The sequence below is a fragment of the Myxocyprinus asiaticus genome, chromosome 17 (assembly GCF_019703515.2).
Source record: "Myxocyprinus asiaticus isolate MX2 ecotype Aquarium Trade chromosome 17, UBuf_Myxa_2, whole genome shotgun sequence".
NCBI lineage: Eukaryota > Metazoa > Chordata > Actinopteri > Cypriniformes > Catostomidae > Myxocyprinus > Myxocyprinus asiaticus.
Genome location: NC_059360.1, coordinates 1492314 through 1602500, shown reverse-complemented (window position 1 = coordinate 1602500; position 110187 = coordinate 1492314). Strand labels below are relative to the sequence as shown.

The following is a 110187-nucleotide window of genomic DNA, read 5'->3' as shown; positions in this document are numbered from 1 at the left end:
ACCGCCTGGTTTATATGTCCTGGAGGGAGGGAAACTCACCTCCGATGATGTGTCTGGCAGTTCGCACCACCCTTTGCAGTGCTTTGCAGTTGTGGGCGGTGCTATTGCCGTACCAGGCGGAGATGCAGCCAGTCAGGATGCTCTCTACAGTGCAGGTGTAGAACCGTGTGAGGATGTGGTGGTTCATTCCAAACTTCCTCAGCCGTCTCAGGAAGAAGAGGCGCTGATGAGCCTTCTTCACAACGGCCTCAGTGTGGATGGACCATGTGAGTTCCTCAGTGATGTGGACACCCAGGAACTTGAAGCTGCTGACTCTCTCCACCGGTGCTCCATTGATGGTGACGGGGCTGTGTTTACTGTCTTTTCTCCTGAAGTCCACCACAAGCTCTTTTGTCTTACTGACGTTGAGGGAGAGGTTGTGCTCCTGACACCAGTGTGTCAGAGTGTGAACCTGCTCTCTGTAGGCTGTTTCATCATTGTCAGTGATCAGACCTACCACCATCGTATCATCAGCAAACTTAATGATGGCATTGGAGCTGTGTGTTGCCACACAGTCATGTGTGTACAGGCAATACAGGAGTGGGCTGAGAACACAGCCCTGTGGGGCTCCAGTGTTGAGGGTCAGTGATGAGGAGATGTTGCTGCCTATTCTAACCACCTGGTGTCTGCTTGACAGGAAGTCCAGGATCCAGCTGCACAGCGAGCTGTTTTAGCCCAGAGCCCGGAGTTTCTCATCAAGCTTGGAGGGCACTATGCTGTTGAATGCTGAGCTGTAGTCTACAAACAACATTCTCACATAAGTGTTCTTTTTTTCCAGGTGGGAGAGAGCAGTGTGTAGTGTAGATGCAATGGCATCATCAGTGGAGTGGTTGTTGCGGTAAGCAAACTGCAATGGGTCTAGAGAGAGAGGCAGCACAGAGCAGATGTAATCTCTGATTAGTCTCTCAAAGCATTTGCTGATGATGGGGGTCAGAGCAACAGGACGCCAGTCATTTAAGCAAGTGATTTTTGATTGCTTTGGAACAGGTACAATGGTGGATGTTTTAAAGCATGTGGGGACTACAGACAAAGAGAGGGAAAGGTTGAAAATGTCCATAAAAACACCAGCCAGCTGGTTCACGCACGCTCTGATGACATGGCCCGGAATGCCGTCTGGGCCCGTGGCTTTGCGGATATTCACCCGTCGGAAGGATCGGGTTACATCCGCTACAGAGACGGAGAGTGAACTAACCTCTGTAGCTTCGGCCGCGAGAGCTCTCTCCGCGAGGGCGGTGTTATTTCCTTCGAAACGAGCATAAAAAGTATTTAGCTCATCCGGTAGAGAGGCAGCGGTGTTCATGGAGGAGTTTTTATTCCCTTTAAAGTCCGTGATGATGTTAATTCCCTGCCACATGCTTCTAGAGTTGGTGGTGTTAAACTGTCCTTCAATCTTGCTCCTGTACTGGCGTTTTGCTGTTCTTTTTCGGAGGGCATAACTGGCTTTTTTATGCTCCTTCGCATTCCCGGAATTAAAAGCGGAGGTCCGCACATTAAGTGCCGCGCGAACATTGCTATTAATCCATGGCTTCTGGTTCGGATAGATCCGTGTTGTTCTGGTCGGAACAACATCCTCTACACACTTTCTGATGAAACACGTTACACTATCAGCGTAAACCTTGATGTCATCATCAGAGGCGGACCGGAACATCTCCCAGTCTGCGTGATCAAAATAATCTTGTAGCGTAGAATCTGATTGGTCCGACCAGCACTGGATCGTTCTGAGGGTGGGTGCTTTCTGTTTCAGTTTCTGCCTGTAAGCAGGCAGAAGCAGAATGGAAGAGTGGTCCGATTTGCCAAATGGTGGGCGGGGGAGGGATTTGTAGCCATCTCGGAAGGGAGAGTAGCAATGGTCCAAAACCTGGTCCCCTCGTGTGTTGAAACTAATGTGCTGGTGGTATTTTGGTGCGACTGATTTGAAACTGGCTTTATTAAAGTCCCCGGTCACAATGAACGTGGCCTCAGGGTGTGCGGTTTCCTGCTTGCTTATAATCCCGTACAGTTCCTTGAGTGCCCGGTCTGTGTCGGCTTGTGGCAGGATGTACACAGCAGTGATAATGACCGCTGTGAATTCCCTCGGTAGCCAGAATGGTCGACAAAGAAGCATGAGAAATTCCAGATCAGGAGAACAGAAAGACTTGATAAAACGTACGTTCCTCTGATCACACCAGGATTTGTTGATCATAAAACATACACTACTACCTCTGCTTTTACTTGAGAGGTCTTTCGCTCTGTCTGCTCGGTCCACGGAGAACCCCGCGGGTTCAATAGCTGAGTCTGGAATCTCAGCAGACATCCAAGTTTCCGTAAGGCAGATAATGTATCAGTCCCTCATCTCTCATTGGAAAGAGATCCATGCTCTCAGCTCCCAGAGCTTGTTATCCAGAAACTGAACATTTGCCAGTAGAATACTGGGTAGAGGGGGTCGATTTGCGCGGCGTCTTACTCTGATGAGAACGCCGGCTCTGTTTCCCCTTTTCCATCTGCGTTTTCGCAGCCGGGCGACCCAGACATAGGGCTCCACTGGCGTGTTTGTAAACAGCGGGTCGGCATTGAGGAATTTGAAGTCCAGTTTACAGTGTGTAATTGCCGAACCAATGTCCAAAATTGTTTGTCTGTCGTAGACAATAAGGCAGACAGCATCCAAGACAAAAAACATAAGAATTGTAAACAAAACAAACAAAACACTACAGTGTTGTGTCGGAGCTCGCAACGCAGCAGCCATACTCGGCGCCATCTTGAGTCCATTGCGTGGGACTTTGTTATTGGGATTTAGTTTGAACAATAAACTACATCCGGGATTTAGTCTCGTGTTTCTGTGCCCGTCAAAGTAAGAAAAGACTACGAGAATTGTATAAGTCATTATATACTGTAAATTGATATTAAAAACTATCAGCCAATTAATTGGTTTTCGGCATCGGCAAAATCCACTATTGGTCGACGTCTATTGATGGTACAATTTACTTTGTATTTTGTATAATTGGCCTGGTTGCACCAGCCATGAGTATGTTACAACTTAGACTATATCTATTTCGATCTCCCTCATATATACAGGTGCATCTCAATAAATTAGAATGTCGTGGAAAAGTTCATTTATTTCAGTAATTCAACTCAAATTGTGAAACTCGTGTATTAAATAAATTCAATGCACACAGACTGAAGTAGTTTAAGTCTTTGGTTCTTTTAATTGTGATGATTTTGGCTCACATTTAACAAAAACCCACCAATTCACTATCTCAACAAATTAGAATATGGTGACATGCCAATCAGCTAATCAACTCAAAACACCTGCAAAGGTTTCCTGAGCCTTCAAAATGGTCTCTCAGTTTGGTTCACTAGGCTACACAATCATGGGGAAGACTGCTGATCTGACAGTTGTCCAGAAGACAATCATTGACAACCTTCACAAGGAGGGTAAGCCACAAACATTCATTGCCAAAGAAGCTGGCTGTTCACAGAGTGCTGTATCCAAGCATGTTAACAGAAAGTTGAGTGGAAGGAAAAAGTGTGGAAGAAAAAGATGCACAACCAACCGAGAGAACCGCAGCCTTATGATTGTCAAGCAAAATCGATTCAAGAATTTGGGTGAACTTCACAAGGAATGGACTGAGGCTGGGGTCAAGGCATCAAGAGCCACCACACACAGACGTGTCAAGGAATTTGGCTACAGTTGTCGTATTCCTCTTGTTAAGCCACTCCTGAACCACAGACAACATCAGAGGCATCTTACCTGGGCTAAGGAGAAGAAGAACTGGACTGTTGCCCAGTGGTCCAAAGTCCTCTTTTCAGATGAGAGCAAGTTTTGTATTTCATTTGGAAACCAAGGTCCTAGAGTCTGGAGGAAGGGTGGAGAAGCTCATAGCCCAAGTTGCTTGAAGTCCAGTGTTAAGTTTCCACAGTCTGTGATGATTTGGGGTGCAATGTCATCTGCTGGTGTTGGTCCATGAAAACCAAAAGTCACTGCACCCGTTTACCAAGAAATTTTGGAGCACTTCATGCTTCCTTCTGCTGACCAGCTTTTTAAAGATGCTGATTTCATTTTCCAGCAGGATTTGGCACCTGCCCACACTGCCAAAAGCACCAAAAGTTGGTTAAATGACCATGGTGTTGGTGTGCTTGACTGGCCAGCAAACTCAACAGACCTGAACCCCACAGAGAATCTATGGAGTATTGTCAAGAGGAAAATGAGAAACAAGAGACCAAAAAATGCAGATGAGCTGAAGGCCACTGTCAAAGAAACCTGGGCTTCCATACCACCTCAGCAGTGCCACAAACTGATCACCTCCATGCCACGCCGAATTGAGGCAGTAATTAAAGCAAAAGGAGCCCCTACCAAGTATTGAGTACATATACAGTAAATGAACATACTTTCCAGAAGGCCAACAATTCACTAAAAATGTTTTTTTTATTGGTCTTATGATGTATTCTAATTTTTTGAGATAGTGAATTGGTGGGTTTTTGTTAAATGTGAGCCAAAATCATCACAATTAAAAGAACCAAAGACTTAAACTACTGCAGTCTGTGTGCATTGAATTTATTTAATACACGAGTTTCACAATTTGAGTTGAATTACTGAAATAAATGAACTTTTCCACGACATTCTAATTTATTGAGATGCACCTGTGTATATATATATATATGTGTGTGTGTATATACACTACCGGTCAAAAGTTTTGAGAAACTTGACTGAAATATTTCTCATGATCTTAAAAATCTTTTGATCTGAAGGCGTATGCTTAAATGTTTGAAATTAGTTTTGTAGACGAAAGTATAATTGTGCCACCATATTAATTTATTTCATTATAAAACTAAAATTTAATAATAAAAACTTTTTTTTAAATGGATGACTTGGACTAAATAATAAAGAAAAGCAGCCAATAAGTGCCCAACATACACTATATTGCCAAAAGTATTCGCTCACCCATCCAAATAATTGAATTCAGGTGTTCCAATCACTTCCATGGCCACAGGTGTATAAAATGAAGCACCTAGGCATGCAGACTGCTTCTACAAACATTTGTGAAAGAATGGGCCGCTCTCAGGAGCTCAGTGAATTTCAGCGTGGTACTGTGATAGGATGCCACCTGTGCAAGTCCAGTCGTGAAATTTCCTCGCTACTAAATATTCCACAGTCAACTGTCAGTGGTATTATAACAAAGTGGAAGCGATTGGGAATGACAGCAACTCAGCCACGAAGTGGTAGGCCACGTAAAATGACAGAGCGGGGTCAGCGGATGCTGAGGCGCATAGTGCGCAGAGGTCACCAACTTTCTGCAGAGTCAATCGCTACAGACCTCCAAAGTTCATGTGGCCTTCAGATTAGCTCAAGAACAGTGCGTAGAGAGCTTCATGGAATGGGTTTCCATGGCCGAGCAGCTGCATCCAAGCCATACATCACCAAGTGCAATGCAAAGCGTCGGATGCAGTGGTGTAAAGCATGCCGCCACTGGACTCTAGAGCAGTGGAGATGCGTTCTCTGGAGTGACGAATCACGCTTCTCCATCTGGCAATCTGATGGACGAGTCTGGGTTTGGCGGTTGCCAGGAGAACGGTACTTGTCTGACTGCATTGTGCCAACTGTGAAGTTTGGTGGAGTGGGGATTATGGTGTGGGGTTGTTTTTCAGGAGCTGGGCTTGACCACTTAGTTCCAGTGAAAGGAACTCTGAATGCTTCAGCATACCAAGAGATTTTGGACAATTCCATGCTCCCAAGTTTGTGGGAACAGTTTGGGGATAGCCCCTTCCTGTTCCAACATGACTGCGCACCAGTGCACAAAGCAAGGTCCAAAAAGACATGGATGAGCGAGTTTGGTGTGGAAGAACTTGACTGGCCTGCACAGAGTCCTGACCTCAACCCAACAGAGCACCTTTGGGATGAATTAGAGCGAAGACTGCGAGCCAGGCCTTCTCGTCCAACATCAGTGTCTGACCTCACAAATGCGCTTCTGGAAGAATGGTGAAAAATTCCCATAAACACACTCCTAAACCTTGTGGAAAGCCTTCCCAGAAGAGTTGAAGCTGTTATAGCTGCAAAGGGTGGGCCGACGTCATATTAAACCCTATGGATTAAGAATGGGATGTCACTTAAGTTCATATGTGTCTAAAGGCAGATGAGTGAATATTTTTGGCAATATAGTGTAGATGGGAACTCCTTCAATACTGTTTAAAAAGCATCCCAGGGTGATACCTCAAGAAGTTGGTTGAGAAAATGTCAAGAGTACATGTCTGCAAATTCTAGACAAAGGGTGACTACTTTGAAGATGCTAAAGTATAACACAGTTTTGATTTGTTTTGGATTTTGTTTAGTCTCAACATAATTCCCATAGTTCCATTTGTTATTCCATAGTTTTGATGACTTTACTATTATTATAAAATGTGAAAAAAAAAAAATAATAATTACAATAAAGAATGAGTAAGTGTTTCAAAACTTTTGACCGTGTGTGTGTGTGTGTGTGTGTGTGTATATGTGTGTGTGTGTGTGTGTGTGTGTGTGTGTATATGTATGTGTGTGTGTGTGTGTATATGTATATGTGTGTGTATATATATATATATATATATACAATATTGACAATATTTTTATTTGGAATTTGGGAGAAATGTTGTCAGTACTTTATATAATAACACAAACATTTTCATTTTACTCAAACACCTATAAATAGTAAATCCAGAGAAACTGATCATTTTGCAGTGGTCTCTTATTTTTTCCCAGAGGTGGGTGTGTGTGTGTGTGTGTGTGTGTGTGTATGTAATGTATTTGAAAACCTTTTATTAGCCAGCTTATTTCTGTGACTGGTCTGCTTCGGTCTTTATTATGAGTTCACCCCTGTGTTGTTTTTGTCATGCTGTTATGCACCCTCGTGATGGACACTGTGAATATCCCTCTTGCTTGTGTATGGCACATTTGTTGGAGGACATTGAAAGTTCTTTTGCTGCTGCAGCTTGCTTATCTTTGCAGGAGAGGATGTAAAGAGCCAATTTCCGTAATCAAGCCAGTGTGAATAGGCAATTGCTTAAGGGACATTCCCAAAAATGAAAGAGAGATCACACCCCGGCTGTGTCCCTTAGAGACCTGCAGTGTTACGATGAGCCTCAGAGTAAGTGGGCAACGGCCTCAGTTGTCCAAGATCAACAGGATGGCATTCAGTTACAGATTCTAGCAGCCCTACGTGATCTAGCTGGCAGAGTGAGCCAGCTTGAAGGGGTCTGTTGGGTCACAGTAGAGCCCAGCTCAAATAGCAGTCTCTCCTGGTGAGTTAACCTCATATCATGGGCCTAATGATGAAGCTGTGGATGTTATTTCGCTTCAACTCTCTTTATGGCCGTGATGACCCGGGAGAGAAGGGATGATCAAGAGGAAGAATCTAGGTCTTGCACCTCTGAGGATACAAGTGCACAGTCTGATATTCTTTCTCGAATCCTCAGCACGTCTAGGATTCTTGGCATTGAGACTCTGAAGGAAGCTTCAATATCATCACCAACACAGAGAGTATGGACAGGGATTTCACATACTCAGCCCTCTGTTTCCATCCCTGTGAAATGCTGAGAAAAGTGTGGAATAATCCCAAAGCTGCACCCCAGTTCTATGCTAGGTGTAGAGAACTTGCAAGGTACAGTATGCACTAGAGACTGGTATGGTTGACTGGCCACAAAGCAGAGAGATCATAGCCTGTATCCGAGTATAGTGGGTCAAGCCGAAAAGATTCAAGCTCAGTCACCTAAATAACTGAAGTAGAGTTAAGCACTTTAGGTAGGAAATATGGATTTGGCCACAGGGATTTGAGCATTGTACCATTCAACTTGAAACGTAACCCTACATATAAAATAACATTTACAAAAGCATCCAACCTTGAGTTGGCTTCTTAGCGGCTCTTCAGCATTAAACTGATCTAAATGGTATACACTCATTTAGGTAAACCAAGTTTCACCTCATACAAAATATATTATAATGAATAAATATCCATTTGTTTTTCAGACTGTTGCTTAGTATTTATTTATTGCCCCAAATTAATTTTAAATAGCCTACAATTCCGGAATATTTTGATTTACATATTTAAACTAGCTATTTATTATTAGAGCAAGTTGATTAAAATTTGAATCGTGATTAATCGCATCATTTTTTTTGTTGTTAAATTTGTAAGTAGTTCGATTTTGAAAGTGCTGAAATTTGACACTATATTTATTTTTGTTATCCAGATAATTCTACATAAGTTATTAATTCTGTGATGACTCGGTTGTGCTTCAAAATGTCAACTGACCCGGACCAATCAGACTTAGAGCTCCTTGCACTAGAGCAACAGTAGTTACACTGCCGCTCGCGAGGTGGGGCGTTCATGCGAACTCGTTTTGTTTCACTTCAGCAGGACCACCAGTGATATTAACAACAGAAAACACAACATAGCTGCACACAAACTGGAGAACAGAACTTACAAATCATGTCTGAAGAGTTTGTAATCGAAAAATAGATGCATTTCTATGCCCAGCCTTATTTAAGTCCTCAATCAAACAGAGACATGGTGTGACAGTAGCTGTCTTCAGCCCCGTGTCCTACTCGGACGCCAAACGATACGCAATAAAAGTAATTTTCTATGTTAATCAGAGTTTTTTGTCCTAAGCCGCTGCAACGAGCAACGGGACATTCTATGGATCCCTTGGTTTCTATATTTGGCATCGCACCATGTGTCCCGTCCGCTATGAACTGGCACTGGTTCAAAATCATTCTGATAACATTATATTGAAGCCAGCATCTCACTTGCCAGTCAAAACTATTTTGGATGATAATGTTACACCTACCGACTGTTTTTGTGGAGGTCTGACATGCGCACATACGCACACACACACCTGTTCAGAATATAGGTGACGGACATTCCCGCTCCCTCCGCCTTTCTCTCCGGTTCTTCCACTTAACTTTTGGTAAGCGAAACCTCCAAAGAACTGCGGTTTTCTGTACTCTCTGTCTGACTATAGCATCTGAGTGTGTATGTGTAGCTACCTTCAGCCTCCTACATGACACTGTTTGATGGAGGACTCCAGTTCAAACAAATAAGGCTGGGCATAGAAATGCATCTTTTCTTACTACAAACTCAAGCTATGTTGTGTTTTCTGTTGTTAATATCGCTGGTGATCCTGTCGAAGCGAAACAAAATGAGTTTTCACTTGAACGCCCCATGTGCTGCGTAACTACGCTTGATCTCATGCAAGGAGCTCTAAAGCTCACGTGCAGAATCATGAACGCGCACAGAAGATCAACCGTCGGTCAAGAGTTTTGCTTAATAATACGTTACATTTCGGTTTGTTTCTCACCAAACCTTATCGTATTCAAGACATGAGTTGCATTCAATAAATTATTAGACTTCTGAATTATATTTTTGTGTTCTTTTGAAGCTTGAAGAGGTGGTCACCATAAACTGTACTGGACTCTGATGGTATTATCATAACATTTGCATACATACTGAATTGCGGTCTCTCCTGCATTCTGCTCTCATTTTTAACACGAATGCCTTCGGTCTGAATGGCGCTTAACACTTTTCTACTGCTGTTTACTTGTTTGCATTTGAATCTTTTCTAATGTGTATTTTATTTTAATAGGACATTCTGTGGAAATCATCATCTGGACATGTGAGCATGTGACGGTGTCGAGCTGGTTAATGCTGATGAGGACTGACTGAATCAAACAGCTTGAGTTGCATCACACTGAATGTCAGACACTAAACCTGAGCAATAGACAGTGTCTCCAGAATGTCATCAGCTGGAGTCTGTTCTCTCTTTAGCATCAATCACTTGTGTTTTAGTGTTGCTCACTTTTAAGTCACCTTGGGGGAGTGTGGCTAGATGGACCTTTATTATTCGAAGAATAATTGCTTGTTTTCATGATCTAGACACAAAGCTTGATTAAAAAAAATATTTTGATTGATTTGTCTACTTGGTTTGTGTACATGGTGGCCAGTAGGGATGTCATAAAATATTGATTATTGATCAGCACATTATTTATCGATATATTTTTGAGGCATCGATATATATTAACATTAGTCGACATTTAAATTAGAAGCTTAATTTGTGTGCTTTCCAATTCACTCAGTTGGCCTCTGTTTAACAGTCTGTCGTAATAGCGTTGGGAGACCACAAGAGGGTGATATACCATTTACTGAAGCACACACACACTCGAGCTGAAGTGGCACAGGAGATGCTTGTCCAAAGTTTTGGTGCTTCTTCGAAAATGAACAAAGTGACTGAGTTTGCAGGTTAGTGAAACTGGTGTAACTGCGCAAACTGAACTATTAGAAATGGCGATGTTTATTATGCAATTTCTCTGTATGTAGCCATGAATAGGTCTTTCATTCAAGCTGTCTAACCACAAAATGACATATTTGTAACTGAAAATACATTGTGTAGGCTATATGAAAGATGCATGTTCACAATAGATCATCCAGTGATTGCTAGTGCAAATAATCTTTGTCCCCTGATAATGATTTGGGTCAAATTTAATGGAAAATAATGCAAACTGAGCTCCGTGGCACTGAGCGTTGGCGGTGTATACGTACCTTTGGTAAAAAATAAATAATTGTTTTGAATTTTAGAACGCGCCATGTCGTCCACCAGACGCATCCAGTGTGCGACCCCCCCCCCCTTAATTTACCCTGCCGCTCACACTTTAAGTTGTGTTGAGAAATATGTCTGAAGAGACAAAGATACTGTGCAATGAGCAGCCCTATTTATTTCTGAAAACAATCCAGATATATATATCGATGATCACCGGGAAGATCTTCCGATTATCCATGCGTAAAAAAAGGCACTGATCTTAAGTCTAGTGGCCATCGATCATGAACAGCAAGTGGGAGGGTCGTTTGTTTGCAGTGACACATGTATCAGTTTAGAAGTTCTCTCTTGGACCAGTGGAGTCGTCCGAACACTTGGATAAATGGAGTTTAGTGACAAAGTTACTTCACATCCAACAAGGTAGCATGACAACTCATAATATTTCGTGTGAGGTGGCGAAATTGTAAGATATACTACAACTTTTATTCCCATAGAGACCAACCATAATTTCAAATCAATAAAATACAGGCATCAAATTTTAGTTAGTCTCCCATTTAACACTTTATTTAAGAAAGGAAACTTCAGTGAACAAATTTGGTTTCTCATTCCATATTTATTTATGTGAATCAAATGACTGATGTACTGTATATCAATAGCCTGTAATACTCTTCCCTCTTCTGTGGTACACAAAAGTTGTTTTCCCATTAAAGTCATGGTTAGGTTTAGATTTTGGGTGGGAGGTAAAACTTTAAGGTTAGGTTTAGGGTTTAGGTTAGGGGTTAAACTTGAGTTGACTGACAGGCGATGTCTGTATCTAAAAGGTGATTGGCTCTTTTACCTGTAAGGTGGGACTTTAGTTTGTACATCCACCATATTGGGCTTTCAAATATCTCCCATTCATTTTAATACAAGTGCTTCACGGGATAAATTGTCTCTAAATCCATACTCTGAAATTGAGACAGGAAGTCGAATGAGATTCCCCTTGGCATGAAAGCACTACATAAATTCAGTGATGCATTGTTATTTTTACTTTTTAAAGTTCTAGTAAATTCTACATATGTGTAAGACAACGTGAAGGAAATGGTACAAATTAATTGCAGAGTTAATTCCATATTAAATTCCAATATTTCAAGTATGAAATTGTCATTAAATCAAAAACCAATTTTGAAAGCAGTAGATTATCTAGGCATCTCTGAATTTCACATTGTAACTCACATAATAACCATTGTTGTACATGTAAAGCTTCTGATCGGTGGGGTTGTAGTCCAGGTACACATAGAAGTCCTGGAACTTCTCAAAGCGAATGCTAACATGGCTTTCCTCATTTTTGTTGGTGTCAAAAGTGTAGAAAATCTCCTCCGTTTGAGTATCTACTGATCTGGTTGCGTGCAGGACTCCACAAATCATGAAGATGTTTGTGACAGACTGTTTGTATACGCTCGTCTGCCAAACCTCCTCTAATGCAAACGACTCCTCATCTATCTTCCCCAAGACTAGTTTACCATTTGACTCCTCTGTGGCGTAAGTTACCCACATCCCAGTCTCATCGGCTGCAAAGTCCAGGTTCTGATTGGGCGAATAGTGGTACGAGAATCGGGTCGTAGCCTCTGGAACCACCTTGTACTCGGCTGTTTTGCTGGTCATGTTATATTTTGCCATGCTAAAAGGACTTCTGAACTGATAGTACAGGGTATTTGCCCGCACTATGTAATTGTTTCCAGTGCCTCGCCAATCATATTTATTTACAAGGTATAACTCGTGTGTACTAAAGCCCTGTCTCATGATCAGTTTATAATAGTCAGCATAGAGTGTGATTCTGCTGACCAGAGTGTCAGTAAAGCCCGAGTACCAGTTCATATTCTCAGAGCCAGGCAAGGGCTTGGAGTCTTTACCCCATCCTCCATACTTATAACCTGCATTCAGGTCTGCGTTTAGCTGGCTGACGATCGGTTTTCCAATCCTCAGAATACCTCCATGCTTACAGGACCCTGTAAATAGCAATGAAAATAGTAATGTTTTAATTTATTTTACTATACTGTATGCAATTTTTTTTTTAATTTTTTTTTACATTAGTCTACTAACAATGTCCAACATTATGTACACACATCACAGGAGATTGCTGTCATGGAATTCCCACCACAGTGTCATTTCATTGCTGGAAATGACCGACTCCTTTGTCTTGCTAAGGCTAAATTCATAGCTGAAATTTAATGTATCCTAAATGCACACAATTAAATAATATTTTCACACATTTAGCATATTTTGGCAAAATTACAACTATTCTGTTCACAAGTGATATTTCTCTTGATTTTTCTTTATTTATTTTTCATATTTCATCTCTAGCGTATGCTCTTCACTGACACTTTTGTTCACTTGGTTAACAAGTACACTAACTTCTGAAAAAACTTTATTAAGGGCAAAAGTGTTTGGTGTGGTGGAAATGATGCTACAACTGTGGAACAGTCAAACATAAAACACACAAACATGTATAAGAGTTTTTCCATCGCTTGAAAAATTTGTTTTTTGGAGATATGTGTTTTTCATCAGACAGCGACGATATGATTTAACATACAAAAAGAATAAAGAAACAGTGGATAAGTATAATGAAGTGTTCACTCAGATCCAGTATGATCTTATAAGCAAAGTCTACTGTATGCTGACGTGTCACCTCATGCAGAAGACACCATTCAAAACCCTCATGGTGGGTAGTGTGTGCCTGAAAAAGCCATCACTTATTGGCTTTAATATATTGGCCTAAGTTTCTTATTGGACCAATAAACGATAACTTAAAAAAATGCACATTTATCATCCGACACCGATATGGTCACTGATATGTTGTGTATTCCTAATTTTCATTGTTTAATATTAAAAGTCTGGTCTGGGACAAGGCCAAAATAATCAAATCTATACATAAAAGACATTAACATAAAAGTACCAACAAAAAAGATGTGCTGAAGGCCTGTTAAAAAGTTTCCAATTCAGTTTTAATGAGACTTTCATATGTCTATATATCCATGTTTATACATGTGTATTTATTATCTGAACTCCATTACAGCTGATATTCCACATCTTGTGCAGATTGTCTAAGTGTTTGTTAAATCTCTGCACACTGTAGTTTGAAATATTGACAATAAACCTGACTTTGATTTCCATTCACATTCCTGTTTTCAGGATGTCAGTCATCAAAAATGTGGGAGTGATTCCTGTATTCTGTCCCAGAACAAGAAAGAAGGGTAGTCACTCATTTATTTAAATGCGGTTGTCACTCCTAAAACGTGTGTATGTGGCCATACATGATTTTACTGAATTTTGCCTGACAATTCTGTGATCAATCATCACTGCAATGCTGATTATCTCTCATCACAGTTACAACACACTGGTTCAAAGTTTACCATCATTTCCCAGTCATGATGTTAGTTCATTGAGTCCACTGCGTTACCAGTCGTGGTCTTTTTAGTTATTTGTATTTTTTCACATCATGTGTTTGCTTGGTTGTGGGTTCTGACAAGACTAATAAAATGTTTCAAGTTATGTTTCAGAATGGCAACTTTGTTAAATGTATCATATATGACACTTGGGTTGTCTTAATATAAACAGAAAATGTAGAAACAGTATACCTATTTGTGCATTGGAGAAGTCGTCCTTATCATCCTGACATTTCTCCAGTTTCTTTTGAAGTTTGGCGAACTCAATGCGAATCACTTCCAAGTTGCTCTGGTCGTAGCTCTCCAATTGGTCAACAATTAAACTCATATTCCGAATCTTAAAGGCAAAGTTGTGGGGGGACACATTTACCCTCATATAATTTCCAAACTCCTATAACATTCTTTCTCAAACACAAATGGAGAAATGCAAGAATCTTCACTACGCCTGTAGTTTTAAAAAGGACCAAAAAACAACATGAATGTATAATAAAAGTAGTCCATGTGACTCGTGCACTATATTCCAAATCTTCTGAAGCCATATGATAGCTGTATGTCATTCTCCATTTGCCATTTGGACTGGGTTTTGAAACAGATTTCCCAAATTGATTTGATTCCTAATCACAAGCTCTCAATTTGTTTTGATTCTGATTTTAATTAGGTTTGATACCCTTTGTTTGAGATGTTTTTTTACTTGTCTGTGAGCTTGCTTGTGTGAATAATCCAATGTTATATCTTAGATGTCCAGAACAAAATATGCCATCCAGAATGAAAAGCATGCTAAACAAATCATCAGAAAATATGTTTTTGACTATTAATGATCAAATGTTTTATATCATCGCAATAGGGAGGAGCTTTTAAATGACACCTAGATTGAGCTTGTAGTCCACTCAGAGGCCGAGATATTCAATGAAACAATGAGGGTGGTGCTTGAACTGAAAATTAGACTGAATGTCTATGGACGAGCACATCTGTGAGGGCTAAAATTCATTAGAGCGCCAACTACATTTCAGATCTGTACATTGTGATGGAATGTGATGGAGAATAAAATATTTTTTTCTAGTGCTTTCTGCCACATAGTGGAATAAAATGAGACTTTTCAAAGTGAGGTAGAATAACATGTTTACAAAGATAGGACAACAACAAATTATTATTTTTTTTTAAACAATTCTGTTTATCATAAGATTATAAACACATACAATATTATTTATGAATAACTTATTTATTACTTATATATAAATTATTTATGAGACTTTTTTTATTATTTGGGTGGTTCTCTGAAAAATGTATGGTTTAAATTGAGATCAGATCAGTTTAATTAACTATGCTATGATGTCTACAAACATGATGCGTGGACATTTTGTTCTACAACACAAATTACACAGTCATACCTCAAACGTGAGTTCTGAAGCCATATTGAATTTATATATATAATTTTGTATTTATTTTTTAAAACAAACAGCGGCTTCAAAATTCATGTTTGCTGAAGGACTGTGTGTAATTTATGTTGTAGAACAAAACATCCACGTATCATCAAGTAATGTTTACCACAGACCTTATTTTACTCAGAAGTTAAACAACCCCATTATAAAACCACATAGGAAAATCCAGAGAGAACCCACAGCGAATTAGACTTCCGGGTTCACCTACAAATTGACGTCACGGCTGAACAGCTCTATAATGACATAACTGAGTGAGAAAAAACTAAAATATTAAGTGTTTGACAGTACTGCACCATCTTCTGTTTCTAAATGTTGCTCAGCCCATTTGTGAGAAAATTAAGATGCTGGTTGACAAAATCATACCAAAAGTCACGTGACTCACAAATGGTATGTGATTGTTCACATTTGATTTGGTGTACAATAGTCCTGTAGAATATATTGTATTTATTTGTGAAATATGGCTCATATTTCTTTTATATATGTAAAACACAGTGCATTTCTTTAAGTACATGACAACTACCCTTCATTTACTCTGAAAGGGCCCTTTGTATCTGCAAATTACTTTCTATTTGTTTGAGAGTCGAGTTTTCCATTGCAAAGCAGATTGTGTTTGTTTGCAAAACCTTCTATTTATTTGTTTAGTTTTGGCACAAATTTAGCTCCATTATAAACCATTCAATCACTGGTTTGTGAAATCTGAATTTACCAGCCAGTGGCGAATCACAGACATTTTTTTAGCTGAATGGCGCAATTAATTAGGTCACAAACAAACATACAGAAAAAGATTGAACTTGGGATTTAAGAATTGATTTCGATATCGTTCAAATGAAGATCGCGATGCATATGAACACTGACATTTTTACCCAGCCATAATTACAACACATTTAATTGACATCACAGTGTCGTCATGCTATTATTTTGAACCTGTACTTAGACGTGAATGAGATTTGAGAGCCTCGGGATAGGGGAAGGTTATTAGTGAATAATAATATAAATTTAATTCTGTTTGTCACACAAAGCTATCATATAACTTCAGAAAACTTGGAATATAGCACATGAGTCATCTGCACTACTTTTAAAAGACTTTAAGAGTGCTTTTTTGGTCCTTTTTGGAGCTTGACAAGTGTGGTCACTATAAACTGTCATTGAATGGAAAAGAGCTGAACAAAGATTCTTCCAGTTTTCTTTCCTTTTGTGTTCACAGAAATAATCAAATTTTTTATTTATTTTTTTTTATTTTTTTGGTGAATGTCTTTTAAAAATAAAAACTGAGTACCTCTATGTAAAGACTGTCAATGGCTGGTGACGAGATGTTCAGTGATGTCTTCAGTTGTGTGACCAGAGCCTCAAATTCTCTCAGCTCGATCCTCAGGAGCTCAAACTCCAGTTTGATGTACTTGTCAGGTCCGCTCTCCAGAATCTCCACACGAGCAGTCAAATTGGAGAGCTCGCTGAGGAGAATGACCAGTTGACCCTTGAGACTTTCCACCTGATGAGGTAATAATCAGAAATGTATACAGTGCTTCCTTTTGTGTGGTCAAGAGACATTTACAAAACACGAAGACTATAAAGACTGTAAATCACACTTCTGCTGTTCTTTATAGATTATAGAACTTGTAGGAATAATTTTCCATTATGTTGGGCCTATGCTGCTAAATTTCAATGACATATTTGTTTGCTTTTGTACACTAAACAATTCTGTAGTCGCCAAAAGTTCAAATATAAAACCTATGAACTGTTGAGAAGTGCTTCTTTAGACGGTAAGAACTCCAACATAATGTACCTTGTTGATTTGAACCTTGACCTCTACAGAAAGTTCATTTGAGGATATCTGCATGTGTTCCACACGGTCTGCTGGGAATGAAGTATCAGGCAGGAAAACATTACAAACACACTGTCCAAACTCGTCAACAGAGCTGTCAACGCTGCCAGAGCCCCAGTCCTCTATTGACTGCAGAACCAAAGGAAAACCAGCGTTACATGAACATTGTTAGAACACAAGTAAATATTCAGCAATTTATTAATAATAATATTGAGAAGGTCAAAAAGATTCTGACCTGCCAAGCGTGTGCTGGGCTGACTATTGTTAGGATGAGTAGGAGATACATCATGTAGCCGTCGTCTTCCAGAATGTGCCAATATGGGTTTTACTATAGGGGCCTTATATACAGCATGTTATCAGAACTAATTTAGAACATATGTCTTATTCCCATGGAATAATTTTTTTCTGATATCCAATAAATGCATGATGGCATACCTCATTAAGACATATGCACACAGTTAATGTTTACTTAAAGCTTGTATGTATTTTATTGGTGGATTATTATACCACATGAAGCTATGACCTGAGAGGAAACATTGTTTACAGAACCTGGAAAAGCCACTACTATAACAGCATGTATAACAATCACATGACCTTTTGGTGTGTTGTATCGTTCTTCCAGGCATCTTATTATATGTCCACATACATAAGTCCTTGTTTTCTCTAGCTGTGGTTTTGTATGTTGGTTTCAAACACAAACCCGTAGTAAATAAGGATAAGTTTGTGAGTTTATATCATCATATTTTTGTCATATCTGTTTGGTAAACAAATCAACACAGAAAAAACACACAGGCATATTAAGGAACAGTTTTACTTTTGAACTGTTCTTGGCATAAGCGTATTTTTCATCAATTCGGGGTGAGGCAAGATGTCCTTTACAAAAAAAAAAAAAAAAAACCCTACAGGATTCCTGCAGGATTTTCACTTTATCTGCAGGATGTTTGCAGATGAAATCCTACAGGACACATGGACAAACGGTGCAGGATATTCCTATAGGTTTTAGAATGGACCCTTAAAACCACAGAGACATGCAGGAACAGCCAGCACACTTCCTACACAGAAGGAACATCCTGCAGGATTTTGTCATTTCTACAGCACAAATGCAAACCTCCTGCAGGAATAAAATAAGGTTCTAAAAGGTTTAATCAATCCTGCAGGAATAATACAGTATCCTACAGGATACACAGGAGGACACACTGATGTAATAACTAATAATATATAGGGTAAGATGCCCCCCTTAAGAACAATTATCATTACTTTTAAATTGTAACATATATAGATAAACTTTTAGCATGTACAGGATGATGATGCATCATCCAACATATTATCAAGGGAAATAAATAGAAACGTGCTAATTTTGTTGTCATAGCACAAAATTATGAAAAGGGGCCATCTTACCCCACTACTGGGGCAAGAAGTAAAAGAATTTAAGAAGAGACACCGTTTAAAGTAAACAAATATTTTTTTACTATTCTTAAAACAAATATTGAAAATGGCATTTTTTGTGTTAGAGTGTGCAGTATATGCTGAAGTGTTTACCCATATAATTATGTATTTTTTTCCGTCAGCTGAACTTCTTGTCTTTATGACTCTGTGGTTGTATTCATGCATTGTTGGATCTGTGTAATTTTGAACGTCTTATTGAACATTACAATCCCGAATTTTACGGGACAGGTGGCAACGCTACCTGGTGGTCTAAAACATGCTCATGAGCAAAGTGTGGATGCGGAGTTTATCTGGAGAAATTGTAAATCAGGTGTACAGTGGGAGGAGGGGTGGAAAAACAAGAGAAATACAATACAATCGGGAGTGTTGGCAGGTATGCACACCAGACTACAGAGTTTCACTTCTAGACTATTTTGTACAAATCATTCTAACCTCTTATCCCCCTTTTTTGTGCTCTGTTTTTGATTAGATGTTGGGCTTTCAGCCACACCAATATGGACAAAATGGCAGATTGTGAATCTCTTGGAAAAAAAAGGTGATGTTATGAGCTGTTATGAGGTGTATTGTTGACATGTCCAAAATACCCTTCCTTGAATGCATTAATGCATTCAACTTGAACTTAAAGAAATATACTTGTTTTTCCCCAGACACAGTGGACAGTTGTAAAGGAAATGAATAAGGCAAAAATGAGGAAAAAGGCATGGATGGATGATAGGTAATATGATGATAGGATCTTGCACCGATAATGTGGAAGGACCATGGTACAATGATGGTGTCAAGATAGTAATATATGCTTCTGAATAATTAGTACTGTAGCCTACATGTCCAAAACCAAAAATGTTAATACCATGTAAATGTTAATTAAGACTGTATTTTATGAAAGTCGTATTGAATTTCTTTCTACACTGAAAGCAAGGTGAATGCTGCCAGTGTGCAATGTTGAAAATGAGAGTTTAATGCGATATCTGAAAACCAATCGAGTCTTATTCTTTTAATATGCATACACTACAGTACATAGAGTGGACTTTTTATCTGACCGGTTACTCTTCTGAGGCAACGGCACTTCGGTGTTCCGGGGTGAATTCCAAACTGCATTTTTGCTCCCTTGAAGGGCATTGCTGCAGGAAATAGACGCCCCTTGAAAACTTGTTCCAAACGAATGTAAGAAAACGTGTCTTTTCTTGAAGGCGCCCCTGCTGCCCCCCTTCTGTGCACGCCACTGAAACCTATTTCCACCTAAACACTTATCTATTTTCCACTGTTAGGATATCACACACCATTGTTTTGATCTATTTTTCACAGTTGTCAGCAATATTGTCCTGTTCCTTAACTTGTTTAATTCTCTGTTTTCTAGGTGTGACTGACTCCGCTGCTAGGGAAATGAACAGATTATGTCATTAAGAATGACAACATTTCCATCAATAAAATTATTCATTGGTAAAAATGGACTATTTGTGAGTTTGATTCTCCAGGAGGAAACCAAATCCTGCAGGATGCCACCGGAATAGTTCCTGTAGAAAACTCCTGCTCAATGTGTGCAGTTTAACACTTGCTATGTCCTGCAGGATTTTAAATCTACCCAGCACAATATTCCTGCAGGGAATAAAGGTGTTTTAATGACCTGTAAGACAATTTCTATTCCTTCATAATATTCCTGCAGGATTCCAGTAGTTTTTTTTTTTTCCCTCTGTTGCTTATGCAATTTATTAATAACAATTTCTGGTGATCAAAACAAGTTTGATATTTTTGTATGTTACCTTTTACGTTTTTGCTATTTCATGAATTGTTTTTGTTTCATAATTGTATTATCGCTTATGTCACATACAGAAGTGGTGGCAGAAACCGTCGGGAAACAGTAAACTTTTATGGGATTCTGTTGTTGAAAAATGATTTCGAGGGTTCTTGTAGACGACTGTGGCTTCAAGCCATCAACAGAGCTGACTGGACTGAGGAGATCATTTCAAATTACTGCTTTGCAGCAAACATACAGATAAGTTAGTAACTCATATCATTATAATAATTGTATAGCTAAGAATACTTGTGTATTTAGGATGGTTTTGTGTCATATTTTCGCTTTAATGTCTAATCTGTCAAATCTAACACAAAAGTCTACAGGCTTTCTGCCACCATGCACTGCGTGTCAACAGTAGGATTGTCTATAGTTTTCATGGGGTCCAAATAAAAACACAATAAAAAACTATCATTTATATTATGACAAGGATACAGATAAAAAATACATGTGAAACTGTCCCAATACCAAACATCAAAACAGAAATAAAAATAATGACAGAAATAAACATATGCATATAAATATAAATATACCATATGATCACATTCCAAGATACACGGGGGTGGTTCACATACCTACTGGCACATCTTACCCAGCTCTGCCTATAAGGGTGGTCAGTTATCAGTTTGACATACTGTATCTGCACCATCAAAACTCAGATGGAACCAGTTTAATATCAAATTCTGATTAAAAAAAAAAAAAAAACGTAAACAATGAATTGCCAACAGCAGAGAGATTGACAGTTTCTTTACATAAATATAAATTCACTTTTGAGTTTAGAGATTGATTGATCATACTTCTTAATGCAAATGCATTAATGAGATCTAAAGAATAGCTGTGGTAAAGAATACATATACAAACAAACTTGTACTTTCTCTTTGTACATGCCAGATGATCATCATCATCTTCATCATCATCTGTCTGCAAGTCAGACATCAGAGTTTTCTGTGAAAGTTTCCGTTGAGTCACATGCATCATCCTGAACCCATGAAACTGGCACTATACGCCCACTTCAGAAGAGTCCGTGAACTCCACAATATGGAACATTCTAGAAAATCTTCAAAACAAAAAGTTGAATGATTAAAATTTTTACTCAACTGACATTTTCAGTTCCAATCATTTAATTCCAAAAGATACTATTACATGTCACTTCTACTGTATGATAGACAGAATTAGTGAACGCCCAGTTTTGCTTTTCAAAACAATAATAAATCTATCAAAGTGAATGTCACTCTTTTAAAGTTCAAAACTTACATTAACACTGTATTTGGATGTTGCTATGTTACTATCCAAAACACAGAAATACTGCTGGCTGTCTCCACATACAAAAACTGCGACATCACTGTGAAAACTGATAAAACACTGTAGTGACATGAACATGAATAATGGTTGAGTTGTGCATTAGCTGATGTCTATAAAAGACTGTTTACATTACTGCTGACATTCATTTAAATGCAGTGAAGGTAGACAGGCTAACATGTTTTTGTTTTTTGAAAGGGGAGTATAACATTTTAAGTGAGTCATCAATTTTAGCACATTTAAGGTCATGAGATATATTTGACCCCAGATAGACACTAAGAATGCAAGAGGTGTGGATAGTAATAACATGTATTGACAAACAAAAACTCAATATATATATTATGTATGCACCTTTGTTCTGAATATAGATGTTCTGTACCAACCCATTGTTGCTACCAGTTCTGACACAGTCTCCTCTTGAAACCTTCAAACAAAATTCAGGGAGATATATTTTACTGTAAGTAAAAATGTCTGAATGTCTTGCAGTAGATAAGAAAAGGCTGTGTCATTCATTTATTATATATTTCAAGCACAGCATTGAAAAAAATATATATATATATTTTATGCAATAAATTATCTAATAAAAAAATAAATATGAGCTTGAATTCAGATGAATGCAGTGAACACCTGAAGTGAAGAGAGTTTGAGTTACACTTTATTTTTATTTACTCTCAGAGTATGATGTAAAAAATAAATAAAATGAATGCTATTTCTCATCTTCAAACTGTCAGTCTGCTGCTCTGTCGCTTTTCATTTCCATCATAACCAAATATACCCTCGATTATTCACTAAAATGCTTGGCTTCATCAATGTTTATGTCCAAATTATTTTTGATTTATATTATATTTATGTTCTTAATAGGCCACTTCTTCAGTTCCGTGTTTTCAGTTCTAGAAATAAGACTTGAGTCCATATGAAATTAAATGTGGGACTGTTGTTGTTTACTTATGAATTGCAGTGATAGCGCAGTTTGCTGTGCACATTGAGTCTGGCCTTTACCATCTCAACACAGTCAAAGCAGGAAAAATCAGGAAGAGATCTGTCAGAGCTACGGCCAAGGACTACATAGTTAAAGGTAAGGAACAGAAAATCACACATCAATAGTTCATCCAAAAATGAGATTTAATCACCTCACATTGTTCCAAACTAGAATACTGTTATTTTTTTATTATTTTTTTTTTTTTTCAGTAGAACAAAAAAGGATAATTTTGGAAGAATTTTCACACAGCTCACCATACAACGATAGTTATAGTTGACCAATAGGTTGCAATAAAAATACACCAAAATACTATAAGAATATTATAAAAGTAGACCATACGACTATTGTGTAATATTCCAAGTCAAACAACAGCTTTGTGTGAAGAACAGATTGAAAATAAGATGTTATTCACTGAAAATCTTCCTGAAATCGCATCGCGTTCAGATTTAAAAAATGGCCTGTCGAATTGACATCTTAGGCTTGATATCATTGACGCCACAATGCCATTGTTTCTCACCAAACGCAACACTCCAGTTTGAGATTCGAGAGCAGCAGTGGAGGGGAAGGTTTTCAGTTAATTAGTATTATCTATATTGGTATATTTTCTGAAGAAAATGTGAGTAGGGCTTGCCGTGGCAAAAACTGTCACCACAATGTCCCATCAGCTGCCTCAAGTTGAAAGAGCCCACCCCTATGTCTGTACGATGTTCCGGTGCAGAGATATGGGTGTTGCTGTACGGTTACTAGTGTGTTCTGGGTGGTCGTTTTGGCATTGCTAGTTGCCAGGGCATTGCTAAGCGGTTGTTAAAGCAAGCACCACCAATAAATGAGTTCTAGTAAAGATTGAAATATTAGTTATTGTATGGCTTCAAAAGACTTATAAAGCACACTAATCATATGGACTACTTTTATGATCACAGACGAGGTCACTATAAACTATTGTTGTATGGAAAAAGCTACATAAGGATTCCTCAATTCTCCTTTGAGTTCAACAGGAAAAAATTGATTCATATTTGGAATGACAAAAGGGTTAGTAAACAGTGACATAATTTTCATGTTTGAATTACCTGTCTCATTAAGATTCTTAAAGTGGCAAATCATTCGTGAACAGTACTAATTTTGAACTTGTACATAATTTAGATGGACAGCTGTTTTACACAGGCAAAAATGGTTCACATCGTCTGTTGGTAATGAATACAAAGCAAAAGGAAGCAGTGCTTCAGGATTGCCATGACAACGTAGAAACAGGTCGACATCAAGGCTGGGTGAAGACATATGCCCTGATTGCTTCATCATACTACTGGGTCGGCATCACAAGAGTCATCAGCCAGTGGGTGAGATGTTGGAAAGAGTGTTTGTTTTTGATGTTCTGCTGTTCTTGGTAGCGTTACAAACACTTCAAGGTGTAATTGAACCTAAAATGAAAATTATCTCATTATTTACTCACCCTCATGTCATCCCAGATGTGTATGACTTTCTTTCTCTGCTGAAGACAAACAAAGATTTTTAGAAGAATATTTCATCTCTGTAGGTCCTCACAATGCAAGTCAACAGGGTCCAAAACTTTGAAGCTCAAAAAAGCCCAGAACGGCAGCATAAAAGCAATCCATGCAACTCCAGTTGTTTAATCCATGTCTTCAGAAGAGATATGATAGGTGTGGGTGAGAAACAGATCAATATTTTTATCTATAAATCTCCACTTTCAACCAGCCCTACTATGCGCATCCATGAGAGGGCCGAGTCCTTCTTTTGTTTTTGGCGACAGAAGTTGCAATCCTGGCATCCAATTAATGAAATGAGATTGGAGGTGTGGGTTAGAGCTACTTTGACTTATAAAAAGCACTCAAACATTTTGAGTTTGCTATTCACAAGAAGCATCTGCTGACATGGACCATGCCTCACAAAAAAGAGATCTCAGAAGAGATCAAGAATTGTTGCTTTGCATAAAGCTGGAAAGGGTTACAAATTTATCTCAAAGAGCTTATTTATTCATCTGTCCACAGTTAGACAAACTGTCTATAAATGGAGATGATTTAGTACTGTGACTACTCTCACTAGAAGTGACCGTCTAGTCAAGATGACTCAAAGGGCACACTGCAGAATGCCCAATGAGGTAAAAGAAGAACCCTAGAGAGACAGATAAAAACTTGAAGGAATCACTGGAACTGGTTAACATCTCTGTTCATGAGTCTACTATACAGAAAACATTAAACAGGCATGTGTTCATGGCAGGACACCACGAAGGAAGCTTCTGCTTTCCAACAAAAACATTGCTGCGTGCCTAAAGTTTGCCAAAGACCACCTTGACACTCCGCAATGCTGCTGGGAAAATAATTTGTGGACTGATGAAAGTTAGGTTGAATTGTTTGGGAAGAACTTGCATCACTACGTATGACATAAAAAGGGCACCACATACCAACATAAAAACATCATGCCAACGGTGAAGAACCGTGGCTAAGCATCATGATTTGGGGCTGCTTTGCTGCTTCAGGGCCTGGACCGTTTGCCATCATCGAGGGAAAATGAATTCCCAAGTTTATCAAGATATCCTACAGGATAATATCAGGGTGGCTGTGTGCCAGCTGAAGCTCAGTAGAAGTTGGGTGATGCAGCAGGACAATGACCCTAAACATCGAAGTAAATCCACTACAGGATGGCTTCAAAAAAAGAAAATCCACCTTTTGGAGTGTCTCAGTCAGAGCCCAGATCTTAACCCAATAGAGATGCTGTGGATTGACCTCAAGAGAGACGTTCACACCAGACATCCTAAGAATATGTCTGAGCTGAAGCAGTTCTGTAAGGAAGAATGATGCAAAATTCCTTCTGAACATTGTGCAGGTTTAATCCGCAGCTACCGGAAACGCTTGGTTGAGGTTATTGATGCCAAAGGAGGATCAACCAGTTATTAATCCAAGGGTTCACTTACTTTTTCCACAGCACTGTGAATGTTTAATGGGATGTGTCCAATAAAGACATGAAATATTATAACTGTGTGTTGTTAGCTTAAGCATATTGTGTTTGTCTATACTTGTGACTTTAATGAAGATGAGATCACATTTTATGACAAATTAATGTAGAAAACCAGATAAATCCAAAGGGTTCACATACATTTTCTTAACACTGTAAGAGTCTTGCACACTTTGCTCTTCATTTCACTGCAAAAGCACAATAAAAGATGTTTGTCAGTAACTGAAAGAGAGAGATGCATCCATTTTTTGACGACAAAAATCACTTGAACACACCTCACACCATAATTCTGACTTTCAAACTCATAAGAACAAACTTCGAAGGAGCACTTAAATGCAGCATAATAATGGTTTGGAACAACATATATGGGTCTGTAATTGATAACAGAAAAAATAGCAATCTTCAATTTTGTGTGATGTATTTATTATTAATGTTTCTTCAGATTGCATGCTGTCCTCAGTGTAAGTTGAAGAACACTGTTGATACAAGCGCTTTAGTGTTAAACACTGTCAAAGTCACAAAACCGTGGACTATTTTAGGTCTGGATTTGATGGGACCTTTTCCAGTCAGTCTTCAGGGGAACAGTTACGTACTCACAATGGCTGACCTCTTCACCAAACAGCTCATCGCAGAACCCTTGAATAATAAGACTGCAGCTGAGGTGGCAGCAGTCGTCATCAACAGGACTCGCTATTTTGGATCGCTATACACAACGCATAATTTAAATTAATTTAAACTCATTGCATACTGTTCAGGACACTAAGGAGTCATTTAAGGGTTAAACTTCTGATGCATGGAGTCACGTGACCAAACACCATTGCACTGATTTCTGTGAACTGCTTCTATGAGCACAGCGCCAACAAAAGTGCCTCTGGTAAGAAATCTCTCCAACTTTTTTCACTGAAACCTTTTTGTTTGTAAAGAGTAGAGTCTCTAGTTTCATTTGATATGCTGCTTTAAATATTTCGTGCTTTGGCGCACTGATAAACATGAAGTACTCAGATGAGTGTTGTGGAGCGGTTTACTGACACATGTTCCAAAAACATGTTCCTTATTCTAAATAACTTTACACAGTAACATCTGTGGGTCATTTCACTTCATTTTAATATACATTTTCTTATATTTTATTTTGTCATCACTGTGCAATATGATTCTATTCATTAACATTAATAAATGCATTTCTATATTTACTGTGCATTATCACATTGAGAATAAATGTATTCATCCAAAAGCAGAAAAATGTTGCTTTCAGAGGATTTATATGGAGTTAAGATGAAAATAAGGTGCATTTCAAACTGTTCTGAGACCAGTGCAGACAGACAGCACACTGGAGGTTAAGTCATTCACTAAATACGGAGCAAGGGAGCATCCTATATCTCTCTATGCAGTTAAGTGCATTCACTCCTAAAATCTGATCAAAAGTTCAGTTTCAGGCTGCAGATGATGTTTGGATCACTCAACATGTTTGACAGACATGTGACAATGATAATCAGTACATAGATTCAGAATTTATAATGTATCATTTTATTTTAACATGGTTGACAGTGATTGGATGATGCTGGACATTACTTTGAATCAGAATTAATTATGCTAATTTATGATGTAATGTCTGTAACATCTCAAAAACATGAATAATCAACACTCCTGGACACATAATACACAATTTGATGGAAAAAAATCTGACTTTCTATAGTTTGGTATTATTTAAAATTTCACAGCTTAGTCCCGCTGTCCACATATGAGGACATCAATTATTAGGAAATCTATTTGGTCTATATATATATATATATATATATATATATATATATATATATATATATATATATATATCTGTATATAATTATAATTATTATTATTATTGTTGTTGTTATTATTTTTTGCATGTTTCTTAGGGGCCACTAGTTACAAATCAAAAAGGGGAATAGAAAATGCACACAGCATTACGCAGGGGTCTCAGGAGTTTAAGACACCAAAAACGATGAATCAACTCAAACTTGCCATTATGGATATTGTTTCAAAATGCAAAAGAAGCACCTAACACCACCAGTAGACTCAAGAAGAGGCTTAAAGACTATTTATATTAGTAACTACAAATGTTTTTCAGTATTTTTAATTTAAAGAGAAAATGTTATGTAAAATCAGGAAAAATTGATTTACATAATAAGAAACTTAACTTTAGAAACCCTGCTCGTAAGAGTTTATTACAAACACAGAAATAGAAAACATCCACTGCTGTTCTGTGTTTACATTTTACATTTATTCATTTGGCAGACGCTTTTATCCAAAGCAACTTACAAAGTAGAACATACAGTTGTTTATTAGAACAAATGCATGCTTAAATATTTCAGGATTCATGTCACTTTCCAATCAAGAGTTGTGGTTTATCTCTAGAACTTTCATGGTTGAACCAAACATGATAGTTGACATAATAACCATTGTTGTACATGTAAAGCTTCTGATCGGTGGGGTTGTAGTCCAAGTAGACATAGGAATCCTGGAACTTCTCAAAGGGAATACTAACATAGCTTTCCTCTTTGGTACGAGTGTTGTAAGTGTAAAATATCTCCTCAGTTTTAGAGTCTACAGACCTTGTGGCATATAGAACCCCACATACCATGAATGTATTTCCTACAGATGGTTTGAAAATACTGGTCTGCCAAACCTCCTCTAATGCAAACGACTCCTCATCTATCTTCCCCAAGACTAGTTTACCATTTGACTCCTCTGTGGCGTAAGTTACCCACATCCCAGTCTCATCGGCTGCAAAGTCCAGGTTCTGATTGGGCGAATAGTGGTACGAGAATCGGGTCGTAGCCTCTGGAACCACCTTGTACTCGGCTGTTTTGCTGGTCATGTTATATTTTGCCATGCTAAAAGGACTTCTGAACTGATAGTACAGGGTATTTGCCCGCACTATGTAATTGTTTCCAGTGCCTCGCCAATCATATTTATTTACAAGGTATAACTCGTGTGTACTAAAGCCCTGTCTCATGATCAGTTTATAATAGTCAGCATAGAGTGTGATTCTGCTGACCAGAGTGTCAGTAAAGCCCGAGTACCAGTTCATATTCTCAGAGCCAGGCAAGGGCTTGGAGTCTTTACCCCATCCTCCATACTTATAACCTGCATTCAGGTCTGCGTTTAGCTGGCTGATGAATGGCTGACTGATTTTTCTTATTCCACCATGATTACAGATTCCTTGAAAAGAAAAACAAGTAAATTAGTTAATAAATATAGATTCTAAAGTTGCACATTCAGTGTCATCATACTTGAAAAACTTACCAATGTTTGGATTGAAGATTTCATTGTGGCGTCTCTCACATTCCTCCAGTTTCTGCTGTAGAATGATGTACTCTCGACGTGTCACAAGAACAAGGTTCTTGTCATAGGTGACCTCCAGTCGAGTCACCACTTCAATCATAACACTGACCTGTTTTCATCAAAATCAACAAAGCCACACAGTTAAGTCACACAGATACAGCCTGATCTCAAGAACATTACATCACAGTGGCAACATTTTTGCAAAACGAAATTACATGTTTCATTACACATTTTGCTGAAGTTTCCTAGTTAAATGTCCAGCGGGGGGCGCCAAAAGTGAGTGAATAATGTTTTAATCAGAAAAGGTTTTTAAGGGAATTATTAGATGGATGTATAAAATGAACCCCCCACCTAAAACTTAAACATAAACCTAACCAATAATGTCCTAAATGCAAATGAGAGGTGAATAAGACAGACATCCCTACCCTAAACCAACACTTAAACCTAGCCAATAGTGTGGAAAAAGCAAATTTGACATGAAAAGCACATTTTCTGACATCATTTCGTGTCGCTTCTGTGAAACTTTCATCTCACATGTCAGCTTGCGTGCTTGGCTGGCCTCAAACCGCGGTCTTCTGAGTCTGAAGTCCACTACTTTATAAAGTGAACTACCACAGGAGCTAATCCCATTGGAATTGTAATACAAGTGTTAAACTGTATCATTTTTCAAATGATGTGTTATAGTAAAAGCATTTCAATATCAAAACATAGCACTGTGTGAGTAACAGAGCGACTAATAAGTGTTCATAAAGTCCTAATCAGCTGTTGTACTCCTGATTTGTGTGAAAGTGAATAAAATGCACAGTTGTTGTAGCGCCTTTAGTGTTAATTTCACCAGGAAACTGCGGCGAAACATGGAACACAGCACCTAAAACTCAGTTTGCAAAAATGTAGTCATAGTAACATTAATTCTATGAGACTAGGTTGGTTTAATCATTGCAGATTTTCAAGTGTGCAATTGTAAGATAAACTTGACATTAAAAATGTAGGGTATGTCAAGACAAAAATTTTAATGTTGGCTTGACAAAATGTTACCTGGAAGTATTTGCAACAGTTTAAAGTTTGGTTTGAGCTTTAAATGTTATATTAGGGCTGCACAATTATGACAAAAATCCTAATTGTCAATTATTTCACTTGATATTATGATTGCGATTCATTTCAATTTATACAATTTAGATTTAAATGTTGATCAACTGCATGCTGTATTCTTAATGTCGGGTACACATCCAAAATATGCAAGAACTGTGTTTCTGAATGACTTAATTGTTGTTTTACACATCAGTATATCAAGACTAGTTGTCTAAATGGTCAACTTCACATTGGCCCTCATAGAAGCTTAAAAAAAAGCTGTTATTCAAATTTTGAATAAATTATACAAAGAAGCAAGCAATGAACTTGTCTGAGATTGGTAACAATGCTCAGTCGCTGCAAAAACATTTGTTAAATAGAAAATTAAATGAGTTAAATTAAATGAAAATTAAATCAGTCCATGAGTAGACCTACATGGACTGCTATAACTGACCATTTTCACGATTCGTTCATTGTGCAGCTGTAATTCTAATCTAATCTTGATTATTTATTCGATTAATGTGCAGCCCTAGGTGAAGACAACTTTGAAGTCTGAAGGAATATAGTCCTTGTTCAGAAGTACCTTGAAAGCTCTAGCAAGAGTTACAGTTGAAAAATTTTAACTCGAATTAGGGATTTCAAAAACAATAGTTCTACATTAACAGTATGTTGGCTTTGTCGACCAACTTAATTAAAAAAGGTGATTAATCAGAGCGTTACCTGTTGGCGTATGGATACCAGCACAGCAGAGGTGGTTTGTATAGATAGCTGCAGCTCTACAATCAGAGCCTCCACCTGCTTGATCTTGATCTTCACCTCCTCCATGTGGAACTCATTGTAGGAGTCAGGGTCACCCTCCATCAACTCGATCAACACCGTCAGATTCATGATCTTTGCTATATAGACCTGTAGTTTACTCTCATACATCTCCACCTGTAATACACACACAAAAAAATTCTACATACTTTACTTCAGACACTCAAATCTCATGGGGGTTCTTGCGGTTCCTCCAGACCTTGCTAATCTCCATCTCCAGTTTGTGGTTGATCTCCACCGCTGTGTTCTCCAGCGAGATGAGCTCTCCGATTGGAAAAGTGCTGTTGGACAGAAATGCCTCACAAATGCATTCTCCACTGGAATCAGTGGCATTGCTCTCTGTCCAGGGACTCAGTGCCTACAAATACACAAGAAATTCATCAGCTTCTGTCTTCTTCTACATCAGCCTGATGAATGATTTCTTGTCTGTTTCTGTCAGTCAGGTGAATGATTTTTGTGTGAACTACTCTTTTAAGACCTGCTTGGTTTTCTGTATTTCTGTAGTTTTTAAATGTGCTATAGAAATAAACTTGTTTTGTACTCACTCCCCCAACAGCAGCAGATCTTAATATGATGAAATAAAGCAGTGTGGCAATCATTGTGCATCAGTCAGATGTGTTGCAGTAACTGAGCTCTCTGGCTTTTAAAGACCATCATATCTGACACATCATCAGCATCTGGACTTTTCACAGCTTCAACTGATGATCTGAAAACATGCTCATATCCTTTACTCAACGCTGCTCAGGCAGTTAATTGTGTGGATTTAGGGCAGCACTCACATCATGAGTATGTAAATACAACAAAGTTGTGTTTTCACCTGATATTTCATCATAAGTTCAGGACAAGACGTGGCCATATGGTGCAAATTAGATAAAATGGCACTAAAAGGAATGATGTTGAGAAAGACGTTTGCATGTTGCAAGTTTGGTCATCTGTACTGTCATTAGTAGAACATTAACTAAAAGCAAAATAGCCATAAAACCAATGTTTTTGTGGAACTATATTTCAGTTCTCAAGTATGCTTATAAAATTGAATTCTGTCTTTAGATTTACAGTCACTTTGGATAAAAGCATCTGCTAAATGACAATGTAAATTTAGTCCAATGACATTTAGTCATTTTGCAGATGCTTTTATCCAAAGCGACTTATAAATGAAGTTTCTAGATGTTTCTTCAACTATTGGCACTTTTGGCCAAGTGGACTTTTTGTGGGCTTTTTAAATTTAATTTTTGATACTTTACAGTTTAGTTTATTACATTTGTCTACTAACAATGTCCACTTGTGGATATACACTGGTGGCCAAAAGTTTGGAAAGAAATTGGTACTTTTTTAATTGATACATAAATTCTTATGGAAAGAAATTGGTACTTTTATTCACCAAAGTGGCATTCAACTGATCACAATGTATAGTTAGGACATACACTTTTTTTTTTTTTTTTTACTTTATTTATGAGTTTCAGGACAATATTTCAAAGAAGAAAAACAAAGGAAAACCAGGGATAAAATCAACTTAATAATAAAAATAGATAAAATAAAATAAAATTAAAAAAAAGAAGTAAATAACTAAATAAAAGTGTGGCTTAGCAAAACAATGAAAGTGCACAGTCTGCATGATAAAAGAAAATTTAACTGAAAATGAGATTCAGTCTAGGTCAGACAATAAAACATGTTCCATGACATATTGCTTAAAAGGGTCCCAAGCTTTATTAAACTGGTTAGACGAGCCTCTTATAGAGTGTTTAATTTTTTCTAACTTTAAGAAAAAGAGGACATCTCGAATCCACTGTGTTGGAGTTGGAGGCCTCTGATCCTTCCACCTCAGCAATATTAATCGTTTGGTTAAGAGCATGATAAAAGCTATACAATCAGATTGTATCTTTGTAAGATGATATGATTCAGAAGTGATTCCAAAAATAGATATCAGCGGGCAAGGGGAGATTAATCTACCTAAGAAACCAGAGATGGTCTCAAAAATAGTGGCCCAGAAGCTCCTAAGCTTCATACAGGACCAAAACATATATGCATGAGAGGCTGGGGTAAGGCTACGGCAATCACAAGCAGCATTTATATGCTGAAAGTGCTTGGATAGTTTCAACTTCATCCAGTGTACACAGTGCACAATTTTGCACTGCAGAAGCCCATGTCTTGCACAGACTGAGGACTTGTGTATTCTGTATAAGACTGATTCCCAGTCCTCATCCGAAATAACCATATCTAAGTCGTATTCCCACAAAATTTTTATATGAGAAAGGGATGTATAGAGTGGGGCCAAAATTTTACAGTAGAGTGTCGATATAATGCCTTTCCATCTTGGAGGGTCTTCCAATAAATGATCAAATGGAGAGCAGGGAGGTGGAGCAGGAAACTGAGGAAACATTTTACGCACAAAATCACGAATTTGGAGGTAACGGAAAAAATTATTCTTAGAGATATTAAACTCACACATCTGCTGAAATGAACAGAAAGCCCCTTCATAGTATAAGTAATTAATTTCCCTAATGCCATTAGCATTCCAAGATGTAAAAGACTTATGAATTATTGAAGGATTAAAGACATGATTAGAATGAATAGGGGATTTAGGGGACATAGTTTGCCATCCAAAATGATGTCTCACCTGTTTCCAGATTTTAAGTGTAGATCTTACAAGTAGGTTTTTAGTAAATGTGTCGCAGGGAAAGGAAAAAGGAGTGCAAACTAAAGCTGCTAGGGAGGAAGGCAAGCAGGAGGCAGACTCAATGGCTACCCATGACAGGGCATCAGCCCCGGGATCTTCGTAGAGCCAGTGCAGTATAGGGCGAATATTTGAAGACCAATAATAACATTGAAAATTTGGCAAAGACATTCCGCCCAGTGGCTTAGGACATTGTAGAAGACTTTTACTCATTCTAGCAGATTTACCATTCCATATAAATTAGGTGAGAGCACTATCCAGCCTACGAAAAAATTAGTTGGGAATAAACACTGGGATGCACTGAAAGAGATAGGTAAACTTAGGCAGCACATTCATTTTGATAGAATTTATTCGACTGATAATGGGAGTGAGGTCCAACACTTTAAATCCTGTTCAACTCGCTCCAATAAATGGGGGAAGTTTTCAGTAAAAAGTTTAGGAAACATATTAGTCACTCGTATACCAAGGTATGTAAATGAGTGGGAAACCTTAAATGGGAAAGCAGAGAAAGAGAACTCCCAGGCAGCATTGTTGATAGGAAACATTTCACTTTTCTGTAAATTAAATTTATAGCCGGAGAGCCTTCCGAACATACCAAAAATTTTGAGGACATGGTGCAAGGATTTAGATGGGTCAGAAATACATAAAAGCAACAGAGAAACTTTATGCTCTCATCCTCCTCTGATTATGCCAGCTATTCTTGAGTTTTGGCGTAAGGCAATGGCCAAAGGCTCTATTGCAACTGCAAACAAAAGAGGCGAGAGGGGACAACACTGTCTTGTACCTCGATTAACCTGGAAATATGCAGAAGAAATATTGTTGGTTACGAACAGAGGCAAGTGGGGCTTTGTATAATAACTTGACCCAAGATATAAAACTCGCTCCAAAACCAAACATCTGAAGAGTGTGGAATAAGTAATCCCACTCCACCCTGTCAAAAGCCTTTTCTGCATCGAGCGAGATCAAAACCTCAGGCACCGATGAAGACATGAGATGGTAGAGGATGTTAAATAAATGTCTGACATTGAAGAATTAGAATCTGTTTTTAATAAAGCCAGTTTGGTCAGTGGAAATTATACCAGGGAGAACTTTTTCTAATCATGAAGTAAGAATTCTGGCAAAAAATTTTACATCAACGTTTAAAAGAGAAATTGGGCGATATGAGCTACACATTTGGGGATCTTTGTCCTTTTTCAGAATTAAGGAAATTGAAGCTTCTCGCAGAGTTTGGGGAAGGCAGGCTAGATCAAATGAATCATTGTACATATTTAGTAAAAGAGGAGCTAATTGTCTAGAAAATTTCTTTAAAAATTCAACCGGAAAGCCATCTGGGCCAGGGCTCTTACCACCTTGCATGGCTGAAATAGCATCGTGAACCTCATGTAATGAAATAGGGCTGTCTAGGAATTGTACAGCATAAGTACTGATGCAGGGTAATGAAAGATCTTTGAAAAAATTGTGAAAGTCCTCATAATCAGAGGTTTGTTCAGAAGAATATAGTAACAGATAAAATTCCAAAAATGAATTATTGATTTCATAATAATCTGACAATAAAGTATTGTGTACTTTAATAGCTGGGATGATATGGCAAGCAGAGGATTGTCTAAGTTGATGGACTAAGAGCCTGTTTGCCTTCTCTCCATACTCATAAAAAGCATGCCTTGATTTAATCAGAATCTCCTCAGTGGCAACAGTAGCGAGAGTGTCAAAATTAGTTTTTAGAAGACATTCTTTAAGTATGCTGGGTGAAGGATTATTTACATATTAATTTTCTAACTGAGAGATACGATCTGTCAGATCTGCCATAGATCTCCTCTGTTTGTACTTTTCAAATGATATATAAGATATAATTTGTCCTCTAATATAGGCTTTGAATGTTTCCCAGAGGGTGCTGTGTGTTATATCTGGGGTAGCATTCACGCTGATCAAAAAGTCTATTTGAGAAGAAATAATCTGGACAAAGTCTTCAATAGTTAGCAGGCGAACATTCAGCCTCCAGAGTGGGCGTTGCGTGCACCTACACTCAAACCTCAGGCCTAAAGTAAGAGGAGAATGATCTGAAATAACAACTGCATTATAAGTACAATGTTGAACCAAAGGTAAGAGCTTGTTGTTGATTAAAAAGTAATCAGTGCGGGAAAAAGACTGATGAACATGGGAAAAGGAGGAATAACCATGCGTAAATGGGTTCAAAAATCGCCAAACATCTGTAACAGCATAATCATTTAGAAAATAATTTATTATTTTTGCTGACTTCGAGAGGGTTGTTCCTCTTTGAGAAGCTCTGTTAAGTTGCAGATTTAGGCAAAGATTGAAATCTCCCCCGATAATCAAATAACTAGAATGTAAATTTGGTTAGACAGAGAGGAACTTAATAAAAAATTTATAGTCATCAAAATTAGGTGCATAGATATTAGCCAATACTACAGGGGTATTAAACAGCAGCCCAGATACTATGATGTATCTACCATTATGGTCAGCCAGCACATCTGAGGGATTAAAATAAATTTCTTTATGAAAAAGGATAGCAACTCCCCTTGCTCTACTAGAAAATAATGAGTGAAAAGATTGTGAGACCCATCTTCTGCGTAATTGAGTGTGATCAGAGACATTGAGATGTGTTTCCTGCAAAAAGACAACTTTAGCGTGTAAGCTATCCAGATGAGTTTTCACTTTGTTAAGCTTAGAAGGACGACCAAGACCTTTCACATTCCAGCTTACAAAATTAATTACCCTGCTTATAGATATAAAGTTGAGAATAAAATACTGAAGATATGTACAGAGATATTAAAAATTAACAAAGAAAATGGATTGTGCAATATACAATATATAGCCACAACATGAGGAAAAGGAGAGAGTGAGAGAGAGAGAGAAAAAAAGAAAATTCTGAAAAACAACAAACCTGTAACCCCCACCCACTTCAACACCTCCCTGAACCAGGTGTATGCAAGAACCCATAAGGCAAGAAAACACAGACGATGAACTTCGTGTCAGGATATGCCAGCAAAATCTAAACTAAGTGCAACATCAGGTGAACAGACATAAATTAGGTACACAGACCACAGCATAGGTGTCTATCCAGTTGACACTTAAAAAAAAAAAAATGCCATGAGTGGCAGAATGGTTCAAATCAAATCAGTTTCAAATCAAACTATAGGTAGACTACAGTCTAACGCATGGTGCAAAATTAAAAAACAGTGTTTTTTAGAGAATTTATATAAAAAATATCACACTGGTCATGACAAAGTGTGATCATTCCAGATCATCACAGAGATAAGGTACCTTGCAAAATTGCATTGTAGACAATGTCCTCAAAAGACGGCAGATAGCCTTCAATGCCAGAATCCAGAACATATAAAGAGTTCCCAGCTACTCCGGTGACTACTTTGCTCGAGTTGATTGTCTGAGTGTTTTTTACATATTCCATCGCTTTCTGAGGATCTGTGAAAAGCTGCTCTGTGTTACTTGGCAGAGTGATCCGAAATCTGGCAGGACGACAAAATAATCTGTTATTTCGAATAATCTGGATAATCTGTTCACGAATGTGGTAGAAATGGATCCTAATAATGAAGGGCCTAGGTGGTTGACCGGGTTTGGGCTTTGGCTGGAGTGACCTATGAGCTCGATCGAGCAACGGCTTCTCTACCAAGTTCAACAGGTCGCGGAGAAAGTTGGAAAAAAATTCCGTCGGACGGTTGCCCTCTTCTCCCTCGCCGATTCCGATCAACCTGATGTTATTTCTCCTTGATCTGCTTTCGAGATCCTCGTACTTTAAAGACAGAGCACTAACCTCGGCCTGAAGTTTGGCCATGGTAGTTTCAAGGCACGTGAGAGTGTCACTCGCGGCCGTTGAAGAGTCCTCAACGGCTCTCAGCCACTCCTCCTGTGAACTAAGCGATTGCTGTATTGCTGTATTGTGGCAACAGCCGAAGTCAACTCTTCTTTAACACCATTGATGTCTGATTGTAGACCACTAATTGCACTTTCAATCTTAACACAAATGTCATTTTTCATGGATTCAAGCGACTGTTTGAACATTTCAGCTGTGAGTGATTCCCCCTCATGAGTACCTCTCGAGTCAGCCGAACTATCCGTGTTAGCCCGCGTCTCTTTGCCGCCTCGTTTGCTGCCTGGAGCTGCCATAATACACACAATATCCACTAACTTTGTGCCAGTGTGTGTTCATAAATCATACCACAGTGAAAAAATAAATGAAATAAGCTTCTAGGTCTGATTTTTATTTAGTTGAAATTTCACCTGCGAGAAGCTCACTAAAAATGCGTCCACATCGCGTTCGCCAACAGCGCCCCCCCCATAGTCAGGACATTAATAACGTGAAAAATTACTATTACAATTTTTTTTTTTTAAATTCAGAACTTTTTAAACTACTTCAACTTGTTCTCATTAAAAAATCCTCCACGTGCAGCAATGACAGCTTTGCAGATCCTTGTTATTCTAGCTGTCAGTTTGTCCAGATACTCAGGTGACATTTCACCCCACACTTCCTGTAGCACTTGCCATAGATGTGACTGTCTTGTCGGCACTTCTCACACACCTTACAGTCTAGCTGATCCCACAAAAGCTCAATGGGGTTAAGATCCATAACACTCTTTTCCAATTATCTGTTGTCCAATGTCTGTGTTTCTTTGCCCACTCTAACCTTTTCTTTTTGTTTTTCTGTTTCAAAAGTGGCTTTTTCTTTGCAATTCCTCCCATAAGGCCTGCACCCCTGAGTCTTCTCTTTACTTTTGTACATGAAACTGGTGTTGAGCGGGTAGAATTCAATGAAGCTGTCAGCTGAGGATATGTGAGGTTTCTATTTCTCACACTAGAGACTCTGATGTACTTATCCTCTTGTTTAGTTGTACATCTGGTCTTCCACATCTCTTTCTGTCCTTGTTAGAGTCAGTTGTCCTTTGTCTTTGAAGACTGTAGTGTACACCTTAGTATGAAATCTTCAGTTTTTTGGCAATTTCAAGCATTGTATAGCCTTCATTCCTCAAAACAATGATTGACTGACGAGTTTCTAGAGAAAGCTGTTTCTTTTTTGTCATTTTTGACCTAATATTGACCTTAAGACATGCCAGTCTATTGCATAATGTGACAACTCAAAAACAAACACAAAGACAATGTTAAGCTTCATTTAACGAACCAAATAGCTTTCAACTGTGTTTGATATAATGGAAAGTGATTTTCTAGTACCAAATGATCAATTTATCATGATTACTCAAGGATAAGGTGTTGGAGTGATGGCTGCTGTCTAGATTTGATCAAAAATGACTTTTTTCAAATAGTGATGGTGCTGTTTTTTACATCATTAATGTCATGACTATACTTTGTGATCAGCTGAATGCCACTTTGGTGACTTAAAGTACCAATTTCCTTCCGAAACAGCAAAATCTGTACATTATTCCAAACTTTTGGCCGCCAATGTATACACTGATGAGTCAAAACATTATGACCACCTGCCTAATAAGGTGAAGGTGTCCTGTGGTATCTGGCATCAAGACATTAGCAGCAGATCCTTTTACAGATTACATGATGTAAAATAAAACAGGACTCATCGGACCAGGCGATCTTCTTCCACTGCTCCAAGGTCCAGTTCCAATGCTTGCGTGCCCACTGTAGGTGGTTCGACTGCGGACAGGGGTCATCATAGGCAGTCTGACCGGTCTGCGGCTACACAGACATATACACAGCAGGGTGCGATGCACTGTGTGTTGTGACACATTCCTCCTGTAAGCATCATTAAACTTTTCTGTGACTTGTGCCACAGCAGACCTTCTGTCAGTTCAGATCAGAAGGGATAGCCTTTGTTGCCCTCGTGCATCGATGAGCCCTGGGCACCCAACACCCTGTCGCCGGTTTGTGGTTTGTCCCTCCCCGGACCACTGTCAGTAGGTACTCACCACTGCTGACCGGGAGCACCCCACAAGTCTTGCCGTTTCAGAGATGCTCTGACCCAGTCGTCTGGCCATAACAATTTGGCCCTTGACAAAGTCGTTCAGGTCTTTACTCCTGCCCATTTCACCTGCATTCAACACGTTGAATATGAGAACTGATTGTTCATTTTATATCTAATCTACCCAGACATTGACATGTGGCCTTGTTTTAAAAAATAAATTTAAAAAATAGCAAAAATAAATTAAGTCCTAGTAAAAAGTTTCTAAGTCAGTTTTAATGTGACCTTCATACAACAAAAAGAAAGGTAGTTAAAATCTGAATTGTAATCTAAAATAAAAATCAACCCTTGGGACATAAAAGGAAACACCTCATTAAGGATTGTATTGTTTATCGTTATATTCCGTTCAAAACACAATGGGCCTTTTTTCATAAAAAAGGGAGAATAAATATGTGTGTAAATTGTTACTAAACCCATTTTCTAAAATTAATTTTTGAAAGATATTCACACAAATTTGTTCTGCTCGTGTTTCATGAATGAGGCCCTTTGTGTGCACAGCTTGAAACTTTGTACGTTAAGTGGTATTTTGATTGTGTCCTTTTGCTGTTACATCCTTTCTTTTCTTTGTCTTTTTTTCTTCACCTGCTCTCTCACTTTACCAGTTGGTTCAATGTTTAATGTGGGTCTAGATCTGGTTAAGTTAGCAGTGGGACTGAGTTTACTGCTGGTCACACTGGGGTTGGAGTTGGAGTGCATTCCCTGCGCTGATGCTGATTTAGGCCTACTGGGCTGTTTAGTGGCGCTCTCAAAGAGGTTCGGCTGTGAGTACGAGCGCATGCTTGATTACCTCGGGTGTTTGTATGACATTGTGCCCGCTATCATGGGGAAGTGGACGTGCTCGCTGCTCATGTTCTGGACAGAGTAGCGGCTGCTCGTGGACATGACGATATGGTGCCAGGAGCTAAGCGGGGTGGCAGGGAAGTGCTGTGGTCTGCTCGAGTCCTCTTAGGCCCCACTGGGTGATATGATCATTGAGCTGCATGGGGTCATGGCCTCTACGGCACTCTCAAAGGTTTTCAGGATCCTGTCGCTTTTCTGCTTCTCCTTCTTCTGACGGGATTCCACTTTCCGCAGCTGACGCCGGTGGTCTCGTGTCTGCCAGACCTCTGTAGGGTGACACAATCATTTAGAGGCTTCAGACCGTGAAAATCTTATTGTCTGCAAAACGGCTACAAGTGTATAAACAAATAAAATCTCTGACGGAAGTGGCAGAACGTAGACCTTTAGCTGTGTTCAAAACTTAGTGAGAATTTTAAAAGTGAAGTGTGTAATTTTTTGGATATTTAAATGCTTTCTCGTATCTCTGTTTAATGCTCAGGGTCAAATATAAGTTAGCCATTAGTAGGACTTCCTGACGAGTGTAAATACTGATGCTTTCAAAATATTGATCTGTCCGTTAAGCATCCCAACCAGCCAGACACAGCCACAATGAATCCAACAATGATGTGAGTTTGGGGCGGGACTATCTTTTTACCGACCAATGGCAGACAAACAGTGTTTTCAGTTTTAAAAGTAGTCATTATTTTTGCAGTTTAGGGCAGACTGATCTCAATATGTTAACCAAGTTCTTCTGTCTGTGCCTCCCAAACTTCAAATCTCTACCCCCAGTGGCCGAAGCTGGAAGTGTTGCTGAATGTACTGTATGGGCACGTGTGTGATTTATTTCCAGGTGGATGGATCTCCTTAACGTTGGGTCTAAGCTTTCTATGCGTGAGTTTACTAACATTACGATTTTTTTCTACGAGCATTTGCCAAAAATTTACTTAACATGAACATGGCAACGTGCTTTAAGTGCTACTTAAAAGTCGCTGTCCATTTATCAAGTCCTGCAATGTCACCTTAGAGAATTGCCCATCATTTTAACTTCATCAAAGCCTCGCAGGCAAGGTAAAAACTTGTAATACACCTAACTATTATATTCTTAAATGTTTAACCACAGGATCAGCATTATAAAATATACACTGTATTGGCATATATATATTTTAAATATTTTGTGCAAAATGAATTGTCACATTTACACATTCACTGCTTTGTTCACCAGATGTGCATTTGCAATCAAACCAATGGCCTATTTAAGACACATACCTAAGAGTGGAACACGGTTCAGAATGAATCGAAAACACCAGTAAAATGGCAAGGAAAACCAAAATATAGTTTCCAACAGAGGGAAATTAATGTTATTTTAGAGGAGGTGGACCAAAATAAGACCTAATTTTTAGCAGGTTTAAAGGCTGCCATGAAAATAAACTAATATGGGAGGATACTGGCACAAAACTAAAAGCCATGAGGGGGTGAGAAGTTCGGGAAGGAGGTCCAGAAGAAGTGACAGGACTTTGCAAGCCTCACAAAGAGAAAGAAGTGTTAAAAAAACAGGTGGCAGGACCCTTTTCTCATGCCGGAAGTAGAAAGGGCATTGTCAACACTTGGTGCCACAGATAGCTTTTGTGGAGGTATTGACCTTCATGGAGGACTGGGATCTCAAAATTAACCTCAGTTTGGGCCTTCATGCTCACAACAATGTTAGCAGGTATCTACCATCTCCCAGTCCTCCAAACAGCCCACCCATCCACCAGCCTCCCTCTTCAGTTGTTCAGTCTGCAGCCACAACACCTCAGCAGTTTGAGAATGTCTGTGGTTGTAGTCAGGATCTGTTGTAGTGCAGCTGGAGAAAGAGAAACTACTGAAGAGGTCCTAAAAGACATCAAACAAACTCTTATAGATGCCTATGATAGAGATAACAGATTCCACCAGCTGCTCATTGACCTCAAGAAGGCCAAGCTGGCTTTGGAAGAAAGGAGACTTCCATTTAAGGAGATGAAGTTCGCAAGGCCCTTAGATGTCTTAGACAATTTTGTTGCTGTTGCTTATATGCTGCGTTTTTGTTTTTGGTACATACATTTCACAAACCATTACTTAGAGGAGGTGATTATCTTTCAAACGAGTCCACACACAAGGTAATCTGATGCATAGATCATTAGATAATCCACATGAAGCACAATGTTACATATGACCACCAGGAGATGGCGCCAAATACATGACACAGACTCAATGATGACTCAAATGACACAGAATGAAACTCATTCTGTGAAATCTCATTACTAAAATCATGTCTGCATGCTGTACAAACCTTTAGTCATTGTTGTGTTTGCATGTGTAATTAGTTCTTATGTACAATCATTATGTTTTATTTGTTTGGAGAGGCTTTTGGACACTATGATAAATTATTTTTGTAATGCTATAACTTTTGATTGCTTTGTCGTATCAACTCAAAAATGTTCTCAGTTACAGTTGGGTGCCACCTTATTTACACCCAGAGATATACAATGTCAAATCAGAAAATTAGAAAAAAGTAAAGTTTTGGCAAAATATTTTGTTGTTGATTTTTCAGCATTTTCTTAGGCTGAGAATCTCAGACTGTATCATAATCTATATAATAAAAAAAAAAGTGAAAAGTTTTCTTTACAATTATACCAAACACTTGACCTTCCTTGTTTTTTTTTCTTGTCGACTTATACGCCTTTAATTCAGGTTATGCCACTGAAACAGGAAATCTTTTAAAACAGAGCTTAAAGGGTTAATAAATGGTGTCAGGAATATATTATGTGCAATGCACAGTGCTGTTTCGACATGATGAAGACAACCATCTCGTATGAACTGACAGTAAACATTACAGACATCCACTGTGACAATAACTTTACGGACATTCTGTATGTCCGGAAAATAGGTCTTAAAAAGGTTGCTGCCTATGAATCGCAGTAGGCGGCAAGACAGCTCACTAGGTTTTGAAGCAGAGCTTATGATTTATGACATATCATCCTCAAGTGTGTAGAGTATCATAATCATCAAATTGGTGAGAAATGTCCAGGTGCACAGGTCCATAAGTATACTTACTTTGTTATCAACTCTGTTACATAGTATTTCATATTTGAATAACTTCATAAAGCAGTAAAAGAGAGCCCACCTGTAGTCCACAATGCCTGTTCTGTCTCTGTCCAGTCTCTGAATCAGCTGCTCTATCTTGAATCTCTCCAACGGGATGCTGGATTGATGTATGGTGCGATCAAAAAATAATAATACATGTATTGTATAGCAATAGTTAACCTTAAAATAAAAATTCTTTCATTATTGACTGAATCGTATTTCAATTTAAAACATTATGTGGTGACTCAGACTTAAACACTGCATAACATCTCCTTTTGTGTTCCACAGAATAAAAAGAAAGACATATTGGTTTGGAACCACATGAGGTTGAGTAAATAATGACAAAATTTATCATGATCTTAAAATGAATTTTGTATCAAATATAAATTGTACCAACATATGAATAAAAATGTTTACTGTTCTAAAATGTGCAAAATAATGTGTCTAAACTTGGACTTGACTGCTCAGATACAGAGAAATAGATATATTTAAATGCATTAAATAACTGATATAGCCATTTTTACACTTTGGTGTAAACTGTCTTTAGTTTTATGAAGGTCTAAAGTAAATATTTAACTGTTGCATGAGAGAATTCATATTCTATAGTGTAAAAAAGATCGTTATTTCTTTATCACATAAATGAATTCATAAAGTTATTATTCTTTCTTACACATACTCTGTAAACATGATTTCATACAGGAAAAATAATATGAAGTGTTGAAAACATGCATGCTAAAGATTTTAGAGTTTTTTTACATTTTAAATTTGTATAATGGAAGTTTACTTAATCCATTTGAGTTGGGACTACATGAATACTTTTTGTGTTGTTAATGTAGTATTGATGAAACTGGGCAGGAGATTTCCATTTCCCAGCATGCTCTGTAAAATGAAGAGTTATTTTATGTGTAAGATGAATATAAAGGGGGATACTTGTTAGTGTTTAATGTTTAGTGATGTTGAGATTTAGTTGAGTTTCTGTTATGTTGGAGTTTTGAGTGGAGCTTGAGCTAACGATGAGGACAGGTCGATGTCCAACATTAAATTAATTACTCGCTTCGTTGAGTAAATGCTCTGCTAACTATTGTTAATAAACTACACTGTGTAGTGCTTCCAACCAGCATGTATTTAGCATGCTAACATTCACTTTCACTAGTTAGTACATAAAGAAATAAAAGAGATTTATTTAAGTTACATTGACATGTAATTTTGTTGGGTATACCCAATTCAGCTAAGTTCTTTCTACACAAAGTGATTGTGTTGAGATTACATAGTATTTTTAAGTTACATCAACTCAATTAAAACACGTGGAACCACTGTCCACAAATGAATCAAGTTTAGCCAAAAAGCAATTTTTACTACTTGCATTACTCTTTTTATTTATTTTCCACTATTAATTTTCATCTGTTTTAATTGCTCCTTGTTCATATGATTGATTGTATTTTGTGGAATCCCATAAACCATAAAAACTGGTAGCCTTCAGTCATTACTGTAAGGAGTTATTTCTACCTGATCTAACCCTTAAAAATGTTGTTGGTCTTACCTGATGTATTCATGTTGATTTAGTAAAATGTTCTCTGTGTGTTTCATTCGTCAAAAATGTAATTTTACAGTATCTCCATCTTGAAATAAATAATGAAGTGAATTTCTTGTTTGTTGACCCCTAATTTACATATAAATTCTGATAATTTAATCCTGGAGTTTGTACTCGTCTTGGCTCTGTGGTGTGGGAGATACGGGTCGACACAGGTTGCTTTGTGCCATCCACTCCACGGGGGACATCTCTGGTCATGTCATCAACACCCCCCGCCCATTTCTTTTGAAATGTTTGATCGGACTTGTGCACATCCACATTTTCACTATGGACTATACATTTTACTACTGGAATGTTGTGTTTTGTTTTGATGTATTTATGTTTGTTGCATGTCAAGCGCTTTGAGCTCATGAAAAGCGCTATATAAATGAAACATATTATTATTATTATTTATCTGTGATTATTGACGATATAATTATATTAAATATTAATATACCTAAATTATTATTGGAGAGCTGAAAATATTCAAAGTAATGCACTTTATTTCACGCCCAGCAAGGGGGGCCTTGCCCACCCAATCATGAGCCTGGCCCGCGCCAAATGACAGCCAATCCCAAAAATCCTGTCATGTTTAATTTACAGTACATTAGCTCCAGATGTTTTTAAGAGTAGGCTTTTCAGACAATACCCTCATTTACCTTCGCCCCAACCTATTTGAAATTCCTGAAGGAACCAATAGAGAATTAGCCGTCATGACAGAACACGTCACGTCTCTCGTGTGCTTCATGTGATTAGCACTGTTTGAGTTGCTGCCTAGGTAGAGCGTCCAACTCAGTCACTTGTGAGGTGAGAATGCTGCCTTAGAAGGTAACCTCCTATGTAGATGGTAGAAAGGAAGTCTGCTCACTATGTTTTGGAACAGAGCCGTGCTGTTAGTGAGGTAGAAAAACCATAGAAACAGAGTTTGGATGCAGGAGATAGAAGTGTGGCCTACAAACTGTGCAGTATGTGTCACTTGTGGTTGTCTGACAATCATATTAAGTATAGGCCTATATGAATCTTTTGTTGTAATCACTTTCCTCTGTTGTGTAATAGTGTATTTGTGTGGTTGTACCTTCACTCCAGCACAGAACGCTACAGCTCCTTTCATCCGTAAATGATTCCAACTCAGATCAAGAACTTCTAAACCCTCACTGTTTGCTGCAGGAATACAAATGTCATTATTTTGACATTTAATTCTCTCACATCACAGAATTCAAGCAATAACACATCACAGAGATTCTTAAGAATGTCTTATTTACTGCTCATTTGACCCAGATGTTCTCCACCTCTCTCACAGAACTGATTGTGACTCAAATCCAACTCCTTCACTCTGTAGTTACTCTGAAAACATATTCATGCCATGACAAAACAAGAGTTAGAAGGTACAGAACGGCTAGAATTTTACTGCAAACCATTTGGCATCATCTTCAATGAACTGATTCCCTGTTAACATAAACATTGTGTGGTCAATAGAATCAGTCAATAGAAATTCATAATAATGTCCAAAATAATGAAAAGTAAAAACCTCTCAAAAACTAGTTTAAAATACGAGTTCTTGGACATGTCCGAGGTAGGTTTGACCATCAAGTACCAATTAATAAAACATTTTTCTTACACCATGATTACATGTCTATCATACCTTAAACAAACATATTTTTCAAGGGAAACAAATAGTTTTACCATTCAATGTCAAGTTTTCTTTGGGGTTTTTCCATTAAAGAAATAATAATGAACATTTTTAATTACCCTTTTCCTGTATTATTTCCTGACTTTAACCCTAATTTTTCATGCATTTTTTTAATAACTTCATAGATCCAGACCTAATAAATATATGTCATGTCATTGTTCACATAGAAATACAAGAAAATGTTTTCCAGCGACACATTCCGCACCGAAAGAATGAAGATTACTATTGGACTGATCCTGCATGAGGCAACACGTCCCTTTTCAATGTTTTGCTTCCCTCTAGTGGACACTGTCAAAACATTGATTACTGATTAATCATTGTTTCAAAATGTAAAAACACTTAAACATGACAAAATAAACTCTGACACAACAGGTACATGTGAACAACTGACATGCTTACAAGAATCTGAATGGTGAAACTGGCCCTCAGCATCTGCATGAGATCTGGCCCTTCAGCCAACAAACAGTAATGTGCCAGTCCAGTGTTGTACTGTGCATGTCTGTCTAAAGAGAAGTCATCATCAGTGCTTCTTGAACATACATTTGACTCGGTGCATACGAAAACATCTCTTACCACCAGGGCATTTGCCAGGGCTTTTCCTCCCAAAAGACCGAGTGTGTGATGGTTGAGGTTCATGGTTTCACAGATCAGATATCTGATGAAATATCTGACTGGAACGACATCACACAGTTTACAGGCCTGCAGGTGTAATTCAGCAGTGGACACGTCCCTCTTCATGTGCTTCACCTCTGATAGAAAAACACAAGTGCTTTAAATACTTCAGAAGTTAAGAATTGGTTCCCTTTTAATTCATGAGTGTGAATTTGAATTGAACTGGCCTCGAATCACATGGTGTTCAATCGAAATTGGAATTATGACAGAAAGAGGAATTTACTGAATTGCAATTGAAAGAAATTCTACATAATCAAACAACAGAGAAGTTTTATTAGTCCAACACAAGTTATGCGACAAAACTAAAATAATGGCATTATTAATTTGGACTAATTATGCCTGATTCCATGATATGTAAATACATTAATTGATTAGACATATTTCAATAAACAAAGTCCAATACTGTCAAAACAATGAACACAGACATCAAAACAGATTTTAATTAAACAGCACAACAAAATGTCCACAAAATAAATATTTTAATCTATTGATATCCAAGCAAGTCAATTAGAGCATTCTGGGAAATAAAGCGTTGTTCATCTATGGTCTATAAAATGTAATTTAATAAATATTATGGTATATATATATATATATATATAATGTTTCTATGGGTAGAGCAGGCTGAACTCAGCTGTGTAAAGACACCTTTATACAGGGGTCATGTGTGTTTCTTTAAATTTGGGCACTTTCATGTCCCAGGGGTTGATTTATATTAAAACTAACAGATTTGAACTTTTTTCTTTTTGTTAAATGAAGATCTCTATAAAACAAAGAAACTTTTTACTAAGACTTCATCATTTATTTTTGATACTTTTCAAATGTCTTTTATGTTAGATTTGACTGTTTTAGTCTTCAGACCCAGACTTTCAATATTAAACTATGAAAATACATTATAAAAATACTAATTATTACATGTTTAAAACTGTTAATCTAAACAAAGACTGAAATGAACACAAAACATTTCAATATTTATTGTGAGAAAATGATTTCTGTCAATTTTATTAAAAATTACAACTTTCCCACTGCGCCCCTTCATTACCATACAGAGTCACATAGGAAAAAAATGAATGTGGAAATAAAAACGTGGAAATAAAAACAATTCTAAATACATAAATAAGGAAACAAAAGTATTTATACTCATTTATGTCACATTTGAATTTTTTTTATTTTATTATTTATTTCATTTATATCAAAATATATTCATTTATTTATTTCTTCTTTTTTTATTTTATATTTGGCAGACTTCGTCCTCCATACCACTGTTGTGGTGACAAACACTTTTGCCTCTAATAAAGTTTTTTCAGAAGTTAGTGTACTTGATAATCAAGTGGACAAAAGTGTCAGTGAAGAGCACGCTGGAGATGAAATATGAGACAAAACAGAGAAATATCACTTGTGAGCAGAAGATTTGTATTGGGTGTAATTTTCAATCAAACTGTAATTATATAACAAGTGTGAAAATAGTCTCACTTCAGTCCTGAATGTGTTCAGTCTGATTTAAAGTAGATCTTGAATATCCAGTCTTATCCTGAGCTTGCAGATCTGTGTCAAATTCCTCATGCAGAGTGACATCATGTGGAGTTTCCTGCTCGGCCAGAGAGACACTGTAAACACATCATCAAAGCTCATCTTCTACATACAGTATAACATCTTTGGTGTTGTTATGGATGTCCATCAGTTCTCTAGTGTTGTCTGATATGAAGCTGCAGGTCTTAGCAACAGGTGTACATGTGATACCTGCACTACTGCTGGAATCTGTCTGTGCTGTGCAAGTCATTAAAAACGAATATTACACACACTCATGTAGATGCTCAAACTCCTGCAGGCTGTTTTCAAAGCTGAGGGGGAAACAAACAGAACTTTTTAATAACCACACACAGAAAAACTGCAGCAAACACACATGCTAAATAAAAACAAGCAAATTAATAAATACAATCTTGCCATTTTTATTACGTTTTTTAGGATTTGTAAAGATTATATTTTAATAATATTGATCTAATATCATTTTTAAAAACAGTGTTTATTAACTCATAACTTTGCTAACAACAATCATAATCAGTCAATAAACACACATAAAAATGTGTGAATAAAATACATACAAATTAACATTACAAATTAATTAAATGAGCAAATTAAAGAATAATACATGTAGATATTATGTAAAAACAATAAAATAAAACAACAAATCTTGACTGCAGTCTCCTGTACCATCATGATTTCAAGCTCGATTACACTTTCTAGCGCCATCTCTCTGCACAAGCACTAGGAGGTGTAATCGAGCTTGAAATCATGATCGTTCTGAGAGACTGCAGTGCTGATGTCATGAGCAGTGTTGGGAGTAACGGGATACATGTAACGGGATTAAAATACTAAATATAAGTAACTGTATTCCACTACAGTTACAGTGTAAATCATTGGTAATTACAATACAGTTACATTCAAAAAGTATTTTGATTACTGAAGAGATTACTTTGCATTTTATTGTCATTTGTTTCATTTAATATTTAGTCCTTTCAGATGGAAAACATTTATACATATAAATGGTGCGATCTAAAATGCATTTGAACAGAGGTGAAACACTTTCTTATGATGTGTTACATTCATACGAGCAGACAGAGAAGTAAGTTTGAAGTAAGTTTGGAGCAGAAGAAATAGAAATAAAGCTTGTGTAAATTGTCAGCTTTACGCTAAGCTTAAATGCTATTTCTAGCCATTTTACATGCACGTTATCAGGCACGATCATATTTTTTTATCAAGAAAATTCACGTTGGATCATAATTTCTTTTTTTTCTAGTAAGATCTTTGATATTAGGGCAAAAATCATATTCTTGATGATAATTTTTGTAGTTTTCCTGTAAAAATATCTTAAAATCCTTAAAACAAGATTAATTAGATTTATCTTGTTTTAGAAACAACACTGCATAAGATATTTAGGTTTTTCAGAGAATTAATTTCTAACATGTGTATTTTGTCTTACTGTACTGGCAGAGTTTATATAGTCAAAACAAGTGAAAAAATCTACCAGTGCTGAAGAAGTAATCCAAAGTATTTAGAATACGTTACTGACCTTGAGTAATCTAATGAAATACATTACAAATTACATTTTACAGCATGTATTCTGTAATCTGTAATGGAATACATTTCAAAAGTAACCCTCCCTACCCTGTGTGTAATGCATTATTAAGTAATTAATTACTGTAATTAAATTACTTTTTCATTGAAAAAAGTAAAGTGATTACTCTTAATTTTTCGGTAATTTAATTACAGTTACTTCTGATGTAATTGTGTTAAATTCTGTATAGACTATAGAACAATTCTATATAAAACAATAGTAAATTTAAAATAGAAATTTAACGTCTAATGTTAAGATTTATGTTTTCTAATTTAACGCCGCCCCTTTAAATTCTTTGGCCAGTTCATGAATAATTTATTTGATTTTATTTGATTTATTTGTAAGAATTAAAAGAACAGTTTCATGTCTATCCTTCATGTATTTTTCATCTGGTGGAGGTTGATCAGGGTTTTAGAAAGTAATTAGTAATGCAATTACTTTTCAGACAGAGTAATTAGTACAGTAATCTAATTACACTGTATAAGATGTAATTAGTAGTTAGTAATTTTAATTACTTTTTAAGAGTAACTTATCCAACATTGACCATGATTTAGCCTATAGTGAAATTGTTTTAGATTTTGGTCTGTTCTCACCAATTGGATCGCTTCAGAAGACATGGATGAAACCACTGAAGTTGTATGGATTATGTAACAGGGGGTTAAAATGGGAAAAGAAATCATAAAGACAAAACACAAACGCACACAGGGCAGCTGCGTGTGGCTCTCTCTCTCCCAAACTGCCACATCTGGCTGCACTTATCCCTCTCCTCGGCTGATTAGCCCATTTGGGGGCCGGGCATGTGTAGTCACGTCACGTCCCGGCCCTGCCCTCCTCCTCATCACAGATTACTTTTATGTTTCCTTTATGTGCTTTTTGGAGCTTCAAAGTTCTGGTCACCAGTGGCGCCTGCAGCTGTACGGCCGTACGTACTGTGTATTCCATGAGCGCTCCGACTGACCTGAGAAACACTTACTCTCAGAATATTTCACCAATCATGAAATGTGTCCTGTATTTCCTTTGGCTGTTTAAAAGAACTAGTGATGACCAATTTGTGAATGAATAATTCTTTTGAGTCGGTACTTTTCAGTGAATTGGCCAAACGGGCTTGTAAAACGGTATAAATCGATTCATGATTCAGTACAATTCGTTTAGAGTACTTTCTCAATTAATCATTTGGAGCAGTTTCTCACACAGTAAAACAGTATCAGGATATTTACAAACACGGAGAACAAACAGCGCTGGATACAGTGGAAATTTACCTACAATTAACTGAAACAAAAGGCTGTCTTTTTGAGCAGGGGTGTGGCCAGAAGGGTGGCAGCAGCCACCCTAAAAATGAGCTTTGCCACCCCCCTTGCCACACCAAGTCAGACCCTGCTCGTGTCCTGGAGACGGTGTGCAGCGGCTTAACCTATCTGTGTCGTGCATGGTCCATAACAATATCCCCCCCACCCACCCCACGCAATCTATTCGCGCTGTTTTTTCTATCGTTTTCCTTGTAAACATTCGCTAGATGTATGTCTATTGACAACTGCGTCACAATTCTCTGTTTTTAGCATCTCTCACAGGAGCGCTGCATTTTTAGAAGCGTGTCAAGTTTAAAAGAACTTCTTCAACTGATAAAAACGCATCTCGAGACACCTGCGTTCTGCTCTATTCGTTGTGGTGTGTTTTGCTTTTTTAGCGTGAGCACGCGTCTGTTCTGAACGGTTACTGGAAGAAATGATTTAGCCAATAGTTACATGAATACTACTCATACTCGAGAAAATAAACAAATGCTTCTCTCAAAGTCACCAGAATTGAATGCTTTGGTGTTGTTTTTTGCAAAAACTTTCTCCTGGGGGAGCATGCCCCTGGACCCCCCTAGATATAAGGTTTATTAGGCAGATTTCTGTGCATACCCTCAGATTAAATCCTGCAGGCGCCCATGCTGGTCACCATTCAGTTGCATTGTATGGACCTACAGAGCTGAAATATTTTTCTAAAAATCTTCATTTGTGTTCTGCTGAAGAAAGAAAGTCATACACATCTGGGATGGCATGAGGGTGAGTAAATGATGAGACAATATTCATTTTTGGGTGAACTATCACTTTAAAAAAAAAAGAAGAAAAAAACCGCTTTTAGCCCCAACAGTTTCCCTTCAGCGAAACGCCCTCTTACCGAAACCCCGCCCTCTGAAGACATTTCAGCCAACCCGATGTCAGCGCACAGTGTTAGAGAGCATTTCTGATTGGCTGAGAGAGTACGGGCCGCTCCCCTGACTCTTTTGCGCTGTTTACTGAGTGCTTGTGATTACAGTACAGGGACACAACACCTATTTATTTCCCTGATATCAGTCAGGCATGAGAGACAGTTTATATGTTCTATTAAAAATAACTTGGATATGGAGGACTTTGGGTTTTAAACCGTTTTGTCTGATTAATATTATTTATATTAATATTATATTTTCTACTAACATAAAAAAAAAAAATCATTTTCCTTTTTGAGGGTCTGCGTGACGTCATTCCGCGTGTGTCGTCATGCTGGTTACGTCACCTCGAGTTCAGTGTAATGAATAAAGTGTGCTCGCACTCTGATGTTGATCATGATCGTGACTGTGATGTTTTACGCGCTGTATCCGCTCACGAGATTCATCAGCCGTGTCTCAGGTAATGATACAGACGTCATGTGATGTTTAAAGTGCTTTGATACATTGTTTGTTTTTTTTGTTTATTTTGCGGTTTCTGTTCAGAGACTCTCCACTGGCAGCACGAGCACGCGCATGTGTGCACCAAAATAAGCGTGCACATGAGCTGAATTTAATGTGACAGAAAGCCACCAAACATTAAAACGATCGCATAACATTTCGTATTTAACAGTCAAGTGTGGCTGAAAGTCGATGGTAACCATAGCAACAGTCACAGAGCACAGCTGATACACTTAAACAACACAAAGTTGATATTTAATTCTGAAGGCCTTTAATAATGAATCCACACAGCACTACTGCAGTGTACTGCCATGTTTTTATGGACATGTTGCATGATCAGACGGCATTTGTTGAAGTTCCTTGTGAATACCACAGTAAATATAAATAGTAATCATAGAGTACCATGGTACATGTCTAAAAGTATTACCATATGATACCATCATTGTACCATGGTCAGTGTTGGATAAGTTACTCTAAAAAAGTAATGAATTACTAACTACTAATTACATCTTCTTCAGTGTAATTAGATTACTGTACTAATTACTCTGTCTGAAAAGTAATTGCATTACTAATTACTTTCTAAAACCCTGATCAACCTCCACCGGATGAAAAATACATGAAGGATAGACATGAAACTGTTCTTTTAATTCTTACAAATAAATCAAATAAAATCAAATAAATTATTCATGAACTGGCCAAAGAATTTAAAGGGGCGGCGTTAAATTAGAAAACATAAATCTTAACATTAGACGTTAAATTTCTATTTTAAATTCACTATTGTTTTATATAGAATTGTTCTATAGTCTATACAGAATTTAACACAATTACATCAGAAGCAACTGTAATTAAATTACCGAAAAATTAAGAGTAATCACTTTACTTTTTTCAATGAAAAAGTAATTTAATTACAGTAATTAATTACTTAGTAATGCATTACACCCAACACTGATCATGGTACTGCCACAGTGTTTTTGTGACAAAATCAGGCGATAAATACTTAAAAGAGTTCATCTGTGCCTTGCAAAAAAAGTACTGTAGCAGTACCATGGTACAGTGATGGTATCAGATAGGGGAGACTGGGGCAAGTTGTCACAAAGGCTATATCTCAGTGACTATCCAATTACACAAATGTGTCAGGTGCAATATAATCATATTTTTATCATATGCGACTAAATGTGTTGGGTTGGGTAAAAACAGTACCACACTGTGACATTAAATTTAATAGGGCAAGTTCTCACATTTGTGAGTTATTTACCATCATTTTTGTCAGCCAAAACAATGTTTCAATATTTTTTTAGTGTTACTTTTTATTTTTGTATTTCATAATAGTTTAACTGTTTCAATATTTCTGAAAAGCCTTTTTTAACTCTTGAATGCAATTCATGTTTGTTTGTTTGTTTGTGTGTTTGTTTCCATTTGTCTCCATTGACTCCCATTGTTTTTGAGCTAATAATATTGTGACAACGTATGTGTTTGTGTGTGTGTTTATAAATGCATGAAATTAATCATTTTAAATTATTCATCAAATCACCTGTTTTAGGCCGAAAAGTTAAAGTTAAGTTGATGTAAATCAGTGTTAAAAGTTCAAACGGGTCAAAATGACCCATAAGTGCATTCAAGGGTTAAGGATGTTCAAAGACAGTTTCCCATTGTGGCAGCTTATGCCATATAGAGTGATAACACTAAATGATCTGTATATTTGTATTCCCTTGTGAATAACAGTAAAAACTATATAGTTTTCTTTGCATTCAAGACTTTAAGGTTTGTGTCTCTATGGAAGTTATCATTTAAAAATAAACCTATCCTCTGAAATATTCACTTGAGTAAAGGTTTGACAACTTGCCCCACTCTCCTATATCATGATGCTCAATGATTACCATATTAATGTACAAGTGTGTACACTCCAAGGTAATTCAAAGAATACTATGATACATGTCGAAAAACACGGTGTTGCCATGGTACGTGACAGTTTACTTATATCTACTTTGAGTGGCATGTGGGAGAGGGGGTGTGTCTTATAACTGAGATGAAAGTTCATTGGTTGCTCCCACGAGTGAATTGTCAACTGGCATTTTTTAAAGGGACAGTTCACCCCAAAATGAAAATTCTCTCATGCCATCCCAGATGTGTATGATTTTCTTTCTTCTGCAGAACACAAATGAAGATTTTTAGAAGAATATCTCAGCTCTGTAGGTTCATACAATGCAAGTGAATGGTGACCAGATCTTTGAAGCTGAAAAAAGCACATAAAGCCATCATAAAAGTAATCCATAAGACTCCAGTGGTTTAATCCATGTCTTCAGAAGTGATATGATAGGTGTGGGTGAGAAACAGATGGCATGATGGCAAGTAAATGATGCGTTACATTTTAATTTTTGGGTGAACTATTGCTTTATCTCAAGTGGCAAATAAATATAGAAAAGCCATTGGCAAATGCTTTTTTTTTTTAAATGCAATAAAAATATTCATTAATTTATTATTTTAGTTTTATATTTAACTAAATTTAAAAACATTAATTAAAAAAAGTTTTAAAATATCTATGTATTTGTCAAATTAAAAATGATTTAATTTATCATTTTATATTTAACTATATTTTCAAACATGAATTATTAATTAAAACAAACCAGTTTAAATATGCCTATTAATTTGTCTATTTGTTTATTAAAAAGTGTGATTGATTTATTTACTTTATGTTTGAATTAGTAAACTGATAATTGATTTCTTCATTTCATTGTTATGGGGCACTCCTAGTGCACCAGAGGTATTACCAAGGTAGTTTATCAAAAATCCCTGGTAGTACTTTGTGGTGCAAAGCAGCACTGTACTGATATTCTGGTTAATAACAGAAAGTATTAAACTTCTTCAATCAATTCAGTCTGAACCGCTTTACTTACAGACTCCATTTGAACTTTGTTTTCTAGATAATTTCAGTCTCAGGTGTGCCGGCTGTTTTGGTGTTCTGTAAGCGTGTGATGCCTTGTATGTTAAAATCTGTCCGGATTTTAAAAATTGTGTAGTGAAATCCAGCCTCTACCTAGAAGTATGACACAATTCTACTGATGCTGCTTCTCTTCAGTGAAAAGCAAATCTAGTTTGTTTTAATACTTTTTATGTGTCACATTTTTCTCTTCTTTCCACAGAGTTGTGGCAGCAGGCAGCGTGTGTGTACATTAATGGCAAAGTGTGTGATGCTGGCGGAGCTCCATACAGACCACTTACAGAGCAGCAGTGGAACAGCACACAAAACACTGCTGTCATTCCCAATCCAGAGCGCACAGAGAGCGGGAACACACAGGGAGTGGTGCAGGAGGAGGCTGTCTTGGATGGCAGTGAGGTGTTAGATGAACTGGAGTGGAGACCACAGGAGGAGCTGATACATGAAGACACACTAGAATCACTCTGTTATGATCATGAGTTCAAACCTTATGTAACACCTGTACAGGAAGAGGAGAACGCCGGTGTGGTCGGACAGAGAGAGGACGAGTGTCACCAGTCAGAGCAGACAGAAAGCCTGGACAACAACGGATTGCCTTTGGTGATACAAGAAGTAGAGCTTGCAGCATCTGTGGTCAGGTGTCTAGAAGAATCCAGCCAAGATTGCGCTCAGGTGATAAATGAGTTTGAAAGTCACTCAAAATCTGAAGACATGTTCGCCGGCTTCAATGAAGATGCTTACACCAGCCCTCTTGACGTCTGCGCTGATGTAAGCAACCTCTCTCTGGATCCAACAGCTGATGATCATTCAAATGTTGAAGCGAGTGATTCATGTGTTGAAACAGGCTCCACTGAATATGATGATGGTGAAAAGGATTCATCTGTGCCTGAACGAGACACGCATCCCAGCGCATGTTCCTTTGATGTTTTGCTCGGGTTTGATTGTGACGCAGGAAATGCAGCTTCATTCTCAAACAGCAGTCCTGTGTTCCATTTGGCGGCTTTCCTTGCAGATGCTGAGCATGTACAGATGCCCGTGGAGCCCGTCGGGTGGCATTTTCCAGTGGGCGCTGGGCTGTCACAGATGTGTTACTGCCCTTATGTGCAGTTTCCTGGTGTCAGTTACTATCCTGCATTTCAAGACAATAACAATATTGAAGGTGCGACTCTTAAATTAATCTCACATAGTACAAATCTCTCTGTGTATTTCACCATGAAGCCCATGATACCCCATGAAATCAAAATTGGAATTGAGGTCATCTATATGCCAATGTGCACCTAAATGTTGATAAAATGTACTTTTACCAGATATCCACAGTCTTTTCTCTTTCAGAAAAATTGACCAAAAATAGTGATGACATCATCTTGGGCTTATGAGCATATCCAATTTTTGGTCCAATTAAATACTCTCTAGAGTGAAATTTGCCCCTCCCCCTAACAGAGTGCAACAATTTAACAATATATATTATTATTGTTATTAAAAATCCCATTCATTCTCTCCATAGGGGAACTGATTTTAAATGATAACTTAAAGACAGACGACAGTTAATCGATGGTAAATGCTTCTGTTGAAGACTGCGTTATTTCAACTTCATTTTCAAAAAATCGTATTTAATAGCGGAATTCCTGTTGAAGAACTACACTCCCCATAATCCTGAAGCTCTGCAGCTCCGCCCACTGCCATGCCATGATACACTTTGAGTGACACAACCTAGTGGCTGAATATTTTACAGTAAAAACAAAATATATTGTTTCTATAATTATAATCAACAATCAATGTTTTTAAATTGATTACATTATTCGCAATGCTTCAGGTGGTTGTAGTTCATTTCCTCATTAGTGTATCTTGCATCTTTGTCTTTTTGTTTGATTTTCTAATACTATTTCACTTGAATGTTTGTAATGTTGTGATTCCCCTCAGTGCTGGTTGGTTTGGTTCATGGCTTACAACTCTTTTGTGAAGGATTTGATAAAATCCCTATAGAAAAAATGAATGGGAAAAATACTTACAATGAACAAAGATGGCTGAAAAAGTGGCCGGGCACTGTTGCGCTCTATTGCACCTACTTCTGACTAGAATGGCAAGTAAAAAATCATAGTTTGCTATTGGTTGTTTAAAAAAAGGGATGAGCCCCAACTTTCTGTTTCAATAGGAAATATGGGAAAAACAGGAAAGAAAACCGTATACCTGTATTCGTCAAGACAATGGGGTCCTTAATTGTGGTAAAATCACAGTAACGCACAGCCTCTCATGGCTTATTGCTTTTATACAATGGTGTTAATATGGTGTTAAACAGTAATACGATAACAGACACCAATTTTCAATAAATCGTTAGATTTATTAAAGATAGGAAATGGACTCTAACTGTAACACCCTGTCCACATCAGATGCAAGCAGCACGATGAGTCACATCAAAAAGCAAATCGTTCCCACTGAAATCAAGAATGCTGTCTACAATGGATGCGACCATCATGTGTCGCGTCATCGCCAACAGTTTACTGACACCCCGTTCTATTTCTGACGCGCTTGGTGCTACAGCTCACAGCTGATTATTCATGCACGGCATATTTTGAGACTGTTCACTTCGACGTGGCAGTGTAGACGGTGTCAAGTCGTTGTGTCGTGACATTGGTCGTGTCTGGTGTAGACAGGGTGTAGGCTGTTTATGGTTACCAAGCAATGTAGCAACTTGGCGTATTAATACGGAATGTGCAGTCACTGGTCTGTGTTTATCTGTATTGTACAACAACTCCGAAAGCAACTCATCCCAATGTAGGGCTGGAACTATCTATTTTATAACATATGTTACTAGGGTTATCACAATACCAAAATTTTAGTAGTTGGTACCAATACCAATTTCTAGATTCTCGGTAACAATTTTAATACCGAAGCAAAAACTAAAATTAATATGTATTAATATTAAAGGGGTCATGTCATGCTTTTTTTTAAACTTTATTTTTTTTCTTGAGGTTCAGTTATAATATTAGTAAATGTTTTTTCACAAAAAACAGTCATAATGTAGTATTAACTGACCTTTTTCCACCCTGTCTCTGGCCCTCTGTCTGAAACACTCGGTGCTGTCCCCTTTAAGACTTCAACACACACGCCCACTGTGTTATGATTGGCTAACATCTTTGCAGCACAAACACCCCGCGCCAACACACGTGGAACTGTTTTTTCCAAGAATGAAGGAATTCTAAAAGCACTTAATGTCCCATTTTACGCAAAGCACACAATCAAACTGCTACTAAAATAACATCCGAAAACTGAACAAAGATTTGGTGATAAAATAATGCTATTTAAAGCTGACAACAGTGAAAATAGTCCAGACTGAGACACGCCGTAAATATGAAGGGTTAATAAATCTGTATCCAGCTGTAGGTGGACGCTTGGCCCAGGGATTTCCCTCTGTTGTGTGGCCATTCAATACACATCCTGTATTGGGAAATGCGGGCTGTGCGCTGGGTAGGTAGCCTTCTTCGATTGTTTAGCTAGTCAACCCGGGGGAGGGGATCACCCTCGACTGTTTCGCTGCTTAAATATGGGACAATGGACCTCGTGACGCATTCATTTCGGCCAAAACACAGAATGTCCTTGCTAATATAAAACAGTTGAGACAATTGGCATGCTTACTAGCTTATATTACACCATTGTCTTTCGTTGCACTCCGCACTATGCTTTATTCTTGCATAAACAAATTATTAAATCTCTTGTCAATATTTCATATACAATCATGTATTTATTTGGTAAGTAATCGTGTAATAAGACCGATCCGCTCCACGTTGGATTTCTCATCATTTATTTTGTGGTAAAGAAGAGCTCGCTGTTCATTATTTCTTACATATTAAACAGTCATTAACAGATGAAACAATAGCATTCAAATGAAATCGGGTACTTACAGGTTGCTGCATTTCAGTTAGGCACAAAATATCTTAAGGCTATGCAGAGACGCTGGTTTTCCACAGTCAGGAACGGCACAGCGTTTGGCAGTCTTCACAGAAATCACAATCTTATTGTTAACTAACAACTACAGCAATTGTAATCGTGAGGTGGGTACTCTCTCCTCAGCAGTTAACCGACTGAGCGCCAGAGGGCGATGATGTAAAAGTAGGTGTCGTGCTGATGTATTCATCCGTGTGACGTCAGAAAGTACGGAAGATCCAAACGAGACATTTTTGCAGCTTGGTTTCAATAAATGCTCTTTTTGCATTGGGGAGGAAGTTTTGAGCTCTGAAACTTACATGATGTTTTTATAGTACAATGACCTTATTTGTCAAAAGATCAAGGATGTAACTTGTTTATTAAGCTACATTACTTTAACATTAGTAACATTGTTTTATGGTCTCAAGTAATTAGTAAAGACAAGTAAACAGTCAGTAATACAATACGAACAAAGAAACAGATTACAAGCAATTTAACAAATTAAAAACTCATACAAATTAAGAAAACAGTGCTTGAAGTTGTTTAGATAGGGCTAACAACAATGTCAAGTATTCAAGTAAACATTCAGAAATTGAAAAATATAATGAAATAGGCAATAGGCAACTGGTATATTCTGATTATTAGATACAATACTGTGAATGTGTTTGCGATTAATACGTCACCAAAACGGTTATTTTGAATACATTTTAAAATGTATTTTATCATTTAGGCACGTTTCCACATAACTGCGCTTGCAAAGCACACATGCTCATAAGCATGTCCATCATTCAAACATGCAGGTACCAAAATGAGTCGTTACTTCTAAAGCTGCAGAAAGTCTGCAGATCGTCACATCTTTTTATTTTAGTATTGACTTGGTAGCAAAGTACCAATACTTTTGACATCTCTATATGTTACATAATAGCCGCCTTTCCACCCACCATCGGGCCTGAATGGATCATGTTGCGGAACCGTGCTATTCAGAACTGATCTGGGCTCGTTGACAAGTACGTTTTCTTTTTCCGCTTTGGTGCTGTGAAATCAGGATTTGAATGGACTCACTGTGCAAGTGACCAATCGTGAGTCGCCACGTCACTACAGGCGTTTTTCTACCAGCACAGTTTATGTTGGAATGATCGTATTTTTGAGTGAAGCCACCACAAAGTCCTAATTACGAGTGAGAAACTCGTATTAAAATTTTTTTTTTTTTTCGAGTTGGTTAATGCAGCGACAAGCGTTTGCAACAAAACTAAATTTCCCATTATTATATGTAGCCGCACAAGATTGATAAAAAAGATAGATAAAGCATTAATTACACACCTTATCATTTTGTTGCTTTGGAGCTAAAAAGCGTCCTGCCTTCGCTAGTAAGTGGAAAAAAAAGAACGAAATATATAAATACAAAACAGGTCGGTTCTTTTTTACTAAAACCACTTGAACGCACATCACACCTTATTTAAGATTTCCGACCTTGTTAGTACAAACTTCCTAGGAGGACATGAATGCACCATCTGTCCTGAGTATGGTCAGCAAACCGTGCTGAGAAATCTGGGCCTTACAGTGCTCATAACCGCTTGTAGATGTCATCTTTATACAAATGTCTTCCATAGAAGGACTGTATGTGATGTCCTTTGTAAACCATACAAATATTTTCTTTTTTCAAGTGATGTGGAGAGTATGGGAGGACCTTAGTAAAACCCACGCTGACGCCTGTGCAGATCCTGCTTCTGTGTTTGAGTTCAGTGTGATGTCTTACAACGTCCTGTCTCAGGATCTGCTGGAGATGAACAGAGAGCTGTACACACACTGCACAGAGGACGTGTTAGTGTGGGAAAACCGCCTCCAGACCATACTGGAGGAGCTGAAGACCTGGGAGCCTGATGTAAGACAACAAGGAGTCTTTTCAATAAACACAAAGAACATGAAATGAGATGCGTTGTCTTCATAGAGTGGGGAATGTGCTGTGCGGAAAGAGCTAGGTTGATTTCTAAGTAAGATTACGCTTACTCATTGGCTGCGGGTTTGCTTTCTGGTCAGATATAGTTTTTAACTTCGTCATTCTTCAATAATAGCCTCTTTGTAAAGCTGCAAGACATTGTGACATGCATTACATGCACCAGGTTTATTGTCATTAATATCATCTTCTCTGCATGTGTATACTGTAGGTTATTTGTCTTCAAGAAGTTCAAGAAAATCATTTCCTTGAGCAGATGTTTCCTGTCCTGACTCAAATGGGTGAGTTCAAATCCTCTTTGCCCAGTGCTGGTTTTATTTCCATGGAATACAAAAGGAGAAAAGAGAAAATAATCTTTACAGAGCTCTATACAACAACCGTTCATAGTGATCACAACTGTCAAGCCCCCAAAAGCACAGCAATACCATAAAAGTTTCATCAGAGAATCGAAACGATAGCTTTGTGTCAAAAACAGACCTAGATTTAAGCCGTTATTCTTTTATAATCTTCCCTTCCACCGAAGGTCACGTCTAGCCCATATTTGCGCTCATAAAATGACTAAGCTCAGGCATCAAACTCTGAATGGTGCAAGCTGGTAGGTTCTTTAAACTTGCTTGTTAGCCAGTCAGCTCACTCACATATGATATGTCAAGCAAATTGGCTCACATGGCATAAGCTGATAGGTCCTTTGATGTGTAATCGGGTAGCCAAATAAACTTGCGTATTCTCTCTTTAACTTATGTTTAAATTTGCTTGGTTTGCAAGTAAGCCAGTTTCAGTGCAGCAAGCTGTGAGAGTTTTCTCTGAAACCCTCCTCCTCCCCGGATGCACAGGTCTAGATCTGCTACATGGGGATTTTATTTACAGTGGCCAGAAAAAGTAAGTGAACCCTTTGGAATTAGTTGGTTTTCTGCATTAATTTCTCATAAAATGTGATCTCATCTTCATCAGTTACAAGTATAGACAAACACAATGTGCTTAATCTAACAACACACAATTATAATCTTTCATGTCTTTATTGGACACATCCCATTAAACATTCACAGTGCTGTGGAAAAAGTAAGTGAACCCTTGGATTTAATAACTGGTCGATCCTACTTTGGCATCAATAACCTCAACCAAGTGTTCTGCGGATTAGACCTGCACAACGTTCAGAAGGAATTTTGGATCATTCTTCCGTACAGAACTGCTTCAGCTCAGACATATTCTTATGATGTCTGGTGTGAACGGCTCTCTTGAGGTCAGTCCACAGCATCTCTATCTCTAGTGGATTTTTGTTTTTTTTTTCTTCTTTTTGGAATTTGGAATGCCTAATTCCCACTACTTAGTAGGTCCTCGTGCTGTGGTTACTCACCTCAATCCAGGTGGCGGAGGACAAGTCTCAGTTGCCTCCGCTTCTGAGACCGTCAGTCCGCGCATCTTATCACGTGACTCATTGTGCATGACACCGCGGAGACTCACAGCATGTGGAGGCTCATGCTACTCTCCACGATCCACACACAACTTACCACACACCCCATTGAGAGCGAGAACCACTAATTGTGACCCTGCGGAGGTTACCCCATGTGACTCTACCTTCCCTAGCAACCGGGCCAATTTGGCTACTTAGGAGACCTGGCTGGAGTCACTCAGCACACTCTGGATTCAAACTCGCGACTCCAGGGGTGATGGTCAGCGTCAGTACTCACTGAGCCACCCAGGCCCCCAAAGATCTAGTGGATTTTCTTATTTTGAAGTCATTCTGTAGTGGATTTACTTCGATGTTTAGGGTCATTGTCCTGCTGCATCACCCAACTTCTACTGAGCTTCAGCTGGCACACAGACACCCTGACATTATCCTGTAGGATATCTTGATAAACTTGGGAATACATTTTCCCTCGATGATGGCAAATGTTCCAGGCCCTGAAGCAGCAAAGCAGCCCCAAATCATGATGCTCTTTCACCGTACTTCACCATTGGCATGATGTTTTTATGTTGGTATGTGGTGCCCTTTTTATGTCATACGTAGTGATGCAAGTTCTTCCCAAACAATTCAACCTAACTTTCATCAGTCCACAAATTATTTTCCCAGCAGCATTGCGGAGTGTCAAGGTGGTCTTTGGCAAACTTTAGGCACGCAGCAATGTTTTTGTTGGAAAGCAGAAGCTTCCTTCGTGGTGTCCTGCCATGAACACATGCCTGTTTAATGTTTTCTGTATAGTAGACTCATGAACAGAGATGTTAACCAGTTCCAGTGATTCCTTCAAGTCTTTATCTGTCTCTCTAGGGTTCTTCTTTTACCTCATTGAGCATTCTGCAGTGTGCCCTTTGAGTCATCTTGCCAGGATGGTCACTTCTAGTGAGAGTAGTCACTGTACTAAACCATCTCCATTTATAGACAGTTTGTCTAACTGTGGACAGATGAATAAATAAGCTCTTTGAGATAAATTTGTAACCCTTTCCAGCTTTATGCAAAGCAACAATTCTTGATCTCTTCTGAGATCTCTTTATTGTGAGGCATGGTCCATGTCAGCAGATGCTTCTTGTGAATAGCAAACTCAAAATGTTTGAGTGTGTTTTATAAGTCAAAGTATCTCTAACCCACACCTCCAATCTCGTTTCATTAATTGGATGCCAGGTTTGCCAACTCCTGACTTTAATAGCTTTTGTTTATGTCATTAGCCTAGGGGTTCACATACTTTTTCCCAACCTACACTGTGAATGTTTGAATGATTAGTGTGTACAAGAACAATACAATAATTTGTGTGTTATTAGTTAAAACAGATTGTGTTTGATCATTATTGAAACTTAGATGAAAATCAAACCAGATTTTAAGACAAATTTATATATAATATAATATATATAAATGCAGGTAATTCCAAAAGGTTCACATCATTTTTCTTTCCACTATATGTCTAATTGTGCTGCAACATGCCAAATCTTTCAGAGAGTTGTCATGTCTGAACTATTTAATGGTACTTATGGTGTTTTTGACAGTCGTGGTCACTATGAACGTTGTTGAGCTGCATTAAAAACATTTTTTTAATTTCTCATTTTGTGGTCCACTGAAAAAATTACAGCATATGGGTTTGGAACCACACGAGGGTGAGTAAATAATGATAGAATTTTCATTTTTGGGTGAACTGTTCCACATACGTTCCTTTTGAAATCTGTGGATTAACCTGAAGTACAGTTTTGCAACATATCTTGGTTTAAGATGTTCAAGGTTTATAATGTTTGCTACCACAGAAATAATTTTGACTAGTTTCTCATTTTCCTTCTGTTTTGTAGAGGATTCCTAAAGACTGTTTTGTTCGGGTCAAAAAAGACCCGATAGAGTACAGTAGATATACAACACACCTCCCTTCTGATTGTAAACATGAACATTGACAGACTTGTTTTTCACATTGAACACAAATGTTTTAAAATAGCATTTTTTTCTTGAAAGAGCGCCACCTAAATGTCAGTGGTGGTACTATTCTTTTACAGTAGATATACATTAAACCCTTCATTTTGAGCAAAGAGATGATAATTAGAATACTTATAATTTGTACAGTTTTAAACAAATATAAATTCATGGATTTTCACCTAAAACACTCTGAAATTGCTTAAACATTAACAAGTGCCATAAAAATATAATAGTTTTTTCATGTATTCATTGTTGTGGAGAATCAAATGGTGTTTTGATTAAAATATTTTTTTCACTGTTTCGAACTCTTAAATGGGTGAAAAATTACCTTAACATCATGCATGGAAGTAAACTGTGCCAATGTGATCACCCTTAGAAACAAATTGATAGTTTTTTTACCCAGGTTACACCTGCATCTACAAACGACGCACAGGCACTAAAACCGACGGCTGTGCAGTGTGTTACCACGGTGACCGCTTCACCCAGCTGTCTGTCAATTTGCTTGAATTTCACCGATCTGACTGCGAGCTGCTTGATCGTGACAACGTGGCCATTGTGCTGCTTCTTCAGCCAATCACAGAGCAGGATGCAGCGCTCCGCCCCATATGTGTGGCCAACACACACCTGCTGTTTAACCCCCGGAGAGGCGATGTGAAGCTTGCACAGCTGGCCATCCTATTTGCTGAAATTGACATGATGATGAAGCAGTGTAAGAGTGAAGGACGAAGCTGTGAGGTGATTTTATGTGGAGATTTGAACTGTTTACCCAACACACCTCTGTGGCAGTTCATCACCACTGGACAGCTCTACTATCACGGCTTACCTGCCTGGATGGTGAGTGACACTTTAAATGTTCATATATGACATACAGCAGAATAGTGCTGGCCGGTATGATGGTATATGGGTTTCTTCTGAATTGGAAACTTTTCACCAGGCCTTCATCATTTATTTTTGGTATTTTTCAAATGTCTTTTATGTTAGATTTGACTGTTTTAGTCTTTTCTAGACCCAGACTTTCAATATTAAACTGTGAAAATACATTATAAAAATACTAATTATTACATGTTTAAAACTGTTAATCTAAACAAAGACAGAAATAAACATTAACCATTTAAATATTTATTATTAAAAAAAAATTATATACATTTTTCAAAAATTACCACCACACCAAACAATTTTGCCTTAATAAAGTGTTTTCAAAAGTTATTGTACTTGTTAACCATGTGGACAGAAGTATCAGTGAAGATTTATCCATCAAGTTTCAAGAAAGAAGAGAAAATAATCAGATCGAATGATTTATTTATTTCTGGATTTACTTGCTTATCCAAAAATAGACATAACTACATGGTTATTTAATAAATAAACCATTTATTATTACATTTCTAGCAAAAATAACTCAATTGTGATATATGTGTACCTGTATCATGATATAAAATGACTGCTATTATGATTGAAAGCTGAAGTGTGTAACTTCTGCACCACCAAATGCAATTGCAAAAATAAACAGCTGTTGATTGAACAAACAGATAGCCCTCTCTCCAACTCATGCCATTAGTTGAGTTAATGTTATCATGACGGGCTGCACGCTCAAAACAAGAGTCTGTTTTTAGTTTTCAAGAAAATTAACATATGACTAGCTCACTTGTCCAGTTGTCTCTGCATATTAAGCTGATTTTAACACTGAAAAAGTGACACACTTCAGCTTTAAGCATTTGGTCCTACCGCCCACACCTAATATAACATACAGCTGACTGACCGTAGAAATCATTGTGCATTTGTTATTTTTATTTGCAGGTTTCTGGTCAGATTGATTTGTCTAATAAATTCCATCACAGAAGACTTTTCGCCCCCTTGTGGCCGGTCAGCCTCGGCATCAATGAGAACTGTCAGTACAGGACTCAGTCTGACACACAGGTCAAAGGGTCAGGTCAGTGGAAATAAATGTGAATCCACAGGATATGTTCATGTGAGGCTGTGTTTAGAATACTGCGCAGTAAACACATACTATACTAATTTAAAATTAGTATAGTATGCTACGTTGTTGACCTCATTGTGTCGTATGCAGTTATCACCTTGGAAATAAAAATGGTTATTTTGCATTTTTAAGTCAATTTTATGTAAAGAGCAAGAGATATTAAAAATATGTCTTTATGGGGCCTGGGTATCTCAGCGAGTATTGATGCTGACTATCACTCCTGGAGTTGCGAGTTTGAATCCAGGGTGTGCTGAGTGACTCCAGCCAGGTCTCCTAAGCAACCAAATTGGCCCTGTTGCTAGGGAGGGTAGAGTCACATGGGGTAACCTCCTCGTGGTCGCTATAATGTGGTTCTCGCTCTCGGTGGGGTGCGTGGTGAGTTGCGCGTGGATGCTGCGGAGAATAGCGTGAAGCCTCCACACGCGCTATGTCTCCGTGGTAACGCGCTCAACAAGTCACGTGATAAGATGCGCGGATTGACGGTCTCAGACGCAGAGGCAACTGAGATTCATCCTTCACCACCCGGATTGAGTCACTACGCCACCATGAGGACTTAGAGCACACTGGGAATTGGGCATTCCGAATAGGGGAGAAAAGGGGAGGAAAATCCAAAAAAGAAAAAAAAATGTCTTTGTTATTACAGTTACATATTTATTATAACTCTGTTTTTATTTATTTATTTTATTTAGATTTTTATGTTATAAATGTTGAAAGTCCCTCACATTTGCATGCCAAATGACCTCGTTCAGTTTTATTCAGTTATTATGAGCTGTACACAGGGGTTAAATTGGGATTTTTGAGGAGGGTGATGCCTAACAAACAGTGCACCCCAATGATTCACACGACCCACTGGACAAGTAAACTGTTGTGCAAGTAAACCCTCTGCTCTGTGCTATCCTGTGGGTCGTGACCTCGAGCACTTTCTGCCGATGTAGTTCAGTTGCTTTTTATACTCATGTTACATTTTCAAGTTAAGCTCAATTTTCTTTAAAAAAGCACAAATGTGTGTTCCAGTGAGACACTTACAATGGAAGTCAATGGGGTCAATCCATAAACATTAAAATACTGTTTCAAAAGTATAGACACAAGACATAAACAATATGTGTGTTAACACGATTGTGGTGTGATAAAATCACTTACTAACCACATCTGTGTTAAGATATATTCAATTTAACAACTTCATTACCATGATGATGTGATTCAACAAACCCTAAAACCCTGAAATGACTGTAAAAATGACAATTGAAACAACTTTACAGCTCAAATAATACACAAGTTTTAACAGAAGAATTAATGGAAGTGCTTTTATAAAATTATAAACTTCATATTTCTGTTTAAACCCCATTGACTTCCATTGTAAGTGTCTCACTGGAACACAGAGGTTTTTTAAAGAAAAGCAGGGACGAGTAAAAATAAAATTTTGTGGTAATCAACATTATGCCACAAATGCTGTCGATTGAACTTAACTTGTATTGAACCCGGAACATTCCTTTAAAGAGATAGTTCACCCAAAAATAAAAATGATTTCATTTTCTCACCCACCCACATGTTGATCCAAATTTGTATGACTTTCGTTCTTCCATGGAACAGAAAAGATATCCTGAACAACATTTTCCATTTAATGAGGTGTTGTCAGACTTCAAAATGACCATCAACATAAAAGTGGCCCAAATGACTTCTGCTTCATATTCCGATTCTTTTGAAGCCATATGATGGATTTGTGTGAGGAACAGACTGAAATGTTTCTGTCGAGTCCTCATTAACTTTCATTTATTGTCATTTGTGGTTAAACTGTTCCTTTAATATTCCACACACAAAACACAGTGATGGTGACACTCAAAATCCCACTGGCCACGTACACATTGCAGCTAAATACAGTTGCCGCTCCTCTTCTGAGTGTTTAATCTCCTTTTTGTACACAAACACAGAGTTTGGTTGTTTAGAACTCATTATTAATAATGTTTCTTCTCCAGGATCTTTACTAGAACATCACACAGATAGAGGTACGTATCTGGACTCATTTTGGCAACATTCAGTCTTTCTGTACTGCAGTTTCTCCCACCAGTCCTCTCGGGTAACACATACCTGTACATTACAATCCAGAGAGAGCACGCTGTTAAAAACAGCAGACATAAGAGCAAACACATAACATGGCACCTCTGTCGATGGTGATTTCATAAACATTGCTGCCTGTTGTGGTATTTCTCCTGTAGGTAAACTGCAGTACAGTCATGATTTTCTCCGTCAGTTGCGTTACTGTCAGATGGCGTGTGTGCGGCCTCCAGACCTGGAGTTCATACCTGGAGTCACTGACAATACACCAGGTGACAGATTTACTCTCATTAACCTACAGTTACTGTGTGTAACTGCTAAAGATCTACTTGAGCCTGAGGAGTTCATAGTCATGTTTAGATCTTTAAATGTGCACTCTTCATTACAGACGTTGAAGAAATCCAGATGTTCAGTCCAAAGTGAGTATTGTTCACTTTTACACTCAGTTCCTGCACAACAAACTGTATAATGGCTGAAAAATATCAGGACATATTTGATTAGACACATGAGGTCCTTTCCCACCTACAGTCCTGGTACTTTTCCTTTAGTAACTTTCTAGATGAGAACACTTACGAGGAACGGGACACCCAAGGAGACTTTTCCTCTGTTGCATTCGCATTCCCAAAAGTTGCCACTGTAGTGACATAATCTAGTATTGACCATTTTTCTTCTGGCCTGGTTGGAACGAGAAATTCAATAGCAACAACAACAATGACATCAACAACACTGATGGAGGATGCCGGGATCAGAGCTACACTTTTGTTAGGGCTGTTTTACACAAACTTTCGCTGCATCTGAAAACATAGGCAGCTGCCTAATCAGTTAATGGTTTAAACTACAGCGTTTTTGGATGAATGGAACTCTAAAGGAAACTGGTCTCTGAACAGTTAAGAAAGCACCTTATTTCATCCTGAAGGCAGCATTTTCAGATGCAGTCTGTGTCTTCGGGTTACAGTTTAAAGTGTGCGTATGGAGCTCCGTGAGATGAGCGGTCAGACGCAGCACACACTGAATTTAGTGGACAACATGTTGAAAATGCACAAAACCTATTTATCAACACAATCTTTTACAATAAAGGCTTTTATGACTCAAAATAAATTACTGGACTGAAATACTCATTAACTTAAAGACGTCTTGATGCAAGTTACCACACAGTAACAGGCACATAATACTTCCCTCATGTAGATTTCATGACGGTTTAGTGTATTATAGATTTCAATTACCCACTCTTGATAAACATCACTTTATATTCTGTATAGTCACACAGTACAAACAGTACAAATGCGATGAAAACTCAAAGCGTCTCCCGATGAAGTTATACACTCTCTGGATACTTTGTAAAATTGTCAAATTAGTGCAATCCTCTGAGTAGCATGCTAGCAGCTGTTGTTTACAAATGGTGTCTGTGGACTCCTCTTCTTTCTCAATGCTTTGTGTGTCATATGTTTTTGACCAATCACAGGCTGCAGCACCTCCCACAGTCTCCTACAGTCCCTATACACCACCCAAAGTACCTACTCCAGATTAGGAGCTAAAAATCCCCCAGAAACGGCTCCGAGGAACTATAGTTCCTCAGGTGCAAAAGCGACATTAATGAGGGAAAAGTACCTAAAACAGGCTTTAGTACCGCCAGTGGGAAAGGGCCTAGGATGACAATAAAGCGCAGCAGTCAGGTTCCGGAAGGAAAAAAACCTGTTCAATTTCTCCATAGAGAAACAGATTTTTAGCCATAACATACTGTTTAAACCTTTGAAGACGTACTTACCGTGAGCTCTGAGGTTGTTAACTTATGATCTGTATTTCTGCTGAAGTCAGTGTTTAATGACCAAAATACAGTTGAAGAGCTACACTACCCATAATCCTAATGAGAGATCAGAAGTAGCTGTTAAACGTAATGGAATTTGTTTTGTCAGGTTCAGACACAGTTTATATCACTCTCTGCGTCTGACGTCAGCATACAGTCACATCCACCCCGACACTCAGAGCAGTGCTGTGACGACTCTGAACTCAGAGGGTGGAGCCATGGTCGACTACATCTTTTACTCCACACAGACAAACTACTGTGGTGGATGTACAGGTAATGCACAGAGTTTGATGTCTTTCGTTGCTCAAGATGGAACTAAATTAACCAGGTTTAATAGCAATTGTCAGATACAATTTTGACACGAAATGTAGTGTTGACTCAACCATTCAAACCTGTTTTCAAAGGTACTGTAAAAAAAAAAATGATCAAGCAGATGTTTTTTAGCCTGTTACCTGCAGCCAGGTTACTCATTCTGGTATAGATTTTTTTTAACATTTATTTGAATTGTGATGTTATTGCTAGAAAATATGCTCAAATCAGTGTTTAAAACTGTAAATACTATGTCCCAAATCTTAGTAACAGGGTTGCAAAAGTGGCAAACCACATATAAAAGAAGTATAAAACAGCTCATATAATATTTAATTTGATCTCCTGAGGTGGATGAACAACATTGTCATATGGAATAATGAACAGTCAGCCGGTTTTTATTGCAAAATAAACCCCGACAGGGTGATTAGGTGTCTTGAATCACCCTGAAGGGGTTTATTTTATGTTATACCACGGTCTGTTCGAATACCCATTTCTGATTGGCTGGAATGTGTGCGTTAAAACAGTTTAATGCACTGGTAGTTCCAGTCAGTTTCAATCACCGTTCTATATTAATGCACTGTGGCAAGGAGGAGGGCGGGGCCGGGCCGTGATGATGCACGCCCGGCACCTAATCAGGCTAATCAAGCCGACGAGAGGGATAAAGGCCGCCGGAGGCGGTAGTTCGGAGAGAGGGAGCTACAGGCAGCTGCCCTGTGTGTTTATGTTTAATTAAATATTACTTTGATGCTTCGTCCGGTTCTCGCCTCCACCTTGCCACATGCACCTTACTCTCCTGTCCTCCGTAATGACACATTGCGAGAGTTTTGTGCCTCTGTTCGAACGACCTCCAGACATGAACAAAGTGTCAGAGCTGGGATTAACCATCTCATCACAAAACAACATGCAAGTCATGCAGTGCCATCTTTAAATCAACTGTGAAGCGCTACAGGAAACACAGAAAAGACAACAGTGTTCATCAGCCCATATTACTCTCCCAAAGCGCTTGTAAGGAAAGTATGGTTTGACATTCAGCTGTTTTGCACAGAGGGGGAGAGAAACCGGGACTCATCAAATCGCATCTTTCACTGTCCGGCAAGACGATTTCTATTGTAATATGATAAATATTCATCTAAAAAGGTTGCCCTGCTCAACATGTGTGCCTGTAACCGCTAGAGGGCACCCCGCGATCACACATCACTGACTGAAGCTCTGAATGGAGACTGTTTAAAAACATGCAGCCTTTTGCTGTTTTGAAATCGAGCAACAGCACATTGCGATTTTATTTTTAATTCAATCAATTGTGCAGCCCTAATGGATACCATATGGATATCACAGAGGTCAAAGTCTGCAGGATTAGAGAGTTTTGGATGATTTTCTTCTCATCATGAACAGTAAGTGCTACCTTTACAACTGTCACGTCAGCAACGCCACTTTTTCCTCATTAATGTGAAAATGACAATGAATAGGAATTGAATAATACATGTTCTCAGGAGTGCCAACCCTTTTATAGTATGTGGCTATTATTATTTCTGGATTGAGTATTTAAATTAATAGTTTTTAAAGAGCGTTTGGTCTCCAAAAAAACTATATTATCGCACTACTTTATCTCTGAGTCTGACTTAGAACAGGCAACCTTTAGATGAAGTTAACCGTTATTGTTATTCTTTCCATCAAAATTTGCACTATAAAAATCAATGACAGCTGTAACTAATCAATGCTGGCAAGTGACCATGGTATAAGCGGGATAATCCACTTCTAGGTGTGCGTTAAACGATTTGAATGCACTTTGCGGAGGTAACAGGTTCTTTGAAAAAGTTTAACGCACACTTAGCCGTGGATTATCCCTTACATACCAACCGTCTGACTGTACATTATTCCGCTAATTACACTGATACTTGCCAAATAAATAAATGCATGGACATGAAATATTGATTTGCGTTGAAATTATGTAATTATGTGAAAATAAATAAATCGCAGAATAGCTAAATTCAGAGTTCTGTTGGTGTTTATTTTGTCATGAATGACCATCTGACTGCTCATTATCCAGCTTATTACTACATGTCAAATAAATAAATAAATATACATAAAATAAGACCTCTAGGTGGCGCCGTTGACCAATCAGAATCAAGTATTCCAGAGAGCTGTGTAATAATGAAGGTTCAGCGCCTCCTTTTACTGACTTTTCCATGCTTTGTACTTTTATACAAGGAAATTGCCTCCTGTTTTTAGAACAGAGAAATATGATACAAATATGATATTTCATGACGCTCTGTGGGTTTTGTCTTTACAGAGTCTGATGGCGGTTTGAAGCTGATTGGTCGTTTGTCTTTGTTGCCTGAGTCAGAACTCTGGTCACTGAAAGGACTTCCAAACGAAACGTTTCCCTCTGATCACCTCAGTCTGCTGGTCCGATTTCAGTTCTGTTGAGTTTTTCATGGTAGAAAACACTCATTTTACAGATATCTTCCTTTAGAACTGAGATTTGCTGCATTATTCAGGGTTAAGATTGTTTTTCATTTTAACTATTGATGCATTTATTAGATAAAGACATTTCTGGTCAGATGAATATTTTGTTTTAGGTTTAATCATAAAAAAGGTGTTTGACACTGAGTGAACTGTGAAGTTGACTTGAGTGGAGCCAAAATAATCTGCAGTATGTCGTTTAATTCAGGGAAATAAGCTACATTGTTTTTGGTTGACAGAAGTTGTATTAAAATGCAATTATATGTATTGATGATGCACCTAATTTTTGTTTTCAATATTTGTGTTTTGGTTAAGAATTTTTATTTGGAATGGAGCAAAATAACTGATTTGTTGTTGCTTTGCTAATTGAACGTTTTGCCCGAGTATTAAAAAAATAGAAATAAAGATGCCAGTAAATGTGTCAAGATCCCAGTTTTCATTTGCAATTCGAGTCTCTGGATTCAGTCAGCACGCAGTTCACAGTTAAGGTCAGTGAAAGTGAATCTAAAGGGAATGCTATAACTGACGCTGTTCACGTTAAGTTAATGGTGTTAATTAGTTCATTTAAATGTAACCTCGATTATATTGTGCAGTCCAACTTCTAAGTGACAGATGAATTTGTGTCAAAATACCATGGAGTTTGATTAGACACACGGCCGCCTTAAACATCAACAACAGAAGATATGGGAAGTGCTTTCTCTTATTATATCAGGAGTATAATAAAAACTTGACATACTGTATATCACACACAAAAGGATCAAAATGTTTTTTATACAAGGCAAAAATCATACATTTCAATTTCAAGTGTCAAAGTGGCTAGTAAGTGTAACAATGACATATAATACAGTGCTGTGACATCACAGATTAACTCTACATTTCATTTGTTCTCAGAAATAGAAAAAAACAAACAGTATTAAGTGATTTATGCAGGACAGCAGCACGCCACGACAACACAGAGGTTAAAACAAACAAGAGCATTTAATTACCATTCACTTCTGGAGTGATTCACACTAGTACACAGTACTGTAGTGTACTTCATAGTGTCTCACAAGTATGTTTGGCTAAATGCAAGACCAGTGTGTAAACATGTCTATAATCTACTACATTTCAGTGTTTAGTGTATTCTTTATAAAAATATAATCTAATATTTAGGATGAAATTGAAAAGTACAGAAAAAGTAGATCAGGAAACTGCTAATAAAACATCTTCAGGTCAACATGAAACAGAATGTACAACTCATTTTACTTCCGTAATGGGTCGTATTTCAGTGAAACAAGATTTGTAATGAGGAAAAAATGGAGGGTGAGATTTAATCTGTGAGGAATTGATTGGATGGTATAAATTGTCTCTAGATGACAATGAAAAATAAAGAGGGCTCGATGATGTCAGATGAAAAGACAAAACAAGTGATTATATTTTAATAAAAGATTATAAACTAGGGCTGTCAATCGATTACAATTTTTTATCGAATTAACATGATATGCCAATTCAAATGAATCTGATCATATGCAAATATTTGCTAAGGATGCCCTTCAAATGACAATAATTAAATATATAATTATTAAATAAGTATATATAGTTATATTTTATAATTATAATATATATTTTAAAAATAATCATTTAGGTAATTAAAATGCATTACATTTTTGCAGATGAGTAAAGTGTTGAAAAAGTGGCTTTAGATTGCAATTTATTGTTTGTTTCCACATTACTGAACATAAGCCAATCATTGGCCTACAGTCCACAGCAATCCATTTTACAACTGAATTCGTCAATCAGTCCAAGATAGATGTATTATAAGGGCTTTTCTAATGCCGTGTCAATGTACACCTGTGACTGCTGCACATTTGGAGTGTCTTTGCTTGTGTCGCATCATAAACAGACAGTTTTTAGATCGCTGTGTCAAGTTAGAAGTAGTTTGAAACGTCGAAAAACATGATTTGGGATCCCTGCATTGGGAATTGCGCTCCGTTCAGCTGTGTTTGAACACAAATACGTTCTCATCTTGTTCTGTCTGCTGTGGTTTGTTGTGTGTTCAGTCTGTTTGAGTTTCACTTACTGCCCCCTGCTGAAAACAGGTGGTACTTCAAACTTGAATTGCTCCAATGGTAGGAATTTTTCATATTACGGCCTGGGTATTTGATAATTTTTTTAACACGTTATTTTTTAAAATATAATTATTTGCAGTGAATTACCATGTTAAATCGACAGCCCTATTAGAAACACTTTTTTCCCTTGGAATAACGCGCACCAATGAATCATGCACAATAAGACCAAGAACACGTATAAGGAAAGTAAACTGGGTCAATTTTAATTTCATGTTGACTTAAAAATATTAAATATGTATAACGTGTAGAGCAACAAGTGACATCTAAAAAAAACCTCCTGTCAATAAATACAAAATCATATGGGGGATTAGGGCTGCATTCACTACGTCTAATGACCAAACCCTGTATATATTTATTTGCAACACTAATCAGATACACTAATATATTTTAAAGGTGCCCATTTTAATCGTTTCTTGAAAACATGACCCTATTTCAGTGCCTTTATACCCTGCTACTCGCATGTTACAGAAACACACAACCAAACATTTCCAAGATTCAGGAATTTTCAGCTAAAAGAGTAAAACACAAACTACAGTACAGTCTGATACAAGCTTTTTACTCATTCATACCCAATATATTTGGACTAAATATTAAAGTCCTGTTCATATCCAAATCAACAGTGATTGCAAGACAAATAGATGCAGTATGCTTTACTAAGTGCAAAAAAACGTGTATTTGTCTATACTATTAGTTGTGGGCAAAGAGCACATTATGACAAAACTTTCCTTTGGGATTATATAGGGACATCCTCAATAGAAAAATTAATCATAAATAAACTAAATGATGTCTTTTATTATTCTATTATTAAGGTTTTTTTAGGTGTAGAGTTTGGATTAGTCTAGTCATTATAATTAGTTTTATATAAAAACAATATGGTATGTCCCCTTAAAGATAAGTAAACATGCATGTGTCTGTAAAAACAAAGTTCATAAAAAGGCACCCAATAAATGGATTGCAAACTATCCTCCACAAAAGCAGGGTTAGTCTCCAGTAGAGTTATGGGATAATTGCACCATATTTACAGATTATTGTGAAAAGTGAATTAAAAAAAGTGAATATAAATATGGTTATTGTTCATAGTGTGGCAATTCTACTGACTGACTCATTTGAGGTTTATTAATGAACATTCTTAAATGAAACCCCTTATAAGTGACCACATTCCCTGTGAAGCACGATACTTTTCATTAGAGGTGAACATAATACTCCTATTGAGCTTCAGTCCATTTCTAGTTGTGTCTTCTGTATTTTGTCCATCTTTTAGAGTTTATCTTTGATATGAGATTTACAAATGACATCACACCCTGATCTGGTATCCATTCACATCGGCAGCTGGTCCAGTCTGTACCGGTTTCTTCTCTACTGACGGCCTGTGAAAATACACAAACACTGAATGAATATGAACATATTATTCCAAGTTAAAATAAATGAGACATTTATTAGTTTCAAAACCTTTCAACTTTGAAGTTATAACAGAGAATTCAAGGCACAGACTACAGAAATATATTCTGTAATGCAAGTGGTGTTAAATTCTACATTATAGAACAGATATCTGCAGTCTGTGGCTTGATTATTAAAGTTATGTATGAATCCATTGCATTTATTTGAGGACATCACCAAATGTCTGTGCGTACCGTCTGTCGCTGCTCTTGCGCATGGGGCTGCCGGGGTTCCTCAGAGGAGAACCGACATCCTTCCTCCTGTCTTTAGTGGGAGATGGAGGAGCAGTTTTACCAATCTGAAACATAAACAGCTCATTTAGTCCACTGTCAATCATTAAACACAATAAATGTGTTATTTACACAGTGGCAAGACAAAGTATGCAAACCCTTTGGAATTAGTTGGTTTTCTGCATTAATTGGTCATAAAATGTGATCTCATCTTCATTAAAGTCACAAGTATAGACAAACACAATGTGCTTAATCTAACAACACACAGTTATAATATTTCATGTCTTTATTGGACACATCCCATTAAACATTCACAGTGCTGTGGAAAAAGTATGTGAACCCTTGGATTTAATGATTGGTCGATCCTCCTTTGGTATCAATAACCTCAACCAAGCGTTTCCAGTAGCTGCGGATTAAACCTGCACAACGTTCAGAAGGAATTTTGGATCATTCTTCCTTACAGAACTGCTTCAGCTCAGACATATTCTTAGGATGTCTGGTGTGAATGGCTCTCTTGAGGTCAATCCACAGCATCTCTATTGGGTTAAGGTCTGGGCTCTGTCTGGGACACTCCAAAAGGAGGATTTCCTTCTTTTAAAACCATTCTGTATTGTAAGCCTTCGTTGCTAGTTTGAAAACACTGTTCCGGTTTCTGCCGGCATGCTGCACGAGTCTGTACTTGTAGCTTGCTAGCCTGCTTAGCATTGCTTATTCTTATACATTCATCATTTTATCCTTTGCCATTTTACCGCGTGCTTCGGTTTTTTCCTCTCTTCTACTGTTTCAACTGCGTGTATTTTACTGCATGCACCCGTTTCTCTCTTTTTTCTTTTCTTTTTTTCCGCTTGTCTACATCTCGCGTCTCGACTGCGTGCATTTGTTTTCTCCTCTGTGTTTTACACGGGTTATAGCATCAATCTCAAACATCTGCTGATCAGGAACCAACACAACAACAGCAAACAATTGTGTGAGGAATTCACATCGATCTCAAACCCTCACCACTCAAGAACAACCATAACAACAACAACAAATAACTGTGGTAAGTCATGGCATCCACTCATATTATTTCTTCCTGTATTGCATGCCACATGTTTACTATAGCTTCTTCAGTCAGCAGTGAGGGGTTTACATGTGATAAATGTAAAGAATTAGTCAGGCTGACGGAGAAGATTAATGAGTTAGAGACACGAATCCAAACACTAGGGAAGGTCAGTGAGAAAGAGAAGCCGGTAGATACTGTTTCGGATACGGGTAGTACAGCGAGCAGCACACACACTTTGGTTCTGGCTGTAGAGCCCCCGCAGCAGGGCGACTGGGTGACGTCTCAGCGGCATACTCACTCAGCAAAGCGACACCACTCTCCCGTTATCCTGTTAGGGTTTCCAATCGATTCTCCCCACTCAGTGATGCACCCACTGAGAATCATGTTGAAAGAGTCTTAGTAAAAGGTGATTCTATTGTAAGGAATGTGGAAATAAAGACTCAAGCCACTATTGTTAAATACATTTCAGGGGCTCGGGCGTCTGACATCAGATCACATTTACAAATGCTGGCTAATGCTAAATGTAGATTTTCTAAAATCGTTATTCATGTCGGCATTAACGATGTCTGGCTTCGCCAGTCGGAGATCACTAAAGATATTGTTAAAGAGGTGTGTGAACTTGCAAAAAACGATGTCAGACACTATATTATGCTCTGGCCCCCTCCCTGCTCATCGTGGTGACGAGGTTTATAGTAGATTAGTGTCACTGAACAGCTGGATGTCTGAGTGGTGTCCGGAGAATAGCAAAGGATTTATAGACAATTGGATGAGTTTTTGGGGTAGACCAGACCTGCTAAAAAGAGATGGACTCCATCCCTCCAGGGAAGGTGCCGCTCTCCTCTCTAGTCATTTGGCTCATAGTCTTAATAGTGATAGTTTTTGACTAACTGGGGGCCAGGTCAAGAAGCAGACAGACTGGTTAATCCGAATGTCTGCTAGCTGCCTTGAGACGTAACACAGGTCACATAAACTACAACACATAAAGACTGTTAGTCCAAGTGTCCCTGTAATTGTGAATAGTAGTCTGCAAAATGGGATAGTCCCTTCATGTCTTAAGCAAGTGATTGTGCTGCCACTTCTAAAAAAAAAAAAAAACAATTTGGACCCACTGAATCTAAAGAACTATCGGCCTATTTCAAAATGACTTTTTTTGTAAATTTATTTAGAGACGGTAGTTCTTGGCCAGTTGAATTCTGTTTTAACAAATAATAATATTTTGGACAAATTTCAATCTGGATTTAGAGTGGGCCACAGCACAGAATCTGCATTATTAAGGGTTTTTGATACTATTGACCATGGTATTTTAATTAGCCACTTAATGCAGTTTGTTGGTATGTAGAGCACTGCTTTAAAATGTTTTTCTTCATATCTGGAGATATTTTACAGTGATGGTTGGAGACTATTCGTCGTCCACCGCACCCATCACTTCTGGAGTCCCGCAGGGTTCAATTTTAGGCCCAGTTCTATTTTCATTGTATATGCTCCCCTTGGGTTCAATTCTTAGGAAATATGGAATTTTGTATCATTGATATGCAGACAATACACAGATCTCCCTGCCTTTGAGAACAGGTGATAAAGGCTCTAGTGATCTGCTGATGAGTTGTTTGAAAGAAGTTAAAGACTGGATGGCTCAAAATCTTCTTCAACTAAATGAAAAGAAAACTGAGATTTTGATCTTTGGACGAACTGTAAGCAGTATGGCTACAGAAGTCAGGCTGGGTCCCTGGGCTGGAAACGTGCAAAATCAAGACAAAAACCTAGGTGTAGTTTTTGATTCATCACTGAAATTTGATAAACAGATAAAAGCAGTAGTGCACAGTTGTTTTTTCATTTTAGGATTATTTCTAAACTTAAACAGATTCTCTCTATAAATGATTTAGAAAAGGTTATTTGTGCACTTATCTTTTCGCAGTTGGATTATTGTAATGTTATTTATAATGGGATATGTCAGGCATCTATCTCAAGACTTCAGATGGTACAGAATGCTGCGGCGAGGTTACTCTTGAATGCCAAAAAGAGAGATCATTTTACGCCATTATTACTCTCTCTTCACTGGCTACCTGTCCAGTACAGGGTCCAGTTTAAGGTTTTAATTTATGTTTTTAAGGCTGTTCATGGTACGGCACCAGATTATGTTAGAGAACTGATTAAACCACGTAATTTGGTTAGGACACTACGATCAACCAATAAATTGCTTCTTAACATTCCTAGGAGGCGTCTTAAACAAAAAGGTGATTCTCTGTTGCTGGTCCAAGGTTATGGAATAGTTTACCTGGAGAAATTAGAGCCACTACATCCATTGCTATTTTTAAAGGTCGCTTAAAGTCTTATCTGCTTTCTGTGGCTTTCAATATGTCTCATTTTTAACATGGGCTTGTTTGTTTTATTATCTTTATTATTTTATTTTTGTGTATTGTGTATGTTGTATCTTGTACAGCACTTTGGGACTACTGTGTAGGGTAAACAGTGCTCTATAAATGAAAGAAATGAAATAACTGTATCATCTAGATATCATAAAGAGACTGTGTCTGTTCCCCGAACTACCAAACACAAACACCTCACTAAATCATTTAGAAAATTGATTAAGGTCAAACTTGTAAAAAAAAAAAAAAAAAAAATTAAGATAAACATCATTTAAAGGTAGGGCTACTAAACATTAGATCTCTTTCAACCAAAGCATTAATTATAAATGAAATTATTACAGATCATTGTTTGGATGCACTCGACTGAAACCTGTCTTAAACCGGATGAACATATTAGTTTACTCCCCCAGGTTATTGTTATAAACATGAGCCTCGTCTAATCAGAATCAGAATGAGCTTTATTGCAAAGTATGCTTACATATACAAGGAATTTGTCTTGGTGACAGAAGCTTCCAGTGCACAAACAATACAGCAACAAGACAGAGATAATAATAAAAAATAAAGAATAAAAAATAAACTTGAAGAAAATAAAGTATATATAGAAATACACAATAGGATAAAATAAACTCAGCAAAAAAAGAAACATCCTCTCACTTTCAACTGCTTTTATTTTCAGCAGACTTAACATGTGTAAATATTTGTATGAACATAAAAATATTCAACAACTAAGACATAAACTGAACAAGTTTCACAGACATGTGACTAACAGAAATGGCATAATGTGTCCCTGAACAATGAGGGGGTCAAAATCAAAAGTAACAGTCAGTATCTGGTGTGGCCACCAGCTGCATTAAGTACTGCAGTGCACCTCCTCCTCATGGACTGCACCAGATTTGCCAGTTCTTGCTGTGAGATGTTACCCCACTCTTCCACCAAGGCACTTGCAAGTTCAGAGACATTTCTGGGGGGAATGGCCCTAGCACTCACCCTCCGATCCAACAGGTCCCAGACGTGCTCAATGGGATTGAGATCCGGGCTCTTCGCTGGTCATGGCAGAACACTGACATTCCTGTCTTGCAGGAAATCACGCACAGAATGAGCAGTATGGCTGGTGGCATTGTCATGTTGGAGGGTCATGTCACAGATCTTAAGTGCAGGTTGAGTAGCAGGAGTGGGGAGGAGGGGGATTGCAGGAGGTGTTGATGTTTGTGAGAAGTGAAGGTCAGAGCATGTGTGGGGTGTGAGATTGGGCCTTTCAAATCTGCAGTAGAACACATTCAGGTTGTCAGCCAGTTGTTGGTCCACTACAGGGTTGGGGGTAGGAGTCCTGTAGTTAGTAAGTTGTTTCATGCCACTCCACACTGATGCAGGGTCGTTAGCTGAAAACTTGTTTTTCAGCTTACCAGAATAGCTTCTTTTAGCCACTCTGATTTCCTTATTCAGTGTGTTCTTGGCCTGATTGTACAAGACTTTATCCCCACTTCTGTAAGCATCCTATTTTGCCTGAGAAATCTGCCTGAGTTCTGCTATAAACCATGGTTTGTCGTTGTTGTATGTTAAATAAGTCCTAGTAGGAACGCACATATCCTCACAGAAACTGATATATGATGTCACAGTATCTGTTTGCTCATCCAGATTGGTGTCTGAAGCCTCAAAAACACTCCAATCAGTGCAGTCAGAGCAGGATTGTAGTTCCCGCTCTGCTTCATTGGTCCATCTCTTTACATTCTTTACTATAAGTTTAGCGGATTTTAGTATCTGCCTGTAGATCAGAAGAAGATGAACCAGCCAATATAGGGGCAGTGGTGGCTCAGCAGTTAAGGCTCTGGGTTACTGATCAGAAGGTTAGGGGTTCAAGCCCCAGTACTGCCAAGATGCCACTGTTGGGCCCTTGAGCAAGGCTCTTGACCCTATCTGCTCTAGGAGTACTGTATCATGGCTGACCCTGCACTCTGACCCCAGCTTAGCTGGGATATGTGAAAAAAAGAATTTCACTGTATATGTGCAAAATGTATAATGTGTGATAAATAAATAAAAATTAATTACATTAAAATTAAAAAAATGATATGCATCCTTTATTGTTGTGTAGCAGTGATCCAGTATATTTCTGTCCCTGGTGGGGCATGTAATGTGCTGTCTGTATTTGGGCAGTTCATGTGTGAGGTTTGCTTTATTAAAATCCCCAAGAATAAATTGTTGTTCCGTGTCTGTGATCTGATCAGCCAGCTGTTGCAACACTGGATTCACGCATGCGTGTGGCGGGATATAAACACTCACCAAAATAAATGAGGAAAACTCCCGTGGTGAGGAGAAAGGCTTACAGTTAATAAAGAGCGCTTCCAAATTAGGACAGCACATCTTCTTTAATGTTGTTACATCTGTACACCAACTTTCAAAGATGTAAAACGTGTTCCACCGCCTCTCGTTGCCCCCCGTTCACTACTAATCTTCCAGAATTGACTCACATAAGCCAGAAAGTCTAGAAGAACTTGATGTAATAACAGAAAATATAAATACAGTCTTCTCTTGCACTCTTGATAGTGTCACCCCCCTTTGATTAAAGAAAATTAAAGAAAAAAGCCTTGCACCATGGTACAATGATCAGACTCATGCTCTCAAGAGAGCAGCTCGAAAAATGGAGCACAAGTGGAAGAATACAAAATTAGAGGAATTTCATGGTGCATGGAAGGATAGTGTCTGTAGCTGCAGACAGGCACTAAATCTGCCAGGTCAGCATATTTTAGCAAACTCATTGAAAATAACCACAACAGTCCTAGGAGTTTATTCAGTACTGTGGATAAATAGGTTAGGAATAAATCCTCAACTGAACCAGATATTCCGTCGCAGCACAATAGTAATGTCTTCATGAATTTATTTACTGATAAAATATAAATTATCAGATATTAAATTGGAATTATGTAATCAACTGTCACAGCACTTCAGAAAACAGTGTCTCATAATTTTCCTCACGAGCAACTTCAATCCTTCACTGTCAAAGGTCATGAAGAGCTAACAAAAGTTATCAAAAAATCAAAAGCCACAACATGTATGTTAGATCCAATACCAACTAAACTCTTAAAAGAGGTATTCCCTGTAATCTCAGAACCTCTTCTTAATATTATTAACTCCTCGCTATCCTTAGGACATGTCCCAAGAAACTTTAAAATGGCAGTTATCAAACTGCTTATTAAGAAGCCACAGCTTGATCCTGGAGAATTGGCTAATTATAGACCGATTTCAAATATATCATTTATGTTGAAAATACTAGAAAAGGTAGTGTATACATGAACAATTTCAGTCAGGATTTAGGCCCCAACACAGTACAGAGACTGCACTTATCAGAGCTACAAATGGCTTGCTCTTATCATCTGATCACGGCCGCATTTCTCTTCTAGTGCTTTTAGATCTTAGTGCTGCCTTCAATACCACAGATCACAACATTCTCTTGAATATGCTGGAGAACTACGTTGGCATTAGTGGACTTGCATTAGCATGGTTCAGGTCCTATTCATCAGAACGCTACCACTTTGTATGTGTAAATGAGGAATTGTCAAATCAAACAAAAGTTAAGTATGGAGTGCCACAGGGATCAGTTTTAGGGCCTCTGCATTTTTCTTTATATATGCTTCCTCTGGGAGATATAAGGACTCGTGGAATAAGTTTTCACTGTTATGCCGACGATACCCAACTTTATATTTCTTATAAACCTAACGAAATTTCACAATTCTCCAAATTAACAGAGTGTATCAATGAAATCAAAGATTGGATGGCCAGAAATTTCCTTCTACTCAGTTCCGACAAAACAAAGGTACTAATTATTGGACCAGAAACCTCTAAAAACAAGCTGCTAAATTATAATTTGACTCTCGATGGATGTACTGTTACATCGTCTTCTACAGTGAAGAACTTCGGTGTTATATTTGATACCAATCTGTCCTTTGAAAATCAAATTACCAATGTTTGTAGAACAGCATTCTTCCACCTAAGAAATATTGCTAAATTACGACACATGCTCTCTGTTACTGATGCTAAAAAACTAATTAATGTGTTCATGACCTCAAGACTAGATTATTGTAATGTATTCCTGTGAGGATGTCCACCAAGATCAATAAATAAACTTCAATTGGTTCAAAATGCAGCAGCCAGAGTGCTGACTAGAACCAAGAAATATGATCATATTAGCCCCATTTATTGTCGTTACATTGGCTACCTGTTAAATTTCGTATTAATTTTAAAATTTTGTTAACTACATACAAAGATTTGAATGGCCTAGCTCCGCAGTACTTAAGCGACCTTCTACCACGCTATATTCCATCATGTTCATTACGATCACAAAATTCTGGCCTGTTAATAGTTCCTAGAATATCAAAATCCAAAAAAGGAGGTAGATCCTTTTCCTATCTGGCTCCTAAACTATGGAATAGTCTCCCTAACACTGTTCCGGATGCAGAAACACTCACTCAGTTTAAGTCTAGACTAAAGGTTCATCTGTTTAGTCTGGCATACACCTAATTTATCCTTCAACTCACAACTTGGCTGCTTTAGTTAGGTCTGCCGGAACCAGAAACATTTCTCAGAAACATTTCACGTAATCTATAACTCTGAAATAAATTGAATGGCATCTATGCTAATTTTATTTTATTTGTTTCCCTGTCTCAACCAGATTCATATCCCGAGGTTACCAGAGCCGGCCAGATCCAGCTCCGTTCCTGCTTGGTGTCGGACTCCACTGCTGCGTGTCGCTGAGTGATGACGACAAACTACAGCCGGTGCTAGCCAGACATCACTTCAGTCTTTTACAATGGACTTCAGAGGATGAAAATCATTTGGCAAAAATGTACAAGATTCTATGAGACCAGGTTAGTAAAAAAGTGAAATTCAGTAACTGTAATCTGATTTCAAGAATTTAAAATGTAATGTGTTTAACTACTTTTGACTAAAAAAGAAATTAGATTACAGTAACAAATTACTTTGTATTGAAATTACACCCAACACTTATTGTAAGCGTCTCATGCGTTACCTTCAGTCTCATATCACGAGTGTGTCTCTCCAGCTCTTTCTTCAGCTGTTCTCTGGACAGTTTGTCCATGTCCAGCACTGAATGCTTCCACTCGATCTGCTCCACACTGTGAGGGTCATGTGACACATAATGACCGATCTTCACCTTGCTCAGTGTGTGCCAGTAGCCCTGATAGGCCACGTCGAACTCCTGCACGAGGTCAGAGAGCGTTTTGTACTCCAGCGGTTTGAACATCAGGTCCTCGCGGCGACTGATTCCGAGAGCGCCGAAGCGCCCGCCGCTGTGAATGCCCAGCACAATATGACGGAAATGGCTCCCTGAGAACTGCGTCTTAAAGCTGAGAGGAAAACGCTCCACGGTCGGCATGCTGTTGGTGAGGTAACTGACCGTTTAATGTGGTTAAGGGTCAACAGTCATATTGTCAGTGATATGTGTTTGGTGGAGGACTACCGGTATGTCCATCTATTTGTCCAACCATTGAGCAATGGGGAAGTGTTCTGGAAAACAGTTTGAAAACAAAAATGGCACTTTTCACCTACAAAGTCAACAACATTTACCCTATTTACTTTCATAGTATATGCTCTATGTTCTAAAGAAAAAAGTTTCATTATATTTGTGTAATGTATTAACTTGCTCCACCTCGTCAACAACTTTCCTTTTTAGCTGATGTCACAAATCCCTCTTATATTTCAACTCCACTTTCACTACCTGTCACGACCAGAGCTGAGTCCTAAATGATGCACTATAGTCTATAGTCACTTACAATATACACTATGCACTCAGTCATGTAGGGTATGAATTTTCAAAGAGTAGTATCGTCCTAAATGGAACACGTAATGTTTTTTATTACATGGAAGCATTTGGCGTTTAACAGCTGATGGAAGTGACGTTTCAAACACATGCGATGTGTTGCCGTTAGCTTTAGCACGTTAACCAACCTCAGTTCAACACTTGTATCTCAAACAACGTACATATTCACACAGCTTTGGGTGATGGTAAAGCATTCATCTCACATTTGTAAGGTGCCATCTTCGCGGGACCAGCTAAACAATTCCCAGTGGATAAAATAAAGTCCCTCACTACATTTCTTCGCTGAATATCCTGTTTCACTTGGAAATACGTCAGATTACAGAATGAAAATCAGTTGAAAATGCCATTCTATAGATCACTTTAAATCTTTGGGCAAGCTATAACAAGTCAAACATAAACTTTAACTCTTGTGATGATTCTGAAATCCATTTGTCAGATTTCCCAAAAAAGTGACTACATTTATTTTTTTAAGCTATTAATTTAAATCACTTTGTCAGATGGCAGTCAGTAAAATAAAAGCATGTATTTATTAGAATAAACAACATCAACAAAACACTCTTTGTTCTGTCTTTTGTACAATTATGTACATTTTCAATGCATTTGTACAATTAGGTACAATTCTTTCTGTTCGATTAATGGGTCTGTGAGGGCTACAATGTGTCTGTATCACAATGATGACAGTTCCTTCATTTACAGGAATCAAACTAAACATAAGATTAATTATCAGAATAAGTCATCTTCACTGTAAGTCTGTCGGGACACAGGACATTGATGGTGACTATACCAGACTGATGTCTAGTCAACCACAGAGGAACTCTGAACACAACAGTCATTAAGCTTCACAGATCTGTCCGAGCCCTTTATACTGGACTTCACCAGGACACCCACAGTTAGACAAACATCATTAGAATATCCCTGAAACTGAACTGGATTCTGAATTTGATTTGAGCACCATCAACAACATACACAAAAACTTACATTCATGTAAAATCCATTATTCAAGATTAACACTTTAAAATCAGGATCTCTGAAGTGAAGGATACATTCCAAGGATTACGGCTTCCAAACATTTGATTGGTAGCGATTCCCTCGTCATTTCCTTGGCAATGTCCATTAATCTGAAGAACAAATTGGAGGAAATTAATTGAGTGGAGAAATATAGTATATGGGATACATCCTGGTAAATGATGGAGGGAACGAGACACTGTGTCGATGTAGTGACACTAGGGGTCCCTACAGTGCATCCGGAAAGTATTCACAGCGCTTCACTTTTTCCACATTTTGTTATGTTACAGCCTTATTCCAAAATGGATTAAATTCATTATTTTCCTCAAAATTCTACAAACAATACCCCATAATGACAACATGAAAGAAGTTTGTTTGAAATCTTTGCAAATTTATTAAAAAAAAAAAAAAAAAAAAAATCACATGTACATAAGTATTCACAGCCTTTGCTCAATACTTTGTTGAAGCACCTTTGGCACCAATTACAGCCTCAAGTCTTTTTGAGTATGATGCTACAAGCTTGGCACACCTATTTTTGGACAGTTTCTCCCATTCTTCTTTGCAGGACCTCTCAAGCTCCATCAGGTTGGATGGGGAGCGTCGGTGCACAGCCATTTTCAGATCTCTCCAGAGATGTTCAATCGGGTTCAAGTCTGGGCTCTGGCTGGGCCACTCAAGGACATTCACAGAGTTGTCCCGGAGCCACTCCTTTGTTATCTTGGCTGTGTACTTAGGGTCGTTGTCCTGTTGGAAGATGAACCTTCGCCCCAGTCTGAGGTCCAGAGTGCTCTGGAGCAGGTTTTCATCAAGGATGTCTCTGTACATTGCTGCATTCATCTTTCCCTCGATCCTGACTAGTCTCCCAGTTCCTGCCGCTGAAAAACATCCCCACAGCATGATGCTGCCACCACCATGCTTCACTGTAGGGATGGTATTGGCCAGGTGATGAGCGGTGCCTGGTTTCCTCCAGACATGACGCTTGCCATTCAGGCCAAAGAGTTCAATCTTTGTTTCATCATGACCAGAGAATCCTTTAGTTGTCTCATGGTCTGAGAGTCCTCCAGGCGGGCTGTCATGTGCCTTTTACTGAGGAGTGGCTTCCGTCTGGCCACTCTACCATACAGGCCTGATTGGTGGAGTGCTGCAGAGATGTTTGTTCTTCTGGAAAGTTCTCCTCTCTCCACAGAGAAATGCTGGAGCTCTGTCAGAGTGACCATCGGGTTCTTGGTCACCTCCCTGACTAAGGCCTTTCTCCCCCGATTGCTCAGTTTGGCCGGGCGGCCAGCTCTAGGAAGAGTCCTGGTGGTTCCAAACTTCTTCCATTTACGAATGATGGAGGCCACTGTACTCACTGGGACCTTCAATGCTGCAGAAATGTTTCTGTATCCTTCCCCAGATCTGTGCCTCGATACAATCCTGTCTCAGAGGTCTACAGACAATTCCTTGGACTTCATGGCTTGGTTTGTGCTCTGACATGCACTGTTAACTGTGGGACCTTATATAGACAGGTGTGTGCCTTTCCAAATCATGTCCAATCAACTGAATTTACCACAGGTGGACTCCAATCAAGTTGTAGAAACATCTCAAGGATGATCAGTGGAAACAGGATGCACCTGAGCTCAATTTTGAGTGTCATGGCAAAGGCTGTGAATAATTATGTACATGTGATTTTTTTCGTTTTTTATTTTTAATAAATTTGCAAAGATTTCAAACAAACTTCTTTCATGTTGTCATTATGGGGTATTGTTTGTAGAATTGAGGAAAATAATGAATTTAATCCATTTTGGAATAAGGCTGTAACATAACAAAATGTGGAAAAAGTGAAGCGCTGTGAATACTTTCTGGATGCACTGTATATGAAACGCCACAATAAGCTGAATTGTGTTACGTTGACTGGCGGTGCGAGACGGGCAGACCGCTGTGTGCCTCGAAGCCAGTGCACCAGGCCGTCACATAACCTCCCCAAATGCTCTTATGAGCGTCGAACGGTCCTTTGGGAACAAGTCGACTTGCCCAACAAATAGGGACAGGCTAGCCCAGCCGTGGCCTCTTTTCCTCTTTTTTTCTCCCCAGAAAGAGTGGAATTTTGTTTACCAGCTGGGGGCCATAAGTGTCTACGTCAGGGGGGGTAGTCACTCCCAAGGGGAAGACACCGCGGAGACCACACCCTGCCCAGAGGGGGGCATTTTGAGTGGAAATACGTCACATGGTCTTACCGAGTCTTGTCGTTAGTATGTCATGTGGAGAAGTCCCATAACTCTACAAACACTGTGACCGGGGGCAGACTCCTTCAATTGACTCCTTCAATAAATTGAAGTCTTCAACTTTGGGCACTTTCATGTCCAAGGGGTTGATTTATTTATTAACAGATTTAAACTTTTTTACTTTTTGTTATAAGAAGGTTTCATTAAGACTGAATTGGAAACTTTTTACTAGGACTTCATCATTTATTTTTGATACTTTTCAAATGTCTTTTATGTCTAGATTTGACTGTTTTAGTCTTCAGACCCAGACTTTCAATATTAAACTATGAAAATACATTATAAAAATACTAATTATTACATGTTTAAAACTGTTAATCTAAACAAAGTCTGAAATGAACACAAAACATTTCAATATTTATTGTGTGAAAACGATTTCTATTAATTACTCAATAATTACAGCTGTCCCACAGTTGTAGCATCATTTTCCACCTCACCAAACACTTTTGCCCCTAATAAAGTTTTTTCAGAAGTTAGTGTACTTGTTAACCAAGTGGACAAAAGTGTCAGTGAAGAGCATGCTGGAGATGAAATATGAGACAAAACAAAGAAATATCAGATGTCATGATTAAAGTGACATCATCCTCAGCTGTTTCCTGTGTCTTCTGCTTAGTGTTTTCTTTTGTTTCCAAATACCTTTCACAGGAAACAGCATCATTCTGCAACTGGCCAGTGACATTGCTTAGTTTTTAATGCAAGTGTGAAAGTTTAAGATAAACTTGGTCTTACGCTGTGAGTGGCCTGGTTTTCTTTATCTCAAAAAACTGTGTTCCAGTGTGATTGTATCTGAGAAATACTGTTAAGTACACAACACAAATAATGTACAACACAACATCAATCATTACACTAAACTATGAATGAAAAACCCCCAGAAACAATACACTACCAGTCAGAAGTTTAGACACACCTTCTCATTCTTTATTACTATTGTCCACATTTTAGAATAATATTAAAGTCATCAAAGCAATGATGATGAATATGAACCAAGACAAATGGTAGTCTGGTTATTATCTAGTGAACAATACAATGCTAAACAAACCAAAACTCTCTTATATTTGACCTTTTTTTGTCTAGATCACTTCACTGTCTGTTCCAACTTATCCATTTAAAAAAATATATACTTCAAAAAAAAAAAAATAATTCATATGTAGGCACAGTTTTTATTTGTCAACAAAACTTTTTTCAATTATTCAAGCATAAGTGTTTTGATTAAAAGGTTTATCAGTCAAGGGGCCTGGGTATCTCAGCGAGTAAGATGCTGACTATCACCCCTGGAGTCGCGAGTTCGAATCCAGGGCGTGCTGAGTGACTCCAGCCAGATCTCCTAAGCAACCAAATTAGCCCGGTTGCTAGGGAGGGTAGAGTCACATGGGGTAACCTCCTCGTGGTCGTGATTAGTGGTTCTCTCTCTCAATGGGGCGTGTGGTGAGTTGTGCGTGGATCGTGGAGAGTAGCATGAGCCTCCACATGCTGCGAGTCTCCGTGGTGTCATGCACAACGAGTCACGTGATAAGATGTGCGGATTGACGGTCTCAGAAGCAGAGGCAACTGAGACTTGTCTTCCACCACCCGAACTGAGGTGAGTAACCGCACCACCACGAGGACCTACTAAGTAGTAGGAATTGGACATTCCAAACTGGGAGAAAAAGGGATAAAAATACAAAAAAAAAAAAAAAAAAAAGATTTATCAGTCACGTGTGTCCAAACTTTTGAATGGTAGCGTATATTATGGAAGTAAATAAACTACACTAGATTGCTTAAAAATACAAAGCATAATAAAATATTTTCATAAATCATTCTAATGTACTGTACATTGGGCCAAAACAGCAGTATAGTACACAATGTATTCATTGTTGTTGACATTTACTGATATTTCAGTTGTCATCATCAGTGTATGAAGCACAACTGAACAATGTGCAGAGACAAACAGGGACAGGTGTTTTCAGTAATTGACTTAAATTTCAGTCTGTTCATCACACAAAACTATCGTATGACCTCTGAAGACTTGGGACAGAGTGCACATTATGATACTTTTATGATGAGAGCATGAAAGTATAAACCAACATTTATTTTAGTTGCCAAGTCATAAAAGAACAGCTTGGATATCCCTTTAAGCTCGGATGAGCCCACGAGAAAAAGATTATAATTGTCAAAATATGAATAACTAAGTCTTGACCAACACAATATAGGTATCATATGAAATCTTAGAATCTCTACTTTCCAATGCATGTAGACATTATGACCAAAATTAAACAAGTGCTTTGAAATTAACAGATACATCAGAAGTGTTCTGTTTAGATAATTTATAAAATAATTGCACTGTCCATATTATTGTAAAATCAGTAAAAACATCAAACTCATCAAATAGTCATGTGTCATATGTTGTTGGAAAGCTCTCAATGAGTAAAAAACAACCAGCCTATTTGTTTTACTCACAGACAAAAATATAGTGTAATAGCTGAGTATATGTCTTTTAAAATGAGGCATATGAGCAAGACCTGTTCACATGAAACATAATTTTCACTTATAACTTCAAGAAAAATAAACAGAACATAAAATATCATATATCACTATTTAGAGGAGGCGATTATCTTTCAAACGAGCCCACAAACAAGGTAATCAGAAGCAGAGATCATTAGATAATTGACACAAAGCACAATGTGCACACAGTATCTTGCAGTCTGGTTGAAAACACATTAGCTTTCCTGGATCAGATGACGTCATCGGGAATGATGTAGCGATGTGGAACACTAAACCAATCGGACTGGGTTCAGATCGGTGCAAAAAGTCATCCATATTTGGGCAGAGAGACATTTGATTGCTGACTGTTACATATGGCCACCAGGAGATGGCGCCAAGTACATGACACAGACTCAATGATGACTCAAATGACACAGAATGAAACTCATTCTGTGAAATCTCATAACTAAAATCATGTCTGCATGCTGTACAAACCTTTAGTCATTGTTGTGTTTGCATGTGTAATTAGTTCTTATGTACAATTATTATGTTTTATTTGTTTGGAGATGTTTTTGGACACTTTATTTTTGTAATGCTATAACTTTTGATTGCTTTGTTGAACACAAAATTTTACTCATTTACAGTTGACATGTTTAGGACCAAAACAGAACAAAACAAAAGCAGTTCTGAGGTGCCACTTTATTTACACCCAGAGATATATAATATCAAATTAAAAAAATTAAAAAAGTAAATGTTTTGTGGTTTTTCATCAGTTTCTTAGTCTGAGAGTCTCAGAATGTAACATAATCTATATCATTGAAAGTTTTTATAAAAGTTTTCTTTACAATCATACAAAATACTTGACCCTCCTTGTTTTTTCTTTTTTTTGTTTTTCTGTCGAGTTATTAGCTTTAATTTTGGGTATGCCACTGAAACAGGAAATCTTTAAAAACACTTTCAGAGCTTAAAGGGATATCCAGCAAAACATAATTTTAGGGTTTAAGCATTAAAAAAAATATATATATATATATATATATATGACATTAACTTAAAAAAAAAACAACAAAAAAAAAGTTTTGTTTTGTTTGAAAAGCCATGTAGTTAATAAAATAAGTCTTCATTTAGCTGGGAAAAAATTTAGATTAAATAGGTTAAAGTATGTGCTTTGTTCTTGGTCGCACTTGTAACCAGTGGGAAACTACAGTCAAATTTAGCTCAGTTCTTAATAAGATCCAATAGGAAATGGCATTCAATAACATAATTTCATATTTTTTACTAACATGCTGTGATGAGGAAGAGGGCGTGGCTGGGCTGAGAGGATTCACGCCCGGCGCCGAGTTGCCCAATCAGTGGGAGAGAGATAAAAGTAGGAGCCGGGGACACCAGAGAGAGAAAGAGAGAGAGAGACGCACGCAGCAGTGTTTTGTGTGTGCACTCTTGTTATGTTTCAGTTCAGTGTTTTATGTTGAATTAAAATCCTTGCTGTCTTTTATGGAGTTTTAACACAGACCACATCTTTCAGTGAGGCAAAGTGGAATTAAATGAGTAAACAATGACAAAGCAGTCATTTTTGGATGAACTACTCCTTTAAGCGGATGAATTTAGAAGGCTTTATCATAGACCGCATTGTCCATGTGGGTCTACTGCATTGTGTCTCATTTAACCTCTTTAAAGTAGGATAGGATGCAATAACAATGTGCAAATTCCTGCAGACTGTAACTGTGTGTATACTGAGCATGTGCAGAAACAGCAGCACATGATCAGTGTAAAAGGATACTGCAAGTCCCTGATGTATCTCTGTATAGCTTCCAGGCGCTGGGCAATACTGGCATTTGGCTGGAATGTAGGCACACTTGGTATTGGAATCTGTGGAGTTCAAGAAGAGTTAGACTGATGCATCAGTCAGGACAATTAATCAGCAGACTTTCAGATTGATATACTTATATACTTCTTCTGCAGTGCTTATCACAATATAAAAATGTTTTCTTAAAGGAATAGTTCAACCAAAAATACAAATTCTGTCATTACGTAATCACCCTCATTCTGTTCCAAACCTGTATGCTGTTATGTTTTCTGTGAAAGACAAAAATAATCTTCATGCAGCTCTTTTCCATACAACAACTGTTTTTACTACACGGTTCTTTGGAATACTAGATTCTGACTGGTCAATCAAGGCATCTAATGGTTATATTTCACCGGTCATCCGGGCATTGCGAGGCATCTTTCCTACTTCACATCTGTTCATAAAATAAGCTAATAAAATAATTTCAACTTAAATCAATATTTCATGTCCCTTTATCTATTTAAATAATAAATAAAATGTTAATGAATAAATAAAATAAAAATAATAATAAATCCATTAATAATTTTAATAAAAACAATAAATAATAAATATGATTGATTATTAATAAACATTATTAATTATTTAAAATAATAAATGAAATGCTAATGAATAAAAAAAATAATTTAATATGGTTTTTTTTATAAAAACAATAAATAATAAACAATGAATGATTAATAACACTTATTAATTATTTAAAATAATAAATGAAATGCTCTACATCATGGATGACTAACAACAACAACAACAAAAAATGCCATAAAAGTATCATTAAAGTACTCTGTATGACTTGTGTGAAGTCATATGATAGCTTTGTGTGAGGAACTGAAACTGAAGTCGATTTGCAGCTCAAATCTCATTCTGCATTCCATATATCTGAACAGCCACTCCACGTCTGGTTGCAACACACACAAAAACCGATGTTGTTTGGCGTCAAACCAGGTGCAATGCGTTAAAAGTCATATTTGTATTGAAAATGACCATAAATGAGACCCGAGACCTTTGACGGGAAGATATTTTTAGTGAATAACGATTTAAATTTAGGTCTGTTTCTCACACCAAGCTATTGTATGACTACAGAAGACTTGGAACAGAGCATACGAGTCACGTGCACTACTTTTATGGCATTACTTTGTCCTTTCTGGAGCTTGATAGACATGGTCACTATGCATTGTTATTGTATGGAAAAGAGCTGCATGAAGAGTCTTCAAACTTTCCCCTTTTTTTTCCATAGAAGAGAGGAAGTCATTCAGGTTTGGAACGGCTAATAAATGAAAGCAGATTTTTTTTTTTTTTTGGTATTTTCTTTTTGAATTATTCCTTCAAATAAAGGGGTTAAAGGCAGAACTCAGCAGTCATACTTTGGGAAGCTCGCTGGTTCCTCGTATCCTCTTCCCCACTGCCTCTCCATCTGGATGGATACGGGCGACATGCCTCCACATCTGCTCCCACGTCTCCTTGTTCACAGGCAGACCACCCCGATTAATGATGAAGGGAATCCCACCATCCCTCAGATCTTCACCTTCATCCTCCGGTTCCTCATCTCTCTCCTCCACTCCCTCCAAACTCACAGCAGTCTGCAGCATCCTGAACCCTACAGATGATGAACTGGCACATGGCTGATTCAGACAAGTCCTGATGCCTGAACTCTGGATGATTCTCCTCGGAGAAGAGGAACCGTGATGGAGAGACGTCCCACAGCAGGACATTGGCATGGACACGTAAACACACACACACACACACACACACACACACACACACACTCAATGGGTCAAAACACACTCTCACAGGGGTTCCTGTAGCTCAGCATGGTGCTGGCAAACCAAGGTCATGGGTTCTACTCCCAGGGAACACATTCTGATTACAAAAAAAATAAAAAAAAATAACAAAATATCAGTTTACAATAAGCTGTATAAATAAAAGTGTCTTCCAAATTAATTAAATGTAAAGGTCAAATGTCAACACACAGTGGCTGGGGTGTCCAAACACAAACTGGCCCCCAGCCAAAACTCTGTCAACATATATAAACCAGCATACTAGATTGGACAGTATGCAAAATATAAAAGAGAAAAATAAAATGTCTTTCTCTCAAATTCGGATCTCTTTTACTCAACACAAAAATCACCTCTAAACGGCATATCTAAAGTATCAGGGTCTTTGGATCATTACAGTATCAAACTAATTCTGCCTTGCTACATTACAAACAAACAGCATTTCATCTTCGACTGAAGATTTCAATGTAGTATCGTTAAATCGAGGGATCTGAGGAGGATCAAGACGCCCAGATGAACGCTCCTCTGACGTCACCATGCCGCTGTCGAACGCACCCGGTTAATGTCTTTTACGCGCATGTAGTTAAATGCAATAAAACGCCATACATTAGTTTTCCAGATACAGATCCATTGTGTTGGTTGTCGGTCCGAGCCATCGCCCAGTCAGATCGCACACTCACAGACCCGTTATATGACGCTGATTGTGATGTCCGGATGGAGAACGAACCGTTTGTGTGAACCGATTCCTTTGAATGATTCGACTTAACCGAATCGCAAAGCGTTTGTAAATGACTCAACAGGATCCAGAGTTGGGAGGGTTACTTTTAAATGTAATCCACGACAGATTACAGAATACATGCTATAAAATATACAGTTGAAGTCAGAAATGTACATACACCTTAGCTAAATACATTTAAACTCAGTTTTTCACAATTCCTGACATTTAATCGTTGAAAACATTCCCTGTCTTAGGTCAGTTAGGATCACTACTTTATTTTAAGAATGTGAAATGTCAGAATAATAGTAGAGTGAATTATTTCTTTCAGCTTTTATTTCTTTCATCACATTCCCAGTGGGTCAGAAGTTTACATACACTTTGTTAGTATTTGGTAGCATTGCCTTTAAATTGTTTAACTTGGGTCAAATGTTTTGGGTATCCTTCCACAAGCTTCTCACAATAAGTTGCTGGAATTTTGTCCCATTCCTCCAGACAGAACTGGTGTAACTGAGTCAAGTTTGTAGGCCTCCTTGCTCGCACATGCTTTATCAGTTCTGCCCACAAATGTTCTATCGGATTGAGGTCAGGGCTTTGTGATGGCCACTCCAATACCTTGACTTTGATGTCCTTAAGCCATTTTGCCACAACTTTGGAGGTATGCTTGGGGTCATTGTCCATTTGGAAGACCCATTTGTGACCGAGCTTTAACCTCCTGGCTGATGTCTTGAGATGTTGCTTCAATATATCCACATAATTTTCCTTCCTCATGATGCCATCTATTTTGTGAAGTGCACCAGTACCTCCTGCAGCAAAGCACCCCCACGACATGATGCTGCCACCCCCATGCTTCACGGTTGGGATGGTGTTCTTCGGCTTGCAAGCCTCGCCCTTTTTCACCCAAACATAACGATGGTCATTATGGCCAAAAAATTCCATTTTTGTTTCATCAGACCAGAGGACATTTCTCCAAAAAGTAAGATCTTTGTCCCCATGTGCACTTGCAAACTGTAGTCTGGCTTTTTTATGGCTGTTTTGGAGCAGTGGCTTCTTCCTTGCTGAGCAGCCTTTCAGGTTATGTTGATATAGGACTCATTTTACTGTGGATATAGATACTTGTCTACCTGTTTCCTCCAGCATCTTCACAAGGTCCTTTGCTGTTGTTCTGGGATTGATTTGCACTTTTCGCACCAAACTACGTTCATCTCTAGGAGACAGAATGCGTCTCCTTCCTGAGCAGTATGATGCTGTGTGGTCCCATGGTGTTTATACTTCCGTACTATTGTTTGTACAGATGAACGTGGTACCTTCAGGTGTTTGGAAATTGCTTCCAAGGATGAACCAGACTTGTGGAGGTCCACAATTTATTTTCTGAGGTCTTGGCTGATTTCTTTTGATTTTCCCATGATGTCAAGCAAAGAGGCACTGAGTTTTAAGATAGGCCTTAAAATACATCCACAGGTACACCTCCAATTCAGTACACCTCCTATCAGAAGATAATTGGCTAATTGTCTAAAGGCTTGACATCATTTTCTGGAATTTTCCAAGCTGCTTAAAGGCACAGTTAACTTAGTGTATGTAAACTTCTGACCCACTGGAATTGTGATATAGTCAATTAAAAGTGAAACAATCTGTCTGTAAACAACTGTTGGAAAAATTACTCGTGTCATGCACAAAGTAGATGTCCTAAACGACTTGCCAAAACTATAGTTTGCTAATATTAAATCTGTGTTTTAAAAAAATGAGTTTTAATGAATTCAGCCTTCGTGTATGTAAACTTCTGACTACAACTGTAATATGTAACGTATTCTGTAGTCTAAATACTTTGGATTTCTTCTTCAGCACATATTCTTTTAGCTTGTTTTGACTATAAACATGTTAATAACAAGTGAAAAAGATCTGCAAGTAGGGGTGGTCTGGGACTAAAAAGTGGCCCTGGACTTTCTGGCCCAGAGCGGTCCACCAAACCCAGCCCGTAACACACCACACCATAACACACCGGCTCATTGATTTTTATTTTTCAGTTCAATTTCACATTTTTGTGTTGAAAAAAAGACATATCTATTGACTGTTGGTCATGACAACAGGCCCAACAGTGCAAAAATTTTCATAACTTTAAAACATATAAAACCACTGTAAATAAGATGAGTGGATTTTTTTAGAGAAAGCACTAAAATAAGCACTTTATAGCACAGACAAACTTTTTTCCCAACATTCAGATGTTAGGTTAAAATGTACATGAACGTACAAGGGAAAGTGTGTATTTTAGGTGCTATGAAAAGTCAGCATTTCTTCAAAGTTTTTAAAGATCTTAATCACCTTTCAACCTCTAGAAGTGCAAATAAACTATTGTCTTAGTTAATATGAGGTTGTGGAAACAACAAGTATAATAATAATATATTATTTATGTATATATAGTTATAAAAGATCATAAAATGATGTTTAAAATAGTTCGATGAAGTGTCACACTGCAAGACACTGATGACAATGCTTAAAATTGCATATCAATTACTCACATAACTATGTGTAAATGTTTATTTAAAAAATCAGTGAAAACAAAGTTGGCCAGAATATGTACATATATAAATATAAACAAATATAAATATATGTAAAACAAAATAAACATACCTCTTAAAGTGTAGAACTTTGCAGATATTTTGCAGATTAATAGCTCTAATAATTAATAACGTCTTTATATCTGAAGTGTTTTAATTCCTTCCCCAGATTATTCTTGAGTAAAAGTGAAAAGCACTATGGTTTGACAAGCGCTGTTTCTGATATCCTTTAAACAAAGTAAGCCTCAAAGACTCAAATCGCCACAAAGTGATATTTTTCATTACTTATTTTCTGCATTTTTATCAGATTTGAGCAATATTCAGCATGCCGCACTTCAGCTTCCTGCAGTATGAATATATTATGCAAATGACTATGTACTGCTCATAGCTTTACTGTTTGCAGATTTTATTTACACTGCTGTTATTGTATTTGTTGTAATGAGTTATATGTCATTTTGTGATTATTCAGATCTTGTCTTATACTTAATATATTGTCTTTGGTTGTCACCATTATTGTGATTTGTGTGTCAAATAATGAGGTCCACACGAGGTACATAGATATTGCTGTCATACTGTTATGAGTTCCAATGTGTAAATGATTTCAAAATAAAAGCCATTGAATTGGCTTACCTTGCAGAGTTTATTGAATTTTTGGTTTTTTAAAGCTGCACTATGTAAGATATTTTGGTTAATAATGAACAAATTCCCATAAACAATCAATGTTCAAACCAATGTCCTTACCATACCCCTATTCACTACGGTAAACATATAAAATGATTTTTATTTTTGAGCTGTTGGGTAGGATTTGGCACGAAATCGCTGACTTACACAGTTCATCCTTGCATCATTACATCATGTCTGTAAACACAGGAAAGAAGAACAGGCCGTCTCATGTTCCGACTGGAGAAACTACATCCAGTTCAGTCAGTCACACGCACACAGTTCAGGATAGATGTTCATCTGTTATCTGTCTGGTGAAGTTGTTTACCTGCTATAATGCTTATGGTAGTGTTGTTGAAGCTTATATTGCTTGTCATGCTGAATCAAACATTACTCGTGTGTTAACTGATCGCGATGTATCTACATTGTCGGTGGAAGTTACTGTGACATGTTTAATATGTATGACTTCTGAAATTGACTTCTGTCATTGTTATATTGTATATTTAAGCATATTATTTTTACGTTTAATAAAGTATATTTGATCCCCATCATTCTTGAATCCTTGTTTTATGATTTTAGTGTACAGTGTTATTGTGTGCATTGTATAGACATGCTATTGTAGTATTACGGTTCACTTGCATTATCAACTGTGGCTGTACAATATAATATAACAATAATGTCTTCTATTGAACTCGTATCATCCATAACACCAGTTTCACCTCTTAAATTGATAAGTAAAACACTATTAATAGCAGATAAAACACTTGAATAATCATATTAAAATATACTGGTGGTGATTGAGGTGATTGAGTCCGCTGTTCTCTATGTAAAAGTGCTTTGAGTGTCAGAAAAGCGCTATAAGTGTAAAATTCATTCAAATATGTAAATAAGGGTGTTGTTTATCTTGATCAAAGCAAGTAATATTTCTATTTCAAATGTTTAATCGTATAGCATCATATCAACATGAAAATAGCACGTTATGACTCCGGCTCCAGTCATGATCGCACACAGGCGATGTCCAGGTAAACTCAGATTGGGAGATTCATCCGCCAAAGCAGCAGTGTCGAAACACGACTCACGTATTGTGTTCTTCCGCAAATTGCTTGCAATTTTAAACACAGATGTCGCTAGAATGCACAAAGTTACATAGTGCAGCTTTAAGGGGTCCGCGCGGGCATGTCGGAGCCCAGGGTGGCTTCTTATATGGCCTGTAGGATGGGCCAGTACTTGAGCAGCAGCGGGCTGGCCCAAATTACCCAGTGGCCCACCGGGAAAACGCCCGGTGCTCCCAAAGGCCAGTCCGCCCCTGTCTGCAAGTACAGTCAGTCAGTAATACGTTTATATTAAAATTATATTCTCTAAAAAAAGTCCTAAATATCTTATGCAGTGTTGCTTCTAAAACAAGATAAAGAAAATGTATCTTGTTTTGAGGATTTGTAGATATTTTTAAATGGAAAACAATACAAACATTCTGATCAAGAATATGATATTTGCAGTACATCTTCGCCCTAATATCAAAGGTCTTATTGGAGGGGACAAAATCCGATCTAATATGTATTTTTTTGTTAGAAACATATAATTGTACCTGGTAACATGCATGTTAAAGGGCTAGAAATAGCATTTGAACTTAGCATAAAGCTAAATGTTTACATGATAAATTACACAAGGTTATCTATTTCTGCTGCTCCAAACTTACTTCAGAACCACACAGTGTGTACGCAAACTCTCTATTAAACTCCCAAAGGAAACGTTCCTCAATGATGGCGTTTTATTTGGGAAATTTCATATACAAGTAAATCTAAACCATGTTCTAAGGTTTTTTATAACTGATTGCTTTTTGTTTATTGAGTCTCTTAAATGTATTAATAGTACAAAATCTAAATATACTTTTTCATTTGAATATAATTGAAGAATGAGTATTTGAACTGGTGTCTCTTCCTTTTCTTTTTTTTTTTTCACTGTAACCCTACTCTTATGTGGATGTCTTTGATTTGTATGTGTATTGTTCTACAATAAAAAAATCATATGAAGTCCTTCACTGCTGTTTAAACACTCCTCAGATCGCATCATTTATATGTATAAATGTTTTCCATCTAAAAGGACTAAATATTAAATGATTTAAACTGTAACTGTAGTGGAATACAGTTACTTATATTATGTATTTTAAATACGTATTCCCGTTACATGTATTCCATTACTCTCCACCCTTATGAAAATCGAGAGTTCATGACAAATTTGCCGCAAATTCGCCACTGATGATTTTCATATGCAAAGAGCTTTGTGGCAAATTGTCCATTGCTGCCAAAGGTTTGCCGGGTTCACCACTACCAGCGAAGAGCTGCAAACTTCTGGCAAACATTTGCTGCGAATCACAAGCTCATTTGCATGTGAAAATAACACGTTTGCGGCTAGTTTCGATTTTTTGTAAGGGCAACCCTGTGCATGACTTTATTTATGAGCAAAACTGACTGTAAGATATTTTGTAAATGTTGGAAATAATTCATATTGTTAATAATTAATTGATATTATTAATATTGGGATCAAACACTTTTGTTAACAATATTCTTCATACTACTGTTGTTAAAAATAAACAACACATTTGACACAATCTACAATATATAACCCAACATTTAAAACATGGTGAACTTTTTTTATTACAAAAATTCAACTAAGATTATCACGGGAACTTCTGGGAACACTTTTCAGTGAAGACTCGGTTGTGAATCGGTTCATTGAACTGTCCAAACGAACCGATTGGTTAAAATGATTCAGGATTCCCAGACGCGGAAGAAGCGCTTGACGCGCTGGAATCCCTGTTAGCTGCGCATGCGCAAAACGAACAGACTATTGTTGTGTGAAGCTCTCATAGAAATGTCAAGATTATCATTCTCGGTCTTATTTACAGACTCTCTCATGATGTTAGTAGGTTCATGAATGCGTGTCAGACTGTGTATGAGGCTCTGGCTTTGTGTAACTAATGTAGTTTCTGACATGATAAAAAAAAAAAAAAGTTTTATATTTTCTTATTGTGTTGATTACAGAATACACAATAATATGTATTCTTGCACAAAATATCTTGAGCTTAGTATAGATTCAGTTACCCAGTAAATTATGCAAATGAATCATGGTTTTTGAGAAAAGTCGCTGCAAATTCTGGTGGGACTCATTATAGACTGTATAGTGCTGTTTTTAGCTCAATTAAAACAATTATGAAACATCAAAAAGAAAAAAAGGTATAAATGCTATATCAACAACATAAACAACTCATGTGACACTTTGCCCCAAACAGACATATTTTATTAGAAATGTGCATCAGTAAATGTCTGATATGTGTATAAAGCATTAAACATCTTAAGAGCGAGTCTCGTAATTATGTGATATACAGTTTCAAAAGAATAGGACATGGGGGAAACATCTTAAATATAAAAACAAACATGAGCATAAACCATTCTTACAGGTAAAATACAAACACACACACAAACAAAAACATATTTGGTTGCAATCATTGCAAAACATGCAAATGTCAATTTAATAGTTTTGCATGAAGTATCTATTGGGCAATGAACACAAAAAGGGATAAGTGCTATAGAAAGATCTTTAAAAAATACAAAGAAAATCAGTAGTTTTGAACATATCTCCATGTATGCATAACAAACATGTAATGTGAAATTACTGCAAACAAACATGGCATTAGTTACACGTCTCAGTAAATCATGAAAACACAAGAACAGAGACTGAACAAGAGGAACAGGATACACGTCATGTGCACAGAATAGCTTTAAAACGATGATGAAGTCAAAACGCAGCGTTAACGGAAGGTTTTAGTTCTGTTGTGTGTTCTTCACACTGATACATGATGTAGTTTGTTAAAATACATCTGTGGCATTAGATCTGCTCACAAAGACAGAGAACAACACTGTAAAAATATCCTTAATACTGATGTTAAAGACAAATATAAAGGCACTTTTGGGAATCTCCTTGACAGTCCGATTATAAAAGAGCCTTTAAGACCCATCTGAGAACATAATGTACTGTAAAACAATATTGTGTTCAATGATTATTAAAGACTAAATCTGATTAAAGGCATTTTGAGCATGCTGTTTATGACACTTTATTACATTCATCATGGAGGGATTGTTTCATGTGAAATCGGCCATTATTCAACGTTGATCCCAGACGAGGGTTCAAAAGGCAGTGCTTACACGTGCTGTAGAAATACAAAACACTAATAATACAGCACTGAAATATAAGCACAAACATTTGGCTTGACATCAGCAGCATGAAACTAGTGAAACAGTCTTTGGTTGTGAAAGGCACTCAATGATTTTGGCGACTGAATAAGCCACAAGAGGCTGTGCATTACAGTGATTTTACCACGGTTAAGGAGGAGTGTTCGTATGCACGACGCGGCTCAAACGTGTCTCATCCAATCAGAATTTACCGCAATTTAAAGCTCCTGTCTGAGGAGTTCTGCTGGAGTTGATCTGGACGTGTGGATCTCTCACTGGTCTTCATGAGTGGAGTGGTGATTATTACTGATGTCGTGAAGATCACTTCCAGCTCTGAAGTTCTCGATGGCTCTCCACAGCCTCTCGTTCTCTTTCAGCTGATCGTTGAACTAATGATGAAAGCACAACTGCTTTAATAAAGATTTATCAAACCAAATCACTTCTGCTCAGCATGGAATAGTACATTCTGTTGAGAACATCGAAAAAGGTCTGTGGAATATTAAGACTGAAAATTGGAGTTGTTTTGTTGCTCCTTGGTCTTCATAATGAGATTTGCTTAAATGTGTTCTCTACCAAATTCTGGGGCCGTGTAGAAAAACGTGTACTGAGATCATGTGACACATTTATATTTTATCAAGTCAACTCAAGGTTTATTTATATAGCACATTTAAAAGCAACAGAAGTTGACACAAAGTGCTGCACATTTCAGAAATACACTGTACAATCAAAGACACGAATAAATAGAAAAACAGTATTTAAACATGATATTAAATAAGAATATAAGAGTTATAAATTCTTCATTGGGCTTAAAACAATCAGTACAACATCAGCTAGTTTTATATAGAAATATATTTTTCTATTTAACAAATAAATATCTGCAAAACATGCTTTGTAAATCAAATAGTACCAATCCTAATAAAATGCATTTTAGTTCCAGGTTGTAACACTACAAATTGTGGAAAGGGAAGTTCTTACACAAACAGCTGTATATAACAGTGTCGTATATAACATCATCTATAAACCTGCAGTTAGACTGAACTCACACAACACACTCACACAGGGAAATCGTACATATTCGTACGAGTTGGCTAAATCGTATGAAATCGTATGAGTTGGGGACTTTCGCAAAAACAACCAGTCAGGTGACTCTCCTTCTAAAACACGACAATTACTTTCTTTTATCATACATAACATGCTCTTCATGCTCCAAATCATCCTTACAGACTCTACTCTATGGTTAGCTTTAGATATGGGCTTTGGGTTAGGGCATAAAATGAATAAGCACGTACACATCTGACAAGCAGAACTTTCGCATTACACACGTTCTGAATTCAGACGAAGTCATATGAACAAACTGGTATGATTTCTCGTGAGATCGGGTTGACTCACCTGCTTCTGTAACAGCTGAATTTGGGCATCCTGGCGGTTCACTGTTTCTCTGAGCTGTGAATCACAACAGATCATTTTAGATTCAAATTCAAGTTGATGTACAAAAACAGACTTTTAAAAGTGTGTCAAATATTATTGAAGTGAACAGTTTGGAGGTTTATAGAGAAAAACTCCATGAAAATGTTAAGATTATACGTTTTCCAGCTCGACGCTCGCTTGACAGCAGCTCTGCTCGGATCGTCCCATCTCAACCCCATTCACACGCTCATAATCCACACACGTTGTCGCCTACAAAACAAACATAACAGAAATCATGTGATTAAAATCACAGCTGCTCTATTCAGGAAATGGTCAGTAATTCTGTTTCCCCTTCAGTCACCTGTGCCGTGTTCACTGCATCATTATTAACAAAGAAACTCTGCATTTCTTTTTTATTCATCAAAGTTTGGTAGACACCATCCATAAGGGCGTTTCATTTTATACAGCAAATAAAAATGTAAACTGTAAAAAAGTAATTGATGAGGTTAACGCAACATGACGCAGTATGATTTTGGAGTTCTTAATAATTGTCCTCAGTAACATTACTTTGTTTAGTCAATAACTAAATGCAAAATGTCTTGTTGAGAGAACTACTCATTTCTTGTTCAGCTAGCTATCAATTCACAACACGAGAACTTTCAAACATTTCAATCTTATATATGGTTTTAAATGATTTTTACATGAAGTGAACTGCAGTCTTTGCCTCTGAAGAGATGTCTTGCAAGTCCTAGACACAATAGACCTCAAGCCTAAACACACAAACCTCAATGACACTGACAATCCACAAATCTCATTAAGTTAAAAGATGAGCTCTTAACATCACTACACAACAACTGATTAATAGTGGTAACAAAAACAGTATAGGGTCAGTCCATCTCAAGTGGTCCAATAACTGTAAAGCTGGTTGCTTGACCATTTTTACGTCAACAGTATCTAGTCTCTGTTATCGTTGACTAAATAAAAAAAACCTTCGTCAACACACATTTTCTTCAGCAATTTCATGACGAGATTTACACGCTTTTATCTAGTGCTGCATATTTCGACACACAAGATAACTGACAGCTTCAGTTACATACGCAAAATCAAGAAACATCTGGACCCGAAACGCTGATCATTCATTTAGATGTGATTCAAAACATTTTTTCCACATGGCCACAGCTTATGGGAACATTATTGTGGGTAAATAATTCCACACGGCATACTTCCATTAGTGTGCAGCTGATCTCTCACCATCAGGCTTTTTCCAGTGGCTGCAGCAGCCGCAGCTTTGAGCTCGTCGAGCTCGTCGTATGGCAGCGTTGCGCTCTCTGTGTACGAGGATGTGAGTGGATCGATGGAGTCTCTGGAATCTTCTGGCATGGGGATAATCTCAGCATCTATCAGCTCCTGCAGTCGCACCAGAGGAACATGGTGAGACAGTTATATTTGGTGAGAAGATGATGGCAGATGTTAAAGTTGGAATCACCTTCCGCAGCCACGAGGGACACGAGCTCTCGTTGGTCTTGCTGTCCATAGAGAATATGGGGGTCTCCAGACCTCGCTCGTCCATGTCAGCCTCTACGGTTCCTCCCAACATCCCCTCACGCAGCTCGGATTCTGTCGGTGACTCTGTGTCCAGATCCACACATGTGGTCGAGCACTGACCTACACATAACCGTTAACACGATTGATGTTACTTGACCAATCAGATTAAAGGACCACAATCGAAATACATATATAAATCTTACCACTTCCAATAGACAGTCCACTACTGTTTGAACGGATGGTTTTGGAGTTCAGAACTTTTTCTGTAAAAATCAGAAATCAGAGAATCATCTTTCATTGGAAACAATTGCAAGATTAACACTAATAAATGTAGTGTGCTACTAACCCATGATGAGTATAGTATGCCAGCCTCTGCAGGACAGATCAGGCACGTGATGCAGGGAACCAAAGATGGGACGAGGAAGAGCCGGACAAACCTCCGAGCCGAAGCCTTTATCAGGGGGCATTCCCAAACGCCCGTTCCCTGCGTTTCCCCATGCAAAGATCTGATTATCTGCAGGAGACATTATCAGAAGAGGTGTATTAGACACGGTGATGTGAGTTTACAGTGGGGTGAATGAGTGTTCCTCTCACCCTCTGTGGCTGCAATAGTAAATCCGTCTCCACACGACACCTTTGTGACGACTTTCCCTCCGAACGCCCCGACGAGAATCTGAACTCCCTGATGCTTCTTAAAGTCTTTCACACCCAACTGTCCAAACTTATTACAGCCGAAGGTCATCAGACGCCCACGTTCTGCACACATACACAGACATTCAGACGGTGAGTGTCCATTGGGGTAATCCAAACTATTTAAAATCTTAACTAACAGTCAGAAGTCTGGACACACCTACTCATTCTTTATTATTAATATTTTACACATTTTAGAATGACAGTGAAAGAAGCCAAAACTACAGTACGATGACTTTGAAGAGATGATGAGGCTTCATGAGGTGCATCCTGGGATGGTTTTAAAACACTATTGAAGGAGTTACACGTTATGTTGGTTCCATACATTAAAAAAACACATATCATTTTCTACAAAAAAAATTATTTAATGACTTATGAAATGTCATGTGATGTAACCAAGTTTTACAAAAGTTTTCAAACACATATTAAGAAGTTTACTCAGGGTTTCTCCATTTGACCTGAACAAACATAAAAATATCGGGGTTTTTTAGTTTTTTTTTTACTTCACACTAAATGGGTTTTCTCTGTTTTATGAGTGTTTTTGTCATGGCAACAGAATGGCTGCATGTTGGTTACACCACCTGACTTAGATTTGGCAGACAAAAGTTTTTCAAATTTGAATAATATTTTAATACAAAATTGTTTCACTGCTCATTTTTTTTAAATGAAATAATAAGAAAAGATCATTCCAAACTACTACAAAATGGCAAAATATCCTTATTTCTAGAATTTCAGCTTTTATTGAGACTTTTATTTACAGTCTCTGGACGGTTACACCACATGACATTTGTAACTTTAAGCCCCAGAAAAAATGACTTTGAACTAAAAATTTGAAAACATGTTCATCATAGTAGAGGTGTATTCAAGTAACTGTTTTGACTGAATTGCATTTTTAATGTATTTTGAAAACTTACATAAATACATCCGGACCAACCCCCCCCCCACCCCCAAAAAAAAAGAAAAAGAAAAAGAAAAAAAGTGTGTGATGTCATTGACCCAAATACAGTCAAGCATGTCTAAACCTGTGACTTGTGGTGTACATACAGTACATGACAAGTAATGAATCTCAAATATAAGACAATAAATACTAGTAAAACTAGTAGAACTAGTAAAACCCTGATGTGTGAGTTGTAAATGAAACGTCACCATCTATCACTGCTGTGTGTGCTTTTCCAGGTGAGATGAACTGGATCTTAAAGCGTGACAGTTGTTTGACCAGAGTGAGACTGGTGGTGTACGGTATCCCCTGAAAATCCTAAATAAGACACAGAATAACTTTATTACCAAACAACATGTGACATGTTCAATTACACTGAATTAATGACTCTGCTCCAAAAACTAGTAAGCTGCCTACGCAAGAAGAATTTTACCCTCAAGTTCTGTTCATACTGAACAAAAACCTTGTGCTGTTCCCGGTCAAAACTGACTGGAACAGTCGGCGTTTAACACCTTTTCTCCAATTCATATAATGACTTTTGTGCGTCACACCTCTTAACTAACTTCTTGCATATCTATCACAATTTTTGAGGACTTTATGGATTTAGATCTCAATGAGCTCAAATATTATCTGCTGCATTTTTGGCATCTTCTGCCATCTGTTGGAAAAAAAAAACATATCAATTTCATAGCAATGACAAGTATAGCCTTCATTTCAAGATAATATCATAAGTTGTAATATCATAAGATAATATAAGTTGTGCATTTGGATATATATGCTATTATTTCACAAAGTTTAGTTTTTTTCATTTGTTTTGCAAGGGAACTGTTTTTTATAACAAGAGGTTTTTTATAACAAAAAGATGGACTTTGTCATGGAAGGGTAAACTTTGGTTTCAGACACACACACATACACTTACAGAATGCTCTGTAAGTGTATGTGAGTGTGTGATGTGTAATGTATGATGTGTGTATGTTCTGTATTGTGGCTGTGTGTGGGTGGGTGGGTGGGTATAGGTGTCAGCGTGTTCTGCACTGTGGTGTAGTCATTTCCTCATTCATTTCAATGGTCGGTCA

At 37.8% G+C, this 110187-nt stretch overlaps 6 protein-coding genes across 7 annotated transcripts in view; 1 reads left to right on the top strand and 5 right to left on the bottom strand.

The window, feature by feature from the left end:
• Positions 1-10386: 10386 nt before the first annotated feature.
• Positions 10387-17544, bottom strand: olfm4.2 (olfactomedin 4, tandem duplicate 2). The gene is made up of 5 exons (XM_051723238.1): positions 17491-17544; positions 17217-17384; positions 16710-16922; positions 14187-14331; positions 10387-12557 (listed from the first exon to the last, which is right to left on the bottom strand). The coding sequence occupies exons 1-5, from the start codon at positions 17542-17544 to the stop codon at positions 11752-11754; spliced, it is 1386 nt and encodes a 461-aa protein (XP_051579198.1). The 3' UTR covers positions 10387-11751.
• Positions 17545-28091: 10547 nt separating this feature from the next.
• On the bottom strand, positions 28092-31539 carry olfm4.1 (olfactomedin 4, tandem duplicate 1). Its single transcript, XM_051722067.1, has 5 exons — positions 31486-31539; positions 31140-31298; positions 30845-31057; positions 29018-29165; positions 28092-28933 (listed from the first exon to the last, which is right to left on the bottom strand). Exons 1-5 carry the CDS (start codon positions 31537-31539, stop codon positions 28092-28094), a joined length of 1416 nt encoding a protein of 471 aa, XP_051578027.1.
• An 8580-nt stretch (positions 31540-40119) lies between these two features.
• Positions 40120-51966, bottom strand: LOC127454693 (uncharacterized). The gene is given in 11 exon segments (XM_051722066.1): positions 40120-40668; positions 42322-42351; positions 43531-43674; positions 46140-46225; positions 46327-46406; positions 46459-46555; positions 46942-46990; positions 47154-47233; positions 47236-47257; positions 47328-47503; positions 51912-51966. Coding segments are annotated over 11 exon segments (1368 nt in total).
• Positions 51967-53011: 1045 nt separating this feature from the next.
• On the top strand, positions 53012-74440 carry angel1 (angel homolog 1 (Drosophila)). Of its 2 annotated transcripts, XM_051723197.1 has the most exons (11): positions 53012-53186; positions 56365-57318; positions 61745-61962; positions 62246-62315; positions 65826-66256; positions 67217-67349; positions 69371-69400; positions 69611-69721; positions 69838-69868; positions 71363-71526; positions 73853-74440. In XM_051723197.1, the coding sequence occupies exons 1-11, from the start codon at positions 53114-53116 to the stop codon at positions 73987-73989; spliced, it is 2352 nt and encodes a 783-aa protein (XP_051579157.1). In that variant the 5' UTR covers positions 53012-53113; the 3' UTR covers positions 73990-74440. The 2 variants fall into 2 exon arrangements, with proteins under 2 accessions (XP_051579157.1, XP_051579158.1); XM_051723198.1 differs by lacking the exon at positions 69371-69400 and having other exon boundaries at positions 53013-53186.
• A 336-nt stretch (positions 74441-74776) lies between these two features.
• On the bottom strand, positions 74777-97073 carry vash1 (vasohibin 1). The gene is made up of 7 exons (XM_051723250.1): positions 95963-97073; positions 94539-94627; positions 91031-91087; positions 88079-88153; positions 86226-86607; positions 77765-77868; positions 74777-77500 (listed from the first exon to the last, which is right to left on the bottom strand). The coding sequence occupies exons 1-7, from the start codon at positions 96314-96316 to the stop codon at positions 77428-77430; spliced, it is 1134 nt and encodes a 377-aa protein (XP_051579210.1). The 5' UTR covers positions 96317-97073; the 3' UTR covers positions 74777-77427.
• A 6494-nt stretch (positions 97074-103567) lies between these two features.
• LOC127455357 (serine/threonine-protein kinase Nek9) overlaps positions 103568-110187 on the bottom strand; it is a 20086-nt gene continuing 13466 nt past the window's right edge. The window contains exons 15-23 of the mRNA XM_051723188.1: positions 109321-109429; positions 108079-108240; positions 107831-107998; positions 107688-107747; positions 107426-107604; positions 107191-107346; positions 106117-106209; positions 105922-105975; positions 103568-104921 (exon numbers count right to left, since the gene is read on the bottom strand). Of these exons, the coding sequence (XP_051579148.1) occupies positions 104805-104921; positions 105922-105975; positions 106117-106209; positions 107191-107346; positions 107426-107604; positions 107688-107747; positions 107831-107998; positions 108079-108240; positions 109321-109429 (1098 nt within the window). The 3' untranslated portion in view covers positions 103568-104804. The remainder of the gene's footprint in view (positions 104922-105921; positions 105976-106116; positions 106210-107190; positions 107347-107425; positions 107605-107687; positions 107748-107830; positions 107999-108078; positions 108241-109320; positions 109430-110187) is intronic.

Bases quoted from the DNA above. Each gene is read 5' to 3' on its own strand.
- olfm4.2 (XM_051723238.1), bottom strand. From the start codon at position 17,544: ATGATGTATCTCCTACTCATCCTAACAATAGTCAGCCCAGCACACGCT. The intron at 17,385-17,490 runs GTCAGAATCTTT...TTGGTTCTGCAG, and splicing joins GCCCAGCACACGCTTGGCAG to TCAATAGAGGACTGGGGCTC. The intron at 12,558-14,186 runs GTATACTGTTTC...TGCTATTTACAG, and splicing joins CTTCTCCAATGCACAAATAG to GGTCCTGTAAGCATGGAGGT.
- olfm4.1 (XM_051722067.1), bottom strand. From the start codon at position 31,539: ATGATTGCCACACTGCTTTATTTCATCATATTAAGATCTGCTGCTGTT. The intron at 29,166-30,844 runs GTAACGCTCTGA...TGATGAAAACAG, and splicing joins TGGTATCCATACGCCAACAG to GTCAGTGTTATGATTGAAGT. The intron at 28,934-29,017 runs GTAAGTTTTTCA...TTTCTTTTCAAG, and splicing joins AATCTTCAATCCAAACATTG to GAATCTGTAATCATGGTGGA.
- angel1 (XM_051723197.1), top strand. From the start codon at position 53,114: ATGTTGATCATGATCGTGACTGTGATGTTTTACGCGCTGTATCCGCTC. The intron at 62,316-65,825 runs GTGAGTTCAAAT...TTTTTTACCCAG, and splicing joins TCCTGTCCTGACTCAAATGG to GTTACACCTGCATCTACAAA. The intron at 66,257-67,216 runs GTGAGTGACACT...TTTTATTTGCAG, and splicing joins ACGGCTTACCTGCCTGGATG to GTTTCTGGTCAGATTGATTT.
- vash1 (XM_051723250.1), bottom strand. From the start codon at position 96,316: ATGCCAATGTCCTGCTGTGGGACGTCTCTCCATCACGGTTCCTCTTCT. The intron at 94,628-95,962 runs GTATGACTGCTG...TGAACTCCACAG, and splicing joins GAACCAGCGAGCTTCCCAAA to ATTCCAATACCAAGTGTGCC. The intron at 77,869-86,225 runs GTAACGCATGAG...TTTATGTTTCAG, and splicing joins CTCGTGATATGAGACTGAAG to ATTGGTAAAACTGCTCCTCC.